This window comes from Ovis aries, chromosome 8, assembly GCF_016772045.2.
Source record: "Ovis aries strain OAR_USU_Benz2616 breed Rambouillet chromosome 8, ARS-UI_Ramb_v3.0, whole genome shotgun sequence".
NCBI classification, from domain to species: domain Eukaryota; kingdom Metazoa; phylum Chordata; class Mammalia; order Artiodactyla; family Bovidae; genus Ovis; species Ovis aries.
Genome location: NC_056061.1, coordinates 22,192,234 through 22,336,412, shown reverse-complemented (window position 1 = coordinate 22,336,412; position 144,179 = coordinate 22,192,234). Strand labels below are relative to the sequence as shown.

The 144,179-nt window shown below is 37.5% G+C and overlaps 1 long non-coding RNA gene across 1 annotated transcript; it reads right to left on the bottom strand.

Annotated features, from left to right (window-relative positions):
• Positions 1 to 58,379: 58,379 nt before the first annotated feature.
• Positions 58,380 to 123,895, bottom strand: LOC132660200 (uncharacterized). Its single transcript, XR_009601519.1, has 2 exons — positions 123,852 to 123,895; positions 58,380 to 59,814 (listed from the first exon to the last, which is right to left on the bottom strand). It is a non-coding gene; the product is annotated as an uncharacterized LOC132660200 (long non-coding RNA).
• Positions 123,896 to 144,179: the final 20,284 nt, after the last annotated feature.

Here is a 144,179-nt window from a genome sequence, read left to right as displayed (position 1 = left end):
TTCCTAAATTCCATATATATGTGTTAGTATACTGTATTGGTGTTTTTCTTTCTGGCTTACTTCACTCTGTATAATCGGCTCCAGTTTCATCCATCTCATCAGAACTGATTCAAATGAATTCTTTTTAACGGCTGAGTAATACTCCATTGTGTATATGTACCACAGCAAAGCTTCTGCACAACAAAGGAAAATATAAGCAAGGTGAAAAGACAGCCTTCAGAATGGGAGAAAATAATAGCAAATGAAGCAACTGACAAACAACTAATCTCAAAAATATACAAGCAACTTATGCAGCTCAATTCCAGAAAAATAAACGACCCAATCAAAAAATGGGCCAAAGAACTAAATAGACATTCCTTCCAAGGAGTAAGTGTCTTTTAATTTCATGGCTGCAGTCACCATCTGCAGTGATTTTGGAGCCCCCCAAAATAAAGTCTGACACTGTTTCCACTGTTTCCCCATCCAGACACCAAATCTGCTGGTAACTTTGATCATGGATTCTCCAGGCTTCAGAAGTGTGAGAAACCAAGTTTTGTTGTATAGCCACCCAGTCTATGTTCATTGTTGTTGCTGTTATGGGAGTGTAAACAAAAAATGTTGCCTGCCACTCCAGTGGGCTATGAATGTTGCCCATCATCACCATCAGGGCATCACCCCACCCCTGTACCCCCACACTGTGCACCCAGAGGGGGATTTAGGATGGAAACAAACAAACAGGTACTAGCCCTAGGTAGTTCAGATGCATATCTAAGGAATAATTTCAATGAGCCCAGACTTTTGCATCTTCCCAAACACAGAAAAGCACTAAAATCATTAACTTGAGATGTCTGTGTTGTGTGATGTGCAGGAATCTCTTGATGTTTGACTACAGGTTTTTGTTGTTTTTCCTGCAAACATTCCTATATATCCTGGCTCCTCCCTAACCTCTCTGGAGCAGTTCCTCTGAGTTGAAAACCTATCTCCCAGGCTCTCCCCCTCAGTAAAGTCCCTGACTAAAACTTAACTCACAATTTTTAAGTTGTCTTTTTTCTTCAGTAAACAGCGGCCTGAGGTGACTAAAGCATGATACAAGTAAAATACCACATGAAAAGTTTTTTTAAGTTTAAAATAGTCTTATTTAATACTAATAGCTGATGAAAATGTAAAAGGAATCCCCTTTAAAAGATATCACTTAAAATAAGTTAAAAATGTAAGCTTCTAAGGGATGACAGTTGTAATGGAATATTATATAGAATTATTTTTAAACATTTGGGAAAGTAAAAAAAAAAAACAAAAACAAACAAACTAAGAAAACAACGTGGATGTTTGCCTTATAGAAAAGCACCATATCTAAAGATTAAAAGTTTTGTAACCCAATACTTTGCATTCATATTAGAGGAAGGCAGAAACACATTTCCCTAAAATTTCAAGTTTTTCAATATATGACAAAACATATATTTGAATTAGGAAATTGGATGACTAACATTTTATTGCCTTTGAGTATAGTTATAACATAATCAGTGAAGAAGTACTTATTAAGTGTTTACTATATGTCAGTATTTCTCCAAGCACTAAAATTCAGCAGTGGATAATATAGACAAGGTCTCCATTCTCATGATAGTTATTCCTAGTGGGTTGGAGATAAAAATAATTAGTGAAAGTCAGAGTAGACCAAGTTGGCGACATAGGAGTCAGCTGAGCTTCCTTCTTCTCAGAAACACATGAAATGTATCGCTACGCATGCAGCAAGTCTCTCAGAGAAAGATCCAGAAGCTAGCTGACTGACGCCCACAGCAAACGAATGAGAAAATACCCACATCAAAACACATGGGAAAGGCTGAGACACACTATGTCATAAATCCCACTCATGTCATAGCATCATACAGTCAGAAGGGAACCCTTAATTCCCAGCTTTTCTTCAAGAAGAGATTATTGACATTAAGCATGTTCTTATAAACTAAAAAATAATAAAAGAGCTATACAAATCTCTGACTCCAACACACATTAGCTCTGCTTTTCCCAGCGGGTTGAATTGAGTATTTCAATTTATATAGAGAAAAATATGCCAATCAGATGGAATTGCTTAGATACACTACTTCAGTGAGTTAACTGAATTTTTTTTTTTTTGCTGTTTTACAGTAAGTCTGATAGATGACATTTCATGAGAAAACATTTCAATAACTTTATTTCTCCTAGATTTTTGGGTGAAAGGAAGAGAAAACTTGTGTATATATTTGTGTGTTTCTTTTCAAATGCTAAATGATTGTTGTTAACTCTGCTAGAAACCATGTTAACTATGTTAAACATTTGTTAACTACGATAGAATAAATTCCACAACACAAATTTTTAGTTTGGTGATTTCTATTTATCTTTTCTGCATCTTTACACATTTCCAGTTCGAATCTGTTTACTTTGACTCAGCATATTTTACCTTAAACTAAAGTTTATCTGACTTAAATGTTAGCTGATGATACTGGAGGTATGTCATTAAATTCTTCAAAGATCAAAATATAATGGTACATTTAGTGTTCAATATGATTATGATTGAAGAAGACATATTTAAAGATATTGGAATTATCCATGTGGCCTAATAAGCTTTTATATTAGAGACTATAGCTTACATTTTTAAAAATTATAATTGGCTATTCTCCCAAAAATATAATAATTGCAGAGGAACTCCACTGTCTAAATGATTTACTGATTATTTTATTTCTATTCTGTTCTTAAATATTCTTTCAATTACTAATTGCTTTGTTATTAGTATTTTTAAAGGTTTCTAAACTCCAAAAAGGATTTAAAAACATGAAATTATAGTTTATATACAAAATATTACATGTAAACAATGTATTTTGTTAAATATGAGTCAATATTGATATTTCAGCCAGTAAATTAAGTATGTTACTATTTTCAGTCCTATCATTTTAGATACATTAAGTAGATGAAGTCTAATAAAAATAGCAATTGATTATAACTTTTCTTGTATATCCTCAAATTTTTAATGATGTTAAACAAAAACTGAGGATACTATGCTTAAGGAAGTAAAGGGGTTCATGGTACTCTAGAGAAAAAATTTCAGTGAAATTTTGGGATTACAGTGGAATATGGAAATTTCTCTCTTCCTTAGAACTTTAAAAAAATAAATTCCACAACACAAATTTTTAGTTAAATGTAAGCAGTGGAAAACTAGATATCAGGAATCAAAAACTATATAAGGAAAGATATAAAAGATACCTTCAAATATGAAAATGCCATCATAAAACACAAGAACAGATATATTACTTCAATGGATAAAAGTTTCCAAGAATAAAGGAAGGTCTCTAAACACTCTAATAGAGAACATTCTCTTAAGACAACAGTGTAGTTTCACTGCCCCTAGAAGATATGTTTGCTGAATTAAAGCCTTATTAAGCTTAAAACTAAAGCAGATTTGTGCTGCATGCTTTCAAGAAGGTTCTATGGTTCTCTACATCCTTGAACCATTGTCCTTATAAAAAATTTGCCATGATTTCATCCATGATTATAAAATTTACAGGTAATATTTACATAATATATAAGCTCGATATTTACAAAAACACCCAATTTTTGCTAACAAGTATAAATAGAGATCCAGAAGATAAGTGTTCTAGACTGAGGGCTGACATACTAGGGTCTGAATGCCAAATCCAGATCATTGTCTGTTTTTAAAATAATCCAGTGACTAGTAATGGCTTATATGTTTTAATTGGTGGACAAAATCAAAATAAGAATAATATTTGATGATGTAAAAGTTATACAAAATTCAAGGTCCAGTGTTCAAAAATAAAATTGTATTGTAACATCATCACATTCAGGCATTTCTATATTGTCTACAGATGCTTTTTTGCTACGATGACAGAGCTGAGTAATTGGAATAGAGACTTTGTGGCCCATAAGGCCTAAAATATTTACCATCTGGACTTGTACAAAAAGATCACCCACTTCTGTTCTAAACTACTAGAGGACACTAGTCTGTACACTCTGGAGAAGTAATTACCAATGTAAATAATGATAATAATAATACATATACTGTTATATGGATTCAAGGAAGGAGAAAGAATTCTCAAATATTTTGCCAGTCAAAAGAAGTCATCACATTCTGAAAATTTAATCACTATCATAGATCAAATGATATCTGAAATAGTAATATCCAACCCAGTCCTCCACATTGAGTCCTTCTCTGGTATTTCCTGTTACAGAGAACCACCCAACAAGTAGTAGGGAGGTAAAAATTTTGCTTGTCATCTCCCTCTCCCTCTCCCTCAGATACAATATCCATTTCATTAACAGAGCCTATTGATTTTACCTCCTTCTTTCCATATCTCTCCATCCCCATTATTATGTTCCTAGCCTGAGCACTCATCTATCTGAACTATGACAACTAATTACCTTTTAACTAATTTCCCAATATTAATATTTTAAAATACATACTTTAGAGAAAAAATGGTATAAGCTCACTATAAAACACAAAAAAGTGCAAAGAAATTAAAACAGGATCATTGAGTCAATATTTATTTAAACCTATTATTTCAACCAAATTTCAACCTATTATTCTGTCAACCATATTCCTTCCCGATCTCTTTAATTTCATTGCACTCCTCCATTGGTTGGCTTTATTTTGTTATCAAGTAATGTATCTTTCATTAATAACTCAAGGGAAGACATCTTTTTAGAGTTTTTTGAATTTTAGTATCATGCCTTGAGAGAAAACTAAACTGAGCATGATAATCTTAAAGTGTCCAATGTTGTCTCTTGGCATCCTATAAAATATGGAAAAAGGTTTGGCTTTCTGTACATTTGTTATTATTATCATTAACCTTTAAGTTCTAAATCTCACAATGTATGCTTCAGTATTGCCTTTTTTTTTAAATCAGATTTTGTGGGATATGTATCACCTTTATGATAGGAAAGGCAATTTTATCATCCTTTTATTTTTTTCCATATGCCATATTTTCTTCCTGATAACACAAATTAGACATCTGCTGATTTCCTTTGTATGTCTTTCGGAAATACTATTCCTGCTAATATTATTTGCCCCATTTACTTTATTTATTTTTTGTAATTTTTCTCAGTTCTCTAATTTATGTTTATTGAGGTGCTTTAAGATAAATGCATTCTACTTTTATCTCTAAACTTTAAATCACCAATGCTTTTGTTTTTCTCTTCCATTTCTTCCTCAGGTATCTCAGTCCCCTTTGATTCTTTTTTGCTGACCTGGAATCACTTCTTTAAACTCTTCTTTGAATCCCCATAAAACAGGTATAAACATATACATTTTCACAATTGCCACATTCCACATCTCTTCTGATTATAAAGATAATACTTGCTAGATGTTACTTTCATCTTTCTTTCTTTCCAATTTGTTGTTGTAACTGTCATGTGTTTATAAGTTTCTGCAATTGTTTGCTCATCGTATTTGTTTTAGTTTTGTTTACAGCACTCTGAACAAGTCCTGCATCTGTTCCACTCTGCAGTGTGACTGGTGGCATTCAGCATAGTCTGAAATACAGTGATAAGAGACTCTCCTGGGGCTATCCATTAATATAATTTCAAGTCCTGAATGAACCACTCACCCAAAATCCACTGTATTAATTTGGTGGTGGTTGTTGTTTAGTTGCTCAATCATGTCCACCTCTTTGTAACCCCATAAACTGTAACCCACCAGGCTCTTCTGTCCATAGGATTCTCCAGGCAAGAACACTGGAATGGGCTGCCACTTCCTCCTCCAGGGGACCGTTCCGAGCCAGGGACTGAACCTGCATCTCCTGCATTACTGCTGAGCCATCAGGGAAGCCTGCTTTTTTGGTTAGGTGCAATTTTATGCTCTGATTTTGGAGGCAGCAATTTGAAGTTATTCATACTCTCTGGATTTTCATCTCCTAATCCCATGTTCCTTCCCCTCTCACCTTTCATACACTTTCCCTCCAACAGGCTCTCTCACCAGGAGGAGGAGGTTACTGTTGTTCAGTCACCCAGGCATCTCCTTGTGACCTCATGGACTGCAGCAGGCCAGGTATCCCTGTCCCTCACCATCTCCCAGAGTTTGCCCAAATTCATGTCCATTGCATCAGTGATGCCATCCAGCCATCTCATCCTCTGATACCTTCTTCTCCTTCTGCCCTTAATCTTTCCTAGCCTCAGGGGCTTTTCAATGAGTCAACTCTTCACATCAGATGACCAATATACCAGAGTCTCAGCTTCACCATCAGTCCTTCCAATGAGTATTCAGGGTTGATGTCCCTTAATATTGACTGCTTTGACCTCCTTGCTGTCCAAGGAACTTTCAGGAGTCTTCTCCAGCACCACAGTTCAAAGGCATCATTTCGTTGGTGCTCTGCCTTCTTTATGGTCCAGCTCTCACAACCACGTGTGATCACTGGGAAGACCCTAGACTTGACTATATGGACCTTGGTCGGCAGAGTAATGTTTCAGCTTTTCAACACACTGTCTAGGTTTGTCAGTTTTCTCACCAAGAAGCAAACATCTGATTTCATGGCTGCAGTCACCATCCACAGTGATTTTAGAGCCCAAGAAGAGGAAATCTGTCACTGCTTCCTCCTTTTCCCCTTCTATTTGCCATGCGGTAATGGGGCCGGATGCCATCATCTTAGTATTTTTAATATTTAGTTTTAAGCCAGCTCTTTCACTCACCTCCTTTACCCTTATCAAAAGGCTGTTTAATTCCTCTTTGCTTTCTGCCATTAGATTGGTATCATCCGCATATTTGAGGTTGTTGATGTTTTTTCACCTGTCTTGATTCCAGTTGCTAACTCATCCAGCCTGGAATTTCTCATGATGTGCTCAGCATATAGATTAAACAAACAGCATGACAGCAGACAATCCTGCCATACTCCTTTCTCAATCTTGAGCCAAAAATTTGTTCTATACAGGGTTCAAACTGTTGTTTCTTGACCCACATACAGATTTCTCAGGAGACAAGTAAGATGGTCTGTATTTTCATCTCTTTAAGAGCTTTCCACAGTTTATTATGAGCCACATAGTGAAAGGCTTTGGCATAGTCAGTGAAACAGAGTTAGCTGTTTTTCTGGAATTTCCTGGCTTTCTCTGTGATCTAGAGAGAAGGAGGTTAATAGATGATAAAGTTGTCCTCCTTCTTTCCCATCTCTTGCAACACTCTACTCTGAGACCTGGAACTAGCAGGGTCTGGGACTCTCCCTACTTTGCCTTTGATCCCTCCAAATTCTTTGATCTTTTTCTATTAATCAAGGGAAAATTGAGGTTTTTTTTTTTTTTAACTTTCAGAGATATTGGACTTTCTATACAAGATATTGGAGAAGGCAATGGCAACCCACTCCAATACTCTTGCCTGGAAAATCCCATGGACGGAGGAGCCTGGTAGGCTGCAGTCCATGGGGTCGCCAAGAGTCGGACACGACTGAGCGACTTCACTTTCACTTTTCACTTTCCTGCATTGGAGAAGGAAATGGCAACCCACTCCAGTGTTCTTGCCTGGAGAATCCCAGGGATGGCGGGGCCTGGTTGGCTGCCGTCTATGGGGTCGCACAGAGTCGGACACGACTGAAGAGACTTAGCAGTAGCAGTAGTATACAAATATATTCAACTTGAGGTTTTTATTTGTGTTAGCTTTTAACATGCCGTCCTGATTTGGACCATTTTTTAAAAGTATTATTTGGCAAATATTATTTAAAATGTGTTGACACCATAAGTATTGGATACTTGAAAGTGAGAGTGTCAGTCGCTCAGTCATGTCCAACTCTTTGTGACCCCATAGACTGTATGTAGCCTGCCAGGCTCCTCTGCCCATAGAATTCTCCAAGCAAGAATATTGTGCGGGCAGCCATTCCCTTCTCCAGGGGATCTTCCTGATCCCAGGATTGAACCCGAGTTTCCTGTATTACATGCAAATTCTCTACCATTTGAGACACCAGGGAAGCCATTTGACACTTTATGCACACACACAATTTTTCTTTCTATATGTTTCAATAAATAAAAGTACTTTATTTCACCAACTTTAACCCTATGTCTACATATTTTAACTTTCTTTTCCAGTCAATTATCTCTATAGGCAAAAGCATTCTTTGAAAAATACAAATGCTACGACTCATCTCTTTGTGAAACCCTTCAAAGAACTACATTTCTCTTAAACAAACACTGACACTGGTTGTAAAGTCTAGATGCCCCTGCATGATTATGTCCTCACTCCGCATCCTCACCTTGCAGGTTAGCATCTTTCTATAGCTCAAATGTATTGACTTTCTCTGCTGTTCTCATTTGCCTCAAAGCCTTGTGCATATAGATGGTGAACATTACCAACCCACAACTTTGCCAAATTAACAGGTCTTATTACTCAGAGGTCAGAGTTTCTATCTTAAGAAAAATCTCTGACCTCCCTATACTGTCCTTTTTGGCTTCCCTGATATCTCAGTTGGTAAAGAATCTGCCTGCAATGCAGAAGACCCCAGTTGGATTGGTCTACTCAAAATCTGCAGCACTTTTTCAAAACAGAGTTAGGACATTACACACTTATTAAATGAGTCATTCAATGAGGAAAATGAATAACAGAGAAATACCTTGAAAATCATATTTAACCATTTTAAATGGTTGACAGAAAAATTTTAAATAAAACTATAAAGGAATATTCATTGAATAATTATCAATTATTATATCTTGATATGATTCTTCATTCAGTAAGACCTATATTATATGATATTTTAGCAGTTTTGCTTGATTTCTTCTGAAAATGATTCTCATAAACTTTTTGCTCCTGTGCTCACATACTTTCTGTCACCTCCTCACTGTCCCTCTCTATGTATATATACATACATATATACACACACAATTACATGTGTATATGTGTATGCATATGTATGTATAAATTAACTTACAATGACTTATATAAAACCTTATCATACAAACACTTATAAGGGCATTAAGAGCACAGGAAACTTACAATAAGTTTCTGTCCTTGATTCTTAGGACCCCAAACAAGGTCACATATCTGAATTCACATGCCTTATAAATTATGAAAGTATCAGACTAACTTGTTCAGTTTTCAATACAATGAAGGATTTTCTCAAGGTTAATACTTCAATTTATTGCAAAACATACATTGTCCATTTCAGGCAACATGCATCTAGCAACTATAACTTCTTTCAGCTCAAAACCTAACATCGACAATATTTTCAAAAGAGCTTAAAACTCTATATAGAAAGTATTTCAAATGTCAATCTATCTTTTGATCCAATTTATGGAAAAATCAGCTTTAGTTTGAATGCTAGGGTCAGAATACTACCGCTATGCTTACAGTACTTTCTCCCTATGTTACAGAGTTATGAACAATACACATTAAAAACTAATGAATAATCAATTGGAATAGTAGAGCCAAACTGCATTAGCTACATCTATTTTCTTGCTCACCCATCAACAAAGCCCTTGAGAATGACATTTAAGTTTAAGTAAACATCACAGGCTATCTTGGCCTTCTACATGTCCCATCATTTGCTGTTCACCTTTTCTTTCCTTCGATTATTTTCATCTTTAACTATGTCACCTTTTTGATGCAGTTCTGAGTTTAAAACCTATGTGGTGAAATTCTCAAAAATAAAAAAGTTTTAAAAGCTTTAGCCTTAATGTAACTAAAATTAAATTTGCTTATTGAAAACATTTATACCCAATCATTTATTATATGAATAGCTGTCTTCTTTCTACCCATATGGTTGGTTCACTGCACACTAGCCATGCTCTCTAAAGCAAAAGGGGAACCTGCCTAGAAAAAGCAAGAAAGCATCCCATGGGTCTTTTGCCCATTTCCCTTCTCTCTAATGCCCCTTCCATTTAACCCAGCACTTCCTCTCTTTCCTATTTAATGAAAAACTGGTTTCAGCTCCTGCCAGATTTCTAACAAAAATCTCACAATAAGCAATCATATCAACTCACTGAAAGGCATCTGACTTACAAATCAATTGTTGGGAAGACAAGCCTTAATTATACCTACTGCAGTGCATTCCCTGAACAATGAACACAAAGTTATTATTGGATGTGGATCATATACGATTCCTTCCATCCATGCTCAAGGCCATCCTGCAGTTTTCAGAGCATCTCAGCCTGTTAGCTCATCCCTCCCTTGTGAGGCAAAAGTCATCTCTTCCTAAACCCACCTTTCAACCTGATCCCAATCATGAAAAGGACGTTGCAAACTCATTTATCATTCTGGGTCCTTTCTGTCATTTTTCTTTTTAAGACATTTCTCAGAACCCCTTTGATTCTCTAATTTCTCTCTTTTCTCTTTCTGAGTTTCTGTTCCAGAATGATAGATCTCACACCCCACCTTCCCACCTGCCCTAAACTCATTCTTCAACATATAATCATTAAGTGTTTTCTTTCATCAAGGTAGCTGGCATCTATGAGCAGTAGTCAAAGTTTGATTTGTAGAAAGTCTTGAGACAATCAGGAGAAGGGAGGGAAGGGAATTAAAGTCCCCTGTTAATACTGATAATTGATGTTTCTACAAGAGAAACTGCTTTATTTGAAAGTCAAGGGGACTTAAAAAGTTATGGTTTAACCTAATGGATATCAAGATTAACTAAATAGAAACATCTCTTTCTTTTTTAAATTTTAAAAAGGTATTTTAGACCAGTTCTAGATCTATAGAAAAACTGAGCAGAAAATATAGAGAATTCCCATATACTCCCTGCCCTCACAAATGCACAACTTCCGAGAGAACAAGATGGCAGAGGAGTAGGTGTACATGGAGCACATCTCTCTCCATGGATACATCAGGAATACACCTTCAGACACAGAAGTGCATGCAGACCACCAGCTGAGAGGGAACAGGATTATCTGACCAGTGGAAAAGAATATATAAAACCATGCAAAACTCAGTAGGATGAAGGAACTAGGGGAAAAAACAGGAGTGTTAGCAGAACTGGACCTGCCCTCAGCAGGTGGGGGATCTGAAGCAGGGGTCTGATCCCCACATTGGTGCAATTGTCTGAGTCAGAGGAGAAACATTTAAGGCTGAGAGGGAAACAGCTGATACGTGGCAGCCTACATGGAATGAGAATCAGACAGTCCTTGCCGTAGCCATACATACCCCAGACAGGGACACAGGTCCCCTGGAATGCACAGCATCTGGGAGCTGGAGTTTAGGGATTATGAAGCAATCCTAGGGCAAGGGCTGCTGTTGACTGCAGAGAGATATATCACCGGGGATGTGAGGGAGGAGATCCTGGTAGGAAATGTCAGTGGAGGAAAGCCAGGCAGCCATGGAAGCAAGGCGGTACTTCTGAGTCACAAGTAGGGGATGGATCCATCACCCCGGCCTCTCTCTCCCCACATGCCAGCATTGGTAGCTAAACAATAGAGAGGCTGGCCCATCAAATGCCTGATGCACTGAACTACAAAGTAGGACCCCACCCAGGTTGCCCCTTTAAGTGCCTGATGCCCCAATCTACAGAGTAGGATCCCAGCCAAGGGGGGCCCCTCCATGTGCCTGACACACGAAACAATGGTCAGAGCTCTGAAGAAAGACTGGCCAAAGAGGCCTTCTGATTGCCAGCTACAAGAGGCTCGAGAAAGGACTCTGATAGGGCCAAAACTCCTGTGGCAGAGGCAGCCCGTGTATCTGAACACCTTGCCCTGCCAGAGTCCCCACAAGCCAAGCAGCTGTGCCACCTTCATGCTCAACACTTACTGGGACAGAGCTTCCACATGCAAAGAAGATCTTGTGTCTATGTGCACAGGGTCGCTTTGGTCATGTCCAACTTTTTGCAACTCTGTAGACTGTGGCCTGCCAGGCTTCTCTGCCAGGGGCTTTCTCCAGGCAAGAATCCTGGAGTGTATTGGCCAATACTAATTGCCATACCCTTCCAGAGCACTATATTTCCTGCTGCCAGAGCCGCCAACTCCTCTGAGTACCAGGTGCTTCCAGAACCCCTATGACCCAAACAGCTGCACCACCTCCACACCTGGCCTTCACAGGGGCAAACCCAAGTCCTCCAGGGCAACATCAGGAGTAAACCCCATTGGATGACCCATATGCAGAGGTGGAAATAAAAACACAATTGAAACCCAGGGGCAGTGTGGCTAAAGAAGACCCCAAACCATCCCACATACAAGCTGCAGATTAAATCCACGTGCTCAACTAGGCAGACTCTGTGTCTATGGAATATATAAAAGGACATTGAGAGCTCCCACAAAAGAAAACACACTAGTTCTGACACCAGTGGACATTGGAGGCAAGAACTCACAGGAATAGGAACAGATTAGAATCTGAGCTCCTCCCACAAATCATCCAGAGATCAGCATAGTGTTGGAGGGCATCCTAGGGAGGTGAGGTGGGCTGTAACTCTCAGCAAGTGAAAGGACTCTGATAGCAGTGACTCAAGAAAAACATTTATTATTCTTATGTTTTGAGTGTTCTGTAGATTCTTTTGGATTTTTTCCCCCTCTGTTGTAGTTGTCAATTTTATTGGCACTATGAAATCTAATTCAGCTTTTGAACTTTTTTTTCCCCCTCAGTAATATTTTTTATTGTGTTATAAACCTCTGCCTCTATGTTGGGCTTTTGCAGTTCTGTGAAGTTTTCCTTATTTTTTTCCTTTAAAAAATATTTTTAAACTATTATTATTTTTTTCTAAATTTATTCCTTTATTTGCTTTTCCTACTGTTCTTTTCCCCTTGCAGTTAATCTTTAATTTATATAAATCTTTTTTATCTACCTCTATTTAACTTTGCATATTTATTCTTTCTTTCCTTTCCTCTCAACATATTTGTTAGTTTAATGTTCATTGCTTTATTCCCCAATTGGCACTTTGCTTTAGTTTTATTTTCCAGTTAGTGCTTTACCTAGTTTTGTCCTTAACTGATAAATATAATTTTTTATTTCCTTTGTTTACCATGTCAATCAACTATATTTTAGTTGTAATGTTTTGACTTTGCCTATGGATATATATGTGTAGATTCCAATATTTTAATTATTATTTTTCTGTCTTTGTAACTGCCATTTGTCTGGGGTTCATCTTTGGTTTCTTGTTTTGGGGTATTTGTTTTAATCTCACTTAATGCCATAACAAACCACTTGTGGAGTCTTCATTCCTGACCAGAGATCAAGCCTTGAGCCTTTGGAGTTGGAGCACTGACTCCAAGACCCTAGACTACCGGAGAACCAGTCCTAGGGAGTATCAAAGAGTGAGAACTCAACAAAGGAAACCACTTGAATACAAGACCTGGCATGACCCAACCACCAGTAGCACCCTGTACAGGATGCTTCATCTGAAGAACAAACAAAACAAAAATACAAACCCAATCATCAGCAGACAGGATTACTACCTCATTCAGCCTTTACCCATCAGAGGAAAAACAAACAAACAAATAAACAAAAACCTTAGGAGGGCAGAAACCAAAAGGAAGAAAGAATTCAACCTTGCATCCTGGGAAAAGAAGACCTCAAACACAATAAGTTAAAAAAAAAAAAAATGAAAAGGCAGAGAAATACTACACAATTGAAGGAACACATTAGAAACACATAAGTCCAAATACATGAAGAAGAAATAGGCAAACTACCTGAAAAAGAATTCAGAATAATGATTGGGCTCCCAAAAGAAGAAGAGAAAAAGAAAGAGTACGAGAAAAATTTTGAGGTGACTATATTTGAAAATTTACCCAACATGGAAAAGGAAATAGTCAATCAAGTCCAAAGATAAACCCAAGGAGAAACATGCCAAGACACATACTAATCAATCTAACAAAGACTAAACACAAAGAAAGAATATTAAAATCAGCAAGGGAAAAGCAGCAAGTAACAGCTAGCCTTTCAGCCAGAAGGAAATGGCAGTTTAAAGTACTGAAATGGAAAAATCTACAACCAAGTACTGAAATGGAAAAATCTACAACCAAGATTACTGTACCTGGCAAAGATCTCATTCAAAGTTGACAAAGAAATAAAAAGCTTTTCAGACAAGCAAAAGTTAAAATAATTCAATACTGCCAAATCAGCTTTACAACAAATGTTAAAAGGACTTGTATAGTCAAGAAATACAAGAGAAGGAAAAATATCTACAAAATCAACCCCAGTTAAGAAAATGGCAATGGGAACACATATATCTCCAACCAAAAGTCACAGACAAGCTGAATGGATATAAAAACAAAGACCCATATATATCCTGTCTACAAGAAACCCAATTCAGACCTAAAGACACATATAGACTGAGTGTGAGAGGATAGAAAAATATATTCCATGCAAATAGGAAGCAAAGAAAGCTGGAGTAGCAATCTCATATCAGACAAAATAGATCTTAAAATAAACAAATTACAAGAGATAAGGAAGGAAACTACATAAGGATCAAGGCATCAATCCAAGAGGAAGACATAACAATTGTAAATATGCATGCACCCAACATATAAGCACCTCAATACATAAGACAAACACTAACAAACATAAAGAGAGAAACTGACAGTAACACAATAAGAGAAGGAGACATTAACACCCTACTCACACCAATGGAAAGATCATCAAAACAGAATATTAATAAGGAAACACAAGTCTTAAATGATACATTAGATGAGAAGGATCTCATTGATATCTTCAGGACATTCCATCCAAAGCAAGAAGAATACACCTTTGAAAGTGCTCATGGAACATTCTCCAGTGTCCCAAATCAAACATCAGTAAATCTGAGAACATTGAAATCAAATAAAGCATCTTCTGCAATCACAATGCTATAAGTTCAGTTCAGTTCAGTCACTCAGTCGTGTCCAACTCTTGGCAACCTCAAGAACCACAGCACACCAGGCCTCCCTGTCCATCACCAACTCCCAGAGTCCACCCAAAACCATGTCCATTGAGTTGGCGAAGCCATCCAACCATCCCATCCTCTGTCATCCCCTTCCCCTACTGCCTTAAATCTTTCCCAGCATAAGGGTCTTTTCAAATGAGTCACCTCTTCATATCAGGTGGCCAAAGTACTGGAGTTTCAGTTTAACATCAGTCCTTCCAATGAACACCCAGGACTGATCTCCTTTAGGATGGATTGGTTGGTTCTTTCTACAGTCCAAGAGACTCTCAAGAGTCTTCTCCAACACCACAGTTCAAAAGCACCAATTCTTTGGTGGTCAGCTTTCTTTATAGTCCAAATCTCACATCCATACATGACCACCGGAAAAAACCATAGCCTTGACTAGACAGACCTTAGTCGGCAAAGTAATGTCCCTGCTTTTGAATATGCTGTCTAGGTTGGTCATAACTTTCCTTCCAAGGAGTAAGCATCTTTTAATTTCATGGCTGCAGTCACCATCTGCAGTGATTTTGGAGCCCCCCAAAATAAAGTCTGACACTGTTTCCACTGTTTCCCCATCTACTTCCCATGAAGTGATGGGACCAGATGCCATGGTCTTCGTTTTCTGAATGTTGAGTTTTAAGCCAACTATTGCACTCCCCTCTTTCACTTTCATCAGGAGGCTCTTTAGTTCTTCTTCACTTTCTGCCATAAGGATGGTGTCATCTGCATATCTGAGGTTATTGATATTTCTCCCGGCAATCTTGATTCCAGCTTGTGCTTCTTCCAGCCCAGCGTTTCTCATGATGTACTCTGTATATAGGTTAAATAAGCAGGGTGACAATACACAGCCTTGATGTACTCCCTTTCCTATTTGGAATTAGTCTGTTGTTCCATATCCAGTTCTAACTGTTGCTTCCTGACCTGCATACAGGTTTCTCAAGAGGCAGGTCAGGTGGTCTGGTATTCCCATCTCTTTCAGAATTTTCCACAGTTTATTGTGATCCACACAGTCAAAGCCTTTGGCATAGTCAATAAAGCATAAATAGAAGTTTCTCTGGAGCTCTCTTGCTTTTTCCACGATCCAGTGGATGTTGGCAATTTGATCTCTTGTTCCTCTGCCTTTTCTAAAACCAGCTTGAAATCAGGGAGTTCACGGTTCACATATTGCTGAAGCCTGGCTTGGAGAATTTTAAGCATTACTTTACTGGCGTGTGAGATAAGTGCAATTGTGTGGTAGTTTGAGCATTCTTTGGCATTGCTTTTCTTTGGGATTGGAATGAAAACTGAACTTTTTCCAGTCCTGTGACCACTGCTGAGTTTTGAAATTTGCTGGCATATTAAATGCAGCACTTTCACAGCATCATCTTTCAGGATTTAAAATAGCTCAACTGGAATTCCATCACCTCCAGTTGCTTTGCTCATAGTGATGCTTCCTAAGGGCTACTTGACTTCATATTCCACGATGTCTGGCTCTAGGTGAGTGATCACACCATCGTGATTATCTGGGTCATGAAGATCTTTTTTGTACAGTTCTTCTGCGTACTCTTGCCACCTCTTCTTAATATTTTCTGCTTTTGTTAGGTCCATACCATTTCTGTCCTTTATCGAGCCCATCTTGGCATGAAATGTTCCCTTGGTATCTCTAATAACTTGAAGAGATCTCTAGTCTTTCCCATTCTATTGTTTTCTTCTATTTATTTGCATTGATCACTGAGGAAGGCTTTCTTATATCTCCTTGCTAGTCTTTGGAAGTCTGCATTCAAATGGGTATATCTTTCCTCCTCTCCTTTGCTTTTTCTTTCCCTTCTTTACACAACTATTTGTAGGGCCTCCTCAGACAGCCATTTTGCTTTTTTGCATTTCTTTTTCTTGGGGATGGTCTTGATTCCTGTCTCCTGTTCAGTGTCACAAATCTCCATCCATAGCTCATCACATTCTATCTATCATGTATAGTCCCTTAAATCTATTTCTCACTTTCACTGTATAGTCATAAGGGATTTGGTTTAGATCATACCTGAATGGTCTAGTGGTTTTCTCCAGTTTCTTCAATTTCAGTCTGAATTTGGCAACAAGGAGTTCATGATCTGAGCCACAGTCAGCTCCCGGGCTTGTTTTGGCTGAATGTATAGAGCTTCTCCATCTTTGGCTGCAAAGAATATAAACAATCTGATTTCAATGTGGACCATCTGGTGATATCCATGTGTAGAGTCTTCTCTTGTGTTATTGGAAGAGAGTGTTTGCTATTACCAGTGCGTTCTCTTGGAAGAACTCTATTAGCTCTGCCTTGCTTCATTCTGTACACCAAGGCCAAATTTGCCTGTTACTCCAGGTGTTTCTTGACTTCCTACTTTTGCATTTCAGTCCCCTATAATGAAAAGGACATCTTTTTGGGGTGTTAGCCCTAGAAGGTCTCGTAGGTCTTCATAGAACTCTTCAACTTCAGCTTCTTCAGCATTACTGTTTGGGGCATAGACTTGGATTACCGTGATACTGAATGGTTTGCCTTGGAAATGAACAGAGATCATTCTGTCATTTTGGGGATTGCATCCAAATAATGCATTTTGGACTCTTTTATTGACTATGACTACTCCATTTCTTCTAAGGGATTCATGCCCACAGTAGTAAATATGATGGTCATCTGAGTTAAATTCACCCATTCCAGTCCATCTTAGTTCACTGATTCCTAGAATGTCGATGTTTACTCTTGTCATCTCCTGCTTGACCACTTCCAATTTGCCTTAATCATGGACCTAACTTGACTAGATATCAATTACGAGAAAAAAAAAAACAGTAAGAAACACAAATACATGAAGATTAAACAATACGTTTCTAAATACCCAACAGGTTACTGAAGAAATCAAAAGGGAAATTAAAAAATTTCTAGAAACAAATGCAATGAAAACAGAACAACTCAAAACCTATGGGATACAGCAAAAGCAGTTCTAAGGGGGAAGTTTATAGCAATACAATCCTACCTCAAGGAACAAGAAAAACATCAAACAGACAATCTAAATTTACACCTAAAATAACTCAAAAAAGAACAACAACAAAATTAGTAGAAAGAAAGAAATCATAAAGATCTAAGCAGAAATAAATGAAAAAGAAATGAAAGAAAGAATAGTAAAGATTAATGATTAATAAAACTAAGAGCTGGTTCTTTGAGAAGACAAACAAAATTGAGAAACCTTTGGACAGACTCATCAAGAAAAAAGAGAGAACCACCAAATCAACAATATTAGAAATGAAAAAAGGAGAGGTTATAACAGACAATGCAGAAATACAAAGGATTATAAAAGACTATTACAAACACGTATATGGCAATAAAGTGGATAACCTGGAAGAAATGGACAGATTCTTAGAAAAGTTCAATCTTCCAAGACTGAACCAGTAAGAAACAGAAATTGTGAACAACCCAATCACAAGCACTGAAATTGAAGCTGTGGTCAAAAATCTCCCAAAAAACGAAAGCCCGTGACCAGATGGCTTCACAGGAGAATTCTATCAAATATTTAGAGAAGAGCTAATGCCTATTCTTCTAAAAGTCTTTCAAAAACTTGCAGAGGAAGGGAGACTTCCAAACTCATCCTATGAGGTCACCATCACCCTGATACCAAAACCAGACAAAGACAACACAAAAAAAGAAACTACACACCAATATCACTGATGAACATAGATGCAAAAATCCTCAACAAAATTTTAGTGAACAGATCAAAAAGCTCATACACCATGATCCAGTTGGGTTTATTCCAGGAAATCAATCAGTGCGATATACCATATTAACCAATTGAAAGATAAAAATCGTATGATCATTTCAATAGATGCAGAAAAAGCCTTTGACAAAATCCAGCACCCATTTATGATTAAAACCCTTCAAAAAATTGGCATGAAAGGAACCTACCTCAACTTAGTAAAGGCCATATATGATAAGTCTACAGCAAACATTATCCTCAATGGTGAAGAACTAAAAGCATTCCTCCTAAGATTAGGAACAAGACAAGGGTGTCCACTTTCACCACTACTATTCAACATAGTTCTGGAAGTCCCAGCCACAGCAATCAGAGAAGAAAAACAAAAGGAATCTAGATCAGTAAGAAGAAGTAAAGCTCTCACTGTTTGCAGATGACATAATACTGCACATGGAAAACTCTAAAGATAGTATCAGAAAATTACTAGAGCTAATCAGTGAATTTAGCAAAGTTGCAGAATACAAAGTCAATATACAGAAATCACTTAAATTTCTATATACTAACAATGAAAAATCAGAGACATTAAGGAGTCAATCCCATCCACCATTGCAACAAAAAGAATTAAATACCTAGGAATAAATTTACCTAAGGAGACAAAAGAACTGTACACAGAAAATTATAAGACACTAATGAACGAAATCAAAGACAACATAACCAGATGGAGAGATATTTCATGTTCCTCAGGAGGAAGAATCAATATTGTGAAAATGACTATACTACCAAATGCAGTCTACAGATTCAATGTGATCCCTGACAAATCACCAATGATATTTTTCACAGAACTAGAACAAAAAATCTCACAGTTCATATGGAAATGCAAAAGACCCTGAATAGACAAAGCAGTCTTGAGAAAGAATAGAGCTGGAGAATCAGCTTTCCTGAGTTCAGATTATACTATAGTCATCAAGACAGTATGGTACTGGCAAAAAAAAAAAAAGAAAAAAAAAAAGAAACAGGAATATAGATCAACGGAACAAGATAGAAAGCCCAGAAATAAACCCATCCACCTATGGGTACCTTATTTCTTTACAAAGGAGGCAAGAATATAAAATGGGGAAAGACAAGTCTTTTCAAAAAATGGTGCTGGGAAAACTGGACAGCTACATGTAAACACATGAAATTAGAACACTTCCTAACACCATATATAAAGATAAACTCAAAATGGATTAAAGACATAAATATAAGACCAGAACCTCTTAGAGGAAACTCTTAGAGGAAAACATAGGCAGAACACTTGATGACATAAATCAGAGCAAGATCCTCTATGACCCACCTCCTAGAGTAACATAAATAAAAACAAAAGTAAACAAGTGGGACCTGATTAAACTTAACAGCTTTTGCACAGCAAAGGAAACTATAAGCAAGGCAAAAAGACAACCCTCAGAATGGGAGAAAATAGTAGCAAATGAAACAACTGACAAAGGATTAATTTCCAAAATATACGAGCAGCTCATACAACTCAATACCAGAAAAACACACAACCCAATACCCAATCAAAAAGTGGGGAAAAGACCTAAACAGACATTTCTCCAAAGAAGACATACAGATGGCTAACAAACGCATGAAAAGATGCTGAACATCACTCTTATTCAGTTCAGTTCAGTCACTCAGTCGTGTCCGACTCTTTGCGACCCCATGAATCGCAGCACGCCAGGCCTCCCTGTCCATCACAAACTCCCAGAGTTCACTCAGACTCACGTCCATCGAGTCAGGGATGCCATCCAGCCATCTCATCCTCTGTCGTCCCCTTCTCCTCATGCCCCCAATCCCTCCCAGTATCAGAGTCTTTTCCAATGAGTCAACTCTTCGCATGAGGTGGCCAAAGTACTGGACTTTCAGCTTTAGTATCATTCCTTCCAAAGAACACCCAGGGCTGATCTCCTTCAGAATGGACTGGTTGGATCTCCTTGCAGTCCAAGGGACTCTCAAGAGTCTTCTCCAACACCACAGTTCAAAAGCATCAATTCTTCGGCACTCAGCCTTCTTCACAGTCCAACTCTCACATCCATACATGGCCACAGGAAAACCATAGCCTTGACTAGATGGACCTTTGTCGGCAAAGTAATGTCTCTGCTTTTGAATATGCTATCTAGGTTGCTCATAACTTTTCTTCCAAGGAGTAAGTATCTTTTAATTTCATGGCTGCAGTCACCATCTGCAGTGATTTTGGAGCCCCCCCAAAATAAAGTCTGACACTGTTTCCACTGTTTCCCCATCTATTTCCCATGAAGTGATGGGATCGGATGCCATGATCTTCATTTTCTGAATACTGAGTTTTAAGCCAACTTTTTCACTCTCCTCTTTCACTTTCATCAAGAGGCTTCTTTAGAGAGATGCAAATCAAAACTACAATGAGATATCTCCTCACACCAGTCAGAATGGCCATCATCAAAAAGTCTACAAACAATAAATGCTGGAGAGGGTATGGAGAAAGGTGAATGCTCTTGCACTGTTGGTGGGAATGTAAATTGATACAGCCACTATGGAAGATGGTATGGAGATTCCTTTAGAAACTAGGAATAATGCACATGGAACCTTCTCCAGGATAGATCACATTCTGTGCCATAAGTGTAGCCTTGATAAATTCAAAAATTGAAATCATTCTAAGTATCTTTTCTGACCATAATGCTTTAAGATTAGATCTCAATTACAGGAGAAAAACTATTAAAGTTTCCAAAATATGGAGGCTGAACAACATGCTTCTGAATAACCAACGAATCACAGAAGAAATCAAAATATGCATAGAAACGAATGAAAATGAAAACACAACAACCTAAAACCTGTGGGACACTGTAAATGCAGTGCTAAGGGGAAAGTTCATAGCAATACAGGCATACCTCAAGAAACAAGAAAAAGGTCAAATAAATAACCTAACTCTACACCTAAAGCAACTAGAAAAGGAAGAAATGGAGAACCCCAGGGTTAATAGAAGGAAAGAAATCCTAAAAATTAGGGCAGAAATAAATGCAAAAGAAACAAATGAGACCATAGCAAAAATCAACAAAGCCAAAAGCTGGTTCTTTGAAAGGATAAATAAAATTGACAAACCATTAGCCAGACTCATCAAGAAACAAAGGGAGAAAAATCAAATCAATAAACTTAGAAATGAAAATGAAGAGATCACAACAGACAACACAGAAACACAAAGGAGCATAAAGAGACTACTATCAGCAATTATATGCCAATAAAATGGACAACATGGAAGGAATGGACAAATTCTTAGAAAAGAACAACTTTCCTAAACTGAACCAGGAAGAAATAGAAAATCTTAACAGACCCATCACAAGCACAGAAATTGAAACTGTAATCAGAAATCTTCCAGCAAACAAAAGCCCAGGTCCAGACGGCTTCACAGCTGAATTCTACCAAAAATTTCGAGAAGAGCTAACACCTATCCTCCTCAAACTCTTCCAGAAAATTGCAGAGGAAGGTAAACTTCCAAACTCATTCTATGAGGCCACCATCACCCTAATACCAAAACCTGACAAAGATGCCACACAAAAAGAAAACTATAGGCCAATATCACTGATGAACATAGATGCAAAAATCCTCAACAAAATTCTAGCAATCAGAATCCAACAACACATTAAAAAGACCATACACTATGACCAAGTGGGCTCTATCCCAGGGATGCAAGGATTCTTCAATATCCGCAAATCAATCAATGTAATTCACCACATTAACAAATTGAAAAATAAAAGTCATATAATTATCTCAATAGATGCAGAGAAAGCATTTGACAAAATTCAACATCCATTTATGATAAAAACTCTCCAGAAAGCAGAAATAGAAGGAACATACCTCAACATAATAAAAGCTATATATGACAAACCCACAGCAAACATTATCCTCAATGGTGAAAAATCAAAAGCATTTCCCCTAAAATCAGGAACAAGACAAGGGTGCCCACTGTCACCACTACTATTCAACATAGTTCTGGAAGTTTTGGCCACAGCAATCAGAGCAGAAAAAGAAATAAAGGGAATCCAAATTGGAAAAGAAGAAGTAAAACTCTCACTGTTTGCAGATGACATGATCCTCTACATAGAAAACCCTAAAGACTCCACCAGAAAATTACTAGAGCTAATCAATGACTATAGTAAAGTGGCAGGATATAAAATCAACACACAGAAATCCCTTGCGTTCCTATACACTAATAATGAGAAAATAGAAAAGAAATTAAGGAAACAATTCCATTCACCATTGCAACGAAAAGAATAAAATACTTAGGAATATATCTACCTAAAGAAACTAAAGACCTATATATAGAAAACTATAAAACACTGGTGAAAGAAATCAAAGAGGACACTAATAGATGGAGAAATATACCATGTTCATGGATCGGAAGAATCAATATAGTGAAAATGAGTATACTACCCAAAGCAATCTACAGATTCAATACAATCCCTATCAAGCTACCAGCGGTATTTTTCACAGACCTAGAACAAATAATTTCAAGATTTGTATGGAAATACAAAAAACCTCAAATAGCCAAAGCAATCTTGAGAAAGAAGAATGGAACTGGAGGAATCAACCTGCCTGACTTCAGGCTCTACTACAAAGCCACAGTCATCAAAACAGTGTGGTACTGGCACAAAGACAGAAATAAAGATCAATGGAACAAAATAGAAAGCCAAGAGATAAATCCACATACCTATGAACACCTTATCTTCAACAAAGGAGGCAAAAATATACAATGGATTAAAGACAATCTCTTTAACAAGTGGTGCTGGGAAAACTGGTCAACCACTTGTAAAAGAATGAAACTAGAACACTTTCTAACACCATACACAGAAATAAACTCAAAATGGATTAAAGATCTAAACATAAGACCAGAAACTATACAACTCCTAGAGGAGAACATAGGCAAAACACTCTCCGACGTAAATCACAGCAGGATCCTCTATGGTCCACCTCCCAGAATACTGGAAATAAAAGCAAAAATAAACAAATGGGACCTAATTAAACTTAAAAGCTTCTGCACAACAAAGGAAACTATAAGCAAAGTGAAAAGACAGCCTTCAGAATGGGAGAAAATAATAGCAAATGAAGCAACTGACAAACAACTAATCTCAAAAATATACAACCAACTCCTGCAGCTCAATTCCAGAAAAATAAACGACCCAATCAAAAAATGGGCCAAAGAACTAAATAGACATTTCTCCAAAGAAGACATACAGATGGCTATCAAACACATGAAAAGATGCTCAACATCACTCATTATCAGAGAAATGCAAATCAAGACCACAATGAGGTACCATTTCACACCAGTCAGAATGGCTGTGATCCAAAAAACAAAAACAAAAAAAAAGAAAAGAATGGCTGTGATCCAAAAGTCTACAAGCAATAAATGCTGGAGAGGGTGTGGAGAAAAGAGAACCCTCTTACACTGTTGGTGGGAATGCAAACTAGTACAGCCACTATGGAGAACAGTGTGGAGATTCCTTAAAAAACTGGAAATTGGGCTGCCTTATGACCCAGCAATCTCACTGCTGGGCATACACACTGAGGAAACCAGAAATGAAAGAGACACGTGTACCCCAATATTCATCACAGCACTGTTTATAATAGCCAGGACATGGGAGCAACCTAGATGTCCATCAGCAGATGAATGGATAAGAAAGCTGTGGTACATATACACAATGGAGTATTACTCAGCCATTAAAAAGAATACATTTGAATCAGTTCTAATGAGGTGGATGAAACTGGAGCCAGTTATACAGAGTGAAGTAAGCCAGAAAGAAAAACATCAATACAGTATACTAATGCATATATATGGAACTTAGAAAGATGGTAATGATAACCCTGTATGCGAGACAGCAAAAGAGACACAGATGTATAGAACAGTCTTTTGGACTCTGTGGGAGAAGGAGAGGGTGGGATGATTTGGGAGAATGGCAGTGAAACATGTATAATATCATATAAGAAACGAATCACCAGTCTAGGTTTGATGCAGGATACCGGATGCTTGGGGCTGGTGCACTGGGATGACCCAGAGGGATGGTATGAGGAGGAAGGTGGGAGGGGGGTTCAGGATTGGGAACATGGGTACACCCGTGGCGGATTCATGTTGATGTACGGCAAAACCAATACAATATTGTAAAGTAAAAAGATAAAATAAAATAAAATCTGTAAAAAAAAATAAAAATAAAATGCAAAAAAAAAAAAAACTAGGAATAAAACCACCACATGACTCAGCAATCCCACTCCTAGGCATATACCCTGAGGAAACCAAAATTGAAAAAGACACACGTATCCCATTGTTTATTGCAGCACTATTCACAATAGCTAGAACATGGAAGCAACCTAGGTGCCCATCAACAGATGAATGGACAAAGAAGTTGTGGTCCATGGACACAGTGGAATATTACTCAACCATAAAAAGGAACACCTTTGAGTCAGTTCTAATGAGGTGGATGAACCTAGAGCCTATTTTACAGAGTGAAGTAAGTCAGAAAGAGAAAGATAAATATTGTATTTACTTATAGGGCAGCAATGGAGAAACAGCCATAGAGAATAGACTTATGGACATGGGGAGAGGGGAGGTAGGGTGAGATGTATGGAAAGAGTAACATGGAAACTTACATTACCATATGTAAAATAGATAGCAAATGGGAATTTGCTGTATGGCTAAGGAAACTCAAACAGGGGGCTGTATCAACCCAGAGGGGTGGGATGGAGAGGGAGATGGGAGGGAAGTTCAAAAGGGAGGGGATATATGTATACCTACGGCTGATTCATTGTTGAGGTTTGACAGAAAACAAAATTCTGTAAAGCAATTATCCTTCAAAAAAAATTAACTAATTAAAAAAGAATGTACAACATCTCCTATTAACAACATCATTCACCACAGTCGTATATTTGTTACTGTCCATGAATTTACATAAATGCAGTATCACCACCCAAAGTCCACAGTTTATATTTGGGTTAACCCTTGGTATTTACAGTCTACGAACTGGGACAAATGTTTTGTGACATGTGTGTCTATCAATGTAATGTCATACCAAGAAGTTTCACTGCCCTGCCAATTCTCTATGCTCCGCCTATTCATACCTCCCTCTTGTTCTACTCCTTGGCAACAACTACTGATCTTTTTCCATCATTTTAGTTTTGCCTTTTCCAAATTTATCACTGGAATCATAGAACACGTTCATAGCCATTTTCAGTTTTACTTCTTTCACTTAGTGCTATAGATTTAAGGTTGTTCCATATCTTTTCGTGGCTGAATAGCTTATTCCTCTTTAGTGCTGAATAGTGTTTCATTGACTAGGTATCTATTCACCTATTGAAGGATATCTTGGTTGCTTCCAAGGTCAGGCAATTATGAATAAAGCTTCTATAAATATATGTGTGCAGGCTTTTATGTAGACATAAATTGAAGAAACTCCTTTAAGTAAACACCAAGCTGGATAATTGCTGGATAATAAGGTAAGGGCATTTTTAGTTTTATAGAAAACTGCTAAAATAAGTCTTCCAAATTTCTGGAATATTTGGCATTCACACCAGCAATGAATCAGAGTTCCTGTTGCCCCGCATCCTCACCAGCATTTGGTGTTGTTAGGGTTCTGGAATCGGGCCAGTCTGGTAGGTTTGCAGTGGTATCTCTTTGTTTTTTTAATTTACATTTCCCTGATGACATATGATACGGGACATCTTGTTTCCTATAACTACACACTTAATTCATAAGTTTAACCTAGGAAAGGAAAACAGGAAAAGAATTCCAGGAAAAGACTGACACAAAGAAAACATCAAAACTCTTCTCCTGTTCTTGGAACTCCCTCTATAATTTCAAAAACAACTTGAATCACAAAGAAGTTGGCTATATTACACAAAGATTACTGCAGCAATGTATTTAAATGACTGTGGATTTCACTCATAATTTGAAAGACACTAAAATATAGACACATGAGCAATAAACAGCATATGTACCAAGGTACCCTAATGAGGACCAAGAGAAACATTATGGAAATCTGTAGACAAAATTCTAGAATGGATGAATATTAATATAACATTTGAATAATAATGACCTAATAATGGAATGAACATATAACAGTCATATTTGTACCATGCTAATTTAAATACTTCAAAGGATTATAATTTTTATTGCAATGAGGTGTAGCATTTTAGGCTTAGAAATTCTTTAAACAATTAATCAGAGGGGTTCTGTTAAACAAAAGGTGGTGCTTAGAAGAAATTATTTTATTATCATCCTTTTGTTTCCATTATTAACATGTAACTCTGCTTTGGCATAAATATGTTCTTGAATTCTCTAAGATTTATCTCTAAATATCACAAATCACAGACCAAAGAAATCAGTATCTTTTCTTTGTTTAGCACAGTGACTATATTTCATAACAGCCAAGCAGCATGCAATTCAAATGTAAAGAAGACAAACACAGTCACGTTTTAGAATTTAAAAAGCTTATACCAAAGTTACCTCTTTCCACTTTAACAAAGAATAATTCTGAAGTAACAGAGGAAAATGACTTTCAATTAAGCCTAAAGCATATACAAATCAAGTCTAATTAGTCCAGTCCTCTAAATATGATCTGCAATTATGAGATAAATCTACCCACAGAGATTTATTAAGCCTTATCATTTTTGAACTGAAACTTCAATGAGCCTGCCTTTAGCTGCACCCTGCAGTGACTGGCAAGGTTTGCCTAATCCTTCTGGTTCCACAGGTGCACTTTCCAAACAAAATTCTCTAAGAAAATGATTTTGTGTCATTAGTGCTGCTAGAACTAGATTTTGTCAGCTAGCCCCCTTTTTGTTTTCCTGTCCTTTATGTATGCCCTTATGTTTTCCTACCAATGACAACTGGAAATAAACAATGGTGGCTCTATTGTATTGCACAGAGGCAGGAGTTTACTGCTTCTGACATCCATTTAATCAATCAACAAAAGTTGAGTTTGTGCATTAGCACAAAATGGTCACACAGAGATGGGCACAGGTAGCAGAAGTGTGGTTCTGAGTGTACCTAGTATGCTGCATTTGTGATTACACTGGTCCCAGGATGGCAAAGATCATGAAAAGAAGCATCAACCTGAAGTAATATGCTGCCCTGAGAAACAATCTTGAGAAAGACTGTCACATGCTCATGATAAAAAGTATCGTGGGCAGTTTACCTTGTCCCCAGTGTTCCTAAAACAGTACCAAATGCTTTGTTCATATTTGCTCTCATTGGCCAGGGAATGGTTTCCTTGACTTTTAACAATGTTGCCAAGACAGGAGGTTGAGCAAACTGTAGGAGAAGATGGTGAAGGACAGGGAAGACTGATGTGCTGCAGTCCATGGGGTCCCAAAAAGTCAGATATGATTGAGTGAATGAACAACAGAAACCTAGACAAAGGATCTTTCTTTACTTAATACTGGGATTCTTCTGTTAATACAGTCATTGAGTTGTATCTTGCTAATATTGCAAATAACGCTTTTTCCTCCTAGCAGATAAAAATGATTTTCCTGGTTCATTTTTAACAAGACACATTCTTTCAGTTGTTTTGTTGGCTGCCATGATGAGACTGTTCAGATACATTACTGTGTCATTCTTTTTCTTGTGAAATGCTTGCCAGCTCACCAGAAGACATTAACAGTCAAAGCCAATTTAGGTAGTCCATGATACTGATCATGTGGTAACCTTGATTTCATTCATAATATAAAACTAAAACTGACCACTCATAAGTAAATAAGTTGTTAGGTTTAGAACGTGCAATCAATAGCAGCACTAACTACTAATTAGCTGAGATGTCACTTGATAAGGATGTTTCCTACCTTCAGCAAAGGCTCACACATTTACGTTTGTATGTGCTAGTATTTCTGTTAACACCACTCGAGTGGACTTCTCATCTCCTCTGTTATATTATAAGTTTTATCTGGATAGGAATCTGGCGTTTGGTTTTAGGCAAGTAATAGAGCATTAGTGCATAATACACACAGATTTCAGTAAATCTAGTTGCAGGTAGTGATGATGACTTTGACAAAGTTAATACTAAAGGCTTGCAGGCTAGCATTTAATATTTCTCTGTCATTATCTGGCTACATGTTTTATCAAAAATTTCTGTATTTCTTATACACTTAGATGATTATAACCTAGGAGAATAGGTATAAATTCCGTTCATATTGTCTCCTCCTCTGCCAAAGTTGTATCAGTTTTAAAATATTCCCATTTTTATAACTATGTTTTGCTCTAACATAATTTTTCTAAAGACTCAAAATTAGGTCACACAAGGGAGTATAGCCTAAAAAATTATCTCAAAGAGATAACAGCAGGTGGTGTTGACTGAAATACAACCAAATAGAAAATCAAAGAAATGTGGTGTTTGTGGAGATGGTTGAATGGCATCACTGATTCAACGGACCTGAATTTGGGCAAACTTCAGAAGATGGTGAGGGACAGGGAGGCCCAGCATGCTTCAGTCCATGGGATTACAAAGAGTCAGACATGACTTAGGGACTGAAGAACAACAACTGGGTCAAATAGTGTCTCCCTAATATTTACAGCTATCCAGAACCTTAAATGTGATTTCATTTGAAAGTAGGAGTCTTTGCAGATATAATTACTTGAGAGGCAGTCATATTTGATTAGAAAAGGCCCTAATTGAATGACTCATGTCTTTATAAGTAAACAGAGACACACAGGGAGAATACCAAGTGATGATGCAGATGAAAATAGGAGCAATGTGCCTCCCAGCCAGGGAATGCTGAGGACTGCTGGTGATGAGCAGAAACCGGGAAGAGACAGGAAGGATCCTCATAAAAGCTTCAGGGAGTGCATGGCTCTGCCAACATTCTGATTTCAAATTTCTAGCTTCCCTGGTTTGAGAGAATAAATTTCTGATTTTAGCTATCCCATGTGTTACAATTTGTTACAGGAGCCTTAGGAAACTAATACAATTTCTATAATATATACATATATTTGTCCCATGTAATTCTAAAATAGGTTTGAAGGAACTGGCAATAAAATCACATATCAAATAAAATTATTGAACAACAAGTCAATTAGGTGTTAGAATTGCAATTTTGTAGTTGGATGGAAGACTGGAGAGCATTACATTCAGGTAAAGTTATATTCTGAATACAAATACACTGGCTAGCAACACTGGACTGTAAGCTTTTTTCCTACTCTTTTCAGTAACAAGAAACAAAAAACCAATCAAGCAAAAAAAAAAAAAAAACCACTGAAGTATAAAGTAAAAGAGAGAAAGTATGTTTGCATAAAACATGGGCAACATAGATATGTTTCATTGTCAGATGACAAGACATATCTACCTTTGTCTGGAAAGGCTGGATTTTTCTTGACAATAAATTTTAAAAGAAATCCATTTAGCATAAGGACAAGCAACCAATATACTTTGATGGTTCCTATAACTGTATAGGACAGAATAATCATTGGTGTTCATGGACACGACCCTGAGTCATCAAGAAAAGCTTCTATTCAACATATTCTGTTTCATAAAGCAGGGCTATCTAACACATTTATAAAGTGAATATAAGTGAGCCCGAAAGAGATGACTGACAGTTTTAGTCATGCCTCGTGTCAGTGGGAAAAGAATTGGCAATATGACAGAGGGTGGTCAATGGGGTAAGGAGGGGCAGTTTGACAGCTGGGAGGAGAGAGGTGGTAGGGGGCTTCAGATAGATGGAGAAAGGAGAGTGGTGAGGGGGACAGAGACTCTTTCTGCCAGAAAAAAATAAAATAAAATGTAGAGGAGAGAAAGACGGAGCAGAGGAAGGGTGGAGGAATAACAAGATAGAGAAGTTTTATTCATTTCCCAGGTGTCACCAAGTGTGTAAGCAGTATCACTATCTGCCACTCACTGAGCATTTTCTATGTGTCAGTCGTGAGCTAAGCCTTTTAGATACATTATCTCTTAAATCTTCAAAACAAGCCAGAGAAGTGAACACCATTATGCCCATTTTATACAGGTCAGGAAACTTTCCAAAACCACATAACTAGTAAATGGTGGGGACAATATTGGAGGCTAGGCTTCACTGAGCATGAAGCTCATATCTTAACCATTTCCTTCTAAAGTCAGTGAATTTCAGAGTAACTCAGGGAGTCAAGCAAACAGCTGTGAATGCCAGAGAGATGATATACTTACCTGTATCTTGAAAGGTTATATTTGTAACTGAATCTTTATGGAAAACTACAGAGGTAGAAAGGTAAAGAAAAACCTTTAGAAAGTTGAATTAGATAAACATCTTGCTAATTCATCCTTGGAAGAAGTGACAGGTATATTAATGAATGAGATTTTAGTGACATGGGGTAATTATGATTTCCAAATACCATTTATTGAATTATTCTAATATTACATCAGTTTGATGTTACTTTCTATTAACTGTTTTCCCCCAAATTCTGGTGGTTAGTACTTTTTTTTTTTTTAAGAAGGTCATATTTGTTTTTTATTTTGCTTTTTTTTTTTTTTTGGCAAATGTCTGACGAAAGATCTGAGGTAGAACAATTATCTTGCACTAAGCATCAGCTAAGAGTCCTGAGAAGTTGGAGCCTGTATCTCATACTAGGAACTTTAAAATATGCCTACAGTAACAAGTATCAACCATCATAGAACACTACCATGTGCCACCAGGGCTATGTCCCAGGAAATCTGGGCACAGGTGCACTGACAGCTGTATTAAACATTTTAGAGAGGTTTTTTATTTAAAATGTCTTAAATATGGCTTAATAGGAATAGGTGCCACTTTCTCTCAGAATATTTACTCCCAGATGATAGCAGGTAAGTAGGCTTCACTAAGTAAACTGAGTGAAATTACACTTTTATTGAAATATTTATGAATATATAGTTATACATTTATATCCAGTTCAGTTCAAAGAATAAAGTTGATGTTTTGTTTAAAAGGAAAAACATGCTAAAATAATAAAATGCAAATGATTCTAGTAGATACATTTAAGAAATAAAAAGATCAGTTACATATGATTCAGGTTCTAAAACACTCTGACTAACTGTTACCTCTTTCCATCAAACATATGAAGTTGCTTGATGTATTAAATCTCACATGGTGTGGGAAGTTTAACATGATAGAAATCGGGGGCAAATGTTGAGGCACCCTAGATTTACCTGTTCAGAAAACAAACACACTTGTAAATCCACACCCTCTTAATAGAGAATTATAGGGCTCAAATTATTTAGTTTTCATGTTTATATTGAATGACTTACCCAGGGAATCACTAAACCCTGACCACACAGCCGAAGAAAACAGTCAGAAAGTTACACATGCAGTGATCTTCACACGTCGCTTAGTGGTGGGCTCACGATGGCATGAAGGACGGTCATTATTTGGCCGGGGGGGAGGGGTTGGATGAGTGGTCCTCCTTGACAGAATGACCTTGTTTAATGCCCTCTGTGCCATTCACTCCTCCATTCTTGATCAGCCAGTTCCATTTATCATTCTAATTAGGCAGCATCTTGCCAGCTCAATCAGCCTCAATTACTTTAGGCCTCATTAGTGACTGACATTCTGTAACAAGTGCATCTTTGAAGGAGCAAGGTCAGATAAAGAAGTTGAATACATACGGAACAAGTACAAACATTTCTCTCTACGTGAAGGTTTTAGTTTTGGTATGACACTCATAAGATACTTTAACTTTTTAAAACACAGATTATAGCCCTGCAGTCAAAATATTTTGTTTACATTTAACACCATCTCAATGTTCTCAAAAGTTGACATCAAATTCTCTGGCCAGAGAACTTAAAACAATATTTAAGTTTACAGATAACAGTTATCCATCATCAAAATGAATTCTCCTATGGTAAATTTTGTGTCCTATAAGGTGATTTGGCAAAATAAAAGAAAGAAGAAAAAGTTCCTTTAGAATCAGTGAACAATGGGTGAGATTTTCACCATTTCCATTTACTCAAACTTAGAAAATTATATGTAATATTATGAAATCATTGCATTTGATGAATTTTAAATAATATCAATACTTGGAAGAGTATTTATGATATGCTATCAAGTAAAAACAATTATAGGTATATAAAATATGGATATATATGGCCAAGTTCTAGACAGTAATATGAAAAAAGGGTTCAACTGGTATAATTACTATCATTTTACTTTGTTTGGTTGTATAAGTTTAATGTTAAGACTTTCTAAGTTTTCTTATTTTTTTAGGTGCAGATCAGTGACACAATATCAAGGTAAGAAATTTCTTGATTGCCTTTTTAGTTTCAAAATCCTGTAAATAATCTGCAATTTGTTTCCTAAACCAGGGGAAAGTTAATGGAACAGAATATGATTTCATTTGATAATCTATAAACAAATCTGTGCTATGTGTCAGGCACCAGTGATTTGAGTTTATATAAAAGAAAATATTTCTCTATCTAGGGGTACACCCATGAAAAGGGAAGACAGATTCATAAATAAGTAATTATCATGAAAAATGATAGATATGACAATATTGAATTTACTGAGGAAGAGATACCTAAATCTGTCCAAGGTGATCATTAAAAAATGAGATTTATGGAAACTTTCAGATACAGAGGTATTTAAAAGATAGAGAGAGAGTGGGAAAAAAACAGGGGAGAGTGGCAGTCCCAGTATGAGAAGGAGATGAGGAGAAAGGGAATGGGGGGATGGGGTAGGGTACTGGGCCAGGTGGAGTGAGGGGTGGGGGAGACCAGGGTGGCTAGCCAGAAACTTGGAACAGCAGCTGGGCAGGAAGGACTTGAGTGGGGACAGGAAAGCCCTATGTCCTGGGCTTTGCCCTTGAGAGTAGACAACCTCATTAATCAGCTGCCGGCATCGAGTACTGAGGTTCTAACCTTTGTTCTTCAAGCTTTCACTGGTCTTCCTTGCTTCATCTACCATTGCTTACTAACCCCTTAGCTGTAGTCTAGGTCTCTGGTTCTGAATTTGGGTCCAGATATTTGATTCGTTCCATATACTTTGAACAAAATACCTCGACTTCAACTCTGGTCTTGATACCCCTGATTCTGCTCCCAGATGGCGGTATACCCACAGTAGAGGCCCCTGAGTTCTTCTATTTCCCTAGATCAGCCAGAACCTGTTTTTCAGTCCACAGATATTAGTATGTCCTTATACAAAATTATACCATTCAACGAGGCTGTATATTTTTTCACCGGGTTCAACATCAGTAAGTAAAATCTAAAATATATTCCAACAATGAGTTTAAATAACGTTTAAAAGTGTTGTTATAAATCCACTGTTGCATTCCATAAGATATACCATTCAATATATTTTTTTCAATCATTGTAATTGATTGAATTATATCAATTACATTGTGATTGATTAAATTGATACTTTTTAAGAAAAGAGTCATCAGGAAAATTGTTATGCTTACAGGACAGAAATGATGTATATTGGCAAGTTGATAAATGCAAAGATTTTTTTTTCTGAGAATAAAATTCAAATATGAGAATTTGTATAAAGTTTCATATTTTCTATCAAAATAATTAAACATGCTTTCAGGTTTCTTCCAATACATGAGTCACAATACGTAATGTGTACTCATTATTAGTGGAAAATTATCTTACAGTAAAAGTCATTTCACAAGTCTGAACAAATTCCCAGTGAGAAGCTAGACACATCTCAGAGATATGTTATCCTTTTCAACTATCAAACACAGGACATTCAATGTAAGAAAAAATGACTTCAAAGTATTGTTTAGTGACCTGAATAATATTAGCTCAGTCTAATATTTAACCTCCTGTACTTGGAAAATTAAGCAAGAAAATGTGTTTCTAGGTATTCCCTATTTGTTGTCAAACAGATAAGCAGGCTACTTGGCTATATCACAATACTGCAGAAACTAGCATGTTCTTACAGGTAATATACACTTTGTTTTCTTTTTTGATGTTTATTTATCCCTAGCAATCCATGAGTAAAATTGGGTACCAGCAAAAGAGAGGAGGTTTTATTGGCAACCACACTCTTCTACGCTCCCCTCTGCGCTCCTCATTTCCCCTAAATTCTGAATCCGCTCTGGGAATGTATGGCTTTAATTGCAGGCATTGTTTTTCATCTTCAGCAGGACCTATGCAGCTTGGCTACATTTCTCCCAAGTTCTTGCTCACCATTACTCAATCTCCACCCTTTATAATGTGACAGTCATTTTTTCCCTTCTGCCATGAATTGATTAATGTGATATCCACTCTTAAACTGTGCTTCTAAGACCACCTGGTATGTATAACCTAGTAAACATCAGATAAAAGCCTACCGTATCGTTCATTTGCAACACTACGTTTGGTCCTGGCTGAGAAAATACACTGGAACAGATCCAGTGGTGTGTATAAATCAATTCTGTTCACACCCCTGAAAAGCTGCCTACTCCTGCCAGCTTGAGCTGTTGGCAGATGGAAGGCTGTGTGTGAAAACTTCTGCAGTTGTTTGCACCATTTCTAAAAAATATAAAGAGAATTATAGCAAAGGATAGTGGAAAACATTTCAGTGTCAGGCATTACTGCTCCCGCTAAAACCTTGGATTTTAACAGGGATACATAACAATCTGCCAAACACATTGAGAAGTCTAGATCTACCGCAGGACTTTAATTTTTCTACTTAAACTATTTTCATGTTTAACAGGTTTTAATTTGTTTTAATCTATAGGAAATTCCATAACCCTTTCTGAATATCTCAAAGATTGAGATGCAGAGAATATGAAGAATTTATGAAGCATACACAAGCTTAAATACTTGACAGTATACATACCACTTCACACGTGTTACCTCTAGCAATAGAGAAGAATAGCAGATACCAAATTTCCCCTGAGTTGATTTGGAGCATTTGTATTTTTTTGCTCATATATCTGCTAACACATACTCACATACTTCTCAACAAAGAATTTAAAAAAAAAAAAAAGGTACTACTATAAATTCAAAGATAGCAAGAGCCAATTAGCCAAAAACTACTTTGGTGGACACCAAGGTCCATAATCTTCATGGGTATCTTTAGAGCTTTGAAAGAAGCCTCTAGGTATTACCACTGTTGCTTATATATAGTACTTTTTTCCTCTGATGTAATTTAAGCAGTATTTTACATATTTTTATTCTTGGAAGAACAAGTAAGTCACTATCAACAAAACTAAAATAAATATCTAATGTATATTTGTTCCATAGTTCAGAAATCTACTAAAAATGATCATTCAGAGTGTTGAAGACAAATTACCCCAAATGCAGAGTTGGCACACAAATTTTACCTCCCGGGCCAATTCTCATCAACTTGTTGCATCTCCCTAGAGCAGCAAATGGAGCAGGAATCTCAGGTCTTACCAAGGTTCAGCTGAAAATAGCCTGACTTGTTACTGATTTCTGACAGTAGCATGGGTGGGACAGCTGTTGGTCTCTCATTTACACATTTTTAAAAGGATACATCTTCACAGACCAAAGTGCAATAAAAGTACAATGAGACTCAAAGACTAAGAAGGAAAGCAAACACAAATTTGAAAATGACATCATGCGCATTTTTTAGTTTTTAAAAATCCGTTAATGACAGCAACAGCACAGAAATTAAAGAAAAGTTGGAAAGTAGCCAGAAGACATTTAAGAATATTGGTTGGTAACCTCAGAGTTTATAATAACCTGATTAAGCCCCAGAAATAAAAAGCCTTTGCTCAGTTATAAACACTGTTATGATTAATCAGCTGATACTAAAATCAAATACTTAAATAATCATCTGCTGATTGAAGGCCATGGGAGCTGCCCAAGAATATTTGATTGACTTGCTCTTTGGAGGGAAGCAATATTAAAGGTTACTTTGTAATAATAGCCTATTATAAAGTCAACCAGACAGGAAATAATACCGCTATTATCTAGAGGTACAAGTTCACATTTCTGGATTCTTGAAGCAGAAAGTGACACAGCAAAGTTTACTTCTAATTTAGATCAAACACTACTCCAATTTTGGAAGCAGTAACAAGAATATTTATCATGGGGAAATTTAGAGTCTTGAGTCACAGACACCAGGGAACTCCCTAATCCATTCTAAGTGCTATTCTATTTTTTCAGCTCAGAGAACACAGCTGTATTAGGGTTCTTCAGAGAAATAGAACTCATAGGAAAGATACACAGATAGACAGACAGACAGATTAAAAAAAAAAAAAAAAAAGGAACTGGCCTATGTGATGATAAAGTCTGGAAAGTACAAAATCTGTAGGGTGGGTTGTCAGGCTAAGGATTCAGGAAGTGTCCACGTTGCAGTTAAAGTATAAAGGCTTTCTACTGCAGAATTTTCTTCCAGCTTGGGGGAGATCAGTGTTTTTTCTGTTCAACTGATTGGATGAGCCCATTGCATTATGAAGCGCAATCTGCTTTAGTCAAAGTCCACCAGTTTAATTGTTGGTTTCATCCAATAATGCCCTCACAAAAACATCCAAAGTAATATTTGACCACATGTCTGGGAACAATGACTCAGACAAGTTGACACATAAAATTAACCATCACAACCCCGCTAACCAAAGAGAGATAAAACAAAATTCCAAAACCAGTTATTCCTATTACATGAAGGTGGCATGAAAGCTTGGAATGTATCCTCTCCTTTGCTTAAGGAGTCAATTAAATGAATTTCATCAGCTATTTATTGAATTATGAAAGATTGTCATAAAAGTGATCAAAATAGTATTTCCATTCCTCATGCTCTTCTGCAGTGTAATTTTGCTATTTCCCCACAAAGGAGGGGGGCGGTCTAATTTCCTTCTCTTGAGTCTGAGCGGCTTTTGGTGATTCAGTTATAACCCATAGAGTCCAGTGACGTTGAGAGTGCAGGCTTTCTGAAAGCAAGTCAGACAAATGACTAAACTTCTACCTTGATCATTTAGACAGTTACTCTCAGGACTCTTCCTCTTACAGGTGCCATGCTTTGAGAAGCCAAAGGCACAAGGAGACATCAAGTAGAGTCTCAGATCTGAAGTCATAACTAAGCCCATTCCTTGAGTCATCCTATCTCAGATGCAAGAGGCGTGAGTGCAGTAGCCTCTGATGATTTCAACCTCCAGCCACCTCAGTCAGCCACGTGTCACAGTCAAGCCCCTGAACAACATGCAGGAAGGAGAACCCGTCCCCACTACCATCTATCCAAATTCCCAGCCACAGTGTATGTGAGCATAATAAAATGATTGTTGATATTTGCTACTCAGTTTGGAGTAGTAGTTTGTTAAATCACAGAGATAACCACACTAAAAGTGACTTACTATGTGTAAGCAAATATATACAAAGCATCGTGAGGGATAAAAAGCAAAATAAAATTAAAAGTTATTGATGTTCTTCTTTATATATAAAGAAGAAAACAGAAGATATAAAAACAAGATATCTTTTTTTATTTCAAAAAAAGACCAGTTTCTAAGCCTCAGAGTATATTACTCATTATTAAGTGACATGCATAACATCAGTAAAACAGTAATATTTTTGAACATAATACTTTCTTTAAAAAATAAGCAGAAACACAGTTTGATTTTTAAGACTCTAATCACTGTTTGTGTGCCCTGTCTCTTTGAAGTTCTCTTTTGACATTTTTCTACATTGTATAAAAGTAAACCTAAAAGTGTCAGAGGCAATGACTACCCACCGCTACTATTACCAGAGGAGCAAGTGGGAGGAAAATCAAGGGGGTTTCTTCTTCTTTCCCAATGCCAAGGGAAGTGGGGGAGCAGGAGGCAATCAAGCAGAATATTTCAATAATTCATTTTTCTATTTCATGTCCTTCATCTTCTAATAGAATGGAATCTTTAAAAAAAATCTGTACAGAGAGCACCTTATATTATAAATCTTGTTTCACTAGGCTGTAAACTCCTATATGACAAGAAGTCTGTCTTTTCTCTCCCCATGTTTTGAATAGTATCTTGTATCCTGACCTCTCAAATATTAAATCAGTCAAGTCTTGGAACAGAGTATTCAAAAAATCACTTTCTTTTTAATTTCATAACATACAGGGTCTTTCTGTTTCCCGGTGAAGATAATGAAAGGTCTTAATCATACCACAGGTGCCAACTTTTCATTTTCCTGGCGAGTGCCCTGGTACTAAATCCAAATCAAGCTCCTATTGCAGCAAAGTTAAGTTGCTAGGATGACCAGAGTAGCAGGTCATCTCAGCCATCTTCTCCCATCTCCCACAGAGTGGAAGATTGCTCCATAAACCATGTTCCTTGATGCTTATCCAATCCTAGATTAAGTGATGAAAATCACAGCCTAACAGTCTTTTCTTTATAAATATCTCAAGATTTTCAGTCTAGACTTTCACAGTCTAAAGGACAGCACTCAGAGAACTCTAACTAAAATCTGAGGAGTCAGTAAATTTCAAGTGCAGAGTTGAGAACATATCAAGGAGAATGAAACAGTTTGATCATTCTTAGTTACAGAGACAAACAAGAGAGGGACAACCCTGCCTCTAAGAGAAATGCCTAGATGATTATCAGACCTTTCTCTAAGATTTTAAAGCAACTTTTCTCATAGGCACATAGAAAAGTATCTAATTAGAAGTCTCCTGACCACAAATGAAAAAGAGGGAGATTGTGTGCTTGTGTGTACATGTGTGTGTGTGTGTGCACGTATGTGTTCTGTATACACACTTCTATTTACCATGTTTACGAAATATAGAAGAAATTGGAATACAAATATGTATATAATATTCAGAAGAAAAAAATAGGGAGAAAATAAGATACACCACTTAAACTGTATCACCAAGTAACACAGAAAAGTTTAGACAAATGAATTCCATGTACATAATAAAAAAAAAAACAAAAAACAAATTCTAAATCTGTAAACCAAGATTGAATGTGTGTGGTATAAGATTGCATCCGAAAATTTTCAGAATTGTAGTTTAAATGTTAATTAATATTTGCTTCAATGGTAACCCACTCCAGTACTCTTGCCTGGAAACTCCAATGGACGGAGGAGCCAGGTAGGCTGCAGTCCATGGGGTCACTGAAGGTCGGACATGACTGAGCGACTTCACTTTCACTTTTCACTTTCATGCATTGGAGAAGGAAATGGCAACCCACTCCAGTGTTCTTGCCTGGAGAATCCCAGGGATGGGGTCGCACAGAGTCGGACACAACTGAAGTGACTTAGCAGCAGCAGCAGCAAAGGGCTTTCCTTGTGGCTCAGCTGGTAAAGAATCTGCCTGCAATGTGGGAGACCTGGGTTTGATCCCTGGGTCGGGAAGATCCCCCGGAGAAGGGAAAAGCCACCCACTCCAGTATTCTGGCCTGGAGAATTCCATGGGGTCTCAAAGAGTCTGTCCATGGGGTCTCAAAGAGTTGGACACGATTGAGTGACTTTCACTTAGAGCTTCCCTAGTGGCTCAGATGGTAAAGCTCTGCCTGCAATACAGAAGACCCAGGTTCGATTGCTAGGTCAGGAAGATCCCCTGAAGAAGGGAATGGCAACCGATTCCAGTACTCTTACTTGGAAAATTCCAGGGACAGAGGAGCCTGGTAGGCTACAGTTCATGTGGTCAGAGAGTCGGACACAACTGAGTGACTTTACCTCCTCTTTCTTTCAACAGAAAAGTATTCACATAATACGAATCTGAATAGGCAATGTTGTCTAAATAGTTTTCAGAGTTCATTTATAAATGAAAATCAAGGCCTATCATTCAAAAATTGGGGAAAAAAACTCTTTCCTTTTACCACAGTTTCTCTCCAATATATATGATGTCTCTTACTTATTCATCTTTAAATAAATAAGCAAAATATGCATATATATGTTATAGAATATTTATTTATTTATATATATGTTAATGTCAACTACCCTAGGTCATGGGGATACTTGCAGGTTGATTGCGCACCCTACACCAAGTACCTCACACTATAACTATATCTTTCCCCACACCCAGGTCCTGGTCCCGCCCTTGGATGGAAGGTGGCAAAGAATCCATCCTGGCAAGATCTAGGAGTCTGCACATGCTCCTTTTTCATATTTGCTTATAATAAATGCAAAAATACAACTACTTAAAATGTCAAAATAGCGATTGTAGAGCAGCAAACCCTAAGCACAGATTCCTTCTGAGTGTGGGGACTTGTATGACTATATTGGTTACATGCTCAAGTAACAGACATCTAGAAAACATATCCTTTAAATTATGTTTTTTTAATGTAGTTTAATACTATACCTTATTAGTTTTAAGATTTAGAACCTTAGAATCTTTTCTCTTTCTTGTAATTTAGAGTATTTTTTTTTCTATGATTTTGTTTTTTGTTTCATTTGTATTTGGGAAGATTTTCTCTTCTACAATACAGTTCTATAATATAAAAGTCTATGATGTCTTTTGTAATGGGTCAGCTTGACTAGGATGAATCCAACTTCTCATCCATGTATACTCCTAGTTAAGGTTGGCTGCTGGAGAACTATATGGGAGATCTGGGTGGCACATGTAAGCCAGTAGTCATGTTGGAGCTTATACATGTCAGCCTACAAGTGACTTAAAGCTACAGCATCAGGCCTGAGACAACAGTTGCACAGAAACTGCTTAATCAGCCCCTTCAATTATATAAGGTCAAATTCCCTACAACAAATCATATGTATTATATGATAATCATCGGTTCAGTTCAGTCACTTAATCATGTCCAACTCTTTGCGACCCCATGAGCCATAGCATGCCAGGCCTCCCTGTCCATCACCAACTCCTGGAGTCTACCCAAACCCATGTCCATCGAGTTGGTGATGCCATCCAGCCATCTTATCTTCTGTCGTTCCCTTCTCCTCCTGCCCTCAATCTTTCCCAGCCTCAGGGTCTTTTCAAATGAGTCAGCTCTTCGCATCAAGTGGCCAAAGTATTGGAGTTTCAGCTTCAACATTAGTCCTTCCAGTGAACACTTAGGACTGATTTCCTTTAGGATGGACTGGTTGGATCTCCTTGCAGTCCAACGGACTCTCAAGAGTCTTCTCCAACACCACAGTTCAAAAGTATCAATTCTTCGGCTCTCAGCTTTCTTTATAGTCCAACTGTCACATCCATACATGACTACTAGAGAGGCCATAGCCTTGACTAGACTGACCTTGTTGGCAAAGTAAATGTCTTTGCTTTTTAATATGCTTTCAAGGTTGGTCATAAGATATATATGTAATTTTTGTCCACAAAACCACTTTTGCATATAATTGCATATAATTATAATTGTCTGTATATAAATACACACACACACATATATAATTGTAATTTTGTGTGTGTGTATTCTGCTTCTCTCACAGAATCCCAACTAATATAAGGAGTTATAACAGAAAACATTTTGTGATTTCCAAACAAACCAAATACATTTCCTAGGAAATGTACGCTTTCTTTATAAATGTTGAGATGACTCTATATAAAATTTGAAAAGTGTCCTATTTCTGGGAGACATTATTTATTTCTCCAATCTTTAAAACCAGATGGCTCTAACTGTCTTACCTGTGTTGGCCTTCTCTAGCCCTGCTCTTCATCTCCACCTCCAAAAATGAAGAACAAATATTTAAAAAGTAGTTGATGCATTTGCATTTTTCTTTTTCTTTCACTTTAACAAAGTTACAGACTTCCTTTCAAATTCAAATTTATTTTCAAATGAGAATCTACTTTGTGATTTACAGTGTCTTTCTCCAAACTGTCTAGTCTCTAAGCCCTTCTTTGCAGGAAACCCAGTGGTCTCATACTCTTAAGAAGAGTCCCTAGAACTTTATAGGGCCCCCCACTTCTTTTTCTCTTGATTAATGTGTCTAATTTAAGCATGCATGTTTTTAGTGCTATAAGGCTTCATCTCTGTATGTAAAACAAAAAAAATCTTCATTTTCTAGATCCTTTCAGTCCTGCTTCAACTTTCAAGAATTTTTGCCCCTGAGCTTACTATGATCAAATTGTATGTCGGGTTGCCAGTTTATTTGTATCCTGATATCGTCCACAAAGGCCCTGACATAAAAGTAAGCTAAACATATGTGATAAAAAGATAAGTAGGAACAAATATCAGTCGGTGACTAAAAAATATATATAACTGCAAATGGCCTTGACAAGAGGAGGAAACAACACATTCAACCAGTAAAACTATCCATATTGCTTTACTTAAATACAAAATTTTACTTTCAGCTTCTACAAAGTGTAAAGTGAAAACAAAGTAAACAATGCAATAATTCTAACTTGAAATGGACATATGGAGAGATATATATGCATATATACATATAAAAATTATGAGTGAAATCAAAACATTCCATAAACAATTGCTCTTGAACTCCCTGAAGTACTAATTTAGGGGGCTGATGCATTGAATGCATTTTCAAAAATATAATATATTCAGATGCTATTTCTAGTAGCTTTTTTTCAAAGAGAGTTTAGAGTATAGTATCCAAACACAACCCACTGAAAACAAGGCTTCAAGACATCAAAAGAAGGCTATAATTTCCAAGCACTAAATCACTGAGTTTACTGACAAATGTAATATTTGTCCACCAAATAGCAAGTGTGGAAGTATTTTATTCATGAAATTGGTGGAAAAGATATCTTTCATGGTCTGTAAATGCAAGATGGAGATTGCATGCATTCGAAGTTCAACATTTATCACATGTCCACTGTGTCCTAAACACAAATTTATTCCTAACGTCTACCTTCAAGCAATTCCATCAAATGAACTAATACGTGGAGGGCTCTGTTAGTCACCCAACCTGACAGTGAAGTACACCAAAGCGGGTTCATCAGACGAAAATCACAATGAAAGCAATTTTGTCCTGATATATCCAAAATTCTTAGAGCCTCAGATTCCTTGAGTTTTACTTCTGTTTAAAAATTGAAGTTTAAGTATGTGCATGTTAAAAAAAAATATTTTAGATCTCTGAAGAAGAGTTATGATCACATTGAGGTGGCCTCTCACCACTGTAAATCAGATCCATTTCAAATACGTTTTTTTTCTGAACATACAACTTAAAATATTTGAAACCTGCAATTATTCCTGAAGATTTCTATTATAAATGTCTGTTTAAAACATACTTGATAGGTGGGAACATTTTCAATATTACACTAAGGCATATCTTTACTTATGCACTCTCATCACATTTCTAGCTCACTGGACTTTTCTGATTTGATGCATGAATTTTGTGCCCCTGCAATGAATACTAAGCAAGAAAGCACTTGCAAATTTCATGTTCAGTCCCTAAAGTGAGTTCTATGGAAGGCACATTTCTGATCATTTGGATCTTTCTCACTCATTTGTTAATGATAATACATGTTTCACACACGATATACAAGGTTGCTTCCTCTGACATTGGTTTGTCAGACAAAAGCTGAAGATAGAATGTTCTTTGGGAATACCTAAAGAATCCTGACTCATCCTCTGTCACCATTTATAAGAAAAAGACAAATGTGCATTAATGCAGGAAAAGAATTTGCTAAAAATAACTTTAGTCATTCTTAAACTATACTGTCTTAAGCTATACCATCATATTTATCTCTTGAAAATTATTCATCTCTTAATCCTATTACTTTTTTAAAAAGCTTGCGAGTTGATGACACTTACAGAGTAGAAATTGTCTAAAGCATTGCTTTAAATACTTACAGTATATTTATGAGGACCTAGTACATAATTTTGACTTTATAGTCTCAATTTTTATGTAACATGTGTGAATAAAATAAGATAACCACTGTTCAATTCAGTTCAGTCGCTCAATAGTGTCTGATTCTTTGCGACCCCATGAATAGCAGGACGCCAGGCCTCCCTGTCCATCACCAACTCCCGGAGTTCACTCAGACTCATGTCCATCGAGTTCGTGATGCCATCCAGCCATCTCATCCTCTGTCATCCCCTTCTCCTCCTGCCCCCAATCCCTCCCAGCATCAGAGTCTTATCCAATGAGTCTACTTTTCGCGTGAGTTGGCCAAAGTCTGGAGTTTCAACTTTAGCACCATTCCTTCCAAAGACATCCCAGGGCTGATCTCCTTCAGAATGCACTGGTTGGATCTCCTTGCAGTCCAAGGGACTCTCAAGAGTCTTCTCCAACACCACAGTTCAAAAGCATCAATTCAGTGCTCAGCCTTCTTCACAGTCAAACTCTTAGCCTTGACTAAATGGACCTTAGTCGGCAAAGTAATGTCTCTGCTTTTGAATATGCTATCTAGGTTGGTCATAACTTTCCTTCCAAGGAGTAAGTGTCTTTTAATTTCATGGCTGCAGTCACCATCTGCAGTGATTTTGGAGCCCCAAAAATTAAGTCTGACACTGTTCCCACTGTTTCCCCATCTATTTGCCCTGAAGTGATGGGACTGGATGCCATGATCTTCGTTTTCTGAATGTTGAGCTTTAAGCCAACTTTTTTGTTCTCCACTTTCACTTTCATCAAGAGGCTTTTTAGTTCCTCTTCACTTTCTGCCATTAGGGTGGTGGCATCTGCATATCTGAGGTTATTGATATTTCTCCCGGCAATCTTGATTCCAGTTTGTTCTTCCTCCAGCCCAGCATTTCTCATGATGTACTCTGCATATAAGTTAAATAAGCAGGGTGACAATATATAGCCTTGATGTACTCCTTTTCCTATTTGGAACCAGTCTGTTGTTCCATGTCCAGCTCTAACTGTTGCTTCCTGACCTGCATACAGATTTCTCAAGAGGCAGATCAGGAGGTCTGGTATTCCCATCTCTCTCAGAATTTCCCACAGTTTATTGTGATCCACACAGTCAGAGCCTTTGGCATAGTCAATAAAGCAGAAATAGATATTTTTCTGGAACTCTCTTGCTTTTTCCATGATCCAGCGGATGTTGGCAATTTGTTAGGTCATTTAAAAATAAATAAACAGATAGATAAGGCACTTTAGGAAACAACAAAACCATTTTATAATTGCCAAGGAATTTTGAAAGAAATTATCAGTTTCTTATTTTATTATATATTCAATATTTATTAATACTAAGTCCAAATAATATTTTGAGTGACATATTTAAGCATCTGATAACAGATATGTAATATATAAAATAAAGTTCTAGACAAAGAGGACAAAAGCAGGTAGAAGATATAAGTTTTACCTCTCAAGGTGTTTAAATTCTAGTGGCAGAGACAAGAAAATCACACATAACAGGTTATTGAGTATTAGAGAGCAATTAACACGTATCACCAGATGATGGATACAAATTCAAGGTTCCAAGGATTATTACCGTCTAAGTTGGTCAATCCTGAGTCAGAGCTAGGCTAAGACCCTTCTTCACTCTGGAAAGTTGCTGATATTTTAAGTAGTCAACTACACGGAGGAGAATTTGAGGGTCAAAATCAAGGAACTATTTTTGTGACTAAACACATCATACTTCATCACCTTAGTTTTCCCTGTGATTATGTGTGAAGAGGGGGTGGAGAAAGGAGAGAAGCGCTAGATTCTATTTCTTGTTCATTAAATGTAACAGGACAGGATGTTTAACAGACTTAAAATTTCTTTCCATAGTGAGACATAACACAGTGACTCATAGACAGACAAAACGAAGAACTCTGTTACAACTCCAAAGGAAAGAAGGCTACCACCTAAGACCACAGAGTTTTGTACATGGGATGAGAGCTGGATCTGTAGGGGACAGCTGATATATGGCAAACAAAAAGAGGGAGAGCTAGGTTTGGTGGGTATGGATCAGTAAATTTAAATAATTTCTCAGCTCCAGGGCATAGAGGCTGTCCACAGCTGTCTTATACCAGGGCATGGGGTATCTAGGGTGGTTTACAGAGCCTCCGAGACAAAGGAAGTGGTTGAGGTATAAATGATCTGCTCAAGAAAGAAAACTCACCAGCCTCCAGCCACAGATTTAAAATTGGGTCAAGACTGCATTTTAAGAAAAAATTATATTACAGAGTCACTACACATTTTCTCAACCATGTATTGAGATATAAGCCAACCTTTGTGGAATAAAGGCTCTATTTCTCCCCTGGTCCTCCTGACTCACAAGGTGCCTTCTGCAGCTTGGCCTCTATGTTGGTCTCTGTTCTCGCTGCATCCACAGCTGGAACAGCCCTGCTCTATTTTGGGCACTGTCAAAGCTGGACATCTCAAACCTCTGATGGAGACACCGGCTTGACTCCACTCTCCCCCTTCTCACCACCAAATCCCATTGTAATCCTCACATTGTTGGAAGAGCTACACTGTAGCTGCTCTTGGGCAGTTGCTCTCAAACTTAGCTTCATATTATTACCACCTGGGGAATATCTAAAAATGGTGCTTTGACATTCACCCCGGAAAACAAAATCAGAATCTCTTTGTGAGCGACTGAAAGGCACCATTCAGTTGCTCTGTGGCTTTGCCTGGGCCATGAGTTCATATGGTCCCTATCTTCTTCTAGAGTACATGCTGTAAGGATAGGAAACTTAAGATATATGTTTTCACTTATCTCTTTATGTTAACGATTTTAGGTTCCCATTGTCACTCATACACATCACTTTGGTAATTTACTAATTATCTTTTTGTGTGTAATTCTCCATGCTAAGCATATTTTCTCTTTTAATATTATTTCACAATATAACATAAATTTTAAAAAAAATTCCAAGATAGCCACACCACCATAGCATGTTAAAGAACAGGTGCTCCCTGAACCCAACATGTGGCATAACTGTATATGTAGGCAATGGTGAATTGAATCTATTAAATGTTTTGATCCAGACTCATTTGGCAATGCTCCTATAAACTCAGCCCAAATATCCTGGAGAGTAATGCATGCTAATGAAACCAAAGAGGTGGAGGCTGAATTTAAATAAGCACTACAAATACTAGATGCTTGTGATTAAACATGCTGAGGTATGCCAGGAAAATTTAAGTCTCACTAATTATCAGATACCAAATGAGGTATCTGTTCAGTTATAGCTTGACTCAGTAAATCCCTTTTTTTAGTACTATACAGAGTTCAATAGTTTTGAAAATAGATCTGTTTGGACCCTAATAATTAATTCAGTATTGTGTTGAATACACTTCCATTTGTTTCTATATTCAGTAAAAAAAAAAAAAGAAAGAAAGAAAGAAAAAAGAAAACATCTGTTGTTTAATAAAGTTGTACTATGTGTGTTTTTTTAAGTTTGCCTCTATGATAGTCTTTCTTTCTAAATTAATCATAGAAGTGGCAACTTGCAAATTAATTATCTGAGAAAAAAGGTTCTTTAACATGGCTCTATCCAGAGGAAGACTATGTCACTGTAAAACTTTCTGAAAGATCTCCTTATATGGAAGGTGTAATGATTTTTTAAGGATCACAGAGGGGATCAAGGGACTTTGGAACTAAGGGCAATGTATGACAGGAAGAGAGAATGACCAGAGTTAGAAGATCTTATTTCCTGGACAGATCCATTAAGTTAGGTTGTGAACTTTCCAAATGCATTACACCCTTGGTGTTGGAAGAGCACCAAAGGTTTTCCATGCTACAGTCCTGCCTCATAACCCTTACAAAGCTGGAATCAAGAGTCTGCATCCCATCACTGTTTTCTCTCTAATCATGCCACTGTTATTTCACTTACAGCAGGAATAGTTTCATGGAAATGTACATATTTCAAAGGTCATACTGATAAATGATACTAACCAAATCAATGCATTTAACCAACAGGTAGATATTCATCACCTACGGTACAGAAATCACCATGCTAAGGACAAAGGATTATTTTTTATAATTGACCTAGTCCTTGACTTCAAGGTGCTTATAACTAGTAAGAGGAAAGCAACTATAGAAAAATAATGCATTATAAACTTTTTAATAAGGAATATGTGTATATATACTCATATACATACATACATAGATACAAATAATTGTACTTTCACATATGTGTATAGAATAGGATTTCAGAAGGAAAGGAAAATTACATCCTCCCAATAGTGAATGAATTAGTGATCCAGATGTCATTTTTATTTAATCATTCAAGTAAAATGATAAACTATCTTCTATCCTCCAGGTTTTATTTTACTGGAAAACAAACCAAAACCAGAGTTTCCAGTAACTGTAGCACAATGCACGTGTTGGTTATCACTATGGTCCTCAACAAAAACTACCTTCTGATAAGTAGTTCCAGCTGTCAATCATTGAGTCAGTGACTGTGGATTGCTGGAACCAAAGCAGGTTCCACAACCAGAGCAACCATCTGAGATGTGAATTTCAGGGCAAAGCCTTTTTCCATATAGCTTCAGATGCCATTATCCGAATTCAGGTGGTTAGATATCAGATGCAAATTCTAGATTCTGCAAAACATTAAATTCTTAAGGTCTAAGAAATGCTTCCTAAGTGAAGTTCTCCACATATCTGTAGTATTCCATGACTGAATAAAAGCATTATCTTCGTGTGTACAGATCACTCTTTGTACTTTGGAAAATAGAAGCGCTATGTCTCCCTATGTGCCCAAAATGTTATTATAAGTGAAAAATAGTGTGGCTGGATGTTTAGCAAAGTTAATGACCTTGATCAAAAAGTCCATCATGAAATAAACCCTCTCAGTCTTTAAAATGGTCACATTTTAAATAAAAAATTATATGATCACCCCAACATAAGTGACTCATATCTCAAACTACCAAAAAAAATATTGTATAATATTTGTACTTTCTGGTGCTTAATCCTATCTAACAGCATGCTCTACTGAACATATTCCTAAAGGATTACCTAGGTTTGTTGATTACTTCTCATGTGTTTATCATGGTGGAAAAGCATAAACAAGAAACCTAATTAATCAGCAGCTTTCTATGAAGCATTGTTTTATTAGCATACTGAGATATAACAAGGTTTCCCTACTTCAGTTTATTGTACAATTATAGATTTCTTCCCACTGAGTTGTTAAAATGTGTTTCATGGCATATTCTGGTCTTTTAAATATGTAACTTAGATATGCCTACATGCTCATTCACTCAGTCATGTCTAACTCTTTGGGATCTCACGGACTGTAGCCTGCCAGGCTCCTCTGTCCATGGAATTTTCCAGGCAAGAGTACTGGAGAGGATTGCCATTTTCCTACTCTGGGGGATCTTTCTGACCCAGGGATTGAATCTGCATCTCTTGCATCTCCTGCACTGGCAGGCAGATTCTTTACCATTGTGCCATCTGGGAAACTCCAATTTAGATATACTTTCAACAAATATCAGTAAACACTCACTATATTCCAAGCACGGTACTATTAATAATTAAAAAATACACCATGGTAGCTCCTATATGTATAGTGCTTAGTATATGATGAACAATTTACTAAATAAACATTATATATGTACTAGTTTATTTAATCTTAGTCACAAATTTATAAAGTAGTCATCAGAATTCTGTCCCTTTCCCCTGGGAAAAAACAAAGACAGAGGATTTTACTAAACTATCCCAAGCCAAAGAGTGGTAAAGGTATAAAATAGATAGCTAGTGGGAAGCAGCTGCTATATAATACAGGGAGCCCAGCCTGGCTCTCTGTGATGACCTAGAGGGGTGGGATGGTAGGGAGGGAGACTATGAGCAAATTATATATATATATATATATATATATATATATAGTTATGACCGATTTGTATTGTTGTACAGCAGAAACCAATATAATGTTGTAAATTATCCTCCAGTTAAAAAAAAAATTTTAAGGAGCTGATAAATAGCAAACCTGGGTTTGAAAAAGTTTGACAGTATGCTTAATCACTCAGTCATGTCCAAAATCTTTGTAATCCCATGGACTGTAGTCTGTCAGGCTCCTCTGTCCATGGGGATTCTCCAGGTGAGAATACTGGAGTGGGTTGCCATGCCCTCCTTCAGAGGATCTTCATAACCCAGGGATCAAACCCAGGTCACCCACATTGTGGGAGGACTCTACTGTCTGAGCCACCAGAGTAGCCCAAATGAATACTGGAGTGTGTAGCCTATCCTTTCTCCAGGGGATCATCCCAATCCCTTTGGGACGAACTGGGGTCAAACTGGGTTCTCCCACATTGCAGGCGGATTCTTTACCAGCTGAGCTACCAGGGAAGCCTTAGTATTGTCCCCACCATATACATGGCTATAGATTTATTACAAAAGAGACTGAACTATTCTAAATAATTCTGAAAACTTTCTCATTGATTGTGAAATATACCGCTGTTACCTGGGGGTTTTGAATTCCTCTGTAACTGTCAGATATGACAAAGGGATCAGAATGCACACGATGATTTTAGTTGGTGGGGTTCTGGTGGCAAGTGTCAGAGGAGGAATGAGGCTAAGAACTCTGAAATATTAAGTGACTACTGTTTTATAGCTCTTAGCTAATACATTTTCAGAAAAACAAGAAGCAAAGAAATAGTTACAGTATTGACCTGTCCAGGTTATACTGCAGAAAGAAAAAAAAATTTAAGGCTTCTTAAAAATTCTAGTACTTTTGAAGTATTTAAATATACGGTTCTATGCAGTAGTGTTATCATAATTTTAAAGCTTGGGTAACAGATAGTGACTGAGAAAAGAAATTATGCAATTAAATGAAAGTAAAATTGTTGATGTGAATAAAGCAACATGGCCCTTTAGAAGTCATTAAATTGTAAATCGATTAACTAAAGATGACTCTCTGGGCATATTTTGTTTGAAAATTTTTTCCAGACCATTCGAAATGGAAAAAAAAAATAACCCTTGAAACATTAAAACTTCAAAGAGCTTTTAATTGATCTGGATGATAGTCTCCTGCACTTTGAAATTCTCTGCACTATAGTTAGACGTTTTCAATTATGCTGACTATTCTCATCCACAGGGGCTCAAGAGTAATACAGACGCAAGGAATAGCTTACGTTTCCAGATGTTGACATATTACATTGAATGGTATTTACCAAGAAGCAAACATCTATTTGCTCATTGTGTTGCCCTTGATTCTTAAGTTTCATTTTCACAAACATCATTTTCTTTTTAGAGTTTGATAGCTGTATGCAGTACACAGAGGTGACAGGAAGATATCCACCCAAAACTTGGATGTGATATTCCTCCCTGAAAGTAAGCTGAAAAGCATCGCTTATCATGGAACCACGAAGTTACCTTAAAACCAGTCCTTCAAGATCTAGCATTACAACAAATGGATATTTTTAAACTGTTATTTAAAAATACAATATCTTTATTTGAAGAATTACTGTAAATGAAAATAACCTTTTCTCTTTCAATTACATGAGAGGCTGGGCAATGCAGGTTTGGGAAAATGGGTACAGCTTATATCCTCCTCATGACAGAGAAAAACAATTTAAAGTCTGCAGGGCAGTTTAGAAAGAAAGAGGTGAAGAGCAGAAAAGAAGAAGCCAGAGGAAGCAGGAGGTCAGCCCTGCCTAGAGAGAAAGTTCCAAGGAAGAAAATCATGGTAACAGCATGACTGAAAGTAATTCTGGGAGAACTGTGCCTGCTCAGTTGTGTGCGACTCTTTGAGACCTCATGGACTGTAGCTCCTCTGTCCCTGGGATTCTCCAGGCAAGAATATTGGAATGGGTTGCCATTTTCTTTTCCAGGGGATCTTCCCGACCCAGGGATCAAATCCAAGTCTCATGCACAGCAGATGGATTCTTTACCACTGTGACACCCGGGGAAAAGGGAATAGTGATTTCCTCGCAGAGTTCTTTATGACATGAAGCAAACATACCACTGTGAAGCCTCCCATAGATCTTCAGTGCTTTAGCAAAAATCTAGCATAATTATTGATGTTCTGTGTAAGTAAGAATGCGCCCATGTATGTCAAATTATGAAGGACAGATTATCACATCCAAAGAAATGCATGAAGAAGAAGAGAACACTCAGGAAGCAGAAGTACAATGTAGACGAGTCTAAAAGATTCCTCCGGGAATGTACAAAAATCATAGATAAAACACTGATGAAAGAAATCAAAGAGGACACTAATAGATGGAGAAATATACCATGTTCATGGATTGGAAGAATCAATATAGTGAAAATGAGTATACTACCCAAAGCAATTTACAAATTCAATGCAATCCCTATCAAGCTACCAGCCACATTTTCACAGAACTAGAACAAATAATTTCAAGATTTGTATGGAAATACAAAAAACCTCGAATAGCCAAAGCAATCTTGAGAAAGAAGAATGGAACTGGAGGAATCAACTTGCCTGACTTCAGGCTCTACTACAAAGCCACAGTCATCAAGACAGTATGGTACTGGCACCAAGACAGACATATAGATCAATGGAACAAAATAGAAAGCCCAGAGATAAATCCACACACATATGGACACCTTATCTTTGACAAAGGAGGCAAGAATATACAATGGAGTAAGACAATCTCTTTAACAAGTGGTGCTGGGAAAACTGGTCAACCACTTGTAAAAGAATGAAACTAGATCACTTTCTAACACCATACACAAAAATAAACTCAAAATGGATTAAAGATCTAAATGTAAGATCAGAAACTATAAAACTCCTAGAGGAGAACATAGGCAAAACACTCTCAGACATAAATCACAGCAGGATCCTCTATGATCCACCTCCCAGAATGCTGGAAATAAAAGCAAAAATAAACAAATGGGATCTAATTAAAATTAAAAGCTTCTGCACAACAAAGGAAAATATAAGCAAGGTGAAAAGACAGCCTTCTGAATGGGAGAAAATAATAGCAAATGAAGCAACTGACAAACAACTCATCTCAAAAATATACAAGCAACTTATGCAGCTCAACTCCAGAAAATAAACGACCCAATCAAAAAATGGGCCAAAGAACTAAATAGACATTTCTCCAAAGAAGACATACGGATGGCTAACAAACACATGAAAAGATGCTCAACATCACTCATTATTAGAGAAATGCAAATCAAAACCACAATGAGGTACCACTTCACACCAGTCAGAATGGCTGCGATCCAAAAATCTACAAGCAATAAATGCTGGAGAGGGTGTGGAGAAAGGAACCCTCCTACACTGTTGGTGGGAATGCAAACTAGTACAGCCACTATGGAGAACAGTATGGAGATTCCTTAAAAATTGCAAATAGAACTACCTTATGACCCAGCAATCCCACTGCTGGGCATACACACCGAGGAAACCAGAATTGAAAGAGACACATGTACCCCCAATGTTCATCGCAGCACTGTTTATAATAGCCAGGACATGGAAACAACCTAGATGTCCATCAGCAGATGAATGGATAAGAAAGCTGTGGTACATATACACAATGGAGTATTACTCAGCCATTAAAAAGAATTCATTTGAATCAGTTCTGATGAGATGGATGAAACTGGAGCCGATTATACAGAGTGAAGTAAGCCAGAAAGAAAAACACCAATACAGTATACTAACACATATATATGGAATTTAGGAAGATGGCAATGACGACCCTGTATGCAAGACAGGGAAAGAGACACAGATGTGTATAACGGACTTTTGGACTCAGAGGGAGAGGGAGAGGGTGGGATGATTTGGGAGAATGACATTCTAACATGTATACTATCATGTGAATTGAATCGCCAGTCTATGTCTGTCGCAGGATGCAGCATGCTTGGGGCTGGTGCATGGGGATGACCCAGAAAGATGTTACGGGGAGGGAGGTGGGAGGGGGTTCATGTTTGGGAATGCATGTAAGAATTAAAGATTTTAAAATTTAAAAATAAAAAATTAAAAAAATAAAAATAAAAATAAAAACTTCTAGTTATAAAATAAATAAGCCATGGGGATGTAATGTACAGCATAAGAAATATGGTCAATAATATTTTAATTTTTTTATGGTAACAGGTGGTAACTAGGCTTATTGTGATGATTGTTTTACAATATATAAAAATATCAAGTCACTATGTCCTAAATCTGAAATTAATAATATTTTAAATCAATAAAAATTTAAAAATAAAGAAATTCTATTAAGCATAAAAAAAAAAAATCATAGGGAAGGCTATAGACTCCAACACACTCCAGAAATAGAAGTTTAAAAAGCAGTTTTATCTAGATCTCAAGGGGTAGGAATGTTTACCTTACCTCTCTTTTATATCACCATGTTTAAAGAAAAATTCTTTTGATAGGACGGAGAAAGTTTGGAGCAGCAGAAAAAAAGTGTAAGGACAGAAAATTCACAAAGGAAAACATACATAGTGTTCATCTAGACACTTTACAGAGAAGAGAGTATCTTGTTAGAACCAAAGCATTCTGTTCCCAATGCCCTTAATGGAGACAGATGGAGTCCACTGCTGTAAACAGATATTACTAAATAAAGTGAAGTGAAGTGAAGTCGCTCAGTTGTGTCCGACTCTTTGCGACCCCATGGACTGTAGCCTACCAGGCTTCCCTGTCCATGGGATTTTCCAGGCAATAGCCCTGGAGTGGATTGCTATTTCCTTCTCCACGGGATCTTCCCAACCCAGGGATTGAACCCGGGTCTTCTGCATTGTAGACAGACACTTTACCGTCTGAGCCACTAGACGATAAATATCCTATTTTGCTTTGTTTCATGTTTAGCAAGTAATATTCTGATTGAAATTTGACTTCTTCACTTATTGGTAATAGTACAAGTTAATAAAAATTATTAAACTGACTAAATTTTATAAACATTTCTATGAGCTTAGTTTATGTGATTCTATCATTGAAAATGGTATATTTTCAAGTCTTAAAGATCACACTTATTGACATGCCATTTGAAAGTCAGCCCCTGGATCCTAGCAAAAAATCTCTTTTGGTATGTAAAGTACAAAACCTCTTAGAAAAAAATCAAGTTAGCATCTCATAATGATAACCAATGGTTCTCAACATAGTACTTTTACTTGAATATCTTTGCAACCCATTGCCATATCAATCCAACTAGCTCAATGCATTACAGATTGTGGTTTAGATAAACTAATATAATATAGAGACAGACAGCTACATATTAATATAACATATATATGGGAACATATTTTTAACAGCAAAATTCCATATTTTATAATATCTGTTGAGTCAGTTGAAATAGTGATAATTTTATTTCACTGTATTTGTAACTAACAATATAAGAACTATTCAGAATATGTTCATTTTCTTTCCTTCCTTCATTGTCATCAGTAAATTAAGAATTACCGTTTGCCAGAGTGCTTTATTCTGGGTATATCATGTTGTTTCATGACACCCCTTTTACTTAAACACCCCCTTTTACTTAGTCTTGATGAGATCAATGTGTTGTGTTAGTTGCTCAATCGTATCTGACTCCGCAACACCATGGACTGTAGCCTCTCAGGCCCCTCCATCCATGGGTCCAGGCCAGAATACTGGAGTGGGTTGCCATTTCCTTCTCCAGGAGTCTTCCTGACCCAGAGACTGAACCCATGTCTCCTTTGTCTCCTGCACTGCAGGCAGATTCTTTACCCACTGGGCCACTGGGGAAGCCAAAGGGGAGGTATATTAGGAATGAGAAAATGATAAAATTAAAAATATTGATAGCTGTAATTAATATTTAGAGTTTATGATGACAGAGAAAATGCAATTAAGTGAGGTAAAAATGTAGTGTCTGTTATCTCAACCAAGGTGGGAGTTGGTAGATGATACTATAAATTAGAGGGATGAATCTCAGAGAAGGCAGGACCTTTCCCAGATATCAGAATACAAGGCTGATCCCACCTGTATGCCCCACAGTTAAGGAGTGCTGCAGAACTCGAAAAGCGCAGTGAAGATTTCAGACAATGCTGGCTTTGAATCAGGGATCATTTGCATCAACATTTGCATCGCTTTTCCAGCCCAGAGACTTTAGACGATCTTACCCACTTATTAAAGTTGGATATATTAATGGTCTTACTGGATTGTTTAAGGGTTAATAACATAAAATAAGCCAAATAAGTAGCACAGTGCCTGGAACAGGACAAATGGTCAGTATGTACCAATATGTAACTAGTATTACTATATATTAGAAATATTAACCTTAATTAAAAGGTTCTGATGTCTAGCATTTGGAATTTTTGCATCAAGTAAGGAAGTGAGAAGGAGCATTTTATAAACAGTATGAGAAACACTGCTGATTTAATCAACGGGGTCACACAGAGTCAGACACAACTGAAGCGACTTAGCAGCAGCAGCAGTGGTTCTAGGGCTTCCCAGGCGGCACCAGTGATAACCCACCTGCCAGTGCGGAAATACAGGAAGTGTGGGTTCAGTCCATGGGTCAGGAAGATCCCCGGGAAGAGGGCATGGGAACTCACTCCAACATCTGCCTGGAGAATCCCATGGACAGAGGAGCCTGCCAGGCTACAGTTCTTAGCATGCAGTCCTGAAGTCCTACGTCCTGAAGCACACAGTAGTTCTAGAGAGCCCACCTGAAGCAACTGTGTCAGTAGGGAAGAATTAGGAGTCACTCTTAGAAAAAGAATATTCTGGGAAGAGATACCTTTGGGGGTTTTTATTTTGATTACTGGACAAAGGTAACTGGAATGAGAGACACAGTGGAACTAACAAGGCAAGAACCTGGATGTAGTTCTACATTTCTGTCTTAAAGAATGTCAGGGCTAAAGGCTTTCCTCTTAGGTTTAGGCCTTTTCCATCCTCCATGGGACACTCCTCTAAGGACTGTCCTTCAAGTTGTTCAGGTTGATCTTTTTTTTTTTTTTTTCCTACACTCTCTACACCAAAATGACTTCATCTACCCACTGCATTAGTCAGAGTCTTCTGAGAAGCAATACCAAAAAGCATTAAACAAGCAAAGATTTTATTAGGGGAAGTGATAGAGGGTGGGGGTAAGGGGCAGGTCTTCAGAGAGGGCGTATAGGGAGAAGTTATGGAGACCTGGGAGAAAGGATTTAGTGGAAGCTTCCTGGACTGACATGTCATCTAACAAAGTTTTGACAAAGTCCTTAGGAAGTCCTTCAGCCAAAGTTGATCAGCAAATGAATCCGGCTTTTCCGAAGAGTGGGTCCACCATCTTCTTCTCCCTGCAGTCAGTCTTCGGCAAGGAGCCTACGGGCTGAATGTGGCCTCAATCTGGGTGATGAACTTCCAAGTTCAGATACTGGAGGTCTGCAAGATTCATTCAAGGCCTCCACACCAACCTAGCAGAATTAATTCCCAATGGAAATTCCCAACAACAACCTCAATTCGAGTTCCAGGTTAATTTAACTACCTGATTCATACTCCTCTTCAATTCTGCCACAGATCCTCTGACTCCAAGCATCTCAAATTTCCTTGCCTCCTTTGCCAGTGCTTCTACCTCAATCTGTTCTATATCCCCCATATTTAAAAGTACCAAAATGTATCTAGTTAGTTAGAAGCTGAAGTGAAGTGAAGTGAAGTGAAGTGAAGTCGCTCAGTCGTGTCCGACTCTTTGCGACCCCATGGACAGTAGCCTTCCAGGCTCCACCGTCCATGGGATTTTCCAGGCAAGAATACTGGAGTGGGTTGCCATTTCCTTCTCCAGGGGATCGTCCCAACCCAGGGATCAAACCCGGGTCTCCTGCATTGTAGACTGACACTTTACCATCTAAGCCACCAGTTAGAAGCTGAGTCAAGTCCTAAATCTCATGTCCTCAAAGATTTTTCTCCCTCCATCTTCATCAATTTCTTTTAGAATCATCTCTTATCCTAAATCTTTTCCTGTTGATCATCACAACCTTAAATTATTGTAGGACACTAGTATCTCTAACTCTTGCAATAGGCTTTTGACTTGCACTCTTGGCTCCAGATAGCCCCCTTGCAAATATATTTTCCATGCTGTCTCAACTATGTCCCTGGTAAAATTCTGATTTTATTAGGTTATTTCCTTCCTAAAGTCCCTCAGATAGGCTGTTTTATTCCTTTGGAAAGGACCAGCACTTACATACATGATATATCAGTTGGGGCTCTGCTTTCTTTTTATAGCTTTTCCTCTGTAAATACCTATCAGCACCCCCTGGGCTCCAGCAACAGTGAAATCGCTGAACTTAATCTACTGGAAATGTGCTTTATATGCTTCTGTTTCTTTTTAAATATTATTTCTAATGGAATACCCTTCCCCTCCTGCTGGACTGGCTACTTCCTATTATTTTCTTTGAGAACAAAATACAATTATGTATCTCAAAGAAAACTGAAGTATCTGAAATAATTAGGAACATAAGTTTTAGTTAATAATGGTCAAAACAGAACTAAGGTAAAAAGAGAATGGTTTTATTTTAAGGACAGCAGAATGAGAGCAGAAACATTTTTTAATGATGTCTAGTAGTAGGGTGTTAGTTCCTCAGTTGTGTCTGTCTCTGTGACCCCATGGAATACAGCCCACCAGACTCCTCTGTCCATAGAATTCTAATTCTACTGGATTTGGCAGCCATTCCCTTCTCCAGGGGATCTTCCTGACCCAGGCATCGAACTGTGGCCTTCAGCATTGCAGGTGGATTCTTTACCATCTGAGCCACTGGGGAAGTCGTTTATGATGCCTACAGGAATATAAAGATGTGAATTTAATCTAGTTGTTTAAAAGTACAGTGAGAAATTAATGGCATAGTTTGATATATGTGATAATTACCCACTGAAGAAGGGCATGGCAACCCACTCCAGTACTCTTGCCTGGAGAATCCCAGGGACAGAGGAGCCTGGTGGGCTATGGTCCATAGGGTGGCAAAGAGTCGGACATGACTGAAGCAACTTAGCACGCATGCACACATAAGATAATTGCATCCTGACTATATTTTAAAATAATGACGCTTATATTTTCAAGGTAGATGCTACAGTGTTTATGAGTGAAGTGATAAGAATCCTGGGGTTTCTACCAAAATAATCCAGAACAAGAGTGGAAGTAGTCATAGGGAAGAAAGGAAATGAATAAGGGATAGTTTAAACAGAAAGATAAGCACATGGTATATTATACTGTCCTCTGTTTTGTGTTTTCTATTTTTCATGACAAAAAGTTATTGTTGTTGTTGTTTTTAAGACACCTGGAAATAGTACTAATAGCATGGTAGAGAAGTAAAAGAGGAAGAAGAACTTAGCATTCAGAAGTTGATGGGTGTCTAGTGTGTAGAGATGGTAAGATATATGTATAAGGTTTGCAAGGCAAAATTAAAAGCCACAAGATACCTCTAAAAGAAGAGGTTACAAAAAAATGAAAGTAAAGTTGGTGAAAGTCTTTATAAAGTATTCTAAGTAAGCACTAAACAGAACAAAGTAAACGACACAGATACAGACTTCCTTGGTAGTCCAGTGGTTATAAGACTTCATGCTTCCACTGCAGGAGGTATGTCTGTTCAATCCCTGGGCAGGGAATTTCCACATGCCGTGTGGTGTGGCCAAGAAAAAAACACAACTCAGATAGCCGTGTATGTGCATGTGTGTGCATGGGTGTGTAACAGTGAAGGGAAGGAGGTGGAAAAGAAACTAAGATGTTACAATGAAAACAATACTAAACGCACGCCATCCGTTTTGGAGACCTACAGGAGATTTTCACGTGTGTATACGCTCAGTGCTTCAGTCGTGCCCTGCTCTTTGCAATCCCATGGACTGTAGCTGGCCAGGATCCTCTGTCCATGGAATTCTCCAGACAAGAGTACTGGAGTGGGTTGTCATTTCCTTCTTCAGGAAGCTCCTCCTGTAGAGGAAAGAAATGCTCAGCTCCCTGGAGTTGAAGACCAAAGGTGTGCTCCCTACCTTAGATTACACTGCCTCATCTCACAGGGAGAGGTCCTGGGACTCATTACTCTAAAAAATATGATAAATTTTAGAAGTGAGTTTTCCCTCTGAAAGGCTTGCATATGTCAGTTTTCAAAATTGGCACCCTATGGTCCTCTAGACATTCCTTTAGCATTCAAGGATCCTTAAGATTTTGGAACATTTATACAGTGTATATAATTAAAGGTAGGATTTACTGATTGATCTTTACTGAGACTCTAGAGAGACTGACAAAGGTATCATCTCTATCCATCCCCCAGACCCTACTCCAAACTGCCCTGTCTTGGAGAACACAAATATTAAAGGAGCTATTCTTTACTACTGCTTATTGATTTCATCTAATTTTCATACTGTCACTCATGATCGATACAGTTAATTTTTGCTGTTCTGTATGTATATTGGATATTGTCATTTATACCATTAATCACATCCATAATTGTCATAAGAACAGAAATGCCTTTTCTTAGACGTTTCATTCTAAAATATAATTATCCAGACATCCTGCTGTTAATGGCACCGAATCCTAATTACTTCAAAATGAAGCCATTATTCATAAACTTAGAGCCTGTACTACACATGTTTACAGTAAGTAGATGGGACAATACTATAAAATTTATTATCTACAGTACAGCTCATTTTCTAGAAGCTGATTTAAGTGCTCAGCTCCTTAGTATTTCTTTTTCCAACCTTATTAACATATGATAAAGTTTACCAGCTCCAGCAGTCTAAAGAATAATGGTATAAATTGTCCCTCCCTGAAAACTGACATTCAAAGCTCCTTAACAAACTACATGGTTAATGACAAACGCCCTCACAACACAAACTGTGTCACTAGTAAAATGACATCTTCCATTATAATTTTTTTTTCTGGATTTTATACAAGATAATTATGTCAGAGAAGTATACCAACAGATTATTTCTCAAATAATTTGTGATCTAATAATGAGTAATAACCTAACAATTGCACATTACATTTCCACAGTGCTTTACACTTTTCAGAGTATTTTCACATCCATTATCATATTTTATCTTAAAAATTTTACTTATGTGGTATTTACCTACTTAAATTCCTTTTAAGTCACTCCTGCTGACCAATACCAGAAAAATCTCGACACATTCCTTATTAATTTTCAATGAACCTAGGACTCACAAACGTCTATTTCTTTTTGTATATTCTCTTCAGTTTCTTTTCTCAAAGATTAAGACATAAACATATGTAGATTGCCCAAAACCAAAGTGTATTTAAACTGAAAATAATACTAATAAATTCTTCTGGATTGTTTTTCTACCTTTTTTACATTTATCAACAACTGTATTTATACAACACAATGAAAGTCCCAGCAGGAAGGTGTTCATTTTTTTCCTTTCAAAATCTTAAAGTTATTCATAAATTCGAATTTCTGTTGATTTTAAAAAGCATTTCTTGAGTAAATATCCTAAGCAATTTAAGTATTTTCTTTTCTTTCTGGTGTCAGATCCATCAATACCCCATTCAAGTCTATCAACCTGTGTAAAACTCCTCTGACATTTATCTATGAAATATTTTATTAGTTTCCACATTAATGTTTAATCTCCATTCCACTATTATTTACACGTGATTTAACTGTGTTGCACTTTTCTATTTTTAAACTTCTCTCTTTGGAGTATGAAAAAATAGGCACTTTCCTAATTTGGTAGTGAAGTGAAATTGGTACAAACACTCTGGAACATCATTTGGCAACATATGCTAAGAAATTTTGGCTTATTCATCTCAAAGAGACAGTCCATAAGCACAAAGATTTAAGCAGGAGAAGATTCATCACATCATTATTATTTTTGAACACAAATCATTTTATATCTGAAAAGAGCTATGTGACATAGGCTATTACCAATACATAGTGATACAGAGGTGGCAGGTAAGAGGTGTGGGCCACTCTGAAGTTTGAGTGCCTGGGTTCAGAGCTCCACTCTGCTATAGGCCAGCAGCATGATAGGCATGGTAATCAGTTCAGTTCAGTCGCTCAGTCGTGTCTGACTCTTTGCAACCCCATGAATCGCAGCATGCCAGGCCTCCCTGTCCATCACCAACTCCCGGAGTTCAAACTCATGTCCATTGAGTCGGTGATGCCACCCAGCCATCTCATCCTCTGTTGTCCCCTTCTCCTCCTGCCCACAATCCCTCCCAGCATCAGAGTCTTTTCCAATGAGTCAACTCTTCACATGAGGTGGCCAAAGTAATGGAGTTTCAGCTTTAGCAGTAGTCCTTCCAAAGAACACCCAGGATTGATCTCCTTTAGAATGGACTGGTTCAATCTCCTTGCAAACCAAGGGACTCACAAGAGTCTTCTCCAACACCACAGTTCAAAAGCATCAATTCTTCAGCACTCAGCTTTCTTCACAGTCCAACTCTCACATCCATACATGACCATTGGAAAAACCATAGCCTTGACTGGACGGACCTTTGTTGGCAAAGTAATGTCTCTGCTTTTGAATATGCTATCTAGGTTGGTCATAACTTTCCTTCCAAGGAGTAAGCATCGTTTAATTTCATGGCTGGAATCACCATCTGCAGTGATTTTGGAGCCAAAAAAATAAAGTCTGACACTGTTTCCACTGTTTCCCCATCTATTTCCCATGAAGTGATGGGACCAGATGCCATGATCTTCGTTTTCTGAATGTTGAGCTTTAAGCCAACTTTTTCACTCTCCTCTTTCACTTTCATCAAGAGGCTTTTTAGTTCCTCTTCACTTTCGGCCATAAGGGTGGTGTCATCTGCATATCTGAGGTTATTGATATTTCTCCAAGCAATCTTGATTCCAGCTTATACTTCTTCCAGCCCAGCGTTTCTCATGATGTACTCTGCATATAAGTTAAATAAACAGGGTGACAATATATAGCTTTGATGTACTCCTTTTCCTATTTGGAACCAGTCTGTTATTCCATGTCCAGTTCTAACTGTTGCTTCCTGACCTGCATACAGGTTTCTCAAGAGGCAGGTCAGGTGGTCTGGTATTCCCATCTCTTTCAGAATTTTCCACAGTTTATTGTGATCCACAAAGTCATAGGCTTGGCATGGTAATAAAACTCTCTAAATATTCATTTATCATGGAGATGATAAAACAACTACTCCACAGAGTTGTTGACAGAATCAAAAAAATACAAACCAAAGCTGTTAACACATTGCTTGATACATAATAAGTGTTCAGCAAATGCTACCTACTAAAACTGTTTTTGTTTTTGGTTGTTTTTTAATTTTATTAAATAATCTATATATTTCCCTATAAAAATGTAAGGTGTACAGCATAACAGTTGACATATTGTGTAACAATTAACATAATAATTTTAGTTAGCATTCATCATCTCAAAGGCAAAGGCAAAGCACTCACTCAGTCGTGTCCGACTCTGCAACCCCGTGGACTGTAGCCTACCAGGCTCTTCCGTCCATGGGATTCTCCAGGCAGGAGTACTGGAGTGGGTTGCCATTTCCTTCTCCAGGAGATCTTTCCAACCCAGGGATCAAACCCAGGTCTCCTACATTGCAGGCAGACGCTTTACTGTCTGAGCCACCAGGGAATCATCTTACATAGATATAAGAAAAAAAGAAGAAAAAATCCCTTGTAATGAGAACTCTTCGGCTTTATTTTCTTAACTTCTCTATATAATCATCGTGCTGTACACTATATTGCTAGTAATTATAGGTATGCTGTGCTTAGTCGCTTAGTCATGTCCGACTCTGCGACCCCATGGACTGTAATCTGCCAGGCTCCTATGTCGATGGGGATTCTCCAGGCAAGAATACTAGAGTGAGTTGCCATGCCCTCTTTCAGGGGACCTTCACAACCCAGGGATCGAAGCCAGGTCTCCCATACTGCAGGCAGATTCTTTACTGTCTGAACCACCAGGGAAGCCCAATTATCTTATAACTAGATGTTTTTACTTTTGACCATCTTCCTCTAATGCTCCTTCCTCCCACCCCACCTTTGGTGACCACAAATCTGATCTCCTTTTCTATAAATTTGAATGTTTTTGTTTTATAGATTTTCTGTATATGTGCAATTATGCAATATTTGCCTTTCTCTGCCTGACTTAACTTTACTTAGCATAATGCCCTCAGGAATCTCAGCCATCAGGAACCATTGCTGCAAATGACAGGATTTCCTCATTTTCTTATGGGTGAATAATACTCATACATATATGTAATTTCAACTTTATCCATTCATAAGTTTTGATGGCCATGTGGGTTGTTTTCATGTCTTGGTTGTTGTAAATAATGTTGCTTTGAACATGGGGTACAGATATCTTTTTTAGTTAATGGTTTCATTTGTTTTGTACATATTCTCAGAAATGAAATAGCTGGATTATATGGTAATTCTTTTTAATCTTTTGAGGATCCACCATACTGTTTTTTGTAGGAGTTGGACCACTATTTGCAATTTACAATCCCACCAACAGTGCACAAGGGTTTCCTTCTCTTCTCATTGTTGTTAGCATTTCTAATATCCTATTTGGTGGGGGGGGGGTGATAAACATTCTAACAAGCATGCGGTAACAACTTAGTGTGGTTCTGACTTGCATTTTCCTAACTACTAGTGATCTCAGCATCTTTTCAAGTATCTGCATCATTATTTTTAATACAGAATATGCAAAAAACACCCACAAATCCTATACTATTTAAAAACTTGAACAAGTTAATTTATGCTTTGGCTATAAAATGAATATTAAGAATCTCTTCAAAGCAATGTGATTTTGTTTTTATTATTGTTCTTATGGTTTCTTATTGTTATCAACACTTCTTTCACTGCCATCCCCAACCTTCAAGGCTTCCACATGATCTATTCAACTTTCCCAACTTCAGAATTCCTAATTTTTTCAGAATAACTAAGAGAAATGAGTCAAAGCAGCCTTCAGCTTTCCCACTACCATATTTAATGAAGTAGTCATCCCCTCTCTTCCATGTCTGTCCTACCAAGTCAGAGAGTTTGATAAAAGATCATCACCTCAGTTGCTCTGCATTATAAATATTCCAAGTCACATGCATTTGCTGAGACTTTATTTGATATAGAAAAAAAGTGTTATAAAATTAATCTTTTTTATCCATTTTCTTATATTTGGTAGCCCTAAAATGAATATCATCAAATTCATTTTTATTACCTCTCTGCTGGTATCTCACAACTGGGGGAGTAGAGGGTGCTCTAGGGACTAATACACACAGACATATGGGATTTTGTGGGGCTGAGCCCATCATTTTAGTTTATGGGCTTTAGAATCATATAGTCTATATGTTCAATTTCCCAGCCCAGCATGGTGTTTAATGAAGCTGTTTAAAGTTATGGTCATAAAAAGTCTTATTTTTATTGAAAGGAAAGAAATGCTTTTGAGGAAATGCTATAGTAGAAAAGAGGGATAGAAAATTAAAATGCAGTTCGATCCTACCTATATAAGATAATATGCCCATATGGAAGATGTATACTAATATAGATTCCCTCTCATGAAGGAGAATCTTGCTCTGAGGATTCAAATATTTGGGGATATTTTTAAACTATACAAGCCACCACTGCTTACAAATGTAGGATTTATGGCAGTTATTATTAAAGACTCCATTTTTCCCAGCCTCTTCCTCCACACATACACACACACACATGCACAAGCATATGTTTTGAAACCCACTAGATAACTGAAATTATTGATGGAAGTGTCTTTAAACATGTAAACTGTTAGAAGCAAACAGCATAATAGAGAATAATTGCTCAGAAATCTTGAGCGGTTAATGTTGGGTAGTGAGATATGAGTAATTTTGTAACCATTATTATTTATGTTTTCTGTAATAAGTGTGTAATTTTAGAATCAGGAAAAAACTAATATTTATGTGTTATTTTTTCTAAATTTAAGCAGAGTACTTGTATGTCAAAACAAACTGGCAGAATCTGATATCTGCTCTCAATTTCTCCCTTTTCAATCAATATTGAAATACAAAAGAACTAATCTTTGTAATATTCTGCATTGATAATATCTAACCTTTCTGTCCTCCTGGAAGTCATGAAAGCTGGTCACTGAGTTAGTCATGACCTGTCACAGCGCATGAACACACATCACCAGGGGAAAATACAGTGGCAGTGGGGTCACAAAGAGTCAGAAACGCCTGAAGTGACTTAGCATGCACAGTAGAAGCCACAGTAACTTGTGTGCATGCTAAATCATTTCACATGTCTGACTCTTTGCCACTGTATGGAATGTAGCCCATCAGGCTCCTCTGCCCATGAAATTTTCTAGGCAAGAAGTCAGAGTGGGCTGCCATGCTCTCCTCCAAGGGATCTTTCCCACTCAGGGATTGAACCCACATCTCTTGTCTGGCAGGCAGGTTCTTTACTAGCAGGTATACCTGGGGAGCACAGCAGTAACTTACTGACTTACCTCTTTGAGGCACTATTCTCATTGTTTTATGTACATTAATGCATGGAATCCTCACATCCCTATGAGGTAGCTACTCCTTTTGTTTCTTAGTGAGGAAACAAACTAAGACACAGAGAAATTTTAAAATCTGCTCAAGGTCACCTATTAAAAGAAGGGTAGAGCTCAGAGTCAAGGCCATATGGACCAATTCCAGAATTCACTCTTAATTCAGTGCTTAAGTAAATAATAAGTAATTCAATTGGCATCAAAACTCTATGATCCATTTTCATTTGATTTCTAATTATGTCTAAAACTTCTTTCTAAGCATGATTTCTGGCATACCACAAGCTCTCATTAAAGAAATACAGACTATTTTAAATATTATTATGTTATTGCTATTATTATGTCTCTTTTCATCATTTCACTTCCCAATATGATTTGTTTCATTTGTAAAGAATTATCAGATGTCAGTCTTTCACTCTACACACCTGATGAATTTCTTTTTTAATTTTTCGGAGCTTAATAATTGATTGAATTTATTAATGCTTTTATTACATAGGATAGGATTTCTTGTCTTCCTTTTTCCCATAATTTCTAGGGTTGGCTTCAGCATGAATGACCATGTACTTAAGAGACAACATCATCACAGCCAACCAAAACCTATAAGGAGAATACTCATGTGATCCTACCATTTACAATGTTGCAGATCAGTAATGTTGGTTAGAATCTACAATTAAATTATTCAACAGATGGCTTGTGTGTCACTGGATAAATAATGTGAATTTCAACTTCTTAATAAATTCCTTAGTATCACTCATCTTTTGACATTATAGTTGGTTTTTAGCAGCCTCGTACTATTTGTCAGTCATTCTGTTGTATTTCCTTAGTAAGTTACTCACTCATTCATTTATTCATTCATCAACATTTATTCAGCTCTAGTTTTCAAATAGTATAATTGTTAGAGGTAATAAGCCTCCCAAAGTCAATTGCAACATAAGACAGTCTTCTACAGAAATAAAGAGAGGACATGTGATAAGCCTTGAGAGTGGGAAGAAGGGCGATAGGAAGATGACGTCAGAAACCATCTCCTTAAAAACCAGATAAATAGGAGACTGCTTGGAAGTTCTGGAATTAGTTAAGAACAAGTGTGCATGTGGATGTGAGTGTATATGCTTGTGTGTGCATGTGTGTGTACATGTGTGAGCATGAGTGTGTATGAGTTCACAGTGTGGGGAGGGAAGGAGTGAAAGAGAAGAAAAATTTAAGAGATAGGAAGAAGAACCCCCCAAGAAAGCAAGCAGTCTGTTATGTGGTACCAGAGCCTGTCCCTGCAATCACCATCCAGCATGAATACAGGAAACGACAATGTCAAAACGGTTTGTAGAGGCTAGATACCTTCAGTCTTTCACTTACACATAAATCCATTTAACAAATATGTAGTTGACCCCTGGAGTATTCCAAGTCTATTTCAGGTGTGTGTGTGTGTGTGTGTGTGTGTGTGTGTGTGTCTGTGTGTGTGTGTCTGTGTGTCTACGTGTCTGTGTGTCTGTGTGTCTGTGTGTGTGTCTGTGTGTGTGTCTGTGTGTCTGTGTGTGTGTCTGTGTGTGTGTCTGTGTCTGTGTGTGTGTGTCTGTGTGTGTGTGTGTCTGTGTGTGTGTGTGTGTGTGTCCCTTGGACTGTAGCCCGCCAGGCTCCTCAGTCCATGGGATTCTCCAAGCAAGAATACTGGAGTAGGTTGTCATTTCCTTCTCCAGGGGATCTTCCCAACCCAGGGATCAAACCCAGGTCTCCTGCATTGCTGGCAGACGCTTTATCCTCTGAGCCACCAGGGAAGACTTTCAGGTTTAGAGAATATAATAATCAACAAGCCAGGCTAAGTTGATGCCTAAAAATACCTGTAATCTACTCCAATAAATAAAAAGCAAAAACTATACACAAGATGAAGAAAGATTCCATGTTACACAAATGCATTTTAATCTTGTGCCAAAGATACAGGAAGGCACTGAAGAGTTTCCAGCAAGGAGCTTTGGAAGCCGATCTTACATTAAGCAAGGCCATTCTGGCATTACCCTGGACGGGCCTGTATACAGGGCCAGTTAGTAGGTAACTATATTATTAGAGTTATGACAAGCATCTGAATTGAGGCCTAAAGACAGAGGGAAAAGGGTGAGAAAAAGAGAGGAGTTAAGGAGCATGCCAGTTTTCTGGTATGAAATTTTAGGTGAATGTTAGTGGCTCTAAGGCAGGAAATATGGAAAGATCTGATTGGGAGAGCTGAATAGAGATGAGGAGTGTAATTTTGAACATGTGGAGTATGGGGTGCCAACTGTAAGCAGAGCTGTCCAATTAACCTGAGTACTAGGTCTGAGATGAAAATATAAATGTATTCTTTCACATTATGGGACAACAGATAAAAACATGGGATGACATATAATTATCATATCTTAGAAATTATGTCATATCATAGAAAGACTATGCAGTTAAGAAAAAAAAGGGACACAGACAGATATCAGAATCAATACTGTTCTAACTAGGCTGGCATACCTGCAAGAAATCAAAATATACAGGTTATTAGGGAAACTTCAGACCATATAAGAATTTCTAGAGCTTGTACTTAGACTTTCTTTTAATTTTTTAAAACTATGTATGATCGACCTGAGTTGCTAACTTCTATTTTTAAACAAGAGATAAACGTCAGTATTTTGTTGTTATTTAGTTACTAAGTTGTGTCCAATTCTTTGCGACCCCATGGACTATAGCCTGCCAGGCTCCTCTATCCATGGGGTTTCCCAGGCAAGAATACTGGAGTGAGTTGCCATTTCCCTTGTGCGGGGCTGTTTCCAACCCAGGGATTGAACTTGTATCTCCTGCACAGGCAGGCAGGTTCTTTACTCCTGTGTGCTTAGTCTCTCATTCGTTGCCGACCCTCTGCAACCCCATGGACTGCAGCCCTCCAGGCCCCTATGTCCATGGGGATTCTCCAGGCAAGAATACTGGAGTGGCTTGTCATCTCCTTCTCCAGAGCATCTTCCCAACCCAAGGATCAAACCCAGGTCTCCCGCATTGCAGGCATATTCTTTACTGACTGAACCACCAGGAATAATCTCACAAAAGATGAGAGAAAAGAAGGAAAACAAGAGAAAGTGATATATATTATTGAAATACAGTTTATTTTATGCATGTCTTCTTCCCTATATTGCTTTTTGAGAACAATATATGCATCTCTAATAAGCATTCAGAAACATATGATAAAGTGTTTAGTAAATACATATAAGTATATCCATTTTGCACATTTTGCCCACAAACTCTCCCTTATCAGATACCTGACTAAGTATAATTTATTTGTTTTATTGACAAAGTATAACTCCATCTTACCTATCAACCAGTCTCAAGATAGAAAATCTAGGACCTCACAAATGCATTTGTTAAACCTATAGATAGAACTCAAAAGTGTTTTTAAAAGAATCCTTTATTTGCATTTTCAAATAGAAGATATACCTCCAATTATATGTCTAAGATCACAAATACATCTTGGAAATTAAGCTCTTTCTATATAACTAGCATAACATCTTGTGTATTTCCAGCATCTAAACAAAGTAAATTAGTTCAATTATACTTTGTTTTATAAATTAACATTTTAACCTAGTGTATGCATCTTATTATGAATGGTTTTCATTAAAACCATACTTTTATTGCCTTGGAGAAATAGGCAATACATGATCATCTGTGGAACTATCTGCACAGAGCCCCTTTCTGATCCCCTGATCCACCTGCAGAGCTGTGTGTGAGTGGCCGCCTCACCATGAGCCCTCCTCTCTCCTGGCCGCAATTGCTCGGACCAAGGGCAGACATTTGCTCTAAGCAGAGTCAGTGACTCTCTGCTATAAATTCCTAGATCTAGAACTAAGGGAAAACACAATCTCTTTCTGTTGTGTAGGGCTGAGATATAAATTTCCAGGAATTATAGTGGTCATATTTTCTATAAGAAGAAAACCAGTCTTCAGCACGAGAGAGCAGGGAAGAAAACAAAAAGAAGTAGAGTCTAGATATAAATGAATGTCATCAATCTTCAAACCCTGGTTCTATTAGTTCCAAAGGCACAGATGCAACTCTGCTTTTCCCATATCTTGATTGATCTAACTTTTCTCCTAGATTATTTAAGATAATAGTATCCTTTCAATAATCTCATCCTTCTACTTAAGCTAGTTCAAATTGGGTATCTGTGATTTACAGGCTAAATTGTCCCACTTGATCCATTTATTAAAAATTTACCATCATATGTGAGGCCTCAGAGACCCAGAGCAGGCAGCTGGCTCTGAGCCTCCTATAGAAAATTAAGACTTTGCAAGGACTGCATCTTTGGAACAATCACCAAGTCACAATGGAGCAAATCAAGGATGTTTGTCTGCTTCGCCCTGGATGCTGATAGAAAAAAAAAAAAAAAAAAACTTTCTCCTTCCTCATGGAAAAACTGTTAACCTACCATAACAAAATAGATGATGCTATATGCAGAGATTCTGAAAAGGACATCACAGTGGTGCTGCTAAGAACACTGTTAGAAGTAAATATGAACCACTCTGGAGAGACACACCCTACACCAGGAGACACAGGATCCTCTAAGTAGAACTTCACAAGAGATGAGTTGCCAATAGAGAATTATAAAATAAAGCCACCTACCATCAGCGAGAATCTATCAAACACCCAAACAATAGGATTGTATCCTAAACACAGCAGATAATAAAGCAATCTGATAAATTTTTTAAAGCTGTGTATAAAATTAGAGGCATAAAAAGACAAATCAGAAATATAAGAATAAAATAATACAATTATAAAAAATATAGAATCCTAGATATGAGGAATAGAGGCATGGAAATTAAAAACTCAGTTGTTTAGGAGGGGTAGCTATTTTAGTTAAAGCTGTTTCTCAGTATTCAGATCTCCTCCTGGGCATACTTCTCCATCCCCTTGAAGTTGAGGGGAGGAAGTTGATGGAGTTAAGGTGAGGCAATGTGATTTGACATTAAATGTCAGTGGAAGGACGTGCGTCACATTTGAGCTGAAGTCCTAAGTGTGCAAACAGGGTTGAATGCAAGAAGAGATGGTGATCACAGACATTTGTAAACATATAGGTAAATCTAAACAAAGATTCACTGTGTAAAAAGTACAGTCATCATAATTTGGAATTACAAAAACAAAGTGAAATAAAAATACTGAAAACACAAAAATAAAAAAGTTTACCGTCATATCTAATTATGTAAATTTGTTCTCATAAATTTATATCCTGTGCTTATTGCATGCCTTACATTGCATGTTAGAGAATATGGCATTTGAAACTTATTTTTCCAGAATGTTATACTTTTCTTTCATAATGGCCACTATACTCAGTCTATCTGTGTTAGCCCCTTGGGTAACATACAAAAATTCATCAGAAAGCCCTTGGATGATAGATGCCTATTACATAAGTGTGACATTGCAGCCCTTTTAAAGTATTATTATTTAGTATTTCTTTCAACAATTGTTGTTTCACTTATTTATTGATTGCACCAGCTGTAGATTAAAGTCTAGGTTCCCGGCTTCTTGCTCTCCGCACATCTCAGTTAATTTCTGTTTATAGCATCATTTAATGGGTGTTCTTATGCGGCATTTTTGGCTATGGCTTTTAATTAAAAGAATATCTTTATGATACTGAAATTTGACATTAGAAAGATTTAACCGTACTACTTTTATTATATAACATTTTATTTTATAATATATTACTTTGATGGTCTAATCAACCTGAATTTCTACTTAAACAGCCTGTAAATAGGAACACAGAAGTAATTAGATATTTTTGAAAGAAAATAAATTTAACAGATAAACATCTTAAAAACTCAAAGAGACAGATACATTATTCCTAGTTGTAGATATTATCTTATGAAGCCAGGAAAATAGGAAAGTGTGAAGATACTAAAAATTAAATAATCAGCTTGATTTTAGCATATATTTTGCTATTTAAAGTCCTGAAATAACATTCTTTTTTAGACTTTCATGCACTTCACAAATTTCAAGAATTTTTCAAAGTCAACTTGATATTCTATCTAGTTGATAATTTATCAACAGTTGATAGATAATATTTCTATTATGGTCTTTAAAATCTAAATATTTAACAAATGCATGGTATTTACTCAATTCCTTGATTTGTTTTGTACATTATTTTCTAAGTGGAGAGATTTATTAAGTCAAGACTCAGGATAGAGCTGAATAGAAACTGCAAAGAGAAGGAAAACTGGAATTGAGAGTGCCACTAATGCTTGATCTTTAAAAGGGTCCCAATTTAAGTGTTAGTTTCTGGCTTGAAAATTCTGCAAGAAGTCTTTGGCCAATAGGACAATTCATTTTCAACCGAAGACTTTCTTCTTACTTCACCAATGGAATTAAGGCTATACATCATGATTTTGTCATGTTTTCATACCTAATGCCACAAACAGAAACAATGATATTACCTCTTAACATCCCTTCTATCTCAGAATGTGAAATATTCTATTTATCATGTAGCACTTGCCTCCTATCTTTGCCCTTGATATCATTTTCTCTTGTTTTCCCAGATACCACATCTCTCCAGTTAATTGAGCTTCTCTAGTGTCTTCAACTTTTTTTTTTTTTTTTTTTTGGTACTTTGATAGCAGCTTTTAAACATTCATGGCTCAAACAGTAAAGAATCTGCCTGCAATGCCTGAGACCTGGGTTCAATCCCTGGGTTGGGTAGATCCCCTGGAGAAGTACATGGCAACCGACTCTAGTAGAGAATCTCATGGACAGAGGAGCCTGGGGGTCTACAGTCCATGGGGTCACAAAGAACCACATATAACTAAGCAACTAACACTTTTATTTTTTTTGTTTGTTTGTTTTTTATTTTTTAAATTTTAAAATCTTTAATTCTTACATGTATTCCCAAACATGAACCCCTCCCACCTCCCTCCCATAACATCTTTCTGGGTCATCCCCATGCACCAGCCCCAAGCATGTTGCATCCTGCGTCAGACATAGACTAACACTTTTAAACATGCCATGCCTCCTTTATCTCTTCATTATCAATATATATATATATATGTTTTATTTTCCTAATTGATGCTATTAAGGTACAATGAAATGCACTCATTTTGAGGTTGTACTTTGATGCATTTTGACAATCAACATATAGAACATTTCCATCACAACAGAAAGTATTATTATGCCCTTTTGCAGTCAATAATCCGTTCAAAACAGCCACTGATTTGCTTTGCCACAACAAATTAGTTTTGTCTATTCTAAAATCCCATACTACCTATATGAAATCATATGCTATACATGGCTTTTTTTGCTCAGTAAATTATATTTGAGATATATTCATGTTGTGTGTATCAATAGTTGATTCCTTTTAAATTAATGAATAGCATTCCATTATATAGATATACCATAATTTGTAATATAGTTTTAGTTTTTATATTGAGGCCTATGATTGACTTTGTTAATTTTTATACATAACATAAGGTCATTTACAGTTCATTCTTTTTTCAAAAAAGATGACAAGTTATCACAGGAGCATTAAGCACGTTTTTCTTTCTCCACTGAATTACCCTGTTATCTCTGTCAAAAATAAATAAATCTTATATACAAAGCTCTATTTCTAAATTCTCAGTTCTTTTTTGTTTACTGTGTGGATTGTTTAGCACCACTTTGTTTAGTATAGTTATATAATATCTTAAAACCTAGTATGGTGAATCTTCCAACTTATTCTTCTTCCTTTCAAAAGTGTTTTACTTATTCTTGATTTTTAAAATTTTACATAAATTTTAGAGTATGTATGAATTATTTTTCAAAAATCTTACTGAACATTTTAATGGGACTGCATGAAATCTACAGATCAATTTGGGGGAAAATAACATCTACTAGTATTGAATTTTCCAGTTCAAAAATAAAATGTCTTCTATTTCTTCAGATCTTTTTAAAATTCCCTTTAACTCTGTTTAATATTTTTGTATAGACATTGCACAAACTTTACCTCCAAATATTTAATGGATTTGGGTGCTTTTGTAAATGAAACTATTTAAATTTATAATTTTTCATTTCTTTATGTAAAAAATATAATGGATTTTTACATAATGATCTTGTATCCTGACATACTGCTAAACTCACTTATTAGTTCTAATAATTTTTTGGTATACATCTTATGAGTTTTTACACATATAATCGTAAATACTCATATCATCTGCAAATAAAGATGGTTTCATTCTTTTCTTCTTAATCTGTATAATGTTCTTTTCCTTATTTATTGCACTGGTTTGAACTTCCTGTACAATGTTAAATAGAAGTGGTGAGAGTGAACATCCTTGCTTTGTACTTGATCTTACAAGAGAAGTATTTCAGTCTTTCAAAATTAAGTTTGATGGTAAATAATGGTTTTTCATAGCTGTCCTCTAATATTCTGAGGAAGTTCTCGCCCATCCCTAGTTTGCTGATAGCTTTTATCATCAATTGTTAACTCATTAAATATTCTTCATTTATTGAAAAAGTCATAGGATTGTTTTCTTTTATACTGTTAATATAATGAATCACATTCATTGATTTTCAAAACTAGAAACAAATTTTCCTTTCTGGGTTGAATACTAAATATTCATCATATGCTACCCTTTCTATTTCTGCTGAAAATGTACTGCTAATACTTTCCTTTGGCTGCCATAGTATTACTCTTTTCCTATTATCATCATGGCTTCCTATTCCTCTTTCTCACGGTTTTTTTGTGCCACTCACGCTCTTTATTCTATGCTCTTCCTGGATTATCTCATTTATATTCATGATTTTAATTATCATCTCCATGACAGTGTTTCTTCAAATTATATCTTCCACAAGCTGCATATTCATACCCTACCTCCTGCTACTCTTTACCTAGTTGTCCTGTATGGATCACAGTCTGAATACTGTGCCCAGAACCTAAAGTTTTCTTCATATACTTTAACAAAGCTCCTTACGCATGATTTTTTGATCTTACTTGATATCACCACTACAACACAATGTCACAAATTAAAATCTGAAATTCAGCCTCAATTGTTTCCATTATTTTACACTTAATATCCAAATAAATTTTCTTATTTAATCTCAAATAGATCTTAATTGGGGGCTTCCCAGGTGGCACTAGTGGTAAAAACATAAGAGACATAGGTTCAATCCCTGGGTTGGGAAGATCCCTCGAGGAGGAAAGGGCAACCCACTCCAGTATTCTTGCCTGGAGAATCCCATGGACAGAGGAGCCTGGTGGGCTACAATCCATAGCATCGCATAGAGTCAGACATGACTGAAGCAACTTAGCACACACGCACGCACAGGTCTTAATCATTCCACTCCGTTTATTCTCAGATCTCTTTTTTATTTCATACTGCAGGAGCTCCTTAATTCTTTTCTCAATTCCATGATACACCAATCAATCCTATCAGAATGATACCAGGTATAACTTCCTTAATTATAACCTTTAATGTCTCCCCATTGTTTATTCATTAAAACCTAAATTTTTTAGCTCAGATGGTAAAGAATCTGCGTGCAATGCAGGAGACCTGAGTTTGATCCCTGGGTTAGGAAGATCCCTTGGAGAAGGGAATGGCAACCCACTCCAAAATTCTTGCCTGGAGAATCCCACGGATAGACCATGGGGTTGCAAGGAGTCAGATACAATTGAATGACTAACACACTCAAGTCTGTTTGTTACCTGACTTTTTGCATCTTATGTTATACTAAACCACACAGAATTACTTGAAATTTCCTGAATATACTCGATTTTTTAATATTTCCACTCCAGCTCATTGCTTGACCCTCTGAAAGGCAGTCAGAATACATAACATCCAGAAAGTTTTCTTTTGTTCTGCCCCTTAAGTCCATTCTGGGTGAGTTTTTCCTACTCTGAGCCCTCAAAGCACCTTGAAGACCTGCGTTAGTGTACTTATCACCTTGTACTGAAAGTTATCTATTTTATGTGCCTATATTGTCCAAGTGAATAGACTCTCTCAAGAGAAAGAGTCTTCTCATTATTCTTTCTATATTTAGTTCAAATTTCTATCTCCATTCCTGGTACAAAATATGTGCTGAATTAAAACTCAAGAGTCCAAATAAAAGTTAAATTTCTTCCTAAAACAATGAAATGTAATGCAAGAAAAAGAATGCAACTCTTTTATTCAGACCACCTTACATTCAGAGTTAAACTTTAAATCAAGGAAAAATAAGTGGGAAGCTGATATTTGCCATGATTATGGGAGAGAATCGGGACTCCTTTCAATACAATGAAAAAGATTGTTTACTCTGAATTTTGAAAAACAACACAAGCAATAAACTAGTACAAAATTAATATAAGTAATCAAAACCTCTGCATTGGGTGGAATGGCATAAAACTACTGTGGTCACTGAAGGTTAGCTGGTTCCTGAAGAGAATGCAGGAAGATTGAAAGAGATCAGAAACACATCTGATCCAGTCTTAACTAAATGTTTTCACCAATTTTATAACTGAAAGCTTTAGTACATGTTATTTGCTAGGTTTTGTAAATGATTCACACTTAATTTAATAATAGATGGTATATGATTCTCATCCTAGAATGTGCATATAGTTGTTCCAAATGTACCCTGTTTTTTTCTTCAAAATCAATAGATCCATCATCCCTAAACAAAATGTTAACAAAGCTTATTTCTTCCTGACTGGGAACTACGTCTTGTTCCCAAGTCTGTTCCTTATTCTTGGGTGTCTTTTGGTATACAGCATGAGGTTTGGTAAAGAGATACTGGAAGTAATCCAACATCCCTTTTCTTCCTCTCTTCTTTAGCTTTGGTTATTGTTAAAAATTCTTTCTGCAAAGAATTTTGACACTGGAAGGTTATAAAAATTCAGAGATAGGAAGAAAAAGAGAGAATCTAAACTTTGGCTGCACAGTTAGCCTATGGGCTGAATCCAGGTAGCAGAGAATGTGTGTTTGTTTGCTTACCTGTTTATTTTGGGTCACATATTTTAATGCTTTTATACTGGATATACAGTTTTCATTTGTCTGCAGTTCTCAGGATTTGCTATTGTCCTATGCAGGGTTATTTCTGTTATTTTATTTATGAAAATACCTGCATTATTTATTAAATCATTTCCATTTAGGATTTCAGGTGTAAGCTCATTCACTCTCTCTTTTTAAGGAAGAAGTGAAAAGTGAAAGTGTTCATCGCTCAGTTCTATCTGACTCTTTGTGATCCCATGGGCTATATCCCACCAGGCTCCTCTGTCCATGGAATTCTCCAGGCAAGAATACTGGAGTGAGTTGCCATGCCCTTCACCAGGAGATCTTCCCTGATGCAGGAATCAAACCTGGGTCTCCCACAATGCAGGCAGATTCTTTACCTTCTTAGCCACAGAAACTGAGTGACAAAGATAATGCAAATTGCCTGATTTTACAAACCTAATCAATGGCAGATTCAATCTGATACTGCGGTTCTTCTGGACTTTAGATCCAGACAGTTTCCAATGCAGTTTGCTGTCTCAAGGCTCATGGTCTCTTAGTTCTGAGATGGAAAGGGGAGAGGGTGATATGAAAACAAAAGGAAGCTGAGAGAGAAGTATAAACTTCGGAAATGATTTGAATGTATATGCCTGAATGTGTGGTGTGGATGGAGTGAATCTGTGTTTGAGAGTGGAAATGGGGTGTGTGTGATTTCTGGAAATGATTTTCAAAGCTGTGCCAATAAACACTATGAATTTAAGGAGACTGATCAAGGACTGCACTCAGTGAAGGTGATTTAGGCTGCCGGTCAAGCAATGAAATTTGGATCATATAAGAAATCCACAAACACTGACAATTTATCATCTCAGGCACATAATAAGAGTAAGGGAAGGAGTAGAGAGAATGAAAACAGAAGGAAACAAAGAGAGACCATCAATTTAACTGCCGTGTTTGAAGGTGAGAAATACAAGGTTTTTTTCTGGATTTCAAAAAATATGGCCTTTGGCCAAGTCTCAGCTGCAGTGTTATTGTCAGCCGAGTTTTTTGATTATGGATTTGTTTGGAAACTTGCTACAGTGGCACTTCGCTATAATTTGCCCTGCTTTCAACAGAAGAATTACATTCAGTTCTCACTAGCTAACTTTTCATGCAGATTTGTGATTCATTGTTTCTTGCCTCTGGAGAATTCTGTGACATTAAAACCATGCCCTGTTCAGATGCTTCTGAAGAGCAGTCAAAACCAAACGGAGACTCTGAAGCTCATTTAGTTACCGCATTTGATTCGGAGTCCTATTCTCAGCATACCCTTGAAATCCCTGTTACAGTTAGTAAGGGCAGTGAGCAGAAACGCCAGGGATGATGTACACCGATGTCCCTGCAGTTACCTACAAAGGACCGGAAGTGAGGTGTGGAAAGGAATGGAAGATTTAGCAAGCACAGATTGCCAAGCTTTAATTGTGCTTGTCGTCTGCCTGCAACACACAGGAAAGAAAACTGCTGTGATTCTTGGACCAACAATAAGGACAGAGTTGTATTCCTTCACCATTTTTCCATTCTCCAGTGTCTTCATCTTGATCCAAGTCACTTGGGATATGGCTGTATGTATAAATGTTAACAGTTCCAGAATCATTACAGTAAGGTTTTTCAGTCAAAACAATCCTTGGCAGTTCAACCTTGTGAATTTATTGTCAAAATAAAAACCAGTTTCAGAGCACTGCCTGACTAGCCTGGCCAAGACTGTGTGTAGCAGACCTGGAAGTTACACAGACTCTAATTAGAAACCTAAATCTGCCTCCTAACTTCTTTGTGTTTTTAGTTTTTGCATGTGCATGTGGGGTGGTGGTGGTGTTTATTTCAATTATTTCAATAATTGAAAATAATTTCAATTATTTTTTATTTCAATGTTATTCAATTCTCTGAATGTTAGTTTTACCATCTGCAGTGATGTGGTATCTTTTACCTGTCTGATGCTTAAGTAAGATAACACATTAGAAATACACTGGCTTATAGAATGTACTCAAAACAAGAAGCTTAATGTTAATGATAATAAAGAGTTTTGTCTCAACACAGTGATGTGGAGCTCTTTAACCTATATTTTAGGGTTAGTTATCTGTGGAAGAAAATTTTTAATGAAGAATCTTATGCCTTACTCCCTCCCACAGTTAAAGTTAGAAGGCCTAGAGTAGGGCCCAGGAATCTGAAATTTAATATGTTTTTTAAGGATGATTCAAACAAATTTTGAAACACAAACATGGTATAAAAGGGTTTGTAGAGAAAATGACAAGATAAATATAAGACTAATCACTCTTCAAAAATACTTGTCTGAAAGAACCAACTTTTCATGGAGTTAGCAATTTATTTTTCAAGTAACCTGTACGTTTAGCCAATTTAGTAGTGAGGCATATAGGGCAGGCTGTGACAAGGGCTTCTGTTTCTCTTAATGGAGACTTCAATGGAATTCTCCATCTATTTTTTGCAGGGGGATAAAAATGGGATTTCTCTTATCAAATATCAAATCAACAGCCCCACAGTCATGCATTTCTCATTTTTTCTTACCTCTTGTAAACGCTTTGAGTTATTGTGTTTACTTCTCAAGTTACAATGTGGCCTAGTGCAAACAGTAAGAGCTTAAGAAACTGAAACTATTATTTAAAAGTCTGGCTCCCACAACTCTTGTGTGACTTTTGGCAAGTTACTGGACCCCTTTTCTACAGCATTGTTATACCTCTGGATCAACACTTCTACCAGAGTCCTGTGAACTAAATGCTACTGGACAGCTCAGTGCCCATTACTGTGTACTGTGAATCCCATGAAAATAAGGAATGTATAATTTTTTTAAAAAGCAACAAACATATATTTGGTAAAATAGAAATTTAAATTCAAGAACAAAGTCTCATCTCCAAATTTCCTATCAAAGTAACTACAGGTTATTATGGAACATCCACATAATGGGACATTCTATAGCTATTCAAAATCATGTTTAAAATTGTGAAAATACTAAAATAGCATTAAAAAGAGGCAAACTAAACATAACATGTTCTCATTTTTTTAACTATATAAAGATCTTTCAAAATATTAATAGTTATTGGGTGACAGCAGAATGATAGTTTTATATTGCTAATATCCTGTTGTATTTTTCAAATGTTCAATAATGCTAATGTAGTTAGTTTTGTTTTTCACTGTCAGATTTAAGTTTGATTCATCAGCATGCTGGAAGCCCTGCAGGAAACCCCTGAACCAGTTCCCTGCTTCCCAGAATTTACAAATCAAAACTTTCTTTGTGATAACCTACTAGAGAAACCACAAATCATAATTGATCCTGTTCAACTCTTAATTGTTCTCTATCGTAAATGAAAGGAGAGGGAACTGAAAGTTGTAAGCATGATGGGGACACTCAGAACTTAAAATTCAAAGGGCAGCAGCTACCAAAACAGGCTTTTAGCAAGCATTAGTCATGCAGGCAAGCAATGAAAAGCTTTTTTAAGAGTTGTAAAGAAAGGCTTACTACGGTTTAGAAAACAGGCTTATGGAACAATCAAAAGAATATGCCAAGTCCCCCACCCTCCCCTTAAAAAAATGAATCACTAAGAAAACTAAAAACGGATTGAAACATACACATTACTATATGTAAAATTAGACAGCCAGAGGAAACTTGCTGTATGTCACACAAAGCTCAAATCTAGTGCTCTGTGACAACCTAGAGGGGTGGGATGGGGTGAGAGGTGGGTGGGAGGTTGCATACCTATGGTTGATTCATGTTGCTATAAGGCATAAGCCAACACAATATTGTAAAACAACTATACTCCAATTATATAAATTTAATTTAATAAAACTAAGACCAAGCAGAAATTATTCCACTGTAAGTAATTTTAAATGCTGGAGGTGCAGGTTCTTGAAAATCTTTACATCATTGCACAAGGATGTTCACATGGATGGGGCTTAAAAATAAGTTATATGCAAAAAGAAAGGATGAGAGAATATCTGAACAAATTCATATTGAAAATCAATTGGGTTGAACTAGAAATAACCTCTACATCCTTTTAAAATGCTCAGCCCACTGTGTACTATATCTGGATAAAAAGCTTTTATCAGTAGATACAAAGAAGTTTCTGTGTGGATGACCTAATATGAACATACAGAAGAAAACGCAGGATTTTTTTCTTATTAAATATGTCCTATTTCTTTACTTAAAGCTGGCCAGCAATAAACTGGCTTATCATTTAAGCAGAATAGTGGAATGAATGTATTCTTATGATATGATGGATTTTTATGAAAGAAAAAATTATGAATAACATACAGAATCAAAACCAGTTTTTTAATTACTCTATATTTTCTTATCTATATATATTTTTAAATAGCTAAGTTCACAATTTTACAATGTCCTTTAAAATGCTATGTTATTTAAATTTTCATCTGAGTTAGGAAAACCACATATACATGTCTGTACAATACTCCCCAGAAATGACAATTTTTCACTTCTATACTCTAGACTGCCAAATTATGCCTAATAAATAATTCTCTTTGTTTTTAATCTCTCTTTTTTGCACACTTCTGTGATGCTAGATGATGAGCAGTCCTGAGACTGGTGTGACTCAAGATTGAGAGAGTACTCTAAACGGACAAGGAAAATGCACAAGGCCACTAAGAGTGCCAGGTGTCCTACGAGGGTGCCATTTGCAGCTTAGTGTGAGACTGTTGCAGGAAGGGGGACCCCTTCCAGGGCCTGAAACTGGGCTCTTGTCAAAGACTCAGAAATGAATTGTCCAAGGAGACACATGTGCTGACAAAGCAAGAGATATATTGGGAAAGGGAACCGAATCCCAGGTGGAGAGCAGTAGAGTAAGGGAATCCAAAAGAACAGCTCTGTAGTCTTAGGTTTTATGGTGATGGGATTAGTTTCTGGGTTGTCTTTGGCCAAATCATTCTGACTCAAAGTCCTGCCTGGTGGTGCACGCCTTGTTCAGCCAAGATGGATGCCAGCAGGAAGGATTCTGGGAGGTGATCTGACACGTGGTGTCTCCTTTTGACCTTTCCTGAACTCTTCTGGTTGGTGGTGGCTTATTAGTTCCATGTTCATTACCAGGACCTCTTGCGATTAAAAAAAAAAAAAAAAACCCTCATGCAAATGGTTACTATGGTGCTTGGACAGAGTGGGCGGTTTCAGTCAGTGTGCTTCCCCTAACATAACATGTAACTAAAACTATTTTCTTCCCCTTAATTAAATGATATAATCACATCATTTATGTGTGTAAAGAAACTATCACATTTAAATATACATATGTACATATGCACACAAAGTATACATTTTCAGGAGAAAAATCCTCCAATATCCATTCACTTACTTAGCAACTAATTTTGAACATTTAGAATGGGTCAATTGAAATATAATTTAGCCCCAAGAAAAAATGAGATATAACCGATAAAGAGGAAGATGATAGATGCTAATTTTGTCAATTTTCCCAGCAGACAGAATCACATTTTCACATGCAAGTGGGGTGAAGAAGAGCCTGGAAGATCAGAGAATAGTGACTAGCCCAGTGTGAGCCAATAGTGCATAGATGTAATGGAGAATAGTAGTGAATCAGACAAAAAAGCAAGAGGGACCTGAATATGGGAATGATCCATGAACACAGATTTTTTCTAGCTGCCACATCTCATATCCTGAATCTTGATTAAATGACTTAACTAAGAACAGAAGCAATGATACCCTGAGTGATATGCATGACTTTGCTGAGCAGAAAGTTATTTCTCTATCAGAGCATCTATGGAGATATGATGGAGAAGTGTATCAACTTTTTTGATATGAAACTCAGAATCAAGAATATCTGTAAATAATTCCTACCTCCTTATAATTCCATCAAGGTTAGGTTAACATGCAGAGAAGGCAATGGCACCCCACTCCAGTACTCTTGCCTGGAAAATCCCACGGATGGAGGAGCCTGGTGGGCTGCAGTCCATGGGGTCGCTAAGAGTCGGACACGACTGAGCAACTTCACTTTCACTTTTCACTTTCATGCACTGGAGAAGGAAATGGCAACCCACTCCAGTGTTCTTGCCTGGAGAATCCCGGGGATGGGGGTGCCTGGTGGGCTGCTATCTATGGGGTCGCACAGAGTCAGACAGGACTGAAGTGACTTAGTAGTAGTAGTAGGTTAACATGAGTTACTAAAACCTATTTGAAGCCATTGGTACAGTCCCTTCAAACCTTCTCAAAGAAAACTAAGTCCCATGGGTTTATAACCTGAATTATAAAGTAATACTTCATTTACTCTAAATCAGCAATCAGACATCAAAATTTACCTCCTAGTTTTAATATTCTGAGAGTTACTCTCCAATTCATTATTGTATGGCCATTGATCCATTCTAAACTCCATTCTAAACTCATCTTCTTACTATGAAAATACTAGAGAGTAACCTCCAATAACTATTTGTGGTGTGTGGTTAGGGTTAACCTGTAGCTTGACAGCCAGACTTGGGTAGCTCTATGCTTATCTCTGGGAATGGCCAAGATAAAGATGAAATGTCCTAGGTATACTGTGCTATTTAATGTTCAAAACTTCCCTTGAAGCACCCTATACTAGCTTGTTTGCAACATTCAGGCCATATAGCTTGATGACTGGGATGTAGTTCCACTGGTTACTCAGCCCACTTTTAGTTGTGTCATTAGCAGAGTAAAAAGAAGTCCTTTCAGTAAACTAGTGTTTGAGCTCTCTCCAAAATGAAACATCTTCCATACATCTTAGATGATTCATCATCCAAAGATGAAGCATATCCAAACTGTGAGACTGAGAAGTCTCAGGGGAGCTTCCTCTGGCAGTCTTGAACTATTCAAAAACTACCAATGCTTTCTTTTTCCTGTTGTATCATATTGTTGTTTAGTCACTAAATCGTGTCTGACTCTTTGCGACCCCATGAACTGCAGCATACTAGGCTTTCCCGTTCTAACATATATTTTATCTTTATTAATGCTGTATGTGAGTATGCCATATTTGGTCACATGAGACTTTCCAACTATACAGACTTTTGTAGTCATTGCGTTCACCTATACTCTTTCAGCTGAACCAAGGTATCAGCTTTTCTCATAGTTTGCCGCTCAAGCAATTTTTACACAACAAAGAACATCAGAAATTTTAAAACAGATGGTGAATGTTTCTATGATATCTTGTGCTTATTTATAAAAATATAAATGATGTTATTTTCCCTAAATGAGGTTGGTATATTAAGGATATATGTACACTTTTGGTTTTGTATATCCTCAGAAACCATCCCCCAGGTCTATTTTGCTCCTGCAAATTTGAATAGGATGATTAATCATCCTGATTTGACCTGAACTGATGAGGTTCCTGGGACATGGGACTTCCAGTGCTGAAACTGGGAAAGTATCAGCCAAACTGATACTAATCAGTCACCCTAGATCTCATACCTGTATTACCAGCCTTAAATGGTGACTTTTTATTTTCCCATAAATTTTCCTGCAAAAATTAGCTTTACTGCAACAAGAGTTCATCTTTTCTGGAAAAACATTTACTCCACTGAAAATGAAGTGACCATTGCTCAGTTTGGCTGTCTTCAAGTTGCTAAGAATTAGCTTGTAAATTTTTTAAAACACCAGAGTCATGGAAGAGCATCATTTCAGATGTCAGAAGGCTACAGAAGGCTTACATGTGATTCTTGAATCCACAAAACTGTTGTTCAGCTGCTAAGTCATGTTCAACTCTTTTTGACTCCATGAACTGCAACATGCCTAGCTTCCCTATCATTCACTATCTCCCAGAGTTTGCTAAAACTCGTGTCCATTGAGTTGATGATCCCATCCACCCATCTCATCCTCTGCCACCGTCTCCTTCTTTGGCCTTCCATCTTTCCCAGCATCAGGGTCTTTTCCAATGAGATGACTCTTCACATCAGGTGGCCAACCCTTCCAAAGAATATTCAGGGCTGATTTCCTTTACAACTGACTGATTTGATTTCCTTGCTGTCCAAGGGACTCTCAAGAGTCTTCTCCAGCACCACAATTTGAAAGCATCAGTTCTTTGGTGATCAGTCTTGTATATGGTCTAGCTGTCATATCTGTACGTGAGTATTAGAAAAACCATAGCTTTGACTATATGGACCTTTGTTGGCAACATGATGTCTCTGCTTTTTAATATGCTGTCTAAGTTTGTCATAGCTTTTCTTCCGAGGAGCAAACGTCTTTTAATTTCATGGCTGCAGTCACCGTAAGCATGATTTTAGAGCTCAAGAAAATAAGATATGTCACTGTTTCCACTTTGTACTCATCTATTTGCCATGAAGTGATGGGACTGGATGCCATGATCTTAGTTTTTTGAATGTTGAATTTTAAGACATCTTTTCACTCTCCTCTTTCACCTCTGGTAAAACTGTAACATTGTTCTAACTTGGACAAGCCATTTGCCTCTCAGGATTCATTTATTTATTCAACAAATGTTTATCAATCTCCTATTTCATTCCAACACTGTGTGAGTTACTTGTGGGCAGCAGGGAGAACAATAAGTGAGTAGTCATAGCCTTCTACTTCTAAGCTTATATTCAAGCAGACAGTGGTCTTTAGAGCCCCAGTCAGCTTTAAAGTTCAATGGCCTTGCCATTTGTTAACTATCCTCTTTTTATACCCTCATACTCTCTTATGGAAACATGGCCTTAAGTATTAGCCTTTCTCATTCTGAAACAATTGATTAAAGGATTCTTTAGCTTTCCCTTTTACAAAAATAAATATTTTATCCATGAACTTGGAAATAGTTTTAAAACATATTTTTTCCTGACATTTGAATTGAGATGATAATTTCGAGGTGATCATCTTGGAAGGAGTTCTGGGTTAAAATGTTAAGAGCCATTGCTGAAAATATGTTTAATACAACTAAGGACATCTATATGCCAACATAACTTTTCTGAAGGGAAATCAGGATTTAAGTTTCAGTTCAGTTCAGTTCAGTTCAGTTGCTCAGTCGTGTCTGACTCTGCGACCCCATGAATCGCAGCACGCCAGGCCTCCCTGTCCATCACCAACTCCCAGAGTTCAGCCAAACTCATGTCCATTGAGTCGGTGATGCCATCCAGGCATCTCATCCTCTGTCGTCCCCTTCTCCTGCCCACAATCCCTCCCAGCATCAGGGTCTTTTCCAATGAGTCAACTCTTTGCATGAGGTGGCCAAAGTACTGGACTTTCAGCTTTAGCATCAGTCCTTCCAAAGAACACCCAGGACTGATATCCTTCAAGATGGACTGGTTGGATCTCCTTGCAGTCCAAGGGACTCCCAAGAGTCTTCTCCAACACCACAATTCAAAAGCATCAATTCTTCGGCGCTCAGCTTTCTTCACAGTCCAACTCTCACATCCATACATGACCACTGGAAGAACCATAGCCTTGACTAGATGGCGCTTTGTTGGCAAAGTAATGTCTCTTTTTTTTAATATGCTATCTAGGTTGGTCATAACTTTCCTTCCAAGGAGTAAATCAGGATTTAAGTTTGCATATCCTCTAATAAAGGGTCAAATATTTGAACTTAATTCTATTGCTCTCTAAATCAGAAATTCTTATTCTTTCTAAAACAAAATTTCAGAAAGCCACAGCAATCATTATATTCTCACTAGTAACCCTATTTAGACATTACATTTTAAGGAGACAATAGTGAGTTGGTGGGGCATCCCAGGTAGTGTCTGTGGTAAAGAACCTGCCTGTTAGTTCAGGAGACATAAGAGACGTGGATTTGATCCCTGGGTCAGGAAGATCCCTTAGAGTAGGGCATAGCAACCCACTCCAATATTCTTGCTTGGAAAATCCCAGGAACAGAGGAGTCCATAGGTCACAAAGAGTAGGACACGACTTAGCATGCATACACTGAGCTGGTGAGCTAAACGTCAAGGTACTGCAATCCACAGGAAACAACTAGCTGAATTCAATGAAAGCTGATAAAAGTCCTGTCTCAATTTCCTAGGACGGTTTGGATCGGATATGACGACAATGTAACTTAATAGCAAGCACAGCAATGACACACCTGTGTTCAAATGCTCTGAATTATTGTATCTAGAACTGCAACTTTTCAGCTATTTATGTACTTCTATGTCTCTAAATAACATCTATTATGTAGCAAGAATAGAAATTTGTTCTGGGTTGCCTATTCAAGAGACAAATCTTATCTTCCTTACGGTAATATGCTGCAGAATGGGAAAACAAATATGCTGATTGAACTTTTTTTCATGTAATTGTGAATTTGTGCATCTTTCTCTATCAGCATAACTTTTCCCTTTTGTGCTATTTCCTCTGCACCTTGGACTGCAATTTGTACATCCCTTCTTTGAACATGCAGGCAGGTGACCAAATATCAACTCTGAATATGTTAATAAGGACAACCATAGTTACCCATGTGGAAACATCATTCCAAAGTGTCCGATTCAGGTCTCTTGGACAATAAATAACCCAGGAGTAGCTGTATGGTTTTGTATTCATCTTTATATATATGAACATAATCTTAAAAAGGCATTTTCAGTTTTACTGCAAGCACACAAAGTTTTAATATTCTCTTGCAGTGACATGACAAACTAACTCCCAGATTGTCTAGACCCAAGTCTGAAAGGTATTGAAAGATTTTGTGGAGTCCAACTTGAACAAACTGAAGAGCCCAGGAGCAAAATGATGAAATGTGTCTTCTATCTTACTCATTCAAATGTAGCCTACTATTATAGCCTGTGGAATTGTTGAAGCAAATTTCACAGACTCATGCAATTTTTCATTTAACCTGCATTAATTGTTTCAAATACTTTAGAGAATGACAATGCTCTGTACTTGGGCACAAATCCAGATTTTTACTAAAAAAAAAATGAAGGGGAAAAAGTTGCAAAGATGCATCAACACCAACATGAATATGGAGTCAGGGTATTAAAATTCATGAAGTCCTGTCAACTGAACTGGTGCAAACTCTATTTGCCTGAAATACATGATGACATTGCAAGCCAGCAAAGATGAAAACAGCTCGCGAAAGCTTTTTCTGATGCTATTTCATTCCTCTGAATATCAAGTGAACTGTTTTTCTCCAGGTAGGAGCCACATGCAGATCCTCCACTCTGTAAAGTTAGGCCAGAACTGGTTTTTCAAAAACAAAGATTTTCCATCCCTCTGCTCTCCCTCTCGCTCCCTTCTCAGCATGCTCCCTGTATATAGAACAGAAAAATTCTCTGAACCATGATCGCATTTTCTCAGACAAGCAATGTCCTCTCTTGTCGCTTGAGTTGAACTGAAACCAAATAAGCCCCATGGATACATTTGTATTCAGACTCAGTAAAACACTTCTTTAAAATATTATCTTGGGGACTATTCCAAAGAGCTCTGACTGGTTGCTGTACAAGGGAGGCAGCCTTAATGCAAACTGGGAATGAGCTAGAAGATAGCCTGCTAGAAGAATTCTGACAAGCCCTTAGGTAAAGATCTAATAAAACACGGGCACAATTGCTAGTAGTTTAAACTGGAGAGTTTCTGAAGTTCTGAAAATTAAATAGGACAAGTCAATTTCTTCTTATTTATAAATTAAACAGGACAGGGAAATGCTTTGAAATTGTGGGCTCTGTCACCCACATTTTCTCAGAGTCATCAATCATCATGAATCTTTTCATTAAAGCTCTTACAAAATGTGATCTATTCTTAAATACTGTTTGGAAAGAGTCTTGAAAAATTCCTTGCAGTCAAAGACCATGTCTTCTGCGGATTCAATGAAAGATTAGCATTTGGCAGGCACAATTCAAGTTTAATTATGATCACAAGAATATTATGTGCAAATCCAGGAGGGACACTGGGAGGTCAAAAGTCCAAAGACCCACATTCAGGATATGTGGCTGCTAAGCCTTCACCAGAGCTGAGAATTTACTTTATTTAAAAGTCTTTAAAAGAAAATCTCATGGCTTTTCACTAACTCCTTAAATTATATAACCTGTCTAGGCTAGAAATTTTCTTCCTTTAACACTTATTCATTTATCATTTTCTAGAAGAGAGTACTGTCCAATAGAACTTTCTGCAAAGATGATGTGTTCTGTATCTGTGTGTTTAACACAATAATCACTAGCTACATGTGCCTATTGAACACTTGAGACATGGCTAACACAACCAAGGAAGTAAATTTAGAATTTTAAGTTTAATAATTTTAAATTGAAATTAAATAGCCACAGAAGGCTAATGGCCTGCTCACTGGTAATGGTAGAGACTGCGCTCATCATAGTTTTAGTTGAAAAGGCTCCCTTTATTTTTTTCATTTGTCCGATAGGTATTTACAGAGATGCCTTTAGTGTATTCTGTGCCAGGCACAGTTCCAGCTGGAAGGAATATAGTAGTGAATAAAAGTAAAAAGGAATCCTGTCACAGAGGACTTAATTCTAGTGAGGAAAAAACACAAATCAATAAAAAGATAACTAGAAACACCAGTAAATATAATAAAGGGAAACCCCAGGGTAATGTGATGAACTGTAATTAGCCAGTTGTTAGAATTACTATTTTACATAGAGCGATGAGATGAGTTCTTTCTGGGGGAGGTGACATTTGAGTTGAGACTTGAATGATAAGAAAGAGCCATTCATGCTCTGAGCCAGGGAAAATCATCCCAAGCAGAAGGAAACAGCAAGGGCAAACACCTGAGGCAGGGCCTAGCTGGGCATGTGAGAGCAACAGAAAGGTCACTGTGACTTGAACCCAGTGAAGGATGGAAAGCAGGAGTGACATCATCATAGAGTCACTGGAGTTAGATCGATCAGGGCTTTCAGACCATGGTGAGTAGTTTGCTTTTATTCTACGTAGATAGACAAGGTTTTAAGACTAGAGAGAGGGCTCTATTTCATGTGGCACAAAGGGTAACTTCTAATGGAGAAAAAGAGACTATCAACATGTGAATTTTAATGATAGCTATGGTAGATAGCTGGAGAAGGAAATGACAGCCCACTCCAGTGTTCTTGCCTGGAGAATCCCAGGGACTGCGGAGCCTGGTGGGCTGCCATCTATGGGGTCGCACAGAGTCGGACACGACTGAAGTGACTTAGCAGCAGCATGGTAGATAGCAAAAGCGATCAAAAGAAGTAGACTATTCTGGAACTTTTTTTTTTTTAGATGAAAACTGATGAATGAGTATGAGAAATAATAGAAAAAGAGAAATTAAGAAGAACGCTTTGGACTTCAGCTTCAACAACTGTTTGGATGAGATGAAGAAAGCTGAGCCAAGTGTAGGTTTATGAGGGCAAAAGCAAGAGTTTCTTCTTGAATATGTTATAATTTAGATGCCAGATGGAGAGGTGACATGGGAAATGAGATAGCAATCTGGCTCTAGTTCTGCAGACATCCATCAGAAAGCCTCAGCTGAGTTGTTATTTAAAGCCATAGAGCAGGAAAGAATCATTGAAGAAAAAAGTGCCAATAAAGAGGTCAAAATAGTCACTGACAGCAAAAGAGAGGATCACCTTGGAGCTTTCTCCTGGGTTTACCCACTTTAGATTATCCTCACAGTGGCTATTCTGAATTATAAGCCTTGTACCACTGGATCTGAAGTCTATTAAATGCACAGTTCTAGACATTTCAGCCACATCAAATTGTCTACAGCTCAGCAGGTATATCACGTTGTTTCAGATGTCAGTGTCTTTATATATATTGTCCCTTGGCCTAAAATTCAATCTTATCGCCTATGTTCTTCCATTACCAATCACCTGGATAACTCAACTCATCCCTTAAAAATTGATTTAATGGCTCCTTCCCTGATTCTTCCCTCCTTTGTGCTGTCTTATGCCTGATTCATTCCTGACATTATTTGTTTTCACATCCTTAAGGATAGCCATGTTGTCTTATTCATCTTTATATGTCTAGTAACTAGCACAGCTGTGTTTATTCAGGACAATAGAATGATTACTACTCCCAAAACATGAGCTTTTTCTTCTAAGTTCTGCCTTGCAATAAGAGAATTCTCTTCCAGCCCCGTATAGGCAATATCACCCATATTTTCTCCGCTGAGAGAAAAGTCCTCCTCCTGGAGTCACCTTTCCCATTGGTAGGCTTCTCAAGAGCATAATTAGGATTCCCAATCTGCTCTTCTCAAACAAAGTGATCCATTATTTTCAGCTGAAGAAGATTGTCTTCCCGTTCTGTACATATCAGTAGAAGTTAAGATCCTAGGCAACTATCTGAGATTTCCTTAAACAAATGGTTTTCAAACATTCATAACAAAACTCATACTCATGATACATCTGTTTTAAATGTTTATTTCCCAGACGTACCTCCCAGAATTCTGACTCTGTTATGTCTGAGGTAAATTGTAGGAACCACTATTTTTAATCAATGTCTCAAGAGACACTGATATAGTAGAACTTTTGTGATACACCACAGGAAATTTAAGGGTTTTCCAAAAGCAGTCCCACTCCCCATTTGACCCTAAAGGCACCCCTAACACAGACAGAGAAAAAGTTATATTAAATTGTAGATTATTCCAGAAGCAGATAATTTTAGAAAGTGTTTAATTATCAGAAAGTTTTTTCTTAATTCCATTTTAGAAAGAGCTAGGTAAAAATATCCTTTTGGGCCCAGTTATCGCTGTCCTGTAGCTAACCATACATATATTTAGAATAATGACGTTATGAAGAAATAAGAAGGAAAGCAGCTTGTCTAGTTTTCATACTATTCTACAGGCAACTTTCTGAAGTCTATGTAACATACATCACTTCATTTTCTTCTCAAGATGTTTCTTTCTACATGCAGTTTATTTACAGTATGTCTACATCTAGGCAATCAAGAAAAGAAGTTTATTTAGCTCTGTCAAAGAGCCAAATAAACCTGGGAAAAAAATCACCTAGCAAGTGCTAATCATACTGGGGCACAGAAGTGAGCAAAAGCAGCTGCAACTTCTGCCATTCCATCAGTCAACAAGGCTGATTCAGTGGTCCTTAGCTAGTGCTATGAGAATCCCTTCCTCAAATCTCCATTTGTGTCCCTCCCAAAGTTGCATATTTACAGAGACCTCTCCAACTCCGGATGACTTATCTATGTCAAAAAAGATATAATTAAATATCCTCTTTAAGAACCACTCCATGACAATAACCAACATTTTATTTTTTATTGGAATATAATTGCTTTACAATGTTGGGTTAGTTTCTGCTGTACAATATCGTGAATCAGTTGTATGTACACATATATCCCCTCCCTCTGAGACTACCCCCACCATCCCATTCCACCCCTCTAGGTCATCACACAGCACCCAGCTGAGACCCCCTGGGCTACATGGTAGCTTTCTGCTATAATCAACAACTCTTAAAATGAGCTCTTTTTATAAGCAACTCATCCTCTCAAAAGCAAAATTCAGATATCAAGAGATATCTATGGGAGACTGAGTATTACCTGAATAACAATAACTGAGGTTGTTGTCAACAGTGTGGTTTCAAGAAGATGAATTCAGAGCCTCCATCTTTATCAGCAACTGAACCACTAATTCTCATATTTCTATGCATTTTTCAGACTGGAGGATTTCCCCATCTATAGTCCGACTACAACATGAAAACATTTGATCAACAGCCCAAAGCTAAATAGGGCCCTACTAGGGAATCTCTTTTTTGCTAGGAATGTTTGATGTTTTCCTAAGTGGTGAGCTCCAACCACTGCCAAAGTATTTACCTTAATTAACTCAAGTATAGTTCCCTTAGGATGAATTCAAATATTCTACCCAATCTTCTAAAATGGAAATCCTCTAACTTCCCCATATTACTATCCCATTAGTCAACTGGCCAGTCCTTGTAAACTTTGTGTTAGGATTCTTTCCAGTAAATTTACAATTGAGGTGTTAAATCTAATATTCCTTCTAAGAAGTGAACAGATGTTTCAAGCACAACTGTTTTTCTAAAGATCACTGTCTTGCTTTGGTCTATCTAGCTATAAAAACAACTAAGAAACCATGGGACTCAGCAGTGATGTTTCAGTAACTCAAAATATGTTAACTCTAGAGAAATGACTCTGGGATCAATGTGTCATCTTGATTCTTTCATAACTAAAACCATTCACATTAAATGCTGCAAACTGTTCTATTGATAAACAGTAAAAGTTTGAGGAATTCTTCATGGAGAGTGACAATTTACCAGGGCCATAAGTTGGTGAAGAATTTTCACTGGGAGTGAGGGGCATTCCCAGCAGAGCTAAGCTACAAAATTAAGAAGCTGAAAAAAATGTGCTTGTTGAACTAAAAGTAGCTGAGAGTTTTCTATCATATTCTATGATTATTTAAAAGAAAAAAAGATAAAGCCAAATAGGTAAACTGAAACCAAATTACAAAGAACTTTCACTTAAATAAGAACTATGGATTTTATTCTTCAGACAATGGGAAACGAAGATTTACGAGAATGTGAGTTGCTGATTCCCTCATGAAGACTGACTCAGTTCTGGAGATGCAAAATAACTGTGTGCTTGAGATAGGAAAGGCATGCTGTTGTTACCATTAGCAGGGAGGTAAGAGTAGTATAGAGTAAAAACTCTAAGGCTCTTGAGTGTGACTCAAAAAAAGGAGTCACTTTCAATTCTGATCCTGTCACATATTTGCTATATGACTTTGGGCAAGGTATTTAACATCCCTGCTCTTTATTTTCCTCATGTGTGAAAAAAGAAACAATACTGGTACATTATGTAAAATAGCATCTTATCAAGATTAAATAGCATTTTAAGTACTGCTCATCGGTAGTGGTTAGAACAGCACCTAACACATAGCAAGCACTCAATGTCATTTATTAGTACTATTACTTTGTAAGCACTGTCTCTATGTTATATACAGATTATCTGCTATTATCTGCACTATAAACTACATAATAAATTGACGGAGTAATCTAATATGAACTATTCAATAAATAACTCCACACAAAAGTTCCCACTTTACACCAGAGGTCACTGAAATTCAAAGATGTGGAAATAACTTTATAAAGTGGCACACTTGTTAAGTTAGAGATCTGGAATCCAATGCGGTCATCTGACTTTGAAATCTGAGCTCTTCATCACCGCTTTCTTCTGCTTTGTGCACCTGTATTAGTTAAATTAGATTAGCATAACAAGAGAGGAATGCATTTCACCAATCTTGTCCTCAAGATGAAGAATTACATGGTCTTATCTGGGTCCATGAAAGCATCATTTTAGATGTTCCATTAGCCAAACATTTGCCTTTTCATCCACCCATACACACACATCAAGCCCAAATTCTCAATAATAAGTATATTTGACTTGAGCTCCTTGTATCTCCAAAGATTGAATTTCAAAAAGTCTACATCTGATCATCCATCAACTTGACACCTCCCTCTGCCTTCCTACTTCATTTCCTTCTCTCTAATCAATAAAAGTGGAATGATGAGGGCTGAATTTTACACAGATTGTTCTGGCATCAGTAGGCTGGCTGTAATGAAGCAGGTAAAGAATACAAAAAACAGTCCTGTTTAGAAGAATAAAAGGGGCCTGAACATAGCAAGTAGCAAAAGGAATTTTTAAAGAAAAGAAAAAGCAACAAGGTATTATATAGAGTTAAAGCTGAATCTGACAGCTGATTCTATGGGGAAGGTGAATGGAAGGGAGAGTGCTTTGATCCATGATGACTAAGACAATTACGAGCCCTGTGAATTACCAGGTGTTACTGTTGCTGTTAAGCTTCCCTGGTGGCTCAGAGGGTAGAGTGTCTGCCTGCAATGTGGGAGACCCAGGGTTCGATTCCTGGGTTGGGAAGATCCCCTGGAGAAGGAAATGGCAACCCACTTCAGTATCCTTGCCCGGAGAACCCCATGGACAGAGGAACCTGGTAGACTACAGTCCACGGGGTGGTAGACTACAGTCCACGGGGTCGCAAAGAGTCGGACACGACTGAGCGACTTCACTTCACTTCACTGTTGCTGTTTAGTCAGTTGCTAAGTTGCGTCCAACTCTTTTGCTACCCTATGGACAGTGGAGGGTGGCTCCTGGAGGAGCCACCCGCCAGGCTCCTCCGTCCATGGGATTTCCAAGGCAAGAATACTGGATTGGGTTGCCATTTCCTTCTCCAGGGAATCTTCCCAACCCAGGGATTGAAACCATGGCTCCTGCATTGCAGGTGAATTCTTTACTACTGAGCTACGTGGGAAGCCCAAATGATCGGTCATGTGGTACCTTAAGAAACAAGAGGGGATAAGAGGGTACATACAAAAGCAGCCTGAAAAACCTAAACCCAAACAGAAAGCATAATTACAAAGCTTTCTTGAGCTTTGTGCCACACTTCCTTGATTATATGCTATAAACTTTCAGCTCCGATCCAAAGTTTCTATCCTCTTTTTCTCTAGGTTCTCAAATTCTAACAACCTACATCTAGTATCAACTGGCTCTTTTTTCATGTTCCTGCCTCTGAGAATATGGATCAAAATTTCCAACTTCTAGCAATTTTCTGTTCCTTCCTGTTACTCTGAGTAAAGCAAAAGATAAGTGTAAAATAATGAAAATGTAATCAATTTGATTTTAAATATATCCAGTTGAACTATTGAGGGTATAGTCCAAATACAAGTCTATGAGATTTAGTAAAAAACAATTCATTAGAGATATATATTTAGGGGTCATCTAAACAGGGAGAATTGCTTAGCTACAAAAAAAAAAAAAAAAGAATAGATACCAAGACAGAAGTATTTAGGAGAGAAGAGAATTGGCTCAAGAATAGATCATAAAGGAATGTTTAAACTTAGAGGGAAAGTAACCCAGAAAGAATGCTGGAGAGGGAGAGAACAACCAGGAGAACTGTGGTCTCACAGAAGCAAGGAAGTAGAGATGGCCTTATGTGTCTTAGTCAGAGAATCATAGGAGATTATGTATTGTTTTGACTTGTTCTTGTTCCCACCTTCAGATAACAGCATTTCCTCCCTCACTTCTTTCAATTAGAAAGAACTTTCTATTAGTGTAGAGAACTTATATTTCTGATACTAATTGTGGTTCCAATTGGAGTCACTGATTCTAGTACCATGTCTCCTCTCTCATGAAATACAAGGGTTCTAGAGTCCCAAACTGGGTCAGACATGGTACTACAGCCCATGACCACAATGGTGTGTGTGTGTGTGTGTGTGTGTGTGTGTGTGTGCACGTGCACACTCAGTCATGTCCAACTCTTTGAGACCCAGGGACTGTAGCCCACCAAGTTACTCTGTAGGATTCTCCAGGCAAGAATACGACTGCAATGAGTTGCCATTTCCTACTCCAAGCGATCTTCCCAACCCAGGAATTGAACCCACATCTTTTGCATCTTCTGCATTGGCAGGTGGGTTCTTTACCACCACACCACTTGGGAAGCCCGTGAGTACAATTATTAGGACTCAGATTTGGAACCAGAGTCCAATCAATTAGAATCCCTCCTCTATGACAGGGAGGAAAAGATGAGTAAGAACTGTCCTTAAAGTTCACAAAACTATGAAAATCTGAGCTTGGAACTTAAAATGAATGGTTTTGTCTCCCAGATTGGAGGATTTAGTCCGTGGTAGGATATTCAGAGAGAGACTTAAGAGGTATGGGAGGAGAGAGTCCTGTGTGTGTGTGTAAGTGACTTCAGTCATGTCCAACTCTTTGCAACCCTATGGACTGTTAGCCTGCCAGGCTTCTCTGTCCATGGGATTCCCTAGGCAAGAACACTGGAGTGGGTTGCCATTTCCTTCTCCAGGGAATCTTCCTGACCCAGGGATTGAACCCACATATCTCACATCTCCTGCGTTGGCAGGCAAGCTCCTTACCACTAGCGCCACCATGATGTGCACAGAGAGAGTAAACAGGTATGGGAGGAGAGAATGCTGACAGAGCGCAAATCTCAAAGGTATGGGAGGAGAGGATGCTGACAGAGCACAAATCTCAAAGAGCTTTCACAGTGCGCTCACTCCTGCGCTTTCAAGACTGACTTTTTACCACTTTGTTTTAATTTGCATACTTCCCTAGAATCACCCTAATAAGTGATTCTGTTTACTTTGTCCCATCTCTTTATAATAGAGTTTCTGGTACTAACAACCAAGAATCCAGACTAAAGGACAGAGCATGAAGCATAAGGACTGAGAAGAATGGATTAGACTTTGTAGCGTATAGTTGATAGGTAGCCTGAAAGAAGCTGGCATCAGTGTACTGCTGGCAACAGAAAATAGATGTTAAAGGGTTAGAGACCAAATGATGGGGAAGAAATGAAGTCAGTGAAGATGGGCTAGATTTCTGACAAGTGTAAAAAGAAGGAAATAAGCAGCATCTTTAAGGACTAGCAGGGTTTATGAGTATAAAAGAATGTACCCTCTCTTACTATAAATATGAGTAATTCTTACTGTATAAATCAATGGATATGTTATTACGAAGTAGCTGTTATTAATATATTGTGATTCAAAAGGGTACACAGCTTCTCTTCAGGAACTGTCCTTGGCATTTTCCAGTATATGGAAACAAGATCAACCAACCTTGTAGAGTTATAAATTTTTAAAAAGCTTTGGTTTTACTGGCATTTTTTAATGAGTTCATTTCTGGTTTGAAAATCTATTTATTAAAACTGCTTTTGAAAATGTCAGTCATTTTCAGTTATGCCCAGGGAAGCCAAACAGAAGGATCTCAGCTGATTTGGGGACTATTTAAAAGGTGCAGTAGGGATTCCTGTGGGGAACTAGCGGCCACTGGAACAAATAAAAGGCAGAACTTGCTGATACAGACTTGGTGATCTACCTGCTCATCTGGAAAATTCTCCTCTCAAAGCTATTCTTTCTCAAACTTGGAAACAGGTGGGAGGATGGGAGGAAGAAAAGGTTGCCTCGGTACAGGAACTTTGTCCTCTGAGGGTAGAGAAGAGGGAAAGGAGGAGGAAAGCTATGAACAGCATGTATTTCCACTGCAATTTACAAACATAACATGACGATAACTACACAGATGTATAATATCCGACTTTATTTTTACAACATCCCCGTGAGAAGGTCAAAGAAGATGTCCTCATCCCCTTTTAAGAGATAAGGTAAAGGCAGTTCAGAAAGGTTTATGTGATTTGTTTGCCAAAGATCACTTAACAGCTAAGCGAGACAAGCAAGAACCCAGCCCAGACATGTGAACACAAACTCCAGAGTGCATGCTCTTTCTTGCCTCTTCTGTATCCAACTCTTTGAGGTGCTTCTCTACTGTGACAGAGGCTACATTTTCTGTGAAATATTTAGTGAATCTTTTGGTTTCTTATGAAATTTTACCAAAACCTTAGGAGTAGATCTTTCTCATTTTGGAGTCCCATCTAACTCCAGGTGTATGAGTTATTCATTCCAACGCATACAATATGTTGTTGATAAATTTTTCCAGCTTAATGAAATCATAATAGTCGCCAGAAGCAACAGGTGACATTTATCATGCAAATCACTGCATGGCATTTTTAAACATGATCTAATGTTTAATCATGGGAGCCCCGAGACATGGGCATTTGCTTTTCAATAGAGGCCACTGAGTGGGGGACAAGGATATAAGTCTATGTCTAGATTAATCCATCAAACTATAGTGAAAAATGATGTATTTGCAAAAATAATGGTCTGTAGATCAGACCTCAGCATTTCCTCCTTAGAGGAAATTTCTTAACTTGCTATAAATTTCTCCAGATGTAGATGATGCTGGATTTGTATTCAAAACATTATAGATCTTTAAACGGTGAACGTGAGCCTTAGATGAGAAGACTCGATTGTGCTAGCCAGATCTATTAACAGTATCAAAGTCTCTCTGGAACCAGTTTCCAAAATCACCTTTGTGAAAAATGAGGTAAATTATAGCATGCGCCCTGGTGATGGAGGCCGAAGTTTCCGCCTCAAAGGTTCCAATCCAAGCTTTATGCTTTCAAAATATCATAAACTATGATTGTAGTACTCTGCCAAACAGGAAATAATTGTCAGCAGTGCTAGATGGTTTGAAGGAGGCCGTGGTTTTAAAAGTTCAAAGTGCTTTCTTCCTTCTGTGAAGAATGCTTGTTTTCCCTCCAATGGTTATTTCTCACAAAATCAAGCGGATGGACATCTTGAAAACAGGCTCTCTCAAAGACAGCTGCACCTTTGCTTCAGTCATGAAGCTGAAATGACTACTGTACTCTTTAATGGGATTTTCAGGCAGTGGGACGATTACCTGAAAGCCCAAAATAATAAACACCTATCTTCCGCTTGTGACCTAAAAGGACTTCCCTTTAGTAAGCAGGGAGAGTCTGTGGCTGCTGTGTCAATGAAATTTCTTTGGAGGGATGTCTTGATTATGATTTTGTGTGTGGAAGTGTGAACTCAGTCTGCTGAGGAGCCCTCCACAACTGCCTTTGGTACAATCAGTAAAGCAGTTTGAAATTCCAAAGCAGCACTTAACGATTATCTGTTAAAATAAGATTAGTGTACATTTTACTAAAAAGAAGTCATTTTTATGGAAGAGGAATGATATATTTCATATTACTTTAAAGAACAAATACTTGACTTCTCCATCTTATTGCTGCTGTTTTTAACTGTCATCCTATTGAGTTCTTACCCCTGACAATATAAAAACTAGAATGAAAACACAGAGCAGAAAACTTTAAAAGAAATTACCTTCTAGTACACAGTTCTTTGAATAAAGATGCCTATATGTGCTGGTATTACAAGAACTTTTTTTTTTAATGGCAGCTGGAGTATTACCAGTGGTAACCGCACAAATTTACACAACCTGATTTTGCTGATCAGTACTCACATCTCAGAAACTGGGACACTTCCTGAGACTCAATTAGTAATCTCCTTGCTCAGAAATCAATGCTGAATTCACAAATACAAAGTTATGTAAATTTTGCTCTAGAATTATCCTAAATAACTTAAAATTTCTATCAGGATAAGCACCTTTTAATAACAAATCCTCTTTCCCTAAAATTGGTTTATACTGTATTATTCATTGAAAATATTGAATAATTTCACATCACTAGGAATATTGATCTACCCTATATATCCCTCTAATTGCCATGATATTTGTTTATGAAATGTTTAATCAGTTAGAAAAATAGTTTTCAATTTCTATGTCTATTGGGGTAAATTTTGGTAAATTATATTTTCCTAGGAAATTATTTATTTCACCTAAAGTTTTATATCTATTTGCATTCTTCTATGTAAATAAATCTCTCTTGACTAAAAAAAAATTAGGAAAGATGATATTATTTTAAGGCCATACCTATCTTCATTAACCAGTTTAAATAGGTCCACAAATTTGATAAGACAAAGTCAATAACAAAAGTTGAATTAATAAAACAACTTTAACTGTCAAAACACTGTATTATCAAAATAAAAAAAAATTAAAACAGTCTATGAGATCAAATTGCAAACACCTGTTGGAGCATCGAAAAAGCAAGAAAATTCCAGAAAAAAACATCTACTTATGCGTATATTCAAAAGCAGAGACATTACTTTGCCGACTAAGGTCCGTCTAGTCAAGGCTATGGTTTTTCCTGTGGTCATGTATGGATGTGAGAGTTGGACTGTGAAGAAGGCTGAGCACTGAAGAACTGATGCTTTTGAACTGTGGTGTTGGAGAAGACTCTTGAGAGTCCCTTGGACTGCAAGGAGATCCAACCAGTCCTTTCTGAAGGAGATCAGCCCTGGGATTTCTTTGGAAGGAATGATGCTAAAGCTGAAGCTCCAGTACTTTGGCACCTCATGCAAAGAGCTGACTCATTGGAAAAGACTCTGATGCTGGGAGGGATTGGGGGCAGGAGGAGAAGGGGACGACAGAAGATGAGATGGCTGGATGGCATCACGGACTCGATGGACGTGAGTCTGAGTGAACTCCGGGAGATGGTGATGGACAGGGAGGCCTGGCATGCTGCAATTCATGGGGTCGCAAAGAGTTGGACATGACTGAGCCACTGAACTGAACTGATGCTTCATTGACTATGCTAAGCCTTTGATTGTGTGATCACAACAAACTGTGAAAAATTCTTTGAGAGATGGGAATACCAGAACATCTTACCTGCCTCCTGAGAAACCTGTGTGCAGGTCAAGAAGCAACAGTTAGAACCAGACATGGAAGAGACTGGTTCAAAATTGGGAAAGGAGCACATCGAGGCTGTATGTTGTAACCCTGCTTGTTTAACTTATATGCATAGTACATCATGCGAAATGCTGGCTGGGTGAAGCACAAGCTGGAATCAAGATTGCCAGGAGAAATATCAATAACCTCAGATATGCAGATGACATCACCCTTATGGCAGAAAGCAAAGAGGCACTAAAGAGCCTCTTGATAAAGGTGAAAGAGGAAAGTGAAAAAGCTGGCTTAAAATTCAGCATTCAAAAAACTAAAATCATAGCATCCAGTCCCATCACTTCATGGCAAATAGATGGGGAAACAATGGAAACATAGACTTTTTTTCTGGGGCTCCAAAATCATGGTGGATGGTGACTGCAGCCATGAAATTAAAAGACGCTTGCTCTTTGGAAGAAAAGCTATAACAAACATTGACAGTGTATTAAAAAGCAGAGACACTGCTTTGCCAACAAAGTTCCATATAGTTAAAGCTACAGTTTTTCCAATAGCCATATATGGATGTGAGAGTGGGACTATGAAGAAGGCTGAGCACTGAAGAATTGATGCTTTTGAATTGTGGTGTTGGAGAAGACTGTTGAGAGTCCCTTGGACTACAAGGAGATCAAACCAGTTAATCCTAAAGGAAATCAACCCTGAATATTCACTGAAGGACTGATGCTGAAGCTAGATCCAATATTTGGCCACTTAATGGGAAGAGCTGGTTCACTGGAAAGGACCCTGATAACGGGAAAGAATAGAAGACAGGAGGAAAAGGGGATGACAGAGGGCTAGAGAGTTGGATGGCATCACAGACTCAATGAACATGAGTCTGAGCAAGCTCTGGGAGATGGTGAAGGACAGAGAAGCCTGGTGTGCTGCAGTCCACAGGGTCACAAAGAGTCGGACACGACTGAGTGACTGAACAACAATGGGCCACCTTTTTAAAAAATTATATTTTTCTGTAGAGTAACAATTTATAGATGAAAATACACAAATTGTAATGTATAACTCAATAAATTATCACAAAGTGACACACCTTTGTAACCACATCCTAAGAAAAAAAATGGAACATTACCACACCATAAATGACCCATAACTGTCAATAACATTTTGAAAATAATAGATTAGTATTATATGTTTGGGGACTTTATATAAATGGAATCATCTAGAAGTATCTGATTTCTCTGCTTGATATTATATTTTTGATATTATCTCCTGTTACACTTTTTGTTGCAGCAAATCGTTAATTTTCTTACAGTATAATGTTACATTGTATGACTGTAGTACTGTCTATATATCCCTTTTATTCTTGGTGAATATCTACTTTATTCCTCGTGTTTGGCTATTAACATTCACTCAACCGTGATTATTTTTCTCTCCATTATTTTTTAATATGGGCATTTACATTGATCCATTTCTCAATGTTATCCTAACCTTGCATTACTAAAATAGACAAAACTCTGCTATATTTTCCCTTTTATATATTGGTCTATTTGGTTTGCTTATATTTTGTATATAATTTTTATCATTCATGGAAGACATTGATATTTGATTCTCCTCCTACAAATGCACTGTCAGTTCTGTTGTTACATCTTCCCTCATAAATTGAGTTGGGAAGTAATCTCTCTGTAGTATCTATAAGATCTCTACCGTTTTAATTACCCATATTAGTTATTTGTGTCTTCCCTCATTTTTTTATGAACAATATCATCAGGGTTTATCAATTTTAAACTATCTTTCTGAAGAATCAGCTTTTGTCTTGGTTCCCTTTTGTAATTCTTTTCTGGTTTTAGTTGAAGTCTCCAACGATAATTGTGCATTTGTCTGTCAACTTTGCCTTATGTTTGCCTATGTTTTTTTAGGATCACACGAATTTAGAATGATAATATCTTCCTGGTCAATTAAACATTTTATCATTATGCAGCATGCCCTTCTATTAATGTTATTTTTAACTTACGATTTTTTATCTGAAACTAGTGTGGTTACAGAAACTTTCTCTTGCATCTTTTTACTTTGAAACTTTCTGTATCCTTCTGATTACAGTATATCTTTTATTTGCACCTTATGGGTTGAAGTTATTTGGAGTTTAAGTCTGTCTTTTAATTGGAATATACAGATTATTTACATTTAATCAAAATGCCAATAAGTTTTGCTTTTAATTTACCATATTATTTTTCCCACAAGTGATTTTAAAAGTATAAGAATCCAGACTTAATCGACAATATAAAACATCTATACTCAAAGCTCCAAGTATTTCACTGTCGTTTCTGGTTTGGGGTTATGGGATCAGCCCATTACAAGAAAAGCACATAAAACTGACATACATAGTGCCCATGCTGATCTTGGCACTTCAAATTCGAGAGAAGTCTGTCGCATAGAAAAGGGTCTATTTGAGATGTTTTACAAGTGAATATAGATCTTTCTTAGGTTGGCAAAGGAATTCGGCCCCCACCATCATTTCCTCATCATTCCAGTGAGCCATTCCCCTACCCATGTTCAGTAAAGCATTATCCCTTAAGGACTGAAAAAGTCTCGAAGTCCATGTCACCCCTGTGATTTTTATTCAGCAGGAGAATGGTTCCAAAACAACTTTACCCTCCATTTTCCAATGCTGAATTCCAGCATTGCTACCTTAGGAGAAGCAGAGACTCAGAGTACTTAGAACAATTGGAAGCCCCTTTCCTAACTTTCTTGCTGGCACAACAATATCCTCAATATCAGTGATGTGTTGATAACTTCAACAACAAGCCAGCCACCCCCTGCCCCATCCCTGGTGGCTCAGATGGTAAAGAATCTTCCTGCAATGCAGGAGACCTGGGTTCAATCCCTCGGGCAGGAAGATCCCCTGGAGAAGGGAATGGCAACCCACTCCAGTATTCTTGCCTGGAGAATTCCAGCGACTAGAGGAGTCTGGCAGGCTACAGTCCATGAGGTCGCAAAGAGTCAGACACACCTGGACAACTAACACTTGGGCACTTTTCACTTCACCACCCCAAGAAAAAAAAATCCCTGATTTATAGCCTTTGCTTATTTCTGTAATATAAATACTCCCAACAAAACCATTTTCAAGCTACCTTCCCGACATAAATTTGAAGTTTGGAAAAGATTTATATAGTTGGCAGTCATGAGCCAGTATCAGCTGGTTCCTCTGGAGTCTAATGAAAAAGGTCACAATGACTGTGGAAGTGCCCTTATGCGAAGCATGTTATTTTATGAAGAACTTATTTTAACACATTGCTCATCTTACTCATTTATTAACTGAACACATATTTAGTGAACCCACACTAAGTGCCAGATCCTAAGCTAACTTGCCGAGGCACACAAACGACACAGGGCACCTGCCTTCTTAGGACTTGCATTCAAGTGAATCACCAAGTGTCAAAAAATCATCCACTAAATAAATATTTAATTCCATATTATGATAAGCCCTATGATGCAAAAGATATGGAGCCATGAGAGGTAATAATGGAACATTTAATTTACATAGGGAAGTTAAGGAAAACATTTTTTTTTTATGATATTGAAACTGAGAGCTACAGATGAAGAATTAGGTTAAGTGCGATACATTTGTCCTCCATCATAGAAATACCACCTATCAAAACATCTATTTTCTGGATAAAAAAATAGTGTAGGTAACTCATTCATCCACATGAAAGTTTCAAATTATTGACAGAAATTATTATATTCTATTTTTCTATCTATTTTTCTCTAAATAACTATCCCATGGGCCATCTTTCTCTGTAGTATGATGTTTTAGATATATTTTAAATTTTTTCTTTAACTGAGAGACCCTTCCCTGACACCTCTCTATTACTTCCAAAGTACACTACATTTGATTGATCTGCCAGACCCCTGCACAACAGTCTATATGTCTTCTAATCAGTGCAGAAGAAAAGGAAATTACTACCTTTACTTCAGGGTACACAATTCTACAATTATATTTAATATATCCCTGTGTATCTACAGAATGGTGATCATATTACTAGTAGTGTGTCCAAAGTCTACAAGAACCTAAAGTGGCTCTCCAATAACAGAAATAAGTTTTAATTATGTTCTTGTTAGGTTTAATGTTAGGTTAGAGTTTGTTGTACTCTCATTCTTGAAATTACTAACATACCTCAGGTAGCAGTTATTTTTTACAAATATGAACAGTTGATTAATCTTTTATGCTTGCTACAGTAACATGTGAATACTAATAAAGGATTAAAAAGGTTTAATTAACTCAGTGGTTTTCAACTCAGGGTAATATTTCCCCCTGAAGATATTTGACATCTGGGGACACTTGGAGTTGTCACCCCCGGGGCAGTTCTACTGGCATCCAGGTGGTAGAGACCAGGGATACTGCTAAACCTCTTGAAATACACAGGATAGTCCCTCACACCAAAAATTTCTAATATGTGGCCCTACATATCAAAAGTGCTAGGTTTGAGAAACATTGAGTTAACTAGACCGATTTACAGACCAATATTTTTAGCAGGATTATTTAACTTGTTTTAGTTGCTAAGTTGTATCTAACTCTCTTGTGACCCTGTGGACTTTAACCTGCCAGGGTCCTCTCTCCATGGGATCACCCAGGTAGGAATACTGGCATGGGTTGCCATTTTCTTCTCCAGGGGATCTTCTCTACCCAGGGATTGAACCCACGTCTCCTGCATTGACAGGCAAATTCTTTACAACTGAGCCTACCAGGGAAGGCTGGATTATTTAACTACTGTATTTAAATTTTAAGTAGTAAACCATGACTAAACATTACATTCTGATTAATAATATTTTTGCACATTTTCTTGTGCTAACATGAGTCCAGAAAGACTTTCATTACTCAGCAACCCAAGCCATATATAGCCTATTCACATAAAAATAAACTGGAGCCGATTATACAGAGTGAAGTAAGCCAGAAAGAAAAACACCAATACAGTATACTAACACATATATATGGAATTTAGGAAGATGGCAATGACGACCCTGTATGCAAGACAGGGAAAGAGACACAGATGTGTATAACAGACTTTTGGACTCAGAGGGAGAGGGAAAGGGTGGGATGATTTGGGAGAATGACATTCTAACATGTATACTATCATGTAAGAATTGAATCGCCAGTCTGTGTCTGACACAGGATGCAGCATGCTTGGGGCGGGTGCATGGGGATGACCCAGAGAGATGTTATGGGGAGGGAGGTGGGAGGGGGATTCATGTTTGGGAACGCATGTAAGAATTAAAGATTTTAAAATTTAAAAAAAAATAAAAAAAAATAAAAACAACTTAACACCACTAAAAAAATATATATATATATCATAAAATTAATGCTTTGAATAAATGACTTACTGTTATCTGTAGCATTATGCATTGTCTTATACAATAAGAAAAATCATCCATTCTTACCTTTAAAAAAAAATAAAAAATAAAATGCAAAGGTATAGAACTTGCAAAAAAAATAAATAAAAATAAAATAAAATAAAAATCTCTTCTAAATATTCTAAAAGTTTTAAAAGCAAGTTCTAACAATGAAGAGTTAACTTCATGCCTTTTTATAATTATTCATTCCATTATTTGTATTCAATAGATCCTTTGGGATTTTTCTCCCTTTCCATTACAAAGATTATCTCATGGGAAGGAATTTGATACTATATTCAATCATACTGTTAGGACTCTAAAAGTTTCATTACAATCTTTATTTTAAACCTATATTATTTCCATGTTACCAGAGCAGATTTTAAGACAAAATGCTGCATCTATGGAGATTCTAGGCAACACCCACAACCAACCGAATGGCACTGTAGGAAGTGAAGATACAGGCAAGACACGGCTAACATTTAAGAGGAAGAGTTCACGCTGACCCTAGGTATCTCAAAAGATCTCATGGGCTGACTCTGAAGGCATTTAGACCTGACTGAATTTCCTCAGCAAGTACAACAATATTCAAGTATCATATCTTCTATACTTTCAAGCATGTTTGCTAGGCTGGCAGAAAAAATAAGACTGAGCTTTTTTGTCTATGACCCTGAATTCTGGAGAGACCGCTGAATTGACACACAGTTCTGAATTGGCACTCTCCATCTGCATCAGGTATTAACTCTGCAATGCCTGTCTGCCAGCCATACATCTGACCTATAAAGTGACGGCAATGGAAGTCAGAGGAATGAACAATGCAGGACTGACCTCCTGATGTGTTCAAAGATTCTGACACAGAATTGGTTCTTGAAGTCCTAATACTTCCAAGGTTCACGATCAGTGTTCTAGAGCCTTATTTTAGGGTGATCCAGCAGCGAGTGAAAATATTTGGACTGCAATATCTGATTCAAATTTGTTCCTCATCATTTTCCCCTGAAGATAAAGAAATAACACATTAAATTTTTTAAAAGCATGTTTTTTTTGCCAACCTATCAAGAATTGTTAGATGCTAGAAAATATGACTCTGTGTACTGGCTAGATTCTCAAGGGACACATGGAAGACCCCTGGGACAAGTTAAATATTAGTTCCATGACAACAGGAACATTGTTGTGTGCACAGCTGTAGCTCTGGGACTCTTAGGACCCCATGTATAGCAAGTGCTTGGTTAAAAATGAAAGACTGCATAGTGTAGTAACTTCAGCAAACACAGCATTATCTTTTATTTAATATATGTGTACTCTAGCTCCTAAAAGAACATTGTTTGCTGGCTTCTTTCCTGTTGCAACTTCTCCCAATATCTAGAACTATTTATACACTCAGCTGATAGCTAATAAATATCAGAGATTATATGACAAGATGACAAGCTATCCACTCAAAACAAATATTTTTGGCCTAAATTTTTCTCTGTTAAAAACTAATATGGTTTCAGTTGTGCCTGTTATCTATTTATAAGCTCAATCACAATAAAAAAAAATTAGATGAAAGATCTTCTCCGAAACATCTTCCGTTGTCACTATGCCTTTTATGACTGAAGACATATTCTGAAAACTGATGAGCTGAATTTTATTAAGAGAGATTTGTGGTAAGACTCAAGAAGATTTGCGCAATATTTTCTCCTGTACTAAGGAAAGATCTTCCCATTCATCATCAGCGGTTGATAAGAAGTGTGGCTTTAACAACATTTCTGATGATGAATGAACATATCCTTCTTTCATATTAAAATAAATATTAAAAAACAATCTTCTTGAATTATGAAAGAAGTCTTTCAATACAATTTAATCATGAAGAGTAGAAGTGAGATTACGAGAGAAAGCTGTGTATGAAGGAGGTGTTCCATGGTTCTAACAATAGCGTACCCTTTCACAGTTTTATAAGAGAGGAAAGGATAAGTTAAGTCCTCATCCAGTAGAATGCATGCGTGCTCATGCATGCTCATTCACTAAGTCATGTCCGACTCTTTTTGTGACCCCATGGACTGTGGCCTGCCAGGCTTCTCTCTCCATGCGATTTCCCAGGTAAGAATACCAGAGCAGGTCGCCATTCCCTTCTCCAGGTGATCTTTCTGACCCAGGGATCAAACCCAAATCTCCTATGTTGCAGGTGGATTCTTTACCACCGAGCCACCTGAGAAGCCCTCAGCAGTTTGACAACCACATTAATATTGTTCATCTTAAATATGTATTTCTGTGTTGTATATATTAGGGAAAAAAAGAGGGGGATGTTAAGTCTTAGCACCCCAAGAAACATTGCAAATTCATTCCCTTTACAACTCTTTAGTTCATATAGAGAGAAATTGGCATTAAGTACTTTAAAAAGAGAATTTGCACCAATCTGGCTTATATGAGCTTCAGGGAAGTCTGCTAAAAAGACTTGATCTTGATTATTTCTTATGTTACATGATTGAGGGAGGATAAACGGAGTGGCCATGGGATGCTATTTAATGACCGTGAACGTTTTACATAGTCTGCATAAATGTCACTTTGAAATAGCTGTAACAATAGTGCTTCACTCATTAGGTGGGTCCTTAAAGTGTTTCCATTAAACATCTCATTTAGAAAGGAAAAGTCAAGTTATTTTAAATCCTCAGTTCAGTTCAGTCGCTCAGTCACATCCGACTCTTTGAGACACCATGAATCGCAGCACACCAGGCCTTCTTGTCCATCACCAACTCCCAGAGTTCCCTCAAACTCATGCCCATTAAGTTGGTGATGCCATCCAGCCATCTCATCCACTATTGTCCCCTTCTCCTCCTGCCCCCCAATCCCTCCCAGCATCAGAGTCTTTTCCAGTGAGTCAACTCTTCACATGAGGTGGCCAAAGTTTTGGAGTTTCAGTTTCAACATCAGTCCTTCCAATGAACACACAGGACTGGTCTCCTTTAGGATGGACTGGTTGGATCTCCTTGCAGTCCAAGGGACTCTCAAGAGTCTTCTCCAACAACACAGCTCAAAAGCATCAATTCTTCAGCACTCAGCTTTCTTCACAGTCCAACTCTCACATCCATATATGACCACTGGAAAACCCATAGCCTTGACTAGACGGACCTTAGTCAGTAATGACTCTGCTTTTCAACATGCTGTCAAGGTTGGTCAGAACTTTCCTTCCAAGGAGTAAGTGTCTTTTAATTTCATGGCTGCAGTCACCATCTGCAGGGATTTTGAGGCCCCCAAAAATAAAGTCTGTTTCCACTGTTTCCCCATCTATTTGCCATAAAGTGATGGGACCAGATGCCATGATCTTCATTTTCTGAATGTTGAGCTTTAAGCCAAATTTTTCACTCTCCACTTTTACTTTCATCAAGAGACTTTTAGTTCCTCTTCACTTTCTGCCACAAGGGTGGTGTCATCTGCATATCTGAGGTTATTGATATTTCTCCCAGCAATCTTGATTCCAGCTTGTGCTTCCTCCAGCCCAGCATTTCTCATGATGTACTCTGCATACAAGTTAAATAAGCAGGGTGACAATATACAGCCTTGACGTACTCCTTTTCCTATTTGGAACCAGTCTGTTGTTTCATGTCCAGTTCTACCTGTTGCTTCCTGACCTGCATACAGGTTTCTCAAGAGGCAGGTCAGGTGGTCTGGTATTCCCATCTCTTTCAGTTTATTGTCATCCACACAGGCAAAGGCTTTGGCATAGTCAATAAAGCAGAAATAGATGTTTCTCTGGAACTCTCTTGCTTTTTTGATGATCCAGCAGGTGTTGGCAATTTAATCTTCCTTTTCTAAAACCAGCTTAAACATCTGGAAGTTCACGGTTCACATATTGCTGAAGCCTGGCTTGGAGAATTTTGAGCATTACTTTACTAGCATGTGAGATGAGTGCAATTGTGTGGTAGTAGTTTGAGCATTCTTTGGCAATGCCGTTCTTTGGGATTGGAATGAAAACTGACCTTTTTCCAGTCCTGTGGCCACTGCTGAGTTTTCCAGATTTGCTGGCATATTGAGTGCAGCACTTTCCCAGCATCATCTTTTAGGATTTGAAATAGCTCCACTGGAATTACATCACCTCCACTAGCTTTGTTCATAGTGATGCTTTCTAAGGCCCACTTGACTTCACATTCCAGGATGTCTGGTTCTAGGTGAGTGATCACATCATCATGATTATCTTGGTTGTGAAAATCTTTTTTGTATAGTTCTTGAGTATATTCTTGCCACCTCTTCTTAATATCTTCTGCTTCTGTTAGGTCCATACCATTTCTGTCCTTTATTGAGCCCATCTTTGCATGAAATGTTCCCTTGGTATCTCTAATTTTCTTGAAGAGATCTCTAGTCTTTCCCATTCTATTGTTTTCCTCTATTTCTTTGCATTGATCACTGAAGAAGGCTTTCTTATTTCTCCTTGCTATTCTTTGGAAATCTGCATTCAGATGCTTATATCTTTCCTTTTCTCCTTTGCTTTTCACTTCTCTTCTTTTCACAGCTATTTGTAAGGCCTTCCCAGACAGCCATTTTGCTTTTTTTGCATTTCTTTTCCATGGGGATGGTCTTGATCCCTGTCTCCTGTACAATGTCACGAAACTCCATCCATAGCTCAGCAGGCACTCTATCTATCAGATCTAGCCCCTTAAATCTATTTTCACTTCTACTGTATAATCATAAGGGATTTGATTTATGTCATACCTGAATGGTCTAGTGGTTTTCCCTACTTTCTTCAATTTCAGTCTGAAATTTGGCAATAATGTGTTCATGATCTGAGCCTCAGTCAGCTCCTGGTCTTGTTTTTTGCTGACAGTATAGAGCTTCTCCATCTTTGGCTGCAAAGAATATAATCAATCTGATTTTGGTGTTGACCATCTGGTGATGTCCACGTGTAGAGTCTTCTCTTGTGTTGTTGGAAGAGGGTGTTTGCTACGACCAGTGCGTTCTTTTGGCAAAACTCTATTAGCCTTTGCCCTGCTTCATTCCATATTCCAAGGCCAAATTTGCCTGTTACCACAAGTGTTTCTGGACTTCTTACTTTTGCATTCCAGTCCCCTATAATGAAAAGGACATCTATTTTGGGTGTTAGTTCTAAAAGATCTTGGAGGTCTTCATAGAACCATTCAGCTTCTTCAGTGTTACTGGTTGGGGCATAGTCTTGGATTACTGTAATATTGAATGGTTTGCCTTGGAGACAAACAGAGATCATTCTGTCATTTTTGAGATTGCATCCAAGTACTGTATTTCCAATCCTACTCATCTACAATTAAAATGATGATTTCATCTTAGTGCAAAATACTGGCTGAGGCTTGGGGATGGATTAAATAAAACATAGACAAAAGCTCCAAAGTACTTTGTCTTTCCTTTGTATAGTCTGCATTTCATTTAGAAAATCATTTGTCTAGGCTTTATGTGGTTGTTCATCCAACAAATGTAGATGTTTAAAGTTGGAATTTTATTATTTTAGATCCATTGATATAACAATAATAGAAAATTCTACTAATGCTGGCTTTATGCAGGGATTGGCATACTTTTTTATGTAATGGAGCTGATAGTTAATATATTAAACTTTGCAATCCATGTAGTCTCTTCAACAAGCACCCAACTCTGCTGCTGCAGTGGACGGAGCCCTAGACAATACATAGATGAATGTAGTAACCATGTTCCAGTAAAACTCTATTTATAAAAACAGGCGGTAAACTGGATTTGACCTGCAGGTTGTTTTTGCCAACCCATGGCTTAATCTGTAAGGAAATCTTCTGCTGATTGAGAATGAAATTAGAGGAGTGGGTAGTTCAAGAGTTTATTTAGCAGCTTCAGAAATGTGAGCATGGGTTTGATTGCCACCGCTGCCCTAGACCTATCCCACATAATCCTAAACACTTGATTCTAAAATGTCCACTTCTAAGTACAGTAAACATGAATGTTGTCAGAACCATGAGGGTGGGCTTCCTTCACATGCTTTCCCTGTTTCAATTAGGAAGGAAAGAAACTTCCTAGAAGACTCTTTTGCATCCTTTGTCAGACTGAGTCACACGCCTATCCTTAGGCCAGTCATTGCCAAAAGGGGATGGAGTAGGCATGATTACCTGAGAGCAATTTATTCTTTGGGACTTATTACCACCGAGAAAGTTGAAGTTTCTGATACATGGATGAAGATAAAATGGCTGTTATATAGGCAATCGATACTTTATCACACAAACAGCAGTAAGATTTGTCTGTCTTGTTTTGTTTCACCAGTTAGAACATAAGACTGTAGATGGCTTTCAGATGTTATTTTGATTCATGGATGGAAGAAGTAAAAATTACTCCTTTGGGTCTTTTATCTTCCCTATTGAAGTTCTACACCTGGTCCTGGGTTACATACATTTTAGGAAGATGATTTTATTTTACTGGTCATCAGTCTATCTGAAAATTTGCAGCAAAGAATAAGAAAATATTTCTATTGATCTTGATATTATGGAGGAAAGAAGTCTCTCTTTTAAAGCCACACTCTCACAAATTCTCTATGTTTAACCATGGACAAATTAGAAAATCTAAGTACAGAGACATAATTCTGGTCCCAAGAAAACACATTTGAAGCTGTACATCAACCCAGCTGGATGGCAAGTCTGCCCAGCTGAGATGTGGTTGTCTGACAGTCAACAGAGTAGCTGCTGGGGGTGGAGGTGGTGGTGGGGGCTATTTATGACATGTGGTCTCCAGAGAGAGTATTTTCTAAAGGAAGGGAAATCAGGTACATAAGACAGTCAAAATAAACCCTTTGTTGTTAAAAGGATTTTTTTATTCTAAATAAGACATAATGTATCTCATCACTTGACTATATTCTACACTCTATGCTTGTATAGATATAAGAAGAGGGTCTAAAATTAAAATTGAGAGATTTAATCAAAACCTGTATGAAACATTAAAATGTAAGACAGCAAAAAATTAGCAAAATTTATCTAGCTGTCCCTGTTGAGAATGTTACCCATTCCTGGGGTTCCAAGGACTCCAAAGAGCATGTTAACACTGCAGAACTGCCAAAGTCCCAACTCATGAGCAAAGGTATGAGCAGTGCCTGTCAGATAGTGTGCCCAGCCGAGGCATTGATAGGGCTTGAAGGTGACCACAGTACGCAATTAAGCTGTTTAGTGCACAACAGAGGAAATGGTTCCCAGTGGGATGCTGACCAGCAGGAGACCCAGCTTCACAGCTATCTTAGGCCTCCACAGCAGAGAAAAAGCTGGAGCAAAAGAGAAGAGAAATATGTGTGCCATATAGGGCTAATTTGTGAGCATACATGGCATCCCCAGAAACTTCAAAAAATCTTGGGAGACTCTATAGGAGAGAGAGGATATACAATTGAAAATGATACCAAAATACTGCTTGTTAAAGCTAATATCTTCATATAAGATTATACTGAATGGTCAGAGAAAACACAATATATTAGCATAAAATGAAGCATATAAAAGAGGCATTCTGTCATTAACCCTTCTTTTTTTTTGGTCTTCTCATGATCTGCCTATGTTATTCCAACACAACGGGTTAAAAATATTAGTAGTAAACCCTACCCATAACTAGATTTGAAGGGTACCAAAAAGTCTTTTATCTCAAAAATGTTTTAGTCGTGGCCTTGCCAGACCTGAAATTCTCAAGTTATCCATAAACATTGACTGTTGTGTCCTTTCAGGTGCAAAGCCCTGTGTCTGGTCATTCTAATCTTATTACACACTCCACTGGGCTAAAGCACAGGAGGCCTCTGTTTAAATGCAAAAGTTACCTGGAAAAGACAAGACATTAAGTGATTACATGCCATTAGGACCTTCACTCATCAGATTAGTCTCAGAAAGACCCTTGAGGGAACGAAACATGAACAAATAACAAATGCATTTCCATGGGGTAGTAGAACAGAGCACTTCATTTCTGAGGTAGGAGGTTTACAGAATTAGCAGAAAATATTCTTTATGTATTTTCTTTCTGCTTTTGCCCATAGATATTCCACCCTAATCTAGCCATGAATTCTACTAACTCTTTCCTAAATTTATTTCCTAATGTATGTGTGAACACCTATATGCCCACACTCAGGTCAGAGTATACAATTAGACATTTTAAGAACTCTTGAGTAATGCAAAAGCTGGAGCTCAGTTCAACTTATAAGGTTCTTCTGGTATTACCATTAATGATTAGTGTGCTCATTTAACTGTTCACAGCCATTATTTATTGAATGTTTAGGCTCTGGTAGCCTTTGAGATAAATTCTTTAAGCAAGTAGCAAAGTCAGGATTTGCATATTGACCTATTTTATGTTAAGGTGTAAGGATTTTTTTTTTTTAATTAAGATCCACTTTTTAACTGAAAGTAAAAAACGAACCAGCAAGAGAAAGCCTGAAGGTATTTACAACGTGCACTCCTGCAGAAGTCAAGTAATAGTAGCTTTATTTAAAAAGGCAAGAATTCTCATTTGCCACATCTAGCTGACTGCCTTCATGTATATTACCTGCCTTAACTAGATCTATCACTTCAGTTCAGTTCAGTCGCTCAGTCATGTCCAACTCTGCGACCCCATGACTGCAGCACGCCAGGCCTCTCAGTCTAACACCAACTCCCGGAGTCTACCAAAACTCATGTCTTTTGAGTTGTTGATGCCATCCAACCATCTCATCCTCTGTCGACCCCTTCTCCTCCTACCCTCAATCTTTCACAGTATCACAGTCTTTTCAAATGGGTCAGCTCTTCACATCAGGTGGCCAAAGTACTGGAGTTTCAGCTTCAGCATCAGTCCTTCCAATGAACACCCAGGACTGATCTCCTTTAGGATGGACTGGTTGAATCGCTGTGCAGTCCAAGGGACTCTCAAGAGTCTTCTCCAACATCACAGTTCAAAAGGATCAACTCTTTGGCACTCAGCTTTCTTTACAGTCCAACTCTCACATCAATGCATGACTACTGGAGAAACCATAGCCTTGACTAGACTGACCTTTGTTGACAAAGTACTGTCTCTGCTTTATAATATGCTGTCTAAGTTGGTCTTCCAAGAAGTAAGCGTCTTTTAATTTCATGGCTGCAGGCACCATCTGCAGGGATTTTGGAGCCCCCCAAAATAAAGTCTGAAACTGTTTCCACTGTTTCCCCATGTATTTCCCATGAAGTGATGGGACCAGTTACTATGATCTTCGTTTTCTGAATGTTGAGCTTTAAGCCAAATTTTTCACTCTCCTCTTTCAATTTCATCAAGAGGGTCTTTAGCTCTTCTTCACTTTCTGCCACAAGGGTGATATCATCTGCATATCTGAGGTTATTGATATTTCTCCCAGCAGTCTTGATTCCAGCTTGTGCTTCCTCCAGCCCAGCATTTCTCATGATGTACTCTGCATACAAGTTAAATAAGCAGGGTGACAATATACAGCCTTGACGTACTCCTTTTCCTATTTGGAACCAGTCTGTTGTTTCATGTCCAGTTCTACCTGTTGCTTCCTGACCTGCATACAGGTTTCTCAAGAGGCAGGTCAGGTGGTCTGGTATTCCCATCTCTTTCAGAATTTTCCACAGTTTATTGTGATCCACACAGTCAAAGGCTTTGGCATAGTCAATAAAGCAGAAATAGATGTTTTTCTGGAACTGTCTTGCCTTTTCAATGATCCAGCAGATGTTGGCCATTTGATCTCTGGTTTCTGCCTTTTCTAAAACCAGCTTGAACATCTGGAAGTTCACGGTTCACATATTGCTGAAGCCTGGCTTGGAGAATTTTAAGCATCACTTTACTAGTGTGTGAGATGAGTGCAATTGTGCGGTAGTTTGAGCATTCTTTGGCATTGCCCTTCTTTGGGATTGGAATGAAAACTGACCATTTTTCCAGTCCTGTGGCCACTGCTGAGTTTTCCAAATTTGCTGGCATATTGAGTGCAGCAATTTCACAGCATCATCTTTTAGGATTTGAAATAGCTCCACTGGAATTACATCACCTCCACTAGCTTTGTTCATAGTGATGCTTTCTAAGGCCCACTTGACTTCACATTCCAGGATGTCTGGCTCTAGGTGAGTGATCACAGCATCGTGATTATCTTGGTTGTGAAGATCTTTTTTGTATAGTTCTTGTGTGTATTCTTGCCACCTCTTCTTAATATCTTCTGCTTCTGTTATGTCCATACCATTTCTGTCCTTTATTGAGCCCATCTTTCATGAAATGTTCCCTTGGTATCTCTAATTTTCTTGAAGAGATCTTTAGTCTTTCCCATTCTGCAGTTTTGCTCTATTTCTTTGCATTGATCACTGAGGAAGGCTTTCTTATCTCTTCTTGCTATTCTTTGGAACTCTGCATTCAGATGCTTGAATCTTTCCTTTTCTCCTTTGCTTTTTGCTTCTCTTTTTTTCACAGCTATTTGTAAGGCCTCCTCAGACAGCCATTTTGCTTTTTTGCATTTCTTTTCCATGGGGATGGTCTTGATCCCTGTCTCCTGTACAATGTCATGAACCTCATTCCATAGTTCATCAGGCACTCTATCTATCAGATCTAATCCCTTAAATCTATTTCTCACTTCCACTATATAATCATAAGGGATTTGATTTAGGTCATACCTGAATGGTCTAGTGGTTTTCCCTACTTTCTTCATTTTAAGTCTGAATTTGGCAATAAGGAGTTCATGATCTGAGCCACAGCCAGCTCCTGGTCTTGTTTTTGTTGACTGTATAGAGCTTCTCCATCTTTGGCTGCAAAGAATATAATCAATCTGATTTTGGTGTTGACCATCTGGTGATGTCCATGTGTAGAGTCTTCTCTTGTGTTGTTGGAAGAGGGTGTTTGCTAAGACCAGTGCGTTCTCTTGGCAAAACTCTGTAAGCCTTTGCTCTGCTTCATTCTGTACTCCAAGGCCAAACTAGATCCATAAACATGTCAATTTGCAGAATTTTAAAACAAGTTATTTTAAAGAATTTTAAAATAGGATATTTCTATTTATAGAAACTAAGTGGCTTCATACCTCAGGAAAGAACCAAAAACTTATAAATCAATAGAACTAAATACTACTCAAAAGTATCATCAGAGGATGAATAAAATGATCTTAGTCTATTCGTCTATCGTTACAAAAACTTCTTGTGTAGTAAATTTGTAATATGTTACTGAAATTATTTTTAGATATTATAACAAAAAATGAAAAAAGAAAAAAGACCAAAAAGCATGAAAATATAATCAAAATAATTGTATCATACAATGTAATTTCATAGACATGAGTAGCTTGTTGCATACAGTTTTACAAGAAACTAAGAATTAATTCTTCTCAACTTATTATCTATTTATACATTTTTCCAACATTTAGAATTAAATTAAAACCATATATATTTGTTGAAAGTTAGAAACAAAGTGTTCTACATTAAATGTGTATTTAAACTGATAATATTTTAGTGTACACCAACAAGAACAAATCATTAAATTGTGCCATATTTTTTAAAAAAAGGTAGAAACTATAAGCAGAGTAATAGAGTCGTCAAATTCTGGTTCTCAGGGGAGATCTTTGCTTACTGTGAATGATAATCCTGCGTGTCAATAGGCATAAAGGCAGCTACAGAGTAAGAAAACAAACTGTCAATTATAAGTCAATTCAGTGAGGAGTAAAAATCAAACCAACTGGCTATCTGGCATCAGTTATTCAAACTAACCTGTTGATCGAATTTTTCATTGTTTCTACCAGTTTCCTTGGTATCCTATACTCAGATTATAATTTCCTCAGTAGGGGCTGGATGAAGCCTCTCTCCACTATGTCTGTGGGTCCAGAAACCAATTTATTGGAGCATAAATGCTCAGGGAAGTTTCTAATAGGTTTCCCAAAAGCTAGCTAATAGTCAGTAAAGAAGCAATGAAATTTACACGGAATTGCTCAAGCAACAGTCATTCATTTACCCACTTGCTCACTTGTTTATGGAACAAAATGTAAGCACTTCACACGCTCCGAGACTCTAGATTTCCTTCTTGGTACTTAAACTCTAACAGAGAGGCCTTTTCTCAGCCCTTCAGAGAACTGAAGACCAGAGAAACCAAGTGGCTTGGAACCTCAGGAAAGAACAGCAGGATGTGAGTACTGGCTCACTTGCGGCAGAGCGCAGGAGTACAAGACACAAGGCATCACAGAAGTAGATCACACAAAGAATCATTTAAAATGTTAACAAGCTTATAAAAGCCAAATTATGCAAAAATACAGAACCCATGGGAGCTCGGATGCGAGAGGAGTTCGCAACCACTCTCTGACTCCTATCCACAAACCTCTAATGAGTACTCAACAAAGGGCTTAGGAATAGAGCAGGAGATTTTCCATGTACTATAGAACTAGAAAAAAATGAAGACTGGTACATGTAACAATACAGATGTAATCAAAAGCATTATGCTAAATGAAAGAAGCCAAATTCATAAACTACATATTTTATGATTTCAGAATATATTTCAGAGTAAGACAAAGCCAAAAGAAATCAGTGGATGCCATGGGTTATGTATTGGAGCTGGGAGGAATGACTGCAATGGAACATTTAGGAGCTTTTTAGGATCATGGATGTGGTTTTTACTTGATTGTTGTGGGCACATGTCCAGCAAAAAAATCATAGAACTCTCTGCCTTCATCAAAACTCATAGAACTATGCATTGAAAAGGGTGAATTTTATATAATAATTTTTCTCAATAAACCTGTGAAGGAGGATTCCAGAATAAATTTCTTAACCCAGGTGATAACCACAGCTAATATTTTAGTTCATTTACTTTTATTTCTGTGTGTGTGTGTTTTATCATCTATGTATAGTTTTGCATTCTGTACTTAACAATACTGAGAGCATTTTTTCATCTTTAAATCATCTTCCAAAATCAAATTTCACATTATAGAAAAAGGTATACTGAAATAGTTTGTTAATTATTACTAAAAGATATAATATATGAAAAGTTTAAGAATCTAATTGCAGTACAACTTTAGTTGATCATTTGTTCATTTTTCATTTAATTCATTTTTAATTCACTCAGTCATTCAATAAACATGTACTAAGCATCACTGATAGAAAATCAAATTAAATGAGATTCATGTTCTCAAAGATATAACTGAGTACTGAGGACACAACCAATTCAAAAGCTAATTATAAACCTGGTGACATATGTTACAACAGAGGTATTAAAAAGTACAATTATTCATAATATTATTCATAAATTACCATGAGACTTTCATAGGGAATCATTTTATACATTTAATCACCATTAAATTTAATTGTTTTTTAAATTTGCATTTATATGCCTGTATTAATGAGATTTTCTTTGGCCATAGTGATTCCGGTCACTCTTTCCTTGAAAACATTCTGCACAAACCTGTGGTGTGCAACTTCAACATTATGTCATTCATTAACTTTTTCATGTGTCAGATTTGAGTCACACTCTTTCTAACAAAAATTCTTGCTCCTGAGAAGGTTTTTCCCTGGTTTGGAGCCGAAGTGATCATGAGCTTCAGGGACCAAACCCCTGGTGAAACCCTTCCATTTTTATTTTTCCCAATAATCTATTTTTAACCCTTAATTAGCAATACAGAAACACTATCTTATTTCATGCCTTACTATGAAGTTTAAGTGCTCTCTCCAGCAATATGATTGATCAAAAGCAGAAACCCACAAACACACATAGAGTTCAACTATTACTCTGAATATTCTAGGTCTCATTTCCAAATAAAGATGTCCCAGAGGCAGCATTGTGCATGAATTACATTCTTGGGAGGTCCTCGACTAACTTGCACTATTGCCTCAACTTGCATGAGAAGAATACTTCAAGAACCAGAACAAAGCTATAATACCAATTACTATAAAGTATTTTGAAAATGAAGTCACTCAGTCGTGTCCGACTCTTTGCGACCTCATGGACTGTAGCCTACCAGGCTCCTCTGTCCATGGGATTTTCCAGGCAAGAGTACTGGAGTGGGTTGCCAGTGCTTTCTCCAATTTTGAGGAACCTGCTTATATGAGTCAGCTGGCTGCCATTATAAAATATCACAGACTGTGTGGCCTAAGAAACAGAAATCTATTTTTTTCACAGTTTTAGAAGCTAGAAGTCCAAGATCAAAGTGTCTGCAAGATCAGTTGCTTCTGAGACTTCTCACCTTGGCTTGTAGGTGACCAGCTTACCACCATGTCCTTACACAATTGCGCCTCTGTGCATGGGAATGTCTATGCCCCCAATTCCTCTTATTGTAAGGACATCAGTTACACTGGATTAGAGCCCACCCATATGGTGTCCCTTATAAGGAGGCCAATTATATTGGTTAGGGCTTCCCTGGTGGCTCTGATGGTAAAGAATCTGCCTGCAATGCAAGAGACCCAGGTTCAATCCCTGGGTCAGGAAGATCCCCTGGAGAAGGAAACGGCAATCCACTCCAGTGTTCTTGCCCAGAGAATTCCATAGATTTAGGAGCTTTGCAGGCTACAGTCCATGGGATCACAAAGAGTTGGACACAATTGAATGACACATTTTCACTTTCCACCCATATTTAACCTATTTAACTTAATTACTGCTTTAAAGGCCCTAAATCCAAGTATAGTCATATTCTGAGATACTGGGAGCTAGAAATTTAACCTATGAATTTTGAGGAAACATAATTCAGTCTACTACAGCAGTTGTTACATTTATTAAAGAGATAAAAATACTGAAAAAAGTATTCAATATATATTTTTATGAACATTTATTACTGACTTCCAACAAAGTAATGTATTATTCCCTCTGAGGAAGTGATAGGTTTTCTTAGGAACACTGTGAATCATGTAACTGATCATGTTTTGAATTTTTCTTTGATCATCAGGATTCTCAAGCTCAACTTAAGTAAATGTACTTCGCTTATTCTATGGACTCTATTTTAAAATTTACACTTTTTTTTTCCAGATTTTGATCAATTTATTTTACCTGCTTTGTCAGAATCTTAATTTACTTTTATCATTTTTAATCCATTTTATTGTAGGTAATATGAAATATGACATCCTAGGTGGCAAGATTAAATAAATTGTGGGGACAGTCATCAGCAAACCTTAAAAATGCCCAACATCTATGTAAGCCACAGGTGACTACGTCTGATTTTCCTTAGCTATGGCAGACCTCCTGCCCTGGAAGCAATAGCATGTCTAATGAACGCGGCATGTCTGTGGTCTAGATGTCTCCTCTATGCCATGAGGTATTTATGTCTTTTGATCACAAATTCCTCTTGAAAATATGAAAAGTTCAAAAAATCTATTCCCTATCAAAAGACAGCATATTTTGTGTGCTGATCAAGAGTTCAGACCCTGCAGCCTGACTTCTGGGTTCTAACGCTAGCCTAACCCCATATTAGCTGTGATGCCCTGAGCAAGTTACATGAAATGTCTGTATACCATATTTTTTCATCTGCAATGGGAAGATAGCGGGAACATATATCCGAAGTGTTTCATGAGGGCCAGGAGAATAAAAACTTATAAAAAGATCAGAACAACTCCAAAAAAAATAGAAACTGCTCCATCACTGTTAAGCAATATCATCTCAGAAAAACACACTCCAAAATTTGCATGCGGTTTCCGAGTCCTCACAGATGCCCTGAAGCTCTTCACTACTCTGTAGTTCTGGGTCCAGGAAGCCCAGCTAACGTCTTCTCTACCAATTTTGTCTTGAACAAGAAATTCAGTTAAATTTAACTCAAACATACATTATTTCTGCTTTTGCTTTTGTATTTGTTGAGCCTCCGCAGAACATTTGACAGGGAAGTGCTAAAGCATCATTATATTATTTTGTGCTTTATTCCATTAAAAAAAAAAAAGACGTCAAAAGAATAAAAAGTACAAATTGCATTGGACTATAAAGTACAATTTCACCATGTTTTCTTCTGGGAAATGATCAAGGCCTTCTTTTATTTTGTTGTTTCACAAACATTTAGGGAGCACCTCCTTTTCACAAGGTAATCAGCTAGAGGAAGAGAGAGAAAGAAAGAGATAGTGTTTGGTGTTTCCAAGCTAAGATTCAGTGTGAATTGTGACCAGATCAATGAAACCACAGAAATAAGTACCGATTATGAAGATAGTCAAAAGGGTGGACTAATTGTTCTTTGTGCTTTTTCCCTAACACATATAGATAATCCCAGGCATCAGATTTCCAACCACAATTTAGAGTGATATAAACCCACCTTCCTTTCCTTACTTTATTCATCCCAAATACTGTTTGAAGATACTACTTGTATTTTCATGCACGTTATTATGTAAAATGAGTGAAAGTAAAAGAATTGTCAAACCAAATTCAGCTGGTTGCTGAAACATAGAATTGTTTTTAATATCACTTTTTTCACAAACCAATATATCTACCAGCCTTAAGACTTGTGGACTGAATAAAAAATGTATTGGGTGTACTTGATACAAACAGTAAACGGAAAATCTTTTACAATGGAGCTTATATTTTGTTATATAAAAGCTCTGTATTCCTCTATTATTGTGTGTTAAAAGGACTCTAGTTTTCAAATAATTTTGTATTAGCTTTGGTTCAGCAGTGATGTTCTTTTCTTTGAAAAAGCTTTGCCCACAGCTCTTTAAGCCTTCATGTGTAAATTAAAGAGAATGAAAAATAGTTAGCATGAGGCATCTTAGAAACCTTGACACTCCATCATTATTGCCACAAATGTCCTTATTAAACTTAATTCATTGATGTGCTTGGTCTAAACTATTTTTTCTTGAGAATAAAATATATGAAACACTTATTTTCTAAACCCGATTTACTAATAGCTGATCAGTAAAAGAAATCTTTAAATTTAGCTAGGCAACAAAGCTTTTTAGAAGTTTCAACAACCTTGGAAGAATTTTCTACATAGGCACAGCCTTAGTTATTCCTGCAATTTGAACGTGCTAAACATACAATATTTAGAATAATCTTATAAAATGTAAAAAATATATTTATCATGAATAGCAATGTTTTTATTTTATAGCAATAAGTAATTATTCCAAACATTGCTGCTAATATTTCATTAAATTATAAAAATATCTTACATTCCTTATATTATTTGGGAGGAAAATGGTAATAGATCAATGAGTTGATGGAAATAAAATTCACACTCATATTTTCACTACAACTAATTCTAGAAGAAATTTAACTTTAAGGAATCAATCATAGCTTCGATATATTCTTATTGTTTAACAATCTGGGTACCTATGTAAACACACTGGAACAATGAAATGATACCCTCTAAAAAACAGTCATACATTTGCTATCACAATCATTAGCAGAAAGAGACAACACAATTAGAATGAAAGGAGGCAATGAAAATGCTAACTTGGAATAGAAAAAAATGTAAAGACAAACCTGGAGGAAGGATGGCTTCGCTGTGGCATCAGCACTATGAAGAGATGAAAACGTCAGGACACCAAGTCAATCTTTGTTTACAAAAACTGCAAGCTTAACAAAATCAGAGGAGAATCCATCAACAAATGAGTGGATAAACAAAATGTAGTACATGCAAACAATGAAATATTCAAACATAAAAAAGAATGAAATTCTGATACATGCTACAACATTAATGAACCTTGAGGACATTATGTTAATTGAAATAAGCCAGATACAGAGGAGTAAATGTTTCATGATTCCACTTATCTGAAATACCTAGAATAGGCAAATGCACAGAGACAGAAAGTAGATTAGAGATTCCCAATGTCTTGGGTGAGAGAAAAATAAGGAGCAATTATTTAATGAGTATGGAGTTTCGTTTTGGTTGATGAAAACACTGGGCTGATAGTAGTGATAATTGTATAACACTGTGAGTATAATTAATTCCACTGAATTGTACACTTAGAAAGGTTTAAAATAGTAAAAATTATATTTATTTTACCAAAATCTTTAAATATAAACATACTATACATACAAACACACACACACACACACACACACCTGCAAGTCAATAAACATCCTAGAGAAAATGCATATTAAGAACTTAGCATGGAAATTATGCAGGTACCTGGCAGGTTACATGTATTCAATAAATGCAAATTATTTGTAAAGAGAAAAAAGGAATCCTGACCTTTAAAAAGATGTTGACCACAGGACTGGAATTCAAGTTCCTTGACAATGTGAACTGTTTGCTTTCCAAACCCTCCACAGAATGGAGCAAAGGGCTCCCACAGGTAGATATTTCATGTTGGATGAGTAACTGGTTGAGCAAATTTGAGCCTGGTTACCTTGAAGGAGGCAATGTCACCTCCACTTTCGTAAGGGAGAAGTGATCTGGTAGTACAAGATAAAGAGTAACAAAGTCTTTGGTAACAAATATTTTAAAATTAAAAAGGGGATAGAGAGAAAGAGAATCAGAATTTCAATTTATGGAATTAGAATGTTTCAGCTAGAAGCTAGGACTCTAGTGTAAATTCAGTCTTTCACAGATGAGGAAATTGTAGGTAGGGAGGAAAATGAAATGAAAATGAGGTACCCAAGGCCAAGGTGATTCATGCAAATGTTGTCTAGTTTGAGTAATACCATAAATTCAGAGAACACTGTTTATGCTTCTCTTAAGTCTAATACAGTGCCTCAACACTGCATGAAGGAACCAGTAAGATTTATTAATATTAGTCAATTCAGGTATCTATTTATGTGCTGAAGCGATTACTACAACCGCAGTACAAATAAAAGGAAAAGCAGAAGTGCAAAATTTTAATCCCTGTGCCTAGTGTTCAACTCATATTGTGTGTGTTAGTAACTCAGTCATGTCCGACTCTTTGAGACCCCATGGACTGCAGCCCACCAGCCTCCTCTGTCCATGAGATTAGCCCAACAAGAACACTGGAGTGGGTAGCCATTTTCTTCTCCAAATCAGAAAACGTTAAAAATAGGAAACTCTATAATCTAATCTGAACAAAATTCATTAATCCTTCTAGTTTGTAGATATGCCTTTTAAAAGGCAAAGTCACTAAGTGGAAATTCACACTTTAATAAAAATATACTGCAGTAACCATTCTTTTCTAATGATGCCTGTAAACTATGTTGGAATTAGTTGCTTAAAAGTATGCTAAACAAACAAATCAAATACCTCTAACAGGCCTTACCAGAGCTACTAAATAAACCATGAAGAACTATCATACAAGATAAACAAACCCAATTAGAAAATGGACCAAATAACCTAAGTGCTGTGGATAAAAGGTAGAGACACAAGGTAGAATCAGGCAATATTTAGACCACATTTCATTCTTCCAAGGACTCAGATCCAAGAGCATATAGCTTTTGTCTACAGTACTCTAATTTCAATAGAATATTTGAACTTTGTGACAATGATTATATCTACTGTATTATAAAACTATTAATCATTAAATGTTTAAATGAGTTTTTCTTTTCTATACCTATAAATGTTATATTCAGAAGCTAAATTTTTAACATCAGATAGATTTTAAATCTTAATTTGTAATTACTCTAAACTACCATTTGACAAAAAGAAGTTTGTTTTACATCAGATTCTTGGAGGAGATAATTAATTTTAATATCTGTAACATTTATCAAAACTTATGTGTTATTTATAAAAAATGACTATTAAAGTATACTCAGCCTTTAAAAGAAACTATAAACATTTTAACTTTGCTAAAATGGATGAAATGAACAAAATGATTTTTCAATTATCTTATTAACCCCATGACTAAATAAGATGATAGTATATTTTCTTCAGTTCAGTTCAGTTCAGTCTCTCAGTTATGTCCGACTCTTTGCAACCCCATGAATCGCAGCACACCAGGCCTCCCTGTCCATCACCATCTCCCGGAGTTCACTCAGACTCACGTCCATCAAGTCAGTGATGCCATCCAGCCACCTCTGTCATCCTCGGTCGTCCCCTTCTCCTCCTGCCCACAATCTCTCCCAGCATCAGAGTCTTTTCCAATGAGTCAACTCTTCGCATGAGTTGGCCAAAGTACTGGAGTTTCAGCTTTAGCGTCATTCCTTCTAAAGAAATCCCAGGGCTGATTTCCTTCAGAATGGACTGGTTGGATCTCCTTGCAGTCCAAGAGACTCTCAAGAGTCTTCAACACCACAGTTCAAAAGCATCAATTCTTCAGCACTCAGCCTTCTTCACAGTCCAACTCTCACATCCATACATGATGACAGGAAAAACCATAGCCTTGACTAGACGGACCTTTGTTGACAAAGTAATGTCTCTGCTTTTCAACATGCTGTCTAGGTTGGTCATAACTTTTCTTCCAAGTAGTAAGCATCTTTTAATTTCATGGCTGCAGTCACCATCTGCAGGGATTTTGGAGCCCCCCAAAATAAAGTCTGAAACTGTTTCCACTGTTTCCCCATCTACTTCCCATGAAGTGATGGGACCAGATGCCATGATCTTCATTTTCTGAATGTTGAGCTTTAAGCCAACTTTTTCACTCTCCACTTTCACTTTCATCAAGAGGCTTTTAGTTCCTCTTCACTTTCTGCCATAAGGGTGGTGTCATCTGCACATCTGAGGTTATTGATATTTCTCCTGGCAATCTTGATTCCAGCTTGTGTTTCTTCCAGCCCAGCGTTTCTCATGATGTACTCTGCATGTTAGTTAAATAAGCAGGGTGACAATATAAAGCCTTGATGTACTCCTTTTCCTATTTGGAACCAGTCTGTTGTTCCATGTCCAGTTCTAACTGTTGCTTCCTGACCTGCATATAGGTTTTTCAAGAGCCAAGTCAGGTGGTCTGGTATTCCCATCTCTTTCAAAATTTTCCACAGTTTATTGTGATCCACACAGTCCAAGGCTTTGGCATAGTCAATAAAGCAGAAACAGATATTTTTCTGGAACTCTCTTGCTTTTTTGATGATCCAGCAGATGTTGGCAATTTGATCTCTGGTTCCTCTGCCTTTTCTAAAACCAGCTTGAACATCTGGAAGTTCACGGTTCACATATTTTCTTCAGATATTATCAATTACATGTCCCATTTTTCCACAATGATTCTATTAATGTGATTATTTCAAATACTTATAAATTAAATCAATGCTGAGGGAAAAGCATATTGTAAATTCCACTAATTTATTTATTTATTTCATTGATATTTATCATGTAGTTATTTTGTATCATGCATCAAAACCAGCATTCAATTGCAACAAGATCATTTATTACTACAAACACAATATAAAACTTCTATTAAGCAATATAATTCACACAGTATCCTAAGACTCATAGGATATGAGCAGTATCCCTGACTCATAAGCAATATTTTGATCTTTATATCATATATATATACACATATTTCTCTCATTTCACTATTTTGTAAACCAACCCCCCCAAAAAAATTGTTTTCAGAATAACTAACTTGTGACCTACTTATATGGCTCTGATTCATTAAGGTCAAATTAACACCATTCATCTGAATCCTTCAATTTAATACTTTTTAATGTTTGTTAGGTATATAATGAATATCAAGCACTGGGGTAGATGCCAGGCAGGCAAAGACGATATACATGGTCCATGGTCTAATCAGAATTACAAGGAAGCTCACAGAATTGTGAAGAAAATTTTCATCTTCCCCTTCCTTAACTGCAAGTTTTCATTATCTGGCTGGAGTTATGTAAACTTCAAGTCTGGAGTTGTGTCTGGTATTTCTAGTCACCGCAGTCTAGTACACATCATGTTATCATTTGCAGCCCTTGATATTTGCTGCCACTTCCCTGATACTGACCATGAGTCACTGCATTACAGAATGAGCACTGATCTTAAGATTCCAGATGCTTCTCTCTCTGCCTTATGAAACCACGTGCTTCCATCTATTAGCTAAGTTAAACATCCTCGATAGCCACTGCTTGCCCATACATCCTCATGGACCTGCCACTTACATTTCAAGATACCAAGCCCCATCAAACTAACCATACTAGTATGCATTTCCTGGTTCATATACCCTCCTGTTAATGACATCTTCTGTCAAGCAGTCCTTTTCATGACAGTTTGGGTGGGAGAAAGAAATGTTTCTCAATTAGTTGTATCCTCCATAGGAAGAAATTCTATCCTGAATTAAATTTCTACCTTGGGTCTGAACACAGAGCTTTGAAATTTTTTTTCCTTTCCTGAATTATTATTTAAAATAATAGTTAATGCTACTTTTCAAAATAATATCTTTAACCTTTTCAAACCCAACATTTTATATTAATAGATGTGGTAAATAAAATTCAAAGAGGTTAAATGACTTTTCCAAGGTCACATGGCAAATTAATGCCAGAGGTAAAACTTTTTGTCTTACCTCTAAGACTGATTTTATATGATCAAATATCAGACCTGGAAGAAAGATACCAGTTAATGTATTTGCCAAAGTATGTGAGTTCTACTACTCAGTGGGCAGAAGTTTGGCTTTTAACAAAGAAAGGCCGTAAAAGAAAGGCTGTAAAAAAAATTATCCTCAGTGTATCTAACCAATTATAACTGATTCTGTATCTCTGATATTTTTCTAGGCTGTGCTCAAGACAATATGTTTAACAGAGACATTTGCTACATAAACGTGTGTACGCACACACAACCCAAGTATACAAAAGAATGGCAAGTAAAATGTCCTGGATTCTAAGATGTTAAAATAATGGATATTCCCGAGCCACACTATCATTATTTATTTGCTGTAAAATAAAATAATTTATATTAGCCTTTCCCAAAAATTCACCAATTATAGGGCCCACTGAACATGTTTTAATAATGAATCTTGAAGAATGAATATAACCAAGTGGAAAAACTTTTTTCTAAAATAAAAGATCTGAATTCTGAACATGTAGCACTGGCTGGAGTATCTGACATCCATATGAAAGAGGTTTCACCCAAAATATGCAGCTCAGGCTGTGACAGTGACAGTGATGCGCACTGTGTAACGTCAATTCAAGAGGAGAGGCCACAGCAGAGTGAAAAGGACCCCGCTAACATGCGTCTCATGGCGCTAAGGAATCGCTTAAGAATCCTGACTGCAAAGTGACTGAACAATAGGCCAAATGTGACACTTACTTTTTGGACATTTAATGAAAAGAATCTAATAGGATGTCTTCCCATTTGGTTCAAATGCTATTTTTCTCCATTTAAACATTTTGTATACCCCTAATATTCTGTAACATATTTATTGTTTTCAATAGCTCACACAATTTATGATGTTGCTATTACATATAAATAAGATGCTATACACTTAGCTTGGAAAATGGTGTTAATGTGTCTGCAAATAGAAAAGGAAAGGTAAACAAAATAAATGTGGAAATATATACCCCAAAGAACACACATCCTTCTATTATTTCATGTATCTTTATATGATTTGGAATTACTCAAAAATGTAATAATCAAAACAATAAAATAAAATTAAGAAATTTAAGTTTTCATAGTGATGTTAAAAGAAATTAATTAGATTGGATGGCATCACCAACCCAATGGACATGAGTTCGAGTAAACTCTGGGAGTCTGTGATGGATAGGGAAGCCTGGCGTGCTGCAATTCATGGGGTTGTAAAGAGTCGGACACAACTGAGTGACTGAACTGAACCGAATATTGTCCACGCTTTCTGTATATTTGGCATAAGATAACATATCCATCTAGAAACATTTGTTACCATGTTGGAAAATATTACCCTAAACATTTCTGTTCCTCTCCAAGAGGATGCCATTATTAGAGACAGTCTGGTAGATGCTGAACCAAATAATGAATGAAAGACTACAGCCACTTTAGTCAATGGCAAGAACTCAATTACACAGTACTTTTTGCACTAAGGCTGACTGGTAATTATCCACTAGTTATCCCAATATTATGAACTAACTTGTTTTATTAACAATACAGTCCCAACCTGATGCCCTATAAGCACTCATATGGTAATCACTTGTCAACATGTCTTTAAAATCCCAGGGGTTTTCAGTCTTGGTTTGCACGATAAGATTTGTTTCTTGCATAAGACTATATAACTACCAATACTGGAGTAGAGCTTTATTACCCAAGTATCTCAGGGGAAGCATGCTTCTTACCAGAATCAAGTCCATGAACAGGTCAGAAAGATAAATGACCTTCAATATTTGGATGAAATTCTGTTTTATTTTATCAATATTTATTATATGAATAAACAGACAAATACTGGCAAAGCCAAAGAACTGTATTCTTAACCGGACTTAAGAAAGTTTTCTGAAAACTAAATCAAACAAAAAGATATTTTGTCATTATGAGCTACAAAATTCAACTTTGTATGTCTATATGTATGAGTATATATTTCATCTTACCAATGTCACTGTTTCCTCAATAACATGGTCTTACTTCCCTAATTTTACCATCACATGAATTAAAGGGAATTCACACGAGTCTAAAATCCTGATGGCTTTCATGATGGGAAGGACTTATTTATCACCTTATTATCTTTGACATCTTTATCCCATTAATAAATATCTTTTTTATAGATTTGAAACACAAATGTGTTTGGCAGAGTGGTCATTTTTTGATCATCTAATACCTCAACAGATGCATATTAGACGAAAATGTTGATACCATGTCACCTCTAGTTCAGATTTATAAACAATAAAGCTCTGTGTGCGGCAATTTACAAACTGGCAGGTGGAATAAGCTTCCTTACCAGTATATCTGGAAGGCTTACCTGGTAGAGCTCCCCAAGTCCTGTGGCTTAAAGAGAGTCTCCTAGAAAATGTCCCCAGAAACCCCCTCATTAGCTTGCATTTACATTGTGCTTTTCTCTTTTTACTCCCCTGCAGTGATTGGGAAATAACTGGAAGAAAGAGATAGCTTCTTGTCAGAAATGGTTTAGGGCCTTCTGTTGGAGAAGCAATCATCCACAAAGCTTACAATTTGCTTTTCCACAAGTGAGAAAATTAACAGGTGTGTTTCGAAATTAAAGAGGAAACAAAACTTTGGGCTGAAATCAAGGCTTTACTAGTTTACCTAAATCAAAGATTATAGTTGAACCAAAATAACGTATTCTCCTTTTCATCCTGGTCAAGAGATAAGAACAAAGACTAATTCAATTCACATCTTCTCATTCTTGGCCATTTACAATGTATTTAATTTGATTAAGATAATTAGCTTTAAAGTTGGAGTTAGAACATTGCAAAAAGCCATCTGTCAGTAATTTATGGGTCTTGTGCAATTATTGGCTTCAGCTCTGTGCTGCATATAGAAGACAAGCCATTTATGGGTAGGGTTACTTTAAAACAGGAGGTTAGGTACTGAAAATAATTTTCACATAATTTGTTTTCCCACAAATTACTTCATGTATAAAATTCGAAGGTGACCATTTTGATGTAAGTCACTATTGTTCACTGTGATATAGGAGAAAAGAATCCCATGATCCCTCCCTCCTTTCTACCCAGAAGAAAACAAGAATTCCTTGATTTGCAATTTCAACTGTGGTTGGCATGTTCTGGTGTTTTACAAATTGCATCTTACAATTCTGGTTGACCTGTACTATTTCCACTCCTGAGAGCTGCAATTATGGTTGTGTTCTTAGCAGCTTTCCTAGTTTGGAACTATAATTCAGTTTGTCCCTACAAAATTTTTTCTCTATTGAGACAGAATGAATATAAGCAAGAGAGGCAGAAGGGTGTTCTCTTCTGGCACCATTAAGCTGCTTCAGTCGTGTCCGACTCTGTGTGACCCCATAAAGCCCACCAGGCTTCTCCATCCCTGGGATTCTCCAGGCAAGAATACTTGAGTTGCCATTTCCTTCTCCAATGCATGCATGCATGCTAAGTCACGTCAGTCGTGTCCGACTCCATGCAACCCTATGGACAGCAGCCCACGAGACTCCCCTGGCCACAGGACTCTCCAGGCAAGAATACTGGAGTGGGTTGCCATTTCCTTCTTTTCTGGAACTAGATGAAATAATTTGGAAGAAGGATTCCTGAGGTGGCTTTAATTACTCATAAAATTCTGAAGAATTCTCTTTTAAAGCCTAGAATGCCTAACTTGTCTGTACAAAACTATACTCTGATTATTTTATTACAATGATATATAAATTTCAAAATATCAAGAACTTGCCCAGTCAGCTGTAGACTCCCTTTGTTGTTGTTCAGTCACTAAGTTGTGTCTGATTCTTTGTGAATCCCATGGACTGCATCATGCCAGGCTCCCCTGTCCTCCGCTAACTCCTAGAATTTGCTCAAATTCATGTCCATTGACTCAGTGATGTTGTCTAACCATCTCATCCTCTGCCGCCTCCTTCTCTTTTTGCCTTCAATCTTTCCCAGCATCAGGGTCTTTACCAATGAGTCAGCTCCTTGCATCAGGTGGCCAAAGTACTGGAGCTTCAGCTTTAGCATCAGTCCTTCCAGTGAATATTCAGGGTTGATTTCTTTTAGGACTGACTAGTTTTATTTCCTGGCTGTCAAAGGGACTCTCAAGAGTCTTCTCCAGCACCACAAATTGGAAACATCCATTCTTCGGCACTCAGCATTCTTTATAGTCCAACTCTCACATCCACACATGACTACTGGAAAAACCATACCTTTGACTATATGGACCTTTGTGGGCAAAGTGATGTCTCTGCTTTTTAATATACTGTCTAGGTTTCTTATAGCTTTCCTTCAAAGGAGCAAGATTATTTTAATTTCCTGGCTACGGTCACCATCCACAGTGATTTTGGCACCCAAGAAAATAAAAAGTTTGGAGTTTGACAATAGGAGCTGAACTTCGTTCACAGATGATGGACAGAACCTTTCCTCCTGTGCCCTGGTTCTAGGCACAGGGTCAGGTAGGAAAGTAGCAGTGACTGAGGAAATGGGAAGAAATGCAGCTGTTGAGCTTTCCGCCCAGCTCCACAAGCCATACAGGCAACATACCCACTCCTGTGCCCTGGCTGGAAGCCTCAGACATCACTCACTCCCCTCAGCCTACCATTGCCCTCTCTGTACCCCAGGGTACTTGCCTTGATACCCTGCACAACATCTTTTCATCCTTGTTGAAGAGCAAAATTCTCTGCTGATGACACGCACAAATAATCATTTCCACCCACTCAGAGCCAGGTCAGTTCACATGGAGCTGAGAATTTGAAGTGGAGTGACTCAACTTTTAGCCTAAGTCATCCCCTAGGAAATGCCATCTGCTGGGAGTTATTACAGTTCCAATCAACACTATGTTTATAAAATTGACTCAGACCTTCTGTCAAAAAACAAAACAGTATTTAACAAAAATAAAAATAAAAATGATAAAGGTAACTAAGCCTACAGAAGGAAATGGCAATCCACTCCAGTATTCTTGCCTGGAGAATCCCATGGACAGAGGAGCCTGGTGGGCTACAGTCCATGGGATCACAAAGAGTCGGACACGACTGAAAGACTTCACTTTCACTTTCACTAATTTATGAGGAAACAGTATTGCGTCCTCCTTTTCTTGCTCTATTTTTTTGAAGTGATTTCTCAAAATGCTTTTTCCTAAAGTAGATATTCTTCAGAAATTTACCAGAGGGCATACCAGTTCACTCTTTCTTTGTATGGCTTTACAGATTTATACCCCCAAAAGCATAATGTTCAAAGCTGCCATGGTGGTGTGCTAGGGCTACAGTCAGATCAAGAGTTGGGTGAAATTTCAGATTATTTATCATGAACTCCAAGTGTTCACTCACATGGAAAAATGAGTCACTCAGAGGCTTCTAATATAAGCAAGAAGGAGGAAGGTAAATTATAGTATTTTTTTCTCTAAATATATCAGTGCTTTCTTTCTCAAGGTATTTTTAAAGATCTGTATATTGTTGTAAGGGCTTCCCTTGTGGCTCAGCTGGTAAAGAATCTGCCTGCAATATAGGAGACCTGGGTTTGATCCCTGGGTTGGGAAGATCCCCTGAAGAAGGGAAAGGCTACCCACTCCAGTATTCTGGCCTGGAGAATTCCATGGACCATACAGTCCATGGGGTCACAAAGAGTTGGACACGACTGAGTGACTTTCACTTTCATACTGTTCTATAAATAGTATGCTACAATTCTCCAATTCCTTTAGCTCTTAGAAGTTTTAAGTGTAAGTAAAGGAATTTTTTGCCTTCTAGAGTACAAAGAGCATGTATAGAATTGAGGAAGATGATGGATACCTGAGAAAAATAAATTACAGATGCTGTCAGAGACTCTGGGTGGTGGTATTCTTCACCAGACTTTGGTTCCCTCTAGATTGGAGAAGGCAATGGCACCCCACTCCAGTACTTTTGCCTGGAAAATCCCATGGACGGAGGAGCCTGGTGGGCTGCCATCTATGGGGTCGCACAGAGTTGGACACGAATGAATTGACTTAGCACTAGCAGCTTTACCCTACCAGGTGTTCTGTGTGGTATGTATTCACTGTTATCCACCTCAGCTCTCTATTTTTAAGTCCCTGCTTTATGCCTGGCTGGTCAGCTAGTGAGAGTGTTGTGTTTCTCCCTTTAGCAATCAAGTCTCTGACAATTTGTTATGGTGGACTTTCCTTAGTTGAAGAGTGGTACAATATTAGAAACCACTCAAGTCAATATGAACAAAAACTGACATTACTAAACTGCAGAATCTACAATTTTTCACCACTGCCCCAGGGTGAGACCAAGCACTGTGCAACTTAGAGATATGGAATAAGACTGGAACATGCTTTATGATCAAGGTAGCTTCTGGATGATATTTTTTCTTTACTATTTATTATTAGCATTATTTCTATTATACCTAATTCCAAAGATGACTGAAAACATTTATGTGGAAATACAAACATAATCAGATAATTAAAATATGGAAGAGAGTCTTAGAACATGCAAAATAATAGTTCTTAAGCTTTGATGAAAGCTGTAAATCTCCCCCTTAGAAAAATATAGATATGTACATTATGACATCCAAAGTTAAAAACAAAAACAAAAAATGCTCATTCATGGAAAAACTCCTCAAAGCCCCTGCTTGAAGGGTACAAATAACCATGTGCCAAGACTGGAGTTTACAAACTCAACTGCTGAGGAGATCAGCATAGAACAGAGCGAAGTGGGCTGAGAAGAATATGGTGTGAGACCATGAGGCTTGGGGAGAACCAGACCAGAGGCTCAGCTCCTCAGCACCTGCCAGGTGGCAAGGCTGCCTCATTGCTACTGCCAGAGCTTCCAACTTTTCAAGACAAAAACCAAGTTTAAATTTCTGTGTAAAATTTTTCAATGCCTAAGTTTCAGCAACTAATTCACATTTGTTTAAAATGCTGTGCAGATTAAAAAAAAAAGAAAGAAAACAAGCAAACAAAAATTAAAATGACATCACAGCTGTGGCTGAAAAGCAAATGCCTGAAGCATATACATTCTGTGTCATTTAAAATGAGACATGTGTTGTTCAGATAAGTTCTTGGTAGAAAAACAGGCATTTTCTCATAGAAAGTTAACTGCTTAACATGTTCTTGCCACTTCACCTTCCAGAGTGAAAACTACAGAAACAGCAGAAGATAAGGACCAGATTTCCCTAAGGAAGCAGCTTTAGATCTGCTTAAACCTATGAAAACCTACATCAGGAAAGCCACAGTTTTCCAGAAGGCAGAAATTTTTGTCCTAAAACTTCCTAAGGGTAGGAGCTACAAATCAGTGGTTTCAATCTTTAAAGGCCTTAGTATGGCCACTGCAGCACATTTGGTCTTGAACAGACTTTATGCTGATTGGTCAACCAAGATCAGCTAGCTGCTAAATGTCCCCCCAGATGACTCTGTGAATTGATCCATGAAATGGAGCTATTTGGAATTGTCCATGCAAGTGATGAACAGCATCTGCATGAAACAGTCATCTTGGCTCTATCACTAAAGACAATACTAAAGATTTCAATCTGCTTAATTTGAGGCAAATTACTAAGTAAATCTAATATGACTATATTTCTCAGAGCTTTCTATTCCTCTCCCAAGTAGGTAAGGACCCCTGATGGCACAAATCAAACCTTCTTCTGAGGGTGCCTAGAAAATCAGCAGAAAAAGAGGATGGATTCTGCTCCAAGTTCACTGATACAAATAGACACAATGTAAACGAACTGTTGAAAAGCTTCACCAGTATAAACGAATGTATGTCTGTGCCCCAAATGTTACTGTGCCACCAGAGGACAGTGAAACAAGAGATAAACTTCTACAGCCTCACCGTGTCTCCTGTCCTGTTAACATGGTCCCAATATGTGGCTGGGCATTTATCTGGCAAAGCCTCCAAACTTTTTTCTTTTCTTGTCCCCTCTGAAAATTCTATAAGCTTTTAATTTTCATATAATATACCCATTTGCTTAAACCTGGTAAAGTCAGTTCTGTTCCAGAAAATCTGAACTCTAACTGATACAATACTAAGTAGAGAGGATTTTCCTTACCTTTCACAAGATGAGAATATAGCATTCTAGGCACATGAGCTCCCAGCCTCATCGGTGTCCTCTGCCCCAAGAATGGCAAGCAAGCAGCAAAACAATCAGACAGAAAGGAATCTGCAGTTGCATCAGCAACCACCGTTAGTTTGACTAATCTCCAGCGGCCAGCGGGCCCAGCTCAGTGCTTTGACTCAGGAAGAGATCTGAGGACATGTACACAATTCTGGCTGAGAGAAGGGGTGAGCAACAGTGTCAAGATTGGGGGCAGGAGGAAAAGGGGACAACAGAGGATGAGACGGCTGGATGGCATCACCGACTCGATGGACGTGAGCCTGAGTGAACTCCAGGAGTTGGTAATGGACAGGGAGGCCTGGAGTGCTGTGATTCATGGGGTCACAAAGAGTCGGGCACAACTGAGCGACTGAACTGAACTGAAGCAAGAACAGAGAACTTCCCACATGGCGCTAGTGGTAAAGAATCTGCCTGCCAATGTAGGAGATGCGGGAGATGTGGGTTCGATTCCTGTGTCGAGAAGATCCTCTGGAGGAGGAAATGGCAATCCCCTCCAGTACTCTTGCCTGGAAAATACCATGGACAGAGGAGTCTGGCAGGCTACAGTCCATGGGGTTGTAAAGAGTCAGACACAATTGTTTGTGCATGCACGCGAGTGCACACACACACACACACACACACACTAGAGGAGACCTCTGAAATAAGTTTAAATTGATATGTTTTAAAATAAGAACTATTATTATTTCTTATACTCCTGAGGTTATCAAGCAAAGTTCATAGCTATAACAACAATGATAGTAATTGTAATCATAACAAACTTGACAACATTGATATATAGCACATTTTGACTTCTGCAGCACTTTCATTTATATGACCCAGATTGCAATCAGCTGCAATAGTATCAGTATTCCTACAAAATGCATCATACTTCTTGTCTATATTTACTAGATCAGTGGTGACCATGGAAGAGGACAAGCAAAGAAAACCTTAAAGAAATGCAAGAAATAGCTCTCGAGCATTCAGTCAAAGCAGAAAAATTGAGCTAAGAGATTTGATTGAAGAGAAATACAAAAAATCAAATATATTTCCAATATACAAGATTTCTGCAATACTTGGTCTTTCCCTGGTGGCTCAGACAATGAATAATCTGCCTATTATGCAGGAGATCTGGGTTAGATTCCTGGGTCAGGAAGATCCCCTGAAGGGCATGGCAACCCACCCCAGTATTCTTGCCTCGAGAATCCCATGGACAGAGGAACCTGGCCAGCTACAGTCCATGGGATTGCAAGGAGTCAGACACAACTATGTGACCAACACTTATATATTTTCAAGAGTACTGCAATACTGAGAACTAAGGAATATTTTCCACTTGTTTTCTCAGATGCAAAATTGACAGTCTCCTTGTAGGAATATTATTCTCTCAGGGGAGGCTACTGTTTTGAAAATCTTGTCAGTACTAATGGAGTGAGCTCAATAATACTCTGAGGTATTCTGACTTAAGTAGTAAGATTAGCTCTCTCAGATAGAGACCCATATTTTCCCATTAACCTAAAGTGGTATCTGCATGTGTGAGAAAACCATTTTAAAGAAACAAATATGGTTTTATATCAGACCTCAGTGATCGTTCTGAGTCCAGCTCAAATAAAATGAGCCTAACACATAGAACACCATGCTGAGACTGGCCAATGTATCTTTTCTAGTGGTAACATTTTAAACTTTAATGAAAATACATGTTTTTCAATGAAGCAACTTTACTTATTCAACAAATATTTACTAATATCTTCCAGGCACTGTTCTTGCGTGTGCACACACAAGCACACACGCACACACACACCCCTCCCAAGTGGTGATAAGTTCTAGAAAGAAAAGTAAAACAGGTCAAGGACTTTAATAGGAATAGTTGTGAGAAGTTTCATATTAGGTAGGGTTTAGATAGCAATGAGGTCTCTCTAGCCTTGCAGATGAGAGATTTGACCATAAAAATGTCTCCAAGAAAAGCATGGTAAGATAAGAACACATCAAATGCAAAGGCTCTGGGGTCAAGTGTACCTAGTGTCATTGAAAGACAGCACAAAGGCCAGTGTGACTAGAGCTCAGTGATCTAGTTGAAGACAAAGGATGAAATCAGAGTGACAGCAAGAGCCAAACCATGCAGACTGTGTGATGGTCTTCTGAATGAAGGAATTATATAGTATGATATGTATACTAAAACATCAACCAGGCTGCTGAGATGATACCAGACAGGAAGCAGGCAGGTCAGTCAAAGGCCCTTGCAACAGTTAAATGCAGAGATGATAACTGCTTGGAACAGTGCAGTAGTGGTGAAAGTAAACGTGTGTGTGTATATATATGTGTGTGTGAATGTGTGTGTGTGTGTGTGTGTGTGTGTGTGTACTTCAAAGACAGAACAAACAGAATTTGCCAATTGACTGAATGTGAGAGTAGAAGAGAAAAAAGAATTCAATGACAACTCAAGTTTTTTGACCTGAACACCTCCATGCAGGCTGGAGATGTTTACTTTCTGAGGCAAGTCTAAAGGAGGAAATAAAACATTTCACCTTGGACATTTTACATGTGAAATGTTTATTAAATCTCTGAGAGAGATGTAAGAAGGGAACTAGAATTTGGGAGAGGGGTCAAGGCTGGAGCTACATCTCCTAGAGTTAAAGCATCTATTAACATATGGCATGTGAAACCGTGAGATGGGATGCAAACTCCTGGACATCCCCAAAGTAGAAAATACAATTTCTTTTCAAGTGGACCTGGAGCATACATTACGTTACAAAGAAAATTCCAGTAAGTTTCATAAGGCAGAAATAATCCAAAATATATTCTCTAATTGCTGTGCAGTACAATTATAAATTAAAAATGAAGCCTAAAAGTCTTATCAAGGGACATTTTAAATGAATTGTTAAACAACTCTCAGATAAATAAAATGAACAAGTCACCCCTGAAGAAATGGCAGGCTCCATGTTAAGACCAAGAAAGCAAAAAGATATCTTATGCCAAGAAAAAAGAAAGGAATGCCAGAAAAACACCAGGGCAACTTAAAGGAATCCCCACTGATAAATCTAAAGAATTTCACATTAAAAAGAATAACAATGGTAAAGAGTTACAACTTACTGAATATAAAAATGCAAAAAAATATTATAATATTCAAAGAGGGAGAGGGGAGGCTACCTAATCAGAACAATGCTGTCTAATCAATATAAAAGAAATAATGAATTGGAAAAATCCAAATTTTATATCCATCTGATGTAATAACTGATGGAGGAAAAGTTCATCAATGGATGCTAAACTCATCAACTGAACAATATTGGTAATCAAGACACTTATATAAAAAAATAAAAAAATTTTTAAAAAAAGACACTTATACATTCTCAGAGTAGCGCTCTATCAAATACATATTAATTATAAAGAAGAAAAGCTGCCTCTATAATGGAAGCATCAGGTTGACTCACCTTAACCCAAAGATGATCAAGCAAACTATAATTTTGTATCTCTTGATTCAAGGCAATGAGATTACACATCACCTATAATATTTCTGTTTACCCTGAATCTAATCATTAGGAAACAATCAGACAAATCCAGACAGAGGAACATTCTACAAAACAATGCATTTGGAAGTGGTAATATCTTGAGAAACAAGCAAAGGTGCAAGATTCCTGTACAATAAAGGAAACTAAAGAAATTTGAAAGCCAAAACCAATACAGGATTTCTACTTGGAGCCTAGATTTTAAAACAACAACAGCTATAAAGGACATTTTGGAGATAATTGGAGCAATTTGAAACTGGACTATATAACAGACACTATGGTATAACTGTCTTAAGTTCTACATGTGATAGGGTTATTATGTTTATGTTGGAGAATACTCTTGTTCTGATGAAGTTCTTCATGACAAATGAAAAAGAAGGTAAGCACTTTGGGAAAAAAGGCTGAAATTCTTTCATTCCAAATGGCTGAAACAAAACATAGTTTCATAGTAAACATTATAATTACCTAGCGGATTGAGCAAAGAAGGCAATGGCACCCCACTCCAGTACTCTTGTCTCGGAAATCTTATGGACTGAGGAGCCTGATAGGCTGCAGTCCATGGGGTCACTAAGAGTAGAACACGACTGAGCAACTTCACTTTCACTTTTCACTTTCATGCATTGGAGAAGGAAATGGCAACCCACTCCAGTGTTCTTGCCTGGAGAATCCCAGGGACAGAGGAGCCTGGTGGGCTTCCATCTATGGGGTCGCACAGACTCAGACACAACTGAAGCGACTTAGCAGCAGCAGCAGCAGCAGTTTGAGAAAGTGGGAGAGACAATGGAATGGAGAAATGTAGTAGGGGTGCTGGACAAGACCAGGCAGCCTCGATGTGAGCTGTCAGTCCATCATGAACTTAAGTGGGCTAGACTAAATGGTTCTGTGTTTTTCTCCAGCCACATTCAGAGCTGAAGTGCAAGCAAAGAGTAAATGGTTAAGTAAGTTTTACCTAACCAGGGCTGCAGCTTCATCTGGTGAGTATTATCATGAAGACATCCACAAGTGGGTTAAAAGTTTCTGAAAGGAAGACTTATATTATGGGCCACTGGACTGATGGGATAAAGGGCTATGTTTCTAGAGCATGTTCATCAATATACTTTCATTGGCTCTTTTTTCCAGACCAAAGAGCCTGCCTCTGAACCTCCATAGGTAATTTCTAAATATCTCTTCAAGCTGGGTGTGTCTTCTCCATCGATATTATTTACCTCCTATCTACTTATTGCTCATTTCATTCTGCATTTTACCCACAGAATTATTTCTCAAGAGCCACAAATACTAACCCTGTAATGTCACGGGGTCAAGGGGGTCAAAGTCCTCTCCATAGACCACAGAGGCTTGATTTAGCATCTGCAAACACAACTGCTTCTCAGTGGAACAAGGTTGCTTAGACTCTCTAGCACCACCAATTCTCTCTGCCCTTACACACGCTGCTCCTATACATACTGCTGAGCCACAAATATGATCACATTACCCTGTAATGTCACAGGGCCAAAGGGGTCAAGGTCCTCTCCGTAGACCACAGAGGCTTGATTGAGCATCCGCAAACACAACTGCTTCTCGGTGGAACAAGGTTGCTTAGACTCTCTAGCACCACCAATTCTCTCTGCCCTTATACACGCTGCTCCTATGAATACTGCTGGGCTTCCCTGGTGGTTCAGACGGTAAAGAACCTGCCTGCAATGCAGGAGACCTGTGTTCAATCTCTGGGGTGGGAAGATCCCCCTGAGGAGGGCATGACCACCCACTCCAGTATTCTTTCCTGGAGAATCCCACAAACAAAGGAGCCTGGCAGGCTCCATAGGGTCACAAAGAGTCGGACACAACTGAGCAACTCAGCACACAGCATAAATACTGCTGTAGCCAGAATCATTTCCCTCTGTTTACAGCCTACTGAATACCTGCTCATCATTCCAGACTCAGCTCAGATGCTAGCCCCTCCATGAGCTTCAAATGTTGCTCCTCTGTGACTTACCATGATCATCAACGCAGCAATCTACACAGGTAAGCCATGCTGTCCTCTGACCTTCCATAGAACCTGTGAGTATTTCCCATTTTTTTGTCTTGCTCTGTTTTTATTTTGTTGTATTTTTCTCAAGGGTTTTGACACCTGCCAAAGCCGAATTTAAATTCTGACTCTATTATCTCTGTAACAGTGAACAAATTACCTTAGTTCCTCAGTTACTATGCCAATTAAAATGGATATAGTAACATATGTTGTCTCAACCCTTATCTTCAGGACTACCATTTCTGTAATTCTTTCCAACAGACAACAGAATTGAAGAACACAAAAAGAAAAGATATCCCCACACCAGTTCCATGATGGGGCAGACTTTGTTTGCAGAGAATTATGAAGCAATAACTAATACCATCATTAATGCCACTATAAAATCATTAACTAACAGACAAAAAACTCTAGAAAAAAAGAAGAAATAACAGCAAAAACTGTAATTGTATCCCTCTGAGGAGAATGGAATTTTTTGGAAAGCATATCATGTCTAAAATAAGAACATGTAGAAGAGGTTGAGTTACGTGCTGAACACAAAGAAAAATCTTGCCGTCACTCCGTGAGTTTTTGTCTGTTGTATTGAGCCATATTGGAAAGGGAAGATAGTGGTTAAAAAAAAATAGTACCAAATCATGCATGGGGATGACCCAGAGAGATGTTATGGGGAGGGAAGTGGGAGGGGGTTCATGTTTGGGAACGCATGTAAGAATTAAAGATTTTTAAATTTAAAAAATAAAAAACTAAAAAAAATAAAAATAAAAAAATAAAAATTAAATTAAAAAAAAATAGTACCAAATCTGCATTGCATTACCTACTGCCATCAGTGACAACAAATGGATCTCTGATCCCAATTTGCAGTCATGGGCTCAGAGTGGTTAGCCCCAGTGATTATCTAGGGTAATATTGTGTGCTGAATTTTCCTTGCTGTTAGTGGCAAAGCCTTTGATTTCACTCCAGTAGCACTAATTAATTATGTATTACAACTGCCAAGTAAGAGAAAGATTTTACCCTAAATTTACAGAGACATAAAAAAGGTTAAGTAACCTTATCAAGGTCACACAGCAGGTTATCCACAAAACCAGGCATAAGCCATTTGAATATTCACCAGTGAAATGTTTAATATTAAAAACAAGTTTTTCCAAAGACCCATCAAATGTAATGAACACCGTATTTTGTGTGTAGAATGAAAAATAAGAATGCTCTGAGGGAAAACAGTGAAATGATTCACTGTTGGTTCTAGTTGAAAGGAAAACATTCATTACAAATGTTCCTGTGTTTCAATCCACTTTCTAAAGAAATCTGAAAACCTTTTGCAATTTGTAAGGTTAAGACATCCCACTCTAGCGTAAAATGGTCTGTAGTCAAAAGAACCCTCAGCTGTACTCAGAGCCAAAAGACCTGGGTTTGAGTTCTGACTTCAGTTACCACCTATCTGACCTTGGACAATCACTTATGCTCTCAGAGCATCAACTCCATTATCCATAAAAGTGAAAACAATAAGACAATAACTACTGGAGTTATTGTGAGGGTTAAAAGGGATAGCAGAAGTGAAAACTGTGAAGATTGCAAATTGCTGTATGTAAAAAGGTATTATTATGGGGAAAGAGCACAAAAGCATTCTCTCAGTTTGAAAATGATAAATGTATAAGCGCAATGTGGAATTTCACTTAGGTTTGAATCAGAAAAAGCCCTGCCAAATGGAAATGGAGATGTGAGGTCAGGAGTGTTTGGCTACTTTTAACTGCGTTGGAACAGTGTGCCCTTTCTGGTCTGAACAAATCTGTCCCTTACGCATTGTCAGCCAGCCTAATATAATAAATCCTGAGGGATGTGCTAAACTCATTTGGCCAAGGTTTTCAGCTTGCA